At 41.7% G+C, this 132,742-nt stretch overlaps 6 protein-coding genes across 19 annotated transcripts; 3 read left to right on the top strand and 3 right to left on the bottom strand.

Annotated features, from left to right (window-relative positions):
• Positions 1-21: 21 nt before the first annotated feature.
• On the top strand, positions 22-5,460 carry slc29a3 (solute carrier family 29 member 3). Of its 2 annotated transcripts, none has more exons than XR_004616385.1 (6): positions 22-164; positions 601-1,035; positions 1,603-1,685; positions 2,094-2,320; positions 3,792-4,053; positions 4,102-4,309. XR_004616385.1 is itself a non-coding variant. In XM_034609789.1 (6 exons), exons 2-6 carry the CDS (start codon positions 712-714, stop codon positions 5,290-5,292), a joined length of 1,425 nt encoding a protein of 474 aa, XP_034465680.1. In that variant the 5' UTR covers positions 22-164; positions 601-711; the 3' UTR covers positions 5,293-5,460. The 2 variants fall into 2 exon arrangements, 1 of the variants encoding a protein (XP_034465680.1); XM_034609789.1 differs by lacking the exon at positions 4,102-4,309 and adding an exon at positions 4,665-5,460 and having other exon boundaries at positions 3,792-3,954.
• An 853-nt stretch (positions 5,461-6,313) lies between these two features.
• On the bottom strand, positions 6,314-14,760 carry psap (prosaposin). 2 transcript variants are annotated; one of them, XM_034609786.1, is made up of 15 exons: positions 14,598-14,760; positions 11,737-11,870; positions 11,458-11,532; positions 11,219-11,344; positions 10,442-10,657; positions 10,212-10,355; positions 10,068-10,124; positions 9,697-9,702; positions 8,929-9,087; positions 8,726-8,818; positions 8,425-8,608; positions 7,777-7,940; positions 7,607-7,687; positions 7,246-7,353; positions 6,314-7,079 (listed from the first exon to the last, which is right to left on the bottom strand). In XM_034609786.1, the coding sequence occupies exons 1-15, from the start codon at positions 14,629-14,631 to the stop codon at positions 7,044-7,046; spliced, it is 1,617 nt and encodes a 538-aa protein (XP_034465677.1). In that variant the 5' UTR covers positions 14,632-14,760; the 3' UTR covers positions 6,314-7,043. The 2 variants fall into 2 exon arrangements, with proteins under 2 accessions (XP_034465677.1, XP_034465678.1); XM_034609787.1 differs by lacking the exon at positions 9,697-9,702.
• A 1,069-nt stretch (positions 14,761-15,829) lies between these two features.
• mrps6 (mitochondrial ribosomal protein S6) lies at positions 15,830-17,798 on the bottom strand. The gene is made up of 2 exons (XM_034609790.1): positions 17,311-17,798; positions 15,830-15,952 (listed from the first exon to the last, which is right to left on the bottom strand). Exon 1 carries the CDS (start codon positions 17,647-17,649, stop codon positions 17,317-17,319), a length of 333 nt encoding a protein of 110 aa, XP_034465681.1. The 5' UTR covers positions 17,650-17,798; the 3' UTR covers positions 15,830-15,952; positions 17,311-17,316.
• A 1,209-nt stretch (positions 17,799-19,007) lies between these two features.
• nolc1 (nucleolar and coiled-body phosphoprotein 1) lies at positions 19,008-27,469 on the top strand. 11 transcript variants are annotated; one of them, XM_034608734.1, is made up of 18 exons: positions 19,008-19,164; positions 19,457-19,512; positions 21,663-21,841; positions 21,931-22,031; positions 22,138-22,285; positions 22,397-22,521; positions 22,671-22,779; positions 23,205-23,342; positions 23,420-23,512; positions 23,603-23,907; positions 23,944-24,048; positions 24,241-24,285; positions 24,394-24,430; positions 24,619-25,148; positions 25,404-26,076; positions 26,171-26,292; positions 26,389-26,472; positions 26,563-27,469. In XM_034608734.1, the coding sequence occupies exons 1-18, from the start codon at positions 19,054-19,056 to the stop codon at positions 26,719-26,721; spliced, it is 3,120 nt and encodes a 1,039-aa protein (XP_034464625.1). In that variant the 5' UTR covers positions 19,008-19,053; the 3' UTR covers positions 26,722-27,469. The 11 variants fall into 11 exon arrangements, with proteins under 11 accessions (XP_034464625.1, XP_034464621.1, XP_034464618.1 ...); XM_034608730.1 differs by having other exon boundaries at positions 23,944-24,184; positions 24,221-24,285; XM_034608727.1 differs by having other exon boundaries at positions 23,944-24,184; positions 24,221-24,294; positions 24,403-24,430.
• A 3,116-nt stretch (positions 27,470-30,585) lies between these two features.
• On the bottom strand, positions 30,586-64,980 carry micu1 (mitochondrial calcium uptake 1). Its single transcript, XM_034609526.1, is given in 14 exon segments — positions 30,586-31,358; positions 31,361-31,477; positions 31,686-31,775; positions 35,708-35,816; positions 37,784-37,921; positions 39,266-39,466; positions 40,373-40,456; positions 42,015-42,140; positions 48,569-48,580; positions 51,231-51,274; positions 53,814-53,976; positions 57,927-58,122; positions 59,790-59,959; positions 64,807-64,980. Coding segments are annotated over 13 exon segments (1,485 nt in total). The 5' UTR covers positions 59,954-59,959; positions 64,807-64,980; the 3' UTR covers positions 30,586-31,317.
• Positions 64,981-71,683: 6,703 nt separating this feature from the next.
• Positions 71,684-132,291, top strand: mcu (mitochondrial calcium uniporter). Of its 2 annotated transcripts, none has more exons than XM_034609525.1 (9): positions 71,684-71,883; positions 98,847-98,957; positions 122,853-122,916; positions 125,054-125,224; positions 125,616-125,720; positions 125,819-125,979; positions 126,475-126,678; positions 127,816-127,932; positions 128,066-132,291. In XM_034609525.1, the coding sequence occupies exons 1-9, from the start codon at positions 71,767-71,769 to the stop codon at positions 128,144-128,146; spliced, it is 1,131 nt and encodes a 376-aa protein (XP_034465416.1). In that variant the 5' UTR covers positions 71,684-71,766; the 3' UTR covers positions 128,147-132,291. The 2 variants fall into 2 exon arrangements, with proteins under 2 accessions (XP_034465416.1, XP_034465415.1); XM_034609524.1 differs by having other exon boundaries at positions 71,687-71,883; positions 98,844-98,957.
• Positions 132,292-132,742: the final 451 nt, after the last annotated feature.

Below are 132,742 nucleotides of genomic sequence, written 5' to 3'. Positions count from 1 at the left end.
TGGAAAAGACTTGTTTGTATCCCCAGAGGCTAATTATCATCCTTGCATTGTAGCGTCGCAGGATCTGAACATCTGGACTGATCTCTACCAGCTACAGTTTGGAAATATATCCAGACTATGGCTTCAGAACAACCACTGTCTGTTGTGGACAAGCACAAGTAAACGTAAGTATAATCCAATTTCAATAGTAGCGCTGAGTAAAGTGGCTAAAAATGATGTCAAGATAAAAAATATTCATATAAGTCAATATTGCTTATTATCATGATAGATGTCACATGCTCATTACTTTGACTGATTCTTGCTCCTGATGGAAGGTTGTGGTTTTAGACTATTGTCTATGAGCAGAGAATGAAAACTGCTTGATAAACAGCAAAGTGTTTTATAAATCTGAGGTGGATCAACTGTGTGTTGTACATCCTCACTGAGCGTACACAATACATAAGTAATGTATTGATATATATTTGACCTTTGTTATATTGTTATTGATAACAATATATTTACCTTGTTTTACTTTACAGCCATATGCAATAGTGTTATAATGTTGCAGTGATTTTCTTATTGAATTTTTTTTTAAACTTGTGTTTTTCTTCTCTTTCCCAGGTCTCTGTTTAACACCTCCTGTCTTGTCTCCTGTTCTTCTCACTACCTCAACATTCCCTGTTCTCTCTCATCTTTACGTTCCGAGTCTCCTCTATCCTTCTATCTGTAAAAATGGACGTCCCAGAGCCGGTGCAGCCCAGTCTCAACTCCTCCTATGTTCCGACTGCTCTCGGCAACCACAACATATCTGAGGACGAGGACAACGAGGACCAGAGTCCCTCTGCGTCCCTCCTGCCCAAACATTCGTCAGTGCCTCTGGCCGTGCGCTACAGTCCGGAGGACTCCTATTGTCTCGTGTACATAATCTTCTTTCTGATGGGTATCGGCTCCCTGCTGCCATGGAACTTCTTCATAACAGCCAAACACTACTGGCTCTACAAACTGAGTAACAACACTAATCCCAGCAACAGTGAGGATCAACGTTCACATCTCAGTGTGAGTGGACGGGGCGACAAACTAAACACAAAGTGGTTTTATTGTTCATGTGTGAACACAGGAATCGTGTGACAGATGTGAGGACTCAGTGTCCTTTCACATTTGTCATCCATTCCAACCCAATCACACTATTAGAAATGCCAGAGGCTTGTCAAAGAGGGATAAGTTAAAGTCAGAAATGGTCAAAGAAAAGTATCTTCCCTCTATTGATTTAAATGTCTTCACAGTTAATTACCACGGTTGATTATGTGGTTTCTGTTTCGCTCCATCTGTACAATACAGCTACTGCCACTTCCTGATGGGATGCAGAGATAAATTATTGATGACATGCACTATGTTGAAATAGTTGAGCAAACAACAGCCAAAAGACTTTTAGTCAAGATTTGCTTTTCTGTAAAAAAAAAACAACAATACAATGTTCAGATTAGAAAACGACTTTTATATGACTGAAACAAATATGACAAAGAAACGTTTGTTCTCCTTCTCCTCTCATTTCCTCTTTGTTTGAGATGATATTTGAATACATGGGTGTGTGCTGTTGTGTTCAAGAAACTCTTCTGTTCACAGGACTACTTTGAAAGTTATCTGGTCATTGCCTCCACGGTTCCTTCTGTGCTGTCTCTGGTACTCAACTACATCCTAGTTAACAGGTTGACACACACACACACTCACACTCTCACAGCTCCCTTGTTGAGTCTTGCTGAGTTCACCATGACAGATAGTATTGGGTACATTTCGCACAGTTTCACTGTGTTTACTTGTTACAATGGTACATTTGTCCTTTTCTACATCCTTACAGCTTTATTAATCCTGTGTTTCTTTACATTCTGTCTGGAATTAGATTAGTCTGTTCTGGTTTGAGATCATTTTAGGGGTTGATAAAGGGATGTTTCGTCAAATCTCTGCAGCAGAATACATTTATATTATTTGTGTAGATAATCAAATCTCACCTTTGTGTGGAGTCAATATAGTTCATATCTTATCTTTCACAAAACATCTCATATCAATTAGAATTTCTGCCTAATCCATGAACATCTGTGGGTTTTCTATGCTGGTAGGTTGTCTTCCAATATCCGGATCCTGGCGTCTCTCTTTGTGATCCTGGTGGTGTTTGTGGTGACCACGGTGCTGGTGAAGGTGGACGTGTCAGACAGCAGGGGGGAGTTCTTTGTCGGGACTCTAGTCAGCGTGGCTGTCGTCAGTGGGGCCTCCAACCTCTTCTCTGGCAGCGTGTTTGGCATCAGTGGACATTTCCCCATGAGGATCTCTCAGGCTCTTATATCAGGTACTGTCCTCATTCAGGTGGGGAATGTCGTTCAGTGTTTTTGTTATAGTATTTACACAGAACCACAAAATGAGTGCTAGCGCTGCTTCAGACCTGTGCTCACTTTTTAAGAACCTGTTTCTTTTCCATGGGCTGGAGCCGGCTTAGAGTCACATCATTACGTCACCATATAAGTCTCTGATTTCCCAGTGGGCGATTGATCAGTTCATTTGCTGATATAATGGTCTGCCTCCTCAGGAATTGATTCAACTGGGTATACACATTATCAACACTGATCCCAACATAATGTTCGATACTTTTCTTAAATGGGTCAAATCTTTTTTTCATAGCTGTGCACATTCATTCCTTTATTCAGCCCCCCCTGACTCCGCCCACTCTCTTCCTGTCTGTCTCGCGCTGTCACGCAGACAAACACCAACACACAGACACGGTGTCATCATACACATCTGTAAAGTCAGACCGGGTAAAAACAACATATTTTGGTCTTCATCAACACAAATGTCAGGTTTATGTGCATACAGAGCTTTGAAGTGAGATCGATACAAGTGGTCACATCAAAGTTGTGGTTGATCTTGTTAGTCATGATAATCTCGTGCCCAGCCTCTGGTGGAGGCAGTTCTTACTTCTAGATCAGTTGGTGCCACTCTGGAACCAGTGTTTCTGGCTGAGAGGCAGTTCTTTGGCTGTGGAAACACAAATAACTGATTCCAGACAAGCTACTGGCTCTGAACTGCCTTTGTGGAAAAGGGGAATAAATGATCCAGTTTTGGAACCTTGTTTTCTACGTTTTGCATATTTATGCAACACTTCTCTAATGCCTCAAACTTTAGGTCGAGTGCACTGTCTTCTATATTTGTATTATGCAAGACCACTATAGTGGCACATTAGACTTGTTTTTCAATCAATTAATAGTTTTAAATTTATTCAAAGCAACACTATACAACTTGTACCTTTTTAAAATTGCAGCAGACATGCACTGAACTCTGCAGATCCTCCGCAGATTCTCCAGAGGACGTGCATGTGTGAAGTCAAATGTCTTCAAGAGTAATGCTGAACTGTAGATCAGTTAAAAAGATCTAGAAGTCATTAAAAACCAGCGTTCATCTCCCATATTCACAGAGGAGCCTTTTAAAATATCAAGAATTCAAAACAGAGTTTGATGTATTTGTTGTATCTTCTGATTCAAGAAGCCGGGGATCATGGGTAATATCTACTGCTCAGTTGTTTCAGTACAGTGAGTGAGACAATGCAGGCGGAGCTCCACTCAACACATTGAGATTGTTTAATCTCTACATGAAACCCAATTAATCGCTTCGACATGGAAGCCAACAGAATAAATCACACTGTGTGGCTGTTGCTCGGTAAAACTTGCATAGTGTTGCTTTAACATAGAGGTAATTATGGCAGGTAGTTCAAAGTTCTATTCTTAAACAACTGCACAATAAGCTGATTCTTATTATTTTTGTCTCAGGTCAGGCTATGGGCGGCACGCTGAGTGCAGTAGCAGCAATAATGGACCTGGCGCTCACAAAGGACGTGACAGACAGCGCTCTGGCCTATTTCCTGACAGCTGACTTCTTCATTCTGCTCTGTATCATCACATATCTGCTGCTGCCAAAACTGGCATATTCAAGGTCAGATGCAGACCAGGATATTGTTGGTCCCATTTAGATACATATACTACCTACCAAACCTGTCAGTTACTTTCATCATAATGAATATCATAGATTTTAAATAGTTACCTCTGCTAAGGAGGTTATGTTTTCACCGCTATCTTATTTTATGTGTTTGTACACAGAAAACCTTTCCACAAAACTTGGTGGAATTATGTGGTAGGGGTCAAGAAAGAGCCAATGTGTCATTTTGCATACTACCACCAGATGGTGCCCAAAGTTAGAAAAGTTTAAATCCCAAACAATGGGTTTAAATTGGTAAAAAAATAATTCTACTAAATATTCCAAATTTACATGCATCAGTTATTTTGTATGTGCAGTTCAATTTTACATCTATCTAAAACTACCATTTAGATCAGGAGCAGTGCACATAATAAACACAATTTTTATTTTCATTTTTCTAATGTACTTAACATAATGATTTTGAACTCATTTTAAGTTTGACCTGCCCCTTTAGTCAGAGTAATAACGACCTTATAATAAAACTGTCAGACGACTACATCAATACATATTGTTCAAGTGCAGCTATATTATAAAATAATGATTCATTACATTAAGAGCAATTTAAAGCTCTGTTGCAGCTGTTAAGACTTCAGATAAAATTCAGAATGACATCTCACTCTTCAAAAGTTATTGGAGCATTTATGCTGCATCCCGCTTCTTTCCCCTAGACACTACATGCTGGCAGCAACATGCACCAGTGCAGGAGTGATGACAGAAGATGGAAGTGACGGCGCAGTGAGCAGAGTCTCTACCCCACCACTGCGTCCCATCCTGAGGAAGACGTGGGTGCTGGGCTTCAGTGTCTTCTGCGTCTTCTGCATCTCTATAATGGTGTTCCCTGCAGTATCCTCAGGGATCCAGTCTGTTAACAAGGACAGCGGCAGCCCCTGGACAACCACTTACTTTGTGCCCCTCACCAGCTTCCTCCTGTACAATCTAGCAGACTTCTGCGGCAGGCAGGCCACCGCCTGGCTGCAGGTCCCAGGCCCCACCAGCCGAGTCCTGCCGGTGCTGGTGATGTGTCGCACCATCATGGTCCCACTTCTCATATTCTGTAACTACCAGCCAAGGGACCACATTCACACAGTGCTATTCAAACATGATGCTTTTCCTGTGCTGTTTAATTGCATGTTAGGCCTCTCCAATGGCTACTTAGGCACTCTACCAATGATCTATGGACCAAAGGTGGTCCCTCGGGAGCTGGCAGAGGCCACAGGAGTGGTCATGTCCTTCTTCCTCACTCTGGGACTGGCGGTTGGCTCTGCATTCTCTGTGCTCATCGTGCACTGCATCTGATCATGCTGTGAGGCAATCGCCCTGTCATGTCCAGTGGTATAATGGAGTAGGACAGATGAGGTAGTTTGCCCAGTGCTGATGAAAAACCAGGGCTTCAAACCAAAGCACATCAGTACAGCCAGGTGTGTTATGTGGAAAAACTGACAAGCTGCTCATTGCCCCTCTTGTCTAAAAAGCCTTAACTCCTTCATACCTCACATTAAAAGCACCGAGTTTACACTGATGTGGCTCATTATGAGCCAGAGGGGCCGAGCCTACATCTATACATGTTTGAAATGAGGAAATGGCTCCTAGAGCGAGAGTTGCAATCTATGCAGTCCATAAGGGACAATTCATTAAACATTTTTTTATTTCATTTTGGAAAATGCATGTTGTAGATATTTCAAGGTGATATAGATGCCGGGGGTGTTAAATATTTAGTTCAACCTAAATGAACAAACTTGCCAGTGGTAAGGAAAGACCACATCTTTCTGAGGGACACAGGTGGGAAAATGTCTGTGTGCTCAATGAACAGGATGTTGATTTGTCTGTAACTGAACTTGATCACACAATGATAAACTGAACATTTCCAATAACTTGTGGATTGACTTTATCACGCATTATAAACTGAACAATTCCAACAACAACTTGTGGATTTCAGTTATTTTAAATGACTAAATTGATCACGTGCACTGCAAGTTGCAAGGGTAAAGCATTGTTGTAGCTTGGGCTTAAACTGGTGCTTTTATCACAAACGACACTTGTTGTCATTCTCCTGTAGTGAAATGGAGGAAATCAAATGACTCCCCCAGAGTTAACCTAGACACCAGTTGTCTATAATCTTTAGAAAAAAGTCAGCTGTTACATTTGCAGTTTATGGACCCCTTGTTAGGATCACTGATCAAAAGTTAAGTGGTGTGGTTTAGTGCAGTATTGACCATGGAGTTCTTCACCTGACTGAGGAAATAATTAAGGATCCAGATTGATTCATTTTAACAATACAAGACTTATTCAGTTTACAGTAAAGGAAAAGAGACTGAAGTGTTTTGGGATCACTTTAATTGTTAAAAATGTACAGATTTTATTGACAGTTTACTCAGGATTTGAAGCAGACAAACCAAATTTGAGATGCTTTTTGCACATTAGAAACAGTGATTTACAAACAGTAGGAAGAATGCAAATAATGGGAGGTACAATCTCAGACGAATCACCTCCATATCAGCGCCTTAAAACAAAATCTAACATTTTGTCTGCAAAATAGAAACTTGTTTCAAAGATCAGACATCCTACTAAAATTAATGCCAGTCATTAACACACTGAGCCATCTCTCCGGTTTCACCAGGGAAAATGATTAGAACACAGCTGGGGCGGGGGGGGGGTCTGAAGACGCAGCAGGACAGCAGCCAGCTGATGCATAGTCAACATTAAACGACATGTGAAACTTGAATTTGTGTTCTCACACACAAACACACACCTCTCTCTCAACAAGCAATGTAGGGAAATATAACAACCAAATGTGCTCAGTGAGGAAATCACAGGCTTGAGCTGCAGGCCACTATACACAAATCACTCCTTCCCCGTCCCCCACCCCAAAAAAAAAAAAAAAGTTTAGTCCCTTTCCTCCATGACATCATTGAAAATATCAAAAGTTTAAACAGAAGTCATTTAAGTCTATTAAAAAAGAAACAGGAACAAATTTAAAACTGGGAAGCAGCACTACCATATTATTTCTTTTTAAATTCCCTACAGGTTGAGTTGGTGCTGATCTTCCTCTATACCCACACATGACGTTTGCAGTGATCCACAGCCTGAAAGACAGAAACAAGAGGTTGGCACATGCTTATTAAAAGAAAACCTGTTTAATAGTTTACATGAAAGAAACTAAATTACGCTCTTTCATATCTTCAAAACAGAAGTCAAGAGTACCACACTGGAGACATATTTTGGTTTCCAAATAGAACTCAAATTACTCACATTGCACCGTGATGCTGTCTCCATGTTTTTGCACCAGAATGCAGGTCCCCAGCTGCACTGCTCTGTTCCCAGCAGCCTGCGCACAGCTTCAGGACAGGCTCCCATTTTCTGTTAGACACACACAACTCAAATATTAAACTGGGCTGCAGGGACTGAATATCCAATTTAGTGTCTATTCCCAATAATTTAAAAATAAAAGAAACTAGCTATAATAGTAAGGAACGACTTAAATTCTTTGAAAATCTCCTGGATTAGGAGGAATAAAATGTCTTCGTAAAACCAAAAAAGTCTGACTCTTCACAATGAAGATTACACATTGACAACACTTGATATTTTGTCATGAATAAATATATATATTTACCATGCACACAAAGTCTGGGTCGAGCATCTGGAGCAGCAGCTGGACAAGCATTGGCTCGTACTGTACAATCATCTGGTCACACTGTAGACACAGACAGACACAGGTTAATACAAGTCTGTCACCTGAGGATGGGTAAAAGTTAACCAATCTAAGAAGGTGCAACTTCTCACCTCAGTCTGGAAAGAGTCAGGCAGGAAGCTGCACACTTTCCTCACAGCCTCCTTTATCTGTTCCTCTGTAGCGTTCTTCTCCAGAATTCCGTCAATGTAATTAATGGCCATCTTGCACACCTCGCAGTAGCCACCAGCCTTGAAGCGAGTCTGGTCGAGTGCAGCTGGAAAGAATTCAAACAGAAATCAGTGTTGTACTACATGTGTGGGAAAAAACCTTGGGTTTAATAGAGGTAATTAAAAACAGATTATACAATAAGATCTCCCTAACATCTGTGCTGCCAGCAAAGCCATTGTTGGCAGTCAGCTTGTGCTTAAAGGGTTCAGTGTGTAGAATTCTAGTGGTGAAGCTGAATTTTGCAGCTAAATACGCCTCACCTCACACTCTTCCAAACATTAAAGAACCTGTGGTTTTTGTCATGAAACGCAAGATGTTTAGTTCGTCCAGTCTAGGATACTGTAAAAAAAAACATGGCGGCCTCCGTAGAACACCTGCTCCCGATTTAAATAAAGGGCCCATTCAAGCGTATATAAAACAATTTATAAAATTTAGATGAATATTAGACGATTACTTTATATTCAGTTTCTGCCAATAGATCCCTCTCACCTGAATCTTACACACTGAACCTTTAAAGAGTGAAGACTTACGGACATATGCACGGTTGGCATCATTGCAGAGAGCCAGCACTGTGCAGATAGTCTTGGGGTCAGCCTGCTGAACCAGCAGATCAATGATGGCCTGGCCATAGGTCTCGATCAGGTCCTTACACTGGGCAGTCAGAGTGCGGGGCAGGTATGTGCACACCTTCTCCACAGCGTGAATCACCTCCTCCTGAGACAAACACAGATGAGTCAGCCTGATACTAGAGCAGTGTCTGAATACCATTAGCTTCTTTACAGCAGTTTCTATTGTTATGGTAATAGGTGTATTTTGTTGCATGTGTCGCACCTCTGTTTTCTGATCCTTCAACGTGTCCTCCAGCTGCTTCATCACAAACTCACAGATGGTGCATGTTGGGGATTCGCTGACACGCACCATGGACTGGAACACACAGAGGCAATGTCTCATATGAGTGCGAAATACTGAGCTACAGATGGTATATTTTTGTCTTCCATCAATAACTGCTGATATGTCAGCCCACCATAACTTACAGACTTAGCAGACTCCATCTTGGTGGCAGGGACCATCTTGAGAGCAGGTAGAGTCTTGGCCACGGACAGAGTCTTAGCAGCATGAAGCTTCAGCATGGGAATAAACTTCTTCAGAGTAGCAGTACAGAAGCCAACATGGACACAGATGTCCTTGGGTTGCTGAGGACAGAACAAGAAACGTTAGGCTCCACGGCAAAAGGTCCGTTGACAAAACTGGCGACAATGCATGCCATTACCATAAACCAAGTGCTTCTAGTCTGCATATCATACCACAGCATTACCACCCATGCAAACATCTATATTAACCCCCCTCCCCAAAAAAGACAGCTCAAGCAGTTTTCTTTTAACTGTACCAAACATAGCGTAACACACATCCCTACAGGAAAATAATGTTTCCTTCTGCTGCTCAGAACTTAGTATTTAAAAAAAACATGCCGTTGGTTATAGGCCCTTCAGTTCATCTCTCATTTGACAGATTCATCTTTTAAGTCAAAAGATCCAAGCATACTCTAAACATGACAGTGTTGTGTACCGTGAGGGGATGTTAATGAGGCCCTTTGCTGCAGTGTGTTCCAACCAGCACTTGGTTGTCAAGTCATTAGCCAAACAAACAGTGTTTAGGTAGTGTCTAGTGGTCTCACTCATAATTAGAACATAGTTGTACATGTGTCTCTACTGTGCGAGGTGAGTATCTCTAGTGGAGTGGACAGCACAAAAAGCAGGAGCTAGTGGTTAAGAGGCTACAGGCTGAACACAAAGGAGACCTACCTGTTCCTGGGGAGCAGCACACAAAACCCAGAGCGGGATGAAAAAAAAAAAAAAAAGAGCAAGACAACATGAATGGAGGGATGAAAGAAAAGAAGAAACACATGAAAAAAAGATAAGAAATAAAATTTTTTTAGGAAAGTAAGGAATCCAAAAGATATGAATAGATTCAGTGAGCAAGCCAAGGGGTGGTGGATATGACCTTAGCACCACCAACGATTACAACGTATCAATCATTAGCGTTGATGAATGGTTTAATAAGCTCTTTATTCAATATTAGAATATAATGGCCATTCAGGTTAAAATGGGACAAAAATTAAACTAAAAAAAAAATTGTGTTTCACATCATGATTCAGGAAGGTTAGAAGACTCACCATGGACATGAGCTGCTCAACAACAAGGGTGCCATACCTGGAGACATACTGCTTGCACTGCAATGAGGAAAACAGTTAATATACAAACATTTTTGGAAAATAAATATTTTAAAACCAAACCTCCTGCAGTTTTGTGAGTCTTACCATTTCAGACAAGCCTGGCCCCAGCTGGTCACACTGGTTCTCAATATTCTCAATGAGAGAGTCTGTAAATGAGGAGTTGGCCTTAGCTTCGGCTTGAGCATCAGTCAGGAACTTGATGCAGTCTTGGCACACCTCATCGTCATTCTACAAGAAACGCAAGATTCAGAGCAAAATTAATACAAAGTAAAACATAATGTCCCTGTGGATGAAGAGGAAAGTTATTTCATTACCTGTTTTGGAGCCTCCTGTTTGACGACCTCCTGCTTGGGACTCTCCTGAGGATAGAGGAGCCCGGGCACATTGAGGAGGAAAGGAGTCAGTGGCTGGGCAAGGTCGACCTGAGGGATGTCATTGGACACAAGCTGCTGCTGGGCCTCAACCTTGGCCAGAGCTGCCTGCTGAGAGTTACACAGCCCGATGGCACCACACGCTACACTGGGATCCTCCTAAAGACAGAAATCATCATGTTAAATTCAATAACTGGTACATTTTAATTGACATTTTATAGGGAAGCGCTATCTGGAACAAATTGTTCCTTTTTGCTCCCATCGTGGTAAGAGCAGGTGAAAGTTGAGACAAAGAAGCCTACACTAAATGGTCTCCCAGTCATGGGGTTTATACAATGACTCGTCTGTCCCCATTTAGACTTGGGACTCACTTCCCCATCAATAGCCCTCATTTAGCTCACTGCACTTTTTCAGACTCCAAGGGGCAGATGGACCTTTTTGAAGAGTCTTAGTTGAAGCTGAACAATAAACTGACAAACCAAACATGAATAAGACCTCGGGTTAAACTTGGTTGTAGCTGGATATTGTTCTAAATTCAAACCTTGACTAACGTGTACTGGCAAAATTAAAAGGCTAATTTGCTGTGGCCTTAAACTAATTTATTATTACTTCAGCTAATTATTACATTCAAGGACGCTCGACCAGTGAATCCGTATTTAAAAATACGGGGGGGGGGGGGGGACACAGCCTATGGCTTGTTAATAGGTTGACGGTGCTCACCAGTTCTCCAGTAAGTATTCCCATGATGATGGGATAATAGGCATCCACCATCTCCTTGCACTCAGCAGTCAAACCTTTATCAGGGATGAGCTGGCAGGCCTTCTCCAGGTACCCAAGGACCTCACTCTGCAATCACAGATACAACCAGACATCAGTCTTTCAAAAGGAGTTTATAAAGCTAGGTATAGTCAAATAAAATCATCTCCTAATCACAATGATTTTTGGTCGTTAAATCTTACCTCAGTGGCATTGTCCTTCAGTATCTGCTCCACCACCATCAACACCTCTTTACACAAGTCACATGGCACAGTTTTCTGAAAATACACAAATGTGTAAAATAAATATGTTTTTCTCTCATGTTTCTAAGTTTAAAGAACACAAATATAAAATACATGAAACTGTGAGAAAGGAGAGCATGCGTGTTCTGTGATACATTTCAATACAGAAAAAAAACAAAATTACATTAAGAATTTCTAGAATAAACATAATGATGGCACTTGTCACATTCTTAGTCTCACCATCTGAGGCTTGTTCCACACGTTCTGCCGGCAGTGAGTAACAGCTCCACACAGAGACGCCGTCTTTACATTCTGACACCAGTAGGGGGGGCCACGAGCACACTGCTCAGTGCCCAGCAGAGGTGTTGCTGCAGCTGCAAAATGGACACAAAAAAAATACTGATTTCACACACTTTTTTTTTGAAATTTTACCACAGAAATAAGAAAGCAGGACCCATGGCAAAACCATATTCAAGGATACCTTGTTACTGTTAAGAATATTTACATTATATCTGATAATAATACTAGATATCATCTCATTTAGTCTAGTTTTACCTAATGCATTCAATTACCTCCTTAAGGAGGTCCTGCAGTTTGTGGTTTCACCCAATATTAATCAATTTAATTGACAAGTCACCTAGACTGCAGATTATCATAAATGTGGTTGTTAAACATTGAGATTCCCACCTATTTGCATAGTGGTGATCACATGAGGAAACTCAAGACTCAAAAGTTCCTCAACTTTACTGGAGGAAGTGTGTTTTAATCATTGTGACTGTGTGGCAGGCTTAGTTTAAAAAAATAATAGAAAGACAAAAAGAGTTTCAGGACATTTTGTCCATGACAACAATAGGGGTTGTTTGTTCATTTATTATGAACTCAGAGCTGTGTCTGATTCAAGTAATGTTTATTAACTATTTGCATTTGGCATAGAGGAGCCCAAATGTACAGAAACTGACATAACTGGGGATAAATGTGATTTTTCTCATGCATGTCTTTCCAGTTTGGGAATTCTTCATTATGACAATTAAAATGAACATGTCAGTCAACTATGAAATACATTCAATCCTCTCCCATGACAGTTTGTTCCAGCCTCCCTAAGCCAATTGAAAATAGTTGAGAATAGTTGTTGTGCTCCGAGAGGATAGAACTCCCTCAAGCATTGTGGATAAATAGCCTGCTTAACTGTTTTATAACTGCCATCAGGGAAAAACCCTAAATCCTATGAGTTCAAATTGCTGTATAAAGTCTCATTAGTATATGCCTCGAAGTCTAGCATAATTTCCCACCAACTACGACAAGCCAGATATAACCAGTTCACATAAAGCAGAACAAGAAGAGAGACTATGAGAGAAATGTATTGTTTAAATTTGCATCAGAGTTTCACAAATGAGAAAGAAGCGGTACCACAAAAAATAGATTTTACTGAAGTGAAAGGGTGAAGTGAAAGCAACTTCTACTCTGCAGCCCTGTTTTCACAATCACTTTATGAGTGACTAACCTTTGGCGACAAAGTCTAAGAAGTTTCACAGCAAAGCACAATGATAAACCTTCGGTCTCTGAGCCCTGTGAAACCCCTCCCTCTCTCAGCACCAGTAGCAGTCACAGTACAGGCAGGGCACTCCCACCCTCCGACTGGAGTCACATGAGCAGTCAAACAAAATCACAAGCTGTTCCGGGAGAGACAGACTGTACCAATGAGCAGGACATTGCTGGATACTACATAGCAGGGGGAAAACTGCTGTAGGTTCCTGTTGTCACCGGTTAGATAAATAATTCAAGTTTTATGACCAAAAAAAGGCTGTGGCATAAATTGGCCTTTTTTTTATTTAACTTTCTTTGACTGAAACAGAGATCATAAATTTACTGTAAGTGAATTAACTTAATCTGACACGATGGAGAGCAAAAAGCTGTGCAGATAGGACTCAGTTTACATTGTTCAAAAACAACATGTGACAGCAAAACTATTTCAGTGCAAGAGGCCTCACATCACCCTAACCACTTAAGATAAGTAGAGAGCATACACAAGTCTTTGATCAATAAGTTTTAGTCCTAAAGCCTAAGACAGGGAATCTTTAGGAGTGTCTGCAGCAAACGGGAGCAAAGAACATGGAAGAGCAAATAATAATAATCAATAATAAGAAGATAAGGACTAAATACACAAAGTCCTGATATGACTTGAAGGAACTGATATCACCATTGGGCTTCGAGAAACAAAGCTTCAGCTCTAACAAGAAGCAAACAAAATATATTGATCCTTAATGTCACAAAGCCAAGCCAGCAACATGCCACATGGAAATAGCCTGATTGCATTACCCCATGTGTTTATTTCTCTTTGACTCAGATTTGGCTGAATAGGAAAGATAAGAGGGTGAAGCTGTGAGTGACTAAAGTGCAACTAAAACAAATTCAGGTTTGATAAGAGAAGGGGACCAAAACTGAAAACACACCTTAAAAAGTTACTGACATTTAAGTGAAAAGCTAAACTCAAGGTTGATGCCTGAAGGGAATTACTTAACTTCTTTGTAACCAAACGAAACCAAGGTCTCATTCAGCACAAAGCAGGCTGCACTTATCAGCCCCAAGTGAGTTTCTTAAAAAAGTAAAGTTATTTTATACCGACTTAAAATATCATCCAAAACGAGCTCTAAAGTGCATGTTAGCTAATGGCTTTGTGTACATGTCCTGACCCAGTGCTAGCGTTCGAGCGATGTTTAGCTAACCAACTGCTGCTAGCTGGCAGACTAACGCTTCAATAACAACGTTGGCCGAGTCTGTTTCTAACAAAAACGCGTTTAAACAGATAAGACAAAACGCCAAGATTCACTGAACAGTCTCAATTAACTAATTCAGCACCCATCCTGTATCAAATTGCTTTAAAAAAGGACAAAACGCCCGACTTGTGTGGATAAAAACATGCGCACTACAAGCCAGTGTTAGCAGTTGGAGTTAGCATTGGCCGCTCCGCTTCATGCGTTTCCGCGTTCTGGTGTTGACGAAACGCACTTTAGTTACACAACGTCTGAGTCTTTATATGAGCTGACAGCTGTCGCACAATATTCACAATAACACCGTTCACGTAGCCGTGGCTCGGACCTTACCTGCGCACACGAAGAGCAGCGTTAGAAGCAGCATGACTGCGTTGTTTTCAGGTGTTTCTGTTCCTGTTCCTCCGGTGGGTGAAGTTGACTGGGGGAGTGGAGATCACTGCAATGCAGGCGGCGGAGCTGCGTGATGCTTTTATGGCGACTCACAGTCAGCTGACTACTCAACCACACATGTGACTGTGTGATCTCATCATTCGCCATCAGACACCCCGAGACTCTTTCAAAACTTAAAACGCGTTTTAAAAACTCAGCTGCATCACATTATCCTACCTGGATTCACGAGGTTTGACTCAGATGTAGAATGGATTCGTATGTGTGGAGAGAAACACTTTGGTTCATTATTCCACAGCTTCCCGTTTCTACACTGGGGTTTTTACTTTGCAAAACAATGGTGGCTGTTTATCGTATTGTTCCTTATGTCACCTTTTCTCAGTATCTAAATAAATAAATAAATATCTGAACGATATGAAGACTAATTGCTAATTTCTACAGATTAGACAAAATAACTCTTTAAATGGTCTGGAATTGTATGATATGGACATTATTGTATGTTTGGATCATAGATGGTATATACAGATATAAAGACTTACATACAGTCTCTGCATGATATGTGGACAAGCACAGGTAAACAACTTTAATGCCATTTCAGTCAAGGAGGCATCGTTGAATAGCATCGTTAACCCTGACCTCTTATAATCTAACAGGGCTTTTTACTGTGATCAGGTGAGGGCAACTGACCCACATTTGGCCGCATCATGGCCTTGTCTTACAGAACTTTGTCAGATGACAGTGATCAAGGCTTTATGGTATCAGGCAGGTGAGTTTTCTATCTTAAGTTTGTCAAACAGCACACATTCAAAATGACCACTGGTGATTTCACAATGTGAAATTCAGACCTCATATGAACTCAGAAAGATGGTTTTCAAAATTGGACACACTTAAAAATCAGCCTACAAAACATGCCAGATTTTTCCCCATCAAGATCCCTGAATTATTCTGAGGATTCAACAAAATTGATAAAAAATGCCTTCTTGTGCTATGTCTAAGTAATGATCCAGATCACCACCTAATTCCATGGGTTCTTTCTTGGGTCATGTCCCCCTTGCTTAATCCTGCTATTTCTTTCAGAAATAAACCACCGCAAAGACTGAAAATTAGACCTTTCACATGACTGAACATCACAACTTCTAAAATGTTTTCATAGGAAATGATGAAAAACGCAAAAGTACAATTGAAAAAAAAAAAGTTATTTATTATAACACAACATCCAAATGCTGGTAATCAATTGTGGAAAAGATAAAAGATGGAAGCATCACACTGTGTGTCCTCTGGAGACGAGCGGTGAAAACCTGAAAAACAAAGGGAACGACTGTTACATGGGGTCAAGATACAGCAGAGTCAGCACAGTATGAGCTCCATAAACAGAAGGTTAAGGACACAGACTACATGGACACAGTTCATGAAGTCAGAGCTGATAAGAACGATACTAATATCGGTATGTGTTGTTTGTGAAAAAAATGTGCACTGATCATGACCTTTTAAAACTGAAAAATAAAATTGTCACTGCTCTCTGGTGGACAAACTCTACAATGGGTCAATTTCTCGTCAATCAAATAAATTCAAAATGTGTGACAAACGCCAACATATCGGTCCGTCTCCACCACATGTGCAACTAAAACATACAAATTGTCACTAACCAAATGTGTATTTCCAACACTGGTGGTGCAGCAAGTCTAAACTATGTAAGTGCTTGTATTTTTAGACAATTACCCACCTGTGTTAACCACAAGGAGGCCAGCACCTTTAAATCGTACACTGTTACATATGTTATTGACCTCTCAGGGCTACTTATATAAGTAATACAGCATGTGTTATACAAGCACTGCAATTATTGCTTCCTATAGGTTCCTCTGAGCAGTGACCCGATTTACACCCTTCATACCTTTTAAGCTCAAGCTGACTTTAACATATAAGAAGACAGAGCACCACAGTTAACGGCAGGGCAGTGTTTGTATTTATTATAATATAAATGCCAGTCTACGTCAACCAATATCAATATAGATCCATACTTTTGATGGGGTGTTATTAAAACTTAGCAAATCTTAACTGTAAACAGTAATTGACTTGTCATTTTACAACATGGGAATAGGTTTTATAGTTTTGGGACATCACTTCTGGTTACAGCATTTTAACCAACAGCTTAATCGATACTACTCAAGAATTTGGCTTAGACCAAATCCACAATCTGTTAGTTAATACAAAATGCAGTTAATGCAGCTGTTCATTTACAGCCTCATTTTTGAGGAACAACTTTGCTGCCTAATATCTTCCATAATGATTCCATAAAGCTGCCCCCTTAAAATATATGATATTTCATCAAAATAGTGTATGTAGGGTTTAAGGGCCTTGTAATTAATTTCTTCTCATTAACCTAAGTTGTATCAGTCATGAACTGGTTAGTTGACTGACAGGAAATCCATCAACTCAAATAAAATTAATCTATGGACCGAAAAATCGTAAATTACACAGCAGCACAAATGCAATGACACTTGTTGATCTTTTTGGTTTCCAACGACCCTGAGGTTTTGGAGACGTGTGCACACATGTGGATGAGAGCATCACTCCTGCTCATACACCCGCTGAGGGTTTCATTCATCAGATGCATGGTGCTGCTGCACTTTATCCACACCCGTCACTCCTTCCTTACATTCAGTCACTGTTGGGGGCCGCAGCAGCTGCTGCCTGGAGCCTGGTCGTCCTTCTTCAGCATGGTGGGCCTCACCACGTCCACATCCCGCTGCAGGTGATTCAGGACGCCCGGGAGGATGTCGGGGGCCGCGTAGAAGTCGAGCAGAAAGTATGATCCTCGGCTGTGCCTCTCGTTGTGTTTGGTGATCTTGTAGGGCAGCAGTCTCTCTCCCAGGTTCTCCAGGTTCCTCACCACTGCGCCCCGCTCCATCAGACTCTCCACGGTCCGCCGCAGAGCCGCCGCCGTCTCCGGCCGCTGCATCGCCTTCAGGATCAGGGCCAGCTCGTAGCGAGGCATGGCTCCGGAGAAGAAGTCCCTCAAGTCACACGTGTTTATCTCTGCCGGCTCTGGAGCTCTGTCATCGCCTTGTTATTCCTCTGAGAAGACGACCATGTTGAGACATGAGGGACAACGAAGGTCTTTGGTGATGACGTATAAATCATGCGCCGCACGGCAGGGCTCCACTCCTCTGGCTAGGAGAGAACATTACGTGCTGATAATTCAGCTTTCTGTTCAACCTAAAGCTAAAGATGTGCACTTTACAACAATGGATGATATTTGTACCTGCAACGAATGTTTGAAACTCGTGTTCAGTGTTGAACCTCATGAATGTGCATTCAGTAAAACAGAAATACAAACATCAGAATATGTAATGTTCTCTTAATGTATCCACTTTGTTTGATTTCACAATTGAGTATACAATAACAACTTGTTTTTTGACAGCTTTAATCTCAAGTAAAATTAGATTTGGTCTCATAATGGATGACAGCAATTGTATATACTAATAATTGGATAAAACTCACCAAGTTTTTTGTGCACAATCGTCATTTTTTAAAGAGCCACCCCAAGATTCAGTATATTTTTGAAAGAATATTCACTTTTTTCAGATTATTTGAAACTGATAAAAACTGGAAAAGCCCAACACCAAATATATTTGTCAGCAGTATCGCTAATTAGTCCCCAGGCAGAAGGTATATTTATTTTCATTTTTAATGAATTTTACCTTTGAATTGTCTCACCTATTTTGGGTTTGTGCACGTGTATATATTTTATTATTTATATATATTATATTTATATTATATTCTTATAAATTTTAATCATTTTATTATCTTCAATTTATTTCGTTTCAGTTATTTATCTTTTATTATGTTTTATTCAACCTCTCCAATGTGCATTGTATGTTAGATGGTGTTTATATGATTCCTACGCCATGTTAGTAAATGTTTCTTTTTCAATAAAAAAAATAATCTCAATATACGTCCCAATAAAATATTCTAAAAAGGAGGATTGTTACATAAGATGTGTCGTTAAACCAGTAAAACTTTAATATACTTATTATGATCCTGTAGTGATTTAATAAACCACACGTGTAAAACGTCGTTTGTTCCCATTAAAGTAGAGGTCTCACTCTGACTCGTTTTCCTGACGCCACTTGACAGAAATAATGTCCACTGCAGAGCTTACCATTACAAACCATTACATTCGTATCGATCGAGGTTCGTGTTTATTCTGGATCATTTATATTTAATTTCTTTATCGGTCGACTTTCGGTTAAATTAACACATGAATCCTCTTCAGAAACTGTGCGATGTCCCTCAGAGGAGTGAACCATCTCAAGTCTCGAAGAGTGTGTCCACGTCATCATTATGCACCGGAGCTGCGCTCACTTCCTTCCTTCCTTCCAGAAGGAGCGTGGTAAAGATGGCGGAGAAGAGTTCTGTGCCGAGTGATCTCTACAAGTGCGTTTATTCCTTTCTGCAGGAAAACAAGTTCACCAGGGCGGCGCAGCAGTTCCTGAAGCAGACTCAAGTGGTAAGCGGCCCTCGTTGTGCGGTTCGCAGACGCGTGCGCGCGCCGTCTCCTCCGCAGTTGTCGCGAGGAGAAGTAGTCCAGACATGTCGCACGAGGAGGCTGCAGATACAGATGGAGTCAGCACGTGGAGGCTCTCTCACCTGCACGTTTCGTGTCAGCTGCCTCTTGTTGTCTATCATCGGCTGATTAATGTTTCAGATAATCAATAATGAAGATCAATGTGCTCTGCTCTGCAGGAAAAACACACGGTACAAAGTGTCCTAGTTAAATACTCCACGTGTTTTCTCCACAGACTCCACAAGACGAAAATGAAGAAAACCTCCTCAACATCTACAACTTCTGGGTGAAGTGAGTGGTGGTTTTTCTTTTTCAACGTTTTTTTCTTTATTTTCTTGAGGTTCTTCAAACGATATTAACGATCATCCCAAATGTCCAGACTATTGCAACCAGAATATGTCCAAGGAAACACACACGCCATTTTGCCAAACCGATTTCAAATTACTGTTAAGTTTTTTTTTTTGTAGTTTTTCCTTACTCTTGTTGAGGGTTAAGGGCAGAGGATGTCAAACCTTGTTAAAGCCCTATGAGACAAATTGTGATTTGATTGATTGATTACTCCAGAATATGTAAATTTGAACCACTTTTGAATTTTCTGCAAAGTTTTATGAGTTAAGCATAATTGGACCCTCAAAAAGCCAATTCATTTGCCTGAAAAATTATAATTACAAATTCAATAGGGCCTCCGCACTGTCGGTGCTTGGGCCCTAACTAGATACAATAATCCATCAGTCCCACTACAGGGATATTTGCCATGTTGCAGCAGCAAGAAGCAAGTCAAAAAATAGACATCAGTAAAGTAATGTGTAAAATTATGTTGTTTGGTAGGAAAATATAAATGGAATAGAAAAGATTTATACAGTGTAAACAGAATAAATACATTGTAGGATAGGTAAGATAAGATGGACCACAAATGGAGGTGGGAGGTCTAGAGGATAGGTAGACTATGAACATGTTTTATTCATAGTCCCCAGGTTCTGAAAAATGTCTTCATAATGCTGTTGAGAGTGCAACTAACTTTTGTTCTGCATCACATCTCTGATCCACTGGCTGGTTGTCAGAGGTTGTCACATTTTTCCATTTAAGCAAGATTAAGCACCGAGCTAACAAAGAGGAGAATGCAGTGACCCAAACCAAATATACCATTAGTTGAAGAAATGGTGTTTGGCAAGACCACAGTTTATGATAGACTGTCGCTGGATCTGTTTACACCTGTCACAAATGGCACTTAGATTTGGAAATACTTGTGCGGGTTTAGCTTGTGCTAGTGTTGGCCATGTAGCACTTTGAACTGAATTAAGTAATCTCTTGAGCATATAGATGAGTGAACCCTGGACAGTCATGTCCCACTTGTCTGATAGTGGGACCTCATCATTTCCCCATTGTTCTCGAATATGAGAGGTAGGATTGTTTCTGTCCATGATGTCATGACAAGTTGACAAACTTAAGCATTGGGAATGCTTAAGTTTAGAGTTTACATCATAGTTGCAATATCGATTTAACCAGGAAAATATGACCAAGCTAGTATCCAGATGACACTGAAACCACAAACATTAAAATGTGTAATTGACTATTGGGCTAAGCAGGTTTACATTTATGAAAAGAAAAATATCCCCTCATCAATTTACAATATATTTTAATATGTAATTTAACATGGACAACAGTTTAAAAACTAGCAGTTTGACTGACTTAAGATATATTATGATGCTATATTTTCACCATGAAAACCAGTCAGACATTCACCACAGCTACTGTCCCAGGTCCTATGTGTAAATAGCAGGTCATGTACAAAACTAAAGTACAACTGTTAGTATTTTACACTTGACACGTGAATTGTATTTTAGTTGTTCCAGTACCATTTTTTTTTTTTTTTTTCCCCTTCCAGATTCCATACCAGGACTTTACTTATCAGCCGATACGATCTGATACGATTCATAAAATACAAAAACCTAACTTGTATACTGTATTTAACAGCTGTAAATTACTATCCTTGTATGGATGTGATGATTGCTATTATTGTTGTGTGCCTGGCTCAGGGGTTAGGGTTAGTGTGCTGTGTAACCCTTTGAAAAACAAATGCGTTCAGAGAATGAGGCCATAGAACTTCTTTCATCTAGTTTTTCCATTTGCATTTGTGATGGTTTGTCAAATGTTTGAGATTGCGAGTGTAACTGGCAACACTAGTGCCGCCCCTCGAAACTGAAGTCTTGTATAAAGTACACATCCCAGTTTAACTTGTGGGACTTTCCACTGACATCTTAGTTAGCTCTGGCTAATGCTACACTAGCGTAAATAACTTATTCTTTAGTTCTCTAAAAGAAGTACTTGCCAGTTGCAGTACAGGGCAGCTGCTGTTTTGGAGCAGTGAAGAAGTGATTTCCAGGAAAAAGAAAATTGCAGTTTTATCTAGGTGAAACTAAGTCTTTGATTTCCCTTCCTAGGTCTCCTGAATCCAAGAAACGAAAAGCGCCTCCTACCAAGGCTGAAGCTGGCAACGGTCCATCGGCCAAGAAAGCAAAGCCGAGTACAGAGACCTCCAGCAGTGAAGAGTCGAGCAGTGAGGATGAAGAAGCTGCTGCAAAACCAGCTAAGGCAGTTGCTGCAAAACCAGCCGCTGCAGGTAACATCATAAAGGCTGGTTGATTCTGTGTGAACTGTGCCATTTAGAAATCTTCTGCAGTATCAAATTCCATTTTGTGTTTGTTTTAGCTGCTAAGGTGATCCCTGCTAAAGCAGCAGCAGCTACTAAAGCTGCATCCAGCAGCAGTGAAGACTCCAGTGACTCTGAGGAGGAGAAGGCTCCTGTAAAGGTTGGAGGAAACATCCATATTAAAGATGCAATCTACATCCTGCTGTTGCAGCAATATTTAACCTATTGCGGTTGATGCTGGTTTTAAATATTGTTTGTGCTTGTAGGCTCCTGTAAAGAAGGTTGTTGCTGCTGCTCCTGTAAAGAAGGTTGCTGCTGCCACTGCTGCAGGTAGCACAAGGAAGAAAGACAGCAGCTCAAGCAGCGAAGAGTCCGACTCTGAGGAAGAGCAGCCGGCTAAAGCCCCTGCACCAAGTGAGTTTATTGCCACTGCCATTAACTCTCCGCAATGCAACTTTAATTGGAGCCAAAATAAAGCTGATGAAAATGTTTAAGCTAATTTGCCTCATTTAACTCTGATAATAGAACCCAAGCCGGGTGCAGCCACAACATCCAAACCTGCTGCTCCTGCTAAAGGTGCAGGTCAGAAAAAACCGGAGAGCAGCAGTGAAGAAAGTTCCTCAGATTCTGAAGATGAGAAACCAGCTAAGGTATCCCAAAGAATCTGGTCATATCTTAATATTATTTCATGGTGTTGATTGTCTTTTTCTAGAGTCAGTGCTCAATCAAATACTGATTGATGTTATTGATTATTGTGGACACAGCAGACTTTAACTGCTTATGTCATGTGTCCTGATAGGCTCCAGTCAAACCCACCCCAGTAAAAGCTGTTGCTGCTGCAGCGAAATCAAGCAGTGAAGACTCTTCATCTGAAGACGAGGCTCCTCCCAGTAAAAAACCCAAAGCAGGTGTGTTTTTATTTACCTTTTTAATTATTAAGGCACAATCTAACAATGTCTTACTAGTAAAGATATGTGACAATGTATTTATTATGTAGGTTAGTGCCATATTTGTTTTTTTGAAAATGGTCCAGGCATCCTTCCTTCTTTCTTTCGTTTCTTTTGTTTTGCTGTTCAGACCAAAAATGAGACTGATACTTGCGAGCACCATTGTGACTATAATTTTGCCCCCCCCCCCCCTCTCACAAATACAGCCCATTCCTCCCCAAGCTTGTTTTGTTCCTGCAGTGCCTTTGCTGTCCACCATGTGTCTATTTAGACAAATTTGTCAAGAACTTATCACCTTGTCCAACCTGAAATAAGTGATGATAATATTAGTTTTCTGAGGCCCTGTCTTATGTCATGATGCTGATTGACTTCCTCTCCCCTTTTAGGAGCGTACAGTGCCGTACCACCTCCTGCATCAGTCCAGAAAGCACCAGCCACACCAGCAGCCAGCAAGGCCAAGGAGAGCGACTCCTCAGACAGCAGTGATGACAGCAGTGACGAAGAAGAAGAGAAGAAAGTGGCTGGTAAGGGGTGACCTCCTTCTACAGCATGAACTGTCAGTGTTTTTAATCCGTGTCTAACAGCAATGCCATCCTCACAGCGAAACCTGCCCCTGTAAAGAGCCCTGCTGCAGCCAAACCTGCTGCAGCCAAACCTGCTGCAAAGAAGCAGGAATCCAGCTCTGAGAGCTCAGGTAATGATTGGGATTTGAGATGGTTACTTTTTACTGACCTAATGACGAACGCGCAATAAACATTTTCATTTATGCCAATGGTCTTTCTAGATTCTAGCTCAGATGAAGAGGCAAAGAAGACCCCCGCCAAAGTCACCCCAGCTAAAGCGGCCCCAGCCAAGGCTGCACCTGCTAAGAAGCAAGATTCAGACTCTGACTCATCAAGTTCAGAGGATGAAGAGGAGGCGAAGAAACCTGCAGCAAAAGTGACCCCCGCTAAGGCGGCCGCAGCTAAAGCTACACCGGCTAAGGCTACACCTGCTAAGGCTACACCTGCTAAAGCTACACCTGCTAAAGACTCCTCCTCAGAAGAGTCCAGTTCAGAGGAGGAGGAGACGGCAGCGAAGAAACCTGCAGCAAAAGTGACCCCCGCTAAGGCGGCCGCAGCTAAGGCTACACCGGCTAAGGCTACACCGGCTAAGGCTACACCTGCTAAAGACTCCTCCTCAGAAGAGTCCAGTTCAGAGGAGGAGGAGACGGCAGCGAAGAAACCTGCAGCAAAAGTGACCCCTGCTAAGGCGGCCGCAGCTAAGGCTACACCGGCTAAGGCTACACCTGCTAAGGCTACACCTGCTAAAGACTCCTCCTCAGAAGAGTCCAGTTCAGAGGAGGAGGAGACGGCAGCGAAGAAACCTGCAGCAAAAGTGACCCCCGCTAAGGCGGCCGCAGCTAAAGCTACACCAGCTAAGGCTACACCGGCTAAAGCTACACCAGCTAAGGCTACACCGGCTAAGGCTACACCGGCTAAGGCTACACCTGCTAAAGACTCCTCCTCAGAAGAGTCCAGTTCAGAGGAGGAGACGGCAGCGAAGAAGCCCACAGCTAAACCTGCACCTGTCAAGACTCCCCCAGCTAAAAAAGATGAGTCCTCAAGCTCAGGTAAGAGATGCCAAAAGTAATTTTCAGAATAATGCGTCAAGTTTGCTGTCATTTTGTAAATCGCGTCGCTTTTTCTGGACAAAGGCCAGAATTTTAGTTGGTTGAGATTAAATATAATTTCTTTCTGGCACAAGCATTCATGTTTATGTTAAAAAAAATTCTGAAGGTTTCTTGTATCTTGGATTCAGATAGCAGCTCTGAAGATGAGGCTCCTTCAAAACCTGCTGCGAAAACTGCAGCCCCACCGAAACCTGCTGCTGCTTCCAAACCCCCAGCCAAGAAAGCTGAGAGCAGCTCTGATTCAGACGACTCCTCCGAGGATGAGGAAGAAGCAGTTAAAGCCAAGCCTACAACAACTAAAGCAGCGACTTCAGCCTCAAAGCCTGCCACCCCTGCAGCTAAGACTGCTGCAGCTAAGACTGCTGCAGCTAAGACTGCTGCAGCAGCAGAGAGTAGCTCTGACTCATCCTCAGAGGATGAAGAAGAAACGGTCAAGTCTAAACCTGCAGCAGCTAAACCAGCTACCCCAGCAGCAAAGCCTGCCACTCCTGCTGCAAAGCCTGTTGCTGCAGAGAGCAGTTCTGACTCTGACTCCTCTGAGGAAGAGGAGGAACCAGCTAAAGCTAAGCCTGCTGCAAAGCCTGCCACTCCTACTGCAAAACCTGCCACTCCTGCTGCAAAGCCTGCTGCTGCAGAGAGCAGTTCTGACTCCTCTGAGGAAGATGAGGAACCAGCTAAAGCTAAGGCTGCTACTCCTGCTTCAAAGCCTGCTACTCCTGCTTCAAAGCCTGCTACCCCTGCAACTAAGCCTGCTGCTGCAGCAGAGAGCAGCTCTGACTCTTCTTCTGAAGATGAAGAACCAGTTAAGTCGAAACCTGCAGCAACTAAACCAGCTACCCCAGCCTCAAAGCCTGCCACACCTGCTGCAAAGCCTGCTGCTGCTGCAGAGAGCAGTTCTGACTCTGACTCTTCTGAGGAGGAAGAACCAGCAAAAACCAAGCCAGTAGCAGCAACTAAACCTGCTACTCCAGCAGCAAAGCCTGCCACTCCTGCAGCAAAGCCTGCAGCAGCAGAGAGCAGCTCAGACTCTGACAGCTCAGACTCGGAGAATGAGGCCTCAAAACCTGCAGTCAAGAAGCCAGCTCCAGCTAAAACAGTGGCTAAGAAACCTGCCGCTGCTGCAAAGGCCACCGCAGACTCCAGTGATGACAGCTCCAGTGATGAGGAGGAACCCAAGAAGGCGGCACCACTGACACCCAAACCTGCAGCCACAAAGGCAGCAGCTGCTCCACCAAAGAAGACTGAGGAGAGCAGCTCAGACAGCTCTGACTCTGAGGCAGAGACCAAGTCCACCCCTGCAAAACCTGTGGTCACAAACGGCAAGGTGGCAACACCCAAGACCCCAGCCAAGACCCCAACAAAGACCCCAGCAAAGCCAGAAGAGTCTTCATCCAGTGACAGCAGCTCCGAGGAGGAGGAAGAGGCCAGTAAAAGTACTAAAGTAAAAAAAACTGCGACGCCCGCTGCAACAGCAAAGACGACTCCAGCAGCTAAACCTAAAGAGAGCAGCTCCTCAGACAGTTCATCAGATGAGGAGGAAGCACCACAGAAAGCTGCCACAGCACCCACCACCCCCACAACAAATGGTACGTCTCAGTTTCACTGGTCTGCTGTGTGATGTCATGCGTCTAAGCTTCTTGGAACTGTTGTAGTGTTTACTGGTTCCTCTGATTCATGCAGGTACCAATGGAAAGAGAAATAGAGAAGAATCAGAAAGTGAAGACGAAGAGACGGCGGTCACAACACCAAAAAACAAGAAGAAATCAACCACACCTCAGACTTTCCCTAAAGCCAATAAGAAGGTAAGAGCTGAGCAGGACTGGAACTCTGTAGAACACATACAGCTGATGACGACTGGATAAAAGTGATGGACTAAATTTGATAAATTTGTCTCTCAGTCTTCCAACATACCTTTCCGTAGAATAATGGAGGAACAAGTTGATGTGGATCCCCGTCTTGCAGATAACTCCTTTGGTGCAAAGGTGAGTTCAGTTATCTATCTCATCAGCATTTTGATTGGTTGCTGAGATCACCAAACAATTAACCATTACGCTCATTTGTCTTTATTCCAGTCTGGATCCAGAGGTGACTGGGGCGAGAAAGCGAACGATGTGCTCAGGTTCACTAAAGGCAAGTCATTCCGCCACGAAAAGACAAAGAAGAAGCGGGGAAGCTACCGCGGCGGAGCCATCTCCACCACTATCAACTCCATTAAGTTCGACAGTGATTGATCACCTTCTCTTCCTGGTTCCTGATGCGATCAAGACTTTGGACTGTCTGCTCCCTTCCCCTGTATCAAGTCCCTCTGTCCTCAGCAGATCAGCGATGGAGGAATGTGAACCTGTAGAGCCGAGCTGGCACTTCAATTCAGCTTGCTGCTCTAAGATTGTAATTGAGACAGTTAGTTTGGTCTGAGGCAGCAGGAGACAGATGGACCCAGCTGTGCTGCAGACTGTACTGGTTGACATCTATGTGACATTACACTTATAGCCACTAGGTGGCTGCAGGCCGCCTGTTAATGGTAAAAAGCCAATGAGTGTTTGGCCCTTTTTTTTCTTGTTTTGATTTTGTTAACGTGTATTATTCTCAAATAACAAATGTCCTGTCACTTTGTTTGGTAACATGAATTTGTTCCTTTATCTGTGTCAGAATTACAGCCAGCCATCCCACCAGGTTCTTCATTATGTGATTGATTTTTAATGGATCAAATGGTTGTTCCTTTTCCGTGAGGCCACATTTAAATAGGGAGAGGGTGTGTTCTTGGGTTTTTTCTCTTAACATTACATAAAAACATTCAGCGAGTTAAACTGAGTTTTATACTGTATTTATTACGTTTTATTCCAATTTGACCTTTAGGACCTCAGACGTTTCTTTCATGCTGTTTCCAAGCCCTTTTGCTTTAAGGAAGTTTCTTGTGATGTTAAGATGCCCCTGTCTACCCCTCATTCTGTTCATCAGTGGTATGGAATTAATGGATTGTTACAAACTTAACAGAGCCATAATTATTTCAATGATTTTCATTTACTCTATGAACTTGTTTTTTTTTATATTACCTGTTGTAGCTGTGATTAAAGACCTAACAGATTACATGTTGGTGTGACTGGAATCATTACATTTCTCCTTTGAACATATATTCACTTAGAACAGACAGAAAATAACCTTGAATACCTCACCACTAGGTGGCAATGCAGCACGTGAAGTTTCACTGCCTTGGTGTTGTGGGGCAGTTTAGAAGTAAACACCTGAAGGTACCTGCAAAGATATTTGATCGCTTTTTTTCAATATGAAATATGTATATCTTTAGGTTTTAAAATTGTTGGCTAAACAAAACATGAAAATGTAGCATTGTTCAAAAAACGTCTGCTCCTTGAGATATAAAGCAATAGAAATCTTACAAACTTATAGTTAAAGCATTCTTAGTACTGTAAATGTACTTAATTACCCCCCATAACTTTGTGTTGAGATATACATACTAGGTTTGTCTGCTGTCAAACAGCCGACTAAAACTATTTTCTGCCATTTCAATGCGACTAAAGTCGTTTTTCTTCTGCAGTGTCACCTTTCTCTTCTTAAACCAGCTGTGGTTTGTGGCAGGTAGTGAAGAGTTGGAAGTCGGTGGAGAGGTGTCTCATCAAAGTGGGGTGTCTGTATGAAATGGTTTCTTTAGGGAGTGAAGTGGTATTTGATACATCAAACAAAATGTAACAAATCCAAATGTTGAACTTGAACATCAGAGTTCTGTGTTCACTTCAATCACTTGATTGACACACACATACGTTTGTACTTCTATCTTAGTGAGGACACTCATTGGCATAATGCAGATATCTGTACAAGAGCGCGCGCACACACACAAACACCCTTCCATTCCAGTTTATTCAGAATGAATGAATCGATATATATATCTATAAGTGGGAGAATTGTTTGTTAGCGGGACCAATGAAGGACCAAGTAACCAGGTTTGCTTTAGAGACACTGAATCGTATGTCTTCTGAAACAACACAGACGTGGTGGATTGAAATGACTTGAACAAAATAAAGGTGTTTTTTCAAAGTGACAGTAAAGCCAAACTTAATTGTCCCCTGAAACTCCCTTTAAAACAGGCCCGGGCGAACACCCATTTACCATCAATGTCGTTACATAAGTTAATTATTCTAGTACAAGGCTCATTCATACCATGACATGGTTTCAATGAAGCATACACTCTGCATTCAGTGTTGAGGTGGACTCTTTAATACCTATGCACACCTTACTAAAACAGCATGTGCACTGTTGCCAAAACAGTTACACACTGAGGATATGTTGTTGTTATGTTTCTGCGCTTACACATAAGATGTGTGACTTTGTGGGGGGGGGGTCTGCAGTCACGCTAAATATAGTTCCCTCCCAAGTCTGACTACAGTTAACCATGGAGTGTTGCTGCAGAGGAATCTGACAGAGCGTGCAGCTCGGGGTGTAGAGCTGCTGAGGGGGGGGGGGGGGGGGGGGGGGACTCTAGAGCTGTTACTGGGCAATTTTACACTGCACACATTTGGAGACTGTGCTGCTTGGTGTCATCTCTTCAAAGATGCTCTGGGCCACATGAGCCTTCATTGAGCTGTTGAATGCATAGTTACCAAGCAACTATGTGGTGTTTTCATTGCTGCTTTTCTGACTGAATTCTCAAACTGATAATTAAAAATCCAAGGAAGCAATTCTTTGAAAGTTGGTGGAACGGTGGGACGTGGGCCCAGAAAGAAACCATTACACGTTGCTATGGATATCGACAAAGGGGGGGGGGGGGGGGGGGGGGGGATACAGGAATTCTATTTCACTGATTTCCCAGGAAATAATTACTGGATCTTGACAACTAAAATTCAGTCACATTTAGTGGACCGATTTCTATAAGCAATTTGGTGGAAGTACAATCTCAAAGTGTTATCCTAGTTCATAAAAGTTTCTTGGATAGCTCAATCACTGATGCAGTAAATTACTATTTATTCTAGGTTATCATTTCTTTTATAAATCACCGTTAGAATAATTACAAAAATTCAATACTGGTTCTGTCTGCACGCCGGCTGCTTTTCTGTTTCACAGCCTTATTAAATATGAAACGGAATTATTTGGTTGTTGGACTGACACCAACTCCGGCTGACGGCATCCCTCACCATGTTCTGTCACAGTATTGATCAGTTAATTAACAATTAAACAGATCAATGGTCCATGAGAGGACCTTGCAGCTCTAGTTAGTATTACGCACCTGTGAATGGGTAAAGCTGTACAGCTGATAAAGCAAGTTTGTGTAATGGAATTAACTTGTTGCAAACAACCATATCCAAACACAACTCTACATCTCCATGAATCTGAATCTGCATGAATGATATTAGGTTTAGACAATGTTCCAACTTGTTTTGCTCTTCAGCTAATGAATCGTTTAAAACCAGTTGGATTAGTTAAAAAGTGCATTTTCACAAAACTGAAGATGAGTTGTTTTCCTTGCTCAGGAAAAGTACTCATGCAACTGTTGCAGCTGTTACGACAGTGAGGATAAAGGATGTTTTTATGTTCAGTGTGACCGTGGAGCCAGATTTACATTGAGATCTAGAAAGAACATGGGTGAAGAACAGCGATGAAGCTGAGCAGTTAGTCCTGAGTACCACTTCCTGTCTGTCAGTTGCAATGTGAGCAAGCAAGAGAGGGAGCAGCTTGTTTCATGCCACTGCAGCACAGTGTGAGTGTGTGTGTGTGTGTGTGTGTGTGTGCGTGTGTGTGAAGGGGCTGCAGGACAATCTTTTAATGGGTAGCAGAGGCTGAGGCCTGCCCATTCTGTCCATTTCAATTAAACAAAACTGCTGACTACTCTTGCACACTAACACACATTCCTCCTTTACTGGTACCCACTCAAAACCCATTGTACACAATCAGCAGTGCATTTTTGCCTTAAAAATGTCACAAGCCATCTCATTACATGACAAATGACTTCATGGTGCCCCATAGTTTCGCTAATCCTCCACTCTCCTCTTCACACAGTCAGAGGGAGAAAATGAGAACGTGGCAGAACAATCCAACTTTGAAGTGGAGCCGAGCAGTCGTTAAGAAAAAAAGCTTAATCCGCTTTACTTTATTAAAACATCTTTAATAGAGCATTTCTTTAACCATCCATCTTATAAAGTGTTTAATTGAGAAACCAATAATTTGAAGAATACCCACTTTGAACAGGACATTGTAAAACAGAGACAAGCATCTTTGATCATTCATGGAAAAAAAGTAAAGCTGCAGTTGGAGCCATCAGGCTAAATGAAGAGGTGCTAACAAGATTACAGACGTCTGCTCTGCGTCCCACCAAAGAAATAATTAAGGGTCTGTTGTCAGAGTAGAACAGACATACTGCAGCGTTTATACAGCTGAAGGTCAAATAGGTTGATTCAACTTCTTCTCTTCCCTTTTGCAGTAACACGTGTTTAATACGGATATCAAAGTGCTGTTATTAGCGTCACACAGAAAAATTGTGAATATAACTTCTAGAATATGGCAAAAATACACATACAAAGTTTTGTGTGTATATTTTAAAATATACAAATACCCATGATGCCTTGGACAGGCACACCAGAGACACATCAGGACACACAGCGCTGTGTCAGCATGCTTCAGTCACTGTATTGATAGCTTGAACTACATCGGCATGCGCTAATGATTAATGATGCCCCTCAGAGCTGCCGTCCTATGAGTTCATTGCACTAATTGTTTTTGTTGTTATTCTCAAGACCTGTGGAAGGAGAATGCGTTTGATGCTTTATGTGTTGTTGCTTTATTCACACAGTGTCCTTCTCTTTTCGCCCAGACTTTGCTTCCTATGTCTTGGGCATGGCGAAGTCCCAGGCAGTGTCCTGGCACACTTGCACATGGCCCGCACCAGCCGAGTGAAGCCCATGTCCTTGGGTTTCTCCAGCCCACGCATCAGCCGCTGCTTCATAATGGCTATGAACTCCTTATTACTGAGCTCTCCGTTCCCTGAGGAGGACAGATGGGTCGGGGAGCAGCAGGAGAAAAGGAAAGTGATGGACACACGGGGTGAGATGAGGAAATTATAGAGGAAGAGCAGGTTCCAAGGGGAGATGACTTCTATTTATTGACGATTTCCATCTGTCAGTGGGGAGGTTATTTTCTTTCCATAAATATTTGCAGTGAGAGCGATATGATGAACCTGTCAGCTACTTACCATCACAGTCGAACAGAGCGAACACCACGTCGCACACATGGTCTGACAGCTCCACCTTGGCCACGGTGCGGGCCACCTGCTTCATGGTAACTAGGAGACACAGTAAGACAAACTTGAATCTTTTGTACTAATAAAATTCAGATTGTGCAATGTCATCTGAAAAAAAATAAATCACCATACATGTCACTCAAAGACAAAGTATGTGCTTTTACTGGAGCTATATCTACATGTAGACAAAGTTAGAAGCTCATTCATGCTTTCGTCAGCTGGCATGTGGCCACTTGCGTGAGACATGGGCTGTGTCCGAAATCACTCACTAAAACCATGTTCACATACTACATGGTGAGTTCACCATTTTGTAATGGTGCCCTAATATTTAGTAACGTTTTTTTATACCCTTTATTGTGCACTCATTGTTTCCCACAATGCATCGGGAAAAGTAGTGTACAACCGATGGTCACTAACCGAGTAATATATACCAATACTGTGGGAAACAAGTTTATTTCTATATTTTAAGATTGTCATTCAACATGTTTTAACCCAAAAGTAATACTAAGTGTAAACGAACAGTTAAATTGAATGTGAGAATTTTCACTGGCCAACGTTGTCGTATGTCATAATCCTACAACAATAAATTCATTGCTGGTGCAGAGAAAATGCGCCGAAGTAGTGTCAGAAAGCGTTTTCTTTTTCTTTTCCCGATGAGCTCAACATATAGTCCTCTATGTAGTAGTCACTATATAGTGAAGTAGGGCATAGTGAGCGAGTGAGTGATTTGAGACACAGCCATGGAGAGGTGATCCTGCAGAGGGAAAGCCTGACTTCGTGCTAACAGACAGTACTGGTAACTCTCTTCTACGCTATAAAAGGTATCCGAAAAGTTGCTAAATCTAGCCACGCAATAATTGCAACAGTGCCTCCAACTTAATCACTCAGTCAGTCAGTTAGCGACAGTCATCAGCATTTATAGAACTGGGCCGGATTGGGATTAGGACAAAGATTTGGAAATTATATTCGCTTTTGGATAATGTTGGCTGGGCTGTTTTTTTACACAGCACATTTCTGTAATAGGGAAAAACAATCAATAACCATCTGTAACCCAAAGTCAGTGCAGCTTATATTAACTGCATCAGCCTCAGGTCATATTCAAACACAAAAAAAGAATGTCTGTCGGGTTCGGTAACTCAGGCAGCTTTGAACAGAAGATCCCTGCTGGACTCTATTGCCATCCAGCCAAAAATGATGGAGGGTGTGAGGATGAGTACAGTGTAAGAAAGTGTGAAGGAAGAGAAGGACTGAGCAGAAACAACACCATTAGACCACAAACAGATGATTTAAAAAATGAAAAAACTACTTAATCTCAACCAGAATTATTGATCATCAGACAAACAAATCTGAGATTAAATATTTGGAGAAGAGCCAAATCAGTCCAGCAAGAATCTCATTAGTGGGCTTCTTTGCTACATTTAAGAAAGACTATGCGCAGTTCCAGATAACACACACACACACACACACACACACACACACACACACACACACACACACACACACACACACACACACACACACACACACACACACACACACACACACACACACACACACACACACACAATGAGGCACTGTGCTCAATTAGTGGGAAATCATTGGATTTGGGCAAAAAATTACGGAAAGAACAGAAAACGATATACAAGAGAAGAGAGAAATACAAAACCTCCTTAAGTCTTTCAGCGAAGAAAGAGGGTTTCAGTGCATGGACAAGGGGGAGGATGGAGATAAATTACAGACGCATGCCTGGCAGCTCTCCACGAACCCACAGCAGCATAATGTTGTCTGTATCTCTCCACAACACACTCATGCACAGCTTGTTAGTGTGTAGACATGCAGCCTAAACAGCATCCTAGAAACAAGCACCTCAGGGTTGACCTGTACTAGCTGCTTCATCTGTGAATCAGAACTAATGGACATACTGACATGAAACATATGGAGACATATCGAAGGACTGAATCACTACAGTAAATGAAGGAAACACAGACTCATCAAACGATTGACATATATTAAAGGCTACAGGTCCTCACTGCTTGCACTGCCTTCGCTTTTAATTGGCTTCATTGTTAGGATCTGAAAGACTAATTAGTTCAGTTAAAATGAATGTGCTGAGGAAGATAAAGGAAATATGACTAATTTAAAGAGTGGTCTGACACTTAAATATTCAGTTTTCTCTTTCATAATCATCACCCATCCATTTTCTGCCACTTATCTGGGGTTGGGTTGGGGTGACAAAGGTCAAACAGTGTATAACAAGTATTCCAAACGTCGCTCTCTCCAGTGATGTTTTCAACCTCTTCCTGGGGGATCACAGGGCGTTCACAGGCCAGACGAGATATGTAATCGCTACAGTGTGTTCTGGGTCTACCCTCAATGGGCTCCTTGTGATGCAAGGTGCAGCGGCTCTACTCCAAATGTTGGAGCTCCCATATCTCTAAGGCTTTGCCCCAACTACTTTGAACATTCAGCCGCCCGTATCCACAATCTCATTATGGCACTCTATCCTGACCCAAAAGGAAGCAATCCACCATGGTGATCCACGGTCTAAGACTTGAAACTGCCAACGCTCATCCTATCCAACCAAATGTGGACACAACTCTCACCTTCGTTATACAAGCACTGCATTGCTCTTAGCAACAGCCCCAGGTCCACATATAACCATAGTCCCCCCAAGGAGATCCCATTAAGATCTCAGTCCATCCTCATGAAAGAGAATACAGACTGACACAGTCAACTCTCTGTACCTGAGATTTTTATGACGTCAAACTACTTTGATGCTGTTATTTATGGTCAGTATTTTTTCTACATATCAATACAATTGATTTATAATCAGTAATTACCTCTTTATAGAGGAGTTTACATTTTTAGAGGCTAAAATTGCAAATAGAATACCCAACTGCTGCTGCTTCACATAAAAAGTGTTTGACTGGCAAAACAAGGATGTTTTTTATTGTAAGGAATCCATGGTACAAAAGCTGCATCTACAACACAAGATGAATAACTTTCTGTATTTTTATATATATATATACACAATATCAGTTTTGTGTTTGTAAAGGAGTAATGCAACGAGAGGTTGGGAAAATAAAACAGCAAGTATCGATTCCGATACAGAGGGCTGTGATTCGATTATAAAACGATTATTATACCTCGATGCATCAAACAATTTAATTTCTAAACCGTATGAATTTTGTATCCCTGTGTGACTACTAGAGGTTTGCATCTTCACTAGCCTCATGACTTGTGCTTTAAAAAGTTGCTTCTTCTGCCTGTCTCTGTTGCTCACAGAAAATTGAAAACCAAATGTATTTAGTTATTAATTGATTGTGTTGGATCATGAATCCGGTCACTTCAACCCTGATGTCCTGGCTGTGATCGACTCGTGTTGTGTGTAGCAGATAGCCTCATAATTTTTAGTAGCTATGATGGGTCAAACTTGGTCTCAACCCTCCTCTCTCTCCCTCAGTCATGATGTTGGAATGTGTCAGTGAGCATCAGTAGCCTGCAGTCATGTGAGAGGTGATCTGTCATGTTTGCATGTTTGTGATGCGTCATTTTTTTCCCACCTGAGGCACTGAGATCCCATCTCACCCTGCCTCTGATAGGCTGACCCTGATTCTTACTGCAACCCTAACCAATCATCACACTCCGTGCCTATACTTAAGCAACCCAACCGACACAAGCAATGAGTACTACCCAATCCGAAACAGGCAAACTGTTTGTGACAAAAATATGGTGTTTGTGGTCCTTAAGCATACAAACGGATGGATAGATAGATGGAGAAACAGATGACGAATGGCTGAGCTATAACTGGGAGCCTAGCCAGGGCAAAGGGAGATGTGGGAGGCGGATATGGCCGGATGGAGTGTTAACTGCTCTGAGAGACAGAGTCTGAAAGTGACAACAGTTAAGTCTGTTAAGGGGAGTAATTAGGAGAAAAAGAAGCATGTCAGCACAAAAGGGCAAATGCAGTGTACCTTTATCTATGGAGGCTCCGGCCATGTGGTAGAAACTCAGAGCTGTGTCCACGTCATTCACGTTCTTTAAGAAGGTAAAGAAATTCTCCACCTCCTCAAATGTGATGCCCTGAAAAAGTGGGGAAAATATGAAAACAAATAGGGTCAGGACCAAATCATTGATGCACTTTTACCTGAGCCGTGACATTCCTGTGATAAATGGGCCTACTTTTGCCATGACAAGAGCTGCGACTGCACAATGCCATTTTTTGGAGCAGCTCAGCAGTGTAATACAAATGACAAGAGGAAGTGGGCAGAGGAAATCGTCACACATGAATGAACAGTGAGCCGCCGACAAACAGGGGAACAGACGGTCTTAGACACATATGCACATATACACATAGACACATAGACACACAGTCACACAGCTGCCACGCTGCTGATGAGCTCATTTGGAAAGTAAAGTAAGCAGCTGGTCTTAGGCAATAAATAACATTTTTCTCATTTACGTTGCAGGTTATGCCAAGGCTGAGAGACAGATAGTGGGACGGAAAAAAAGAGGTTAAACAGAGAAAGAGGGGAAAAGGGAGAGTGAGAGTGAGAGTGAGAGAGAGAGAGAGAGAGAGAGAGAGAGAGAGAGAGAGAGAGAGAGAGAGAGATTTGCAGCAGTCTAATTCCTTGGAGAGGGAAAACTCCAGCCTCATCTTTTTCTCATGCCTGGGAGGAACGGCAGTGTCGCGGCTCTCTGTTTCCTTTTCTCTGCTAATCACTGCATTTAACCATCACACTTGCTTTATCATTTCTCAGTCTGACAGGTGCTTTGTAGTATACCAACAAGCTACTGCGTGATTCTTGTTAACTTAAAAAAAAAACAACAGGTAAATGTTTTTTGCTACAGCACCTCTGAGGTTACAATATGCATGGGTGTAAGTGCAGTCAATTGACTGATGGGGCTCATTACAGTGTAGCAGAACCAGCATGAACCCAAAGTTCATGCTCAGCAATGGAGAAAGGTATAGGCATATATTTAAGTTGGCTTCAAGCCCTCTACATTTTTCTCCGGTTTGGTCCCAGTGCAACCATTGTTCTGCTTTATGTGACTGTGTTCGGTGAAGAGTGGCAGGGTTAAGAAAAGATTAAACTATTTTTGTGACACACAACTAAGCTGAGTAAGGAGAACTTGACTAACTGAAGAGCAAATGAGAAAGAGCCAGAAGCTAGAGCCATACCACTTAGTTTTTGTTTGAAAAAGCATCAACTCTGCTACAGATACGCCTTGTGTCCACACTACGGAGTTTTAGAGCCGAGAAGTTAGAATATATATAGAAGTTTGGAAAGGCTGCTGGAAAACTCCAGAGCAGCGTTTTAGTCTGGACAGGCAGAAACCAAAATGTTTTATCAAATGACAAAACAACAGACATTAGCCTCAGCTACAATTGTAGAATATAACCTGGATAATTACAAGCATTGCTGAGTCGTTGGTTGTCTGTACTAACAGCTGTTGTGCAGTTAAATACCTGCTATTAATTTTTGCAATTGTTGCTTCTATTTGTAGCCTAGCTCTTTCTGCAACTAACAACCAAATACTTCCTACGTGCACTGGCACGTCATGTGGTCATGTGTTATGCGTTTTCAGGTGTGTTAATATGGTCAGGGATTAAAACTGACAGTTGTGTGGACAGAGATCATTTTACTTTGAAAACGCCATTTTCAAATGAAAATGTAATGGTGTGCATGTAGCCTGAGGCAAAATGTGAGGCAGGGGAGACAGTGACTGAAACAAAGTTTAAGGAGAAGCTCAGAGAGAGATGGACTAACTTATGTACCACTGTCAAGCACTGACTGCTCTATGTTTGGTCAACACAGAAACAATGGAAGGTGGTGGAGTGTGACTGAATGTGTTGTCCTCTCCCAGTAATGTATTACCTCTCATCTGTCTCTTTCACACACTCACCATCCACAATCTCCTTTTCTCTCAGGCACACTTTGTCTGTCACACATCCTTGCATGTAGGCCAACACACCACCACATCAAGCACCATATATGACCACAGAGTACCAATCACTTTGAGTTCCGTGCGAGCATGAGATTTATTACCTGTGCATCCTTAAACATCTTCTTCAATCCCTTCTGCATCAGCTTGAGTTTACGAGATTGGACGCCACTGTAGGCCAGCAACATACCTCCGAACTGTCTCTCTGAGATTTTGCCATCCATCGGATCGTTCCTCTCAAACTAGAGGAGGGAGAGAGACAAAGATGAAGATTGAGTGCTATGCAGAAGGACAAACACATGAATAGGAGGAGTAGGGCACATTGAGATGGAAACAGTAAATACTGGTGTCAGGCTTCAGGTTGAAGCACGCGTGGAGCTAGCATTGGTGACATAAATTCTACATGTGCTTTTTCTTTTTTCTTTTACAATGTTCCAACAGTGAGCCTCGGCTGTGTCAGGTCAATCCATTCGATTAATATCTGAGGGTGTTTGACAGCCACAAGGCTTCCTCTCTCCCTCGTCTTCTCTGAATGTGCCGACCTCTCAAAATGTTAATTTGTCCCTCTTGCAAGAGGCAGCTCATGACTAAGCCTGAATAAACCTGATGTTTTAAGTGGTGACCTGTGTATTCATGCAGCTCTGGAGGATCCAACGATTGTGAGGTGAAGTTTCTGGTTATTATGACCTTTATGTTTTTACGGGTGATATATTTGGTAAAGATAACCTCTGCGTTTAGAATATATATCATTTTCCAAATTCAGATTGCGATTCCAGCTTCACTAGGGAATTCACCAACTGTTAACTGAAAACATAAAAACGGGTCAGAGAAGAAGAGAAAATACGGAAGAGATTGAGTTTGACACATGCAGAAAAATTTCATACAGCTGGTAAAATATGGCATGGGGTGAAGTGCAGCCTCAGCAATCAAAGAAAAAAGTGCACACGCATAAGCTGACCCACATTAAAACAGGGTCACCCATATTTGTGGCATTATGGTCGCACCCTTGGAACATTGTGGTACCATCAACACTTGATAGATTGTGCTTTCTTTCTGGCAGATGCTTCAGCTCGTGTCCTATTCTTAGAGCTTCAGATGATGCTGCCCATTATGGTTTCCGTGTATCGTTTAGTCACTACCCACGCTAATTAAAAAGAAGAACCATATGCTCAACAACACTGATGAGTAGCTGTTACTGCAGAGACTGAGGAGAGGGTCACTGAGGAGGGAGATGACGGCTTTTATACTTAGAGTGACACTGACCAGTGCCGACAGTCAATGCACATTGTATGTCTGTCATCCGCAGCCCTTGTTTTCCCGTGACTCCCTCCTTTTAAATATTTTTGGTTTCCTTTTTTGTTTCTTTACTCTAGACATAAGGCAGTAAAATGTAAACCATTGGGTTAGAGAGCTGCTAATGTTAATGTGTAGTTTTTGAACAGGTAATGAGAGGAGACCTGGATCAGAGCATTAAATAACATTCAAATCAACTCATTACAACTGTACCCAACAGAGCAGTGAACCAGTGCATGAAAATTATCAGTACAATACTCTTTCTCTGCTCATTCAAATTCCTCTTTCATTACCTCTAGTTTGAGCACATCGTGCTGCAGTTTCCTCTGAAACTCCAGGAAGCTGCCGATGGTGAGTTTTCCCTTCAGGTCTGCTCCAAAGAAGTACGTGGTGAGAGCAGAGCTGCAGCCTGCTGTCTTCAGGGTATTTCCTGTGGTGGAGCGGTCACGATGTCGCATGCCCATGCTGGTCTGAGAACGAATGATGCTCTGGACCTGAGGATGAAGAAAGGATGACAACCAGGATGAGGGTGGACAATGTTTTAGAAGTATTGTGACTCTTCACTTTCTGGAGTATATGGCAAATGAATTGTATTTTTATACATATATACATTTACATACATTTTATGTCCTGCAGTTTTTTAATGCTTTTTACCAGATGTTTTGATCACTCAAAGCATTTTACACTGCAAGTCACATTCACCCATTCACACATACAATTGTACAGCGTTTATTTAACACATCATTTAAACACGGCAATTTAGGGCTCAATATCTTGGCCAAGGACACTTCAGCATGCCACCTGGAGGAAATGGGGATTGAACCACTGACCCTCTAGTTAGTGGATGTCCCTCTCTACCTTCTGAGCCACAGCTTCCATAAATAAATAAGTCTCACAGTCATTGTTTTAAAAATTATTTCATCAGACAATGACCCATAACAAAACACAGCTTTGTGTAGATGAGCTTGTTTTAAATACATTTATTTGGTTACTTCATATTTCAAATGAGTTAAATTCAAATTTAAGGATTTACATTTATTCTCTTAGATACTGAGGTTTAACTGAAACATATCCATCACAATAATACAGTAAATGTGCTAGTGTATATGAAAAACCCTATCATATCCAGTGGTACAGTTAGTAATATATTATAATATATCGTAGACTGCAGTGCAAGCATTTATCTGCTCCCTCTGAGAAAATGTCACAGTGGGCACAACAATGCAGGGACCCTGCCTATATTGGCTGTCAGTTTGCATTACTGGTTACTGTAATGCATTTAGGAGCTACAGTAGATTAAAGCACAGACGTGTGCACTTACTGTTTAACCTTGCGTCACTTCTAATATGCTGAATTTGTGGCATTTTGTGTGTGACAGCTGTTTGCAAGATGCTGCTCACCTGTTCAAACTCCTCCAGGTCCACCTCTCCGTCACCGTTGAGATCAAACATCTTGAAAGCAATTTCAAAGTTTCCTCTGGGGAGCTGGACACACAGGATACAAACACAAACACAAACAAAGAGAGACATTCTCACATCAGCACAGACCATATGAAAACCCCATGCTGCACTGGATCGACCCAGAAAACAGCCAAAGAGTTCTATACTGACTCAGTCATTACACATCAACTATGCAGCATCTTCTGCTTAATCTCACCCCCAGTGGTGCAACATGAGGCAATTAAGTAGTTTTTTTTTTGTCGTCATACTGACAATGGATTCTTCACAATCAGCTGCAACCTTTTAATCCACGGAACATGTTCTTCTGCATATTTTCAGTAGATAATTGAGCCCTCTTCAGTGTTGCAGTCTAAAAATAATGCACTTGTTACATACATGTCAGATATACAGACTATAAAGTCACATATCAAATAAAACACTTCTTACGTTTCATTGAGCTACACATTTGCTCATTCTACACTGTTTTAAATTTGATTTGAATGTGGAAATACTCCATATTCTATCTGTGTAATTCAATACCCTATGTGCAATCCTGTTACACTTTGTTTACATTGTATATATAATTTCCATTTTCTGTTTCTATATTTTTCCTTGTGTTTAATATTTAATATTTACATTTCTGGGTGTCTATTTTTACTATCCCCTTTGCCTCTTTAACACTGTCAATTTCCTCTTAGTGGAACTGATAAAGGATTATTTCATGTTATCTTATCATATCTTATCTAACATATTTCCATCTCAAATAAAAATTCCCTCAGTCACTTATAAATTCAAACACGCAATACCATTATATGTAGGATTCTTCGTACAGTTGTTTAATTCTTATCAATATTTCATATTTCCGAGTACTGCACAACTACTTTAACTATGAATTGCTTCAACAACCCAACTACTTAAAAAAAAAATGTGACGAGTTACTCTTTTCTTATGTAAGAAATAATTTGGACTACAGGAAAGCAGTAAATATGGGCAGTAACACTATGAGGCTTAAAGCTATGTGTGGGTCCGTTAGGCAAAATATGTCCCCATTTGTACTATTTTTGTGGCCGTGTTAAATGGATTGAAACCAAACATAAGGCACCCTGCCCTGCCTGCTTAAAATGACTTGTCCTTGAAAACTTCCCCAGAGACTTTCTCCATATGAACGGATTACAATAAATGGCCGAGCTAAGCTAGAAGAGAGACACTTGCTTGCCGTCAGTCAGAGCTTCATTTCACATTCGGAGATGAAGTATTCGTGTGAATCGACTCCATGCATCTACCACCAGTGGCAGATCCAGCTAAAATTACCTGAGTGTGTGATATACAGCATCTCAAAGGCAGCTAGCCTGGCAGACTCAAAGTAATTAACTTTGGCAGAATTGGAGATCACTCTGAATAGGTAGCCAGCTTTGTATCCTGAGTAATGAGATCATATTGGAAATTTTGTTTGACCTGATGCAGGAAGAAAGCAGACAGAGGAGAGCGTCTTGGCACTGATTGGGACTGATTTGTGATACGTATGGTGGATTTTAAAGATGAGGGATAGAATGAATTGGGTCACAAGAACCATTAGATCTCTGGGAACACTGTGTAGTTGAACAATGTACTTACTGGACAGCACAGTGGTGAGAAAGATATAGTCTGAGAAGGAGATAAGGCCACATTCTCCCAGAGAGTAAAATATGCTGTCCTCATCTGCAAACTTCTCCCTCTCCTGGGCTATTTTCTGCTCATCCAGGTCAGGAAAATGGGGAAAAAGGAAAAGGTGACATTAAAAACATTTCACATGATTCAGCAAAAGCCTTATTACGTCTTTACAGCTCCAGGTGTGCCTTTTTGTGTGTGTGCAATCAAGTGTGTGTGTGTCTTAGAGCAAAGCTCAATAAGAGACACGCAAACACAGAAAAACACACATGCCCGCACAATAAGTTGTTGAACCAGTATGAGTATGTATACACAGTCACAAAAACATTCATGCAAGTGCTGCATACACATGAAGCCACACAGGCAGGTGAGAGTGGTAGTAACATGTTTATGGTCAGTTCAGATACAAAACACATTAGTCACCAGAGGTTGTACTCACAGTGTGAAACTGACATAAAGAGAGGGAAAACATCACAAGAGCACAGACGCACACAATCGATTAACCATGTCTTTAACATAACCCAAAAGTATTAATCGTTAAAAAACACAAAGTGACTTTATCTCTTTCACACGCACACAAACGCACAGATATCTATCTGTCAGCATGTGTATACTCACAGCATTGCATGAAAAAGTGACCTAATCACATGCACACTACACAACTCAGTGATAAGACACTTGAAAGACAGTTTCCCGACTAGTACGACGCTCCAATTAAGAGAGTGGACAAGACGGACCGAGCATGCCTGAAGAGGGGTGGGGGGGGCGGGGGGCTGCGGGAGGTTGGGCCTCGCCGAGCCCGCGTGGAGTTACCTCCATCTGCAAGGGTCCCATTTCAGAGGAGGAGGAAGGAGGAGGAGAAAAAAAACTGTTAGAGAGCAGCACGGCCTCTGCTGTCTTTAGCAGGGCCTTGAACGACAAAATCACATTCACATTGTTGCACGCAGTACATCAACACACACAGCAAAACATCTTGTTCACAACAAGATAATTGGGGGATACCATTCAAATTAAGAATGCAATTATGTTTTGCCATCTCTGCAGTCTATAATTACAATTTTCACGCATGAACAACAGTAGTGCCGGCCAAAACTGGAGAGAATAAAGCAAAGACTGTTATTTGCCCAAAGTACGAAATGATACTGCTCCACTAACAAGGCTCTTATCTGAACCTACTGTGTCTCCTTTTTCCATCTTTCCAAATATTGTCCCATATTATCTTAAAAAGGAAATAAATAAACTGGGAAAACATATGTGAATTCTACAATTTGGTGGTCTCCCCTTTATAGCATAACATGAGCAAATTCTTATAAATCCTTTCCTCATGAACCCACTCCCTCCTCATAAGACACAGACCGCATCATGTCCGCTGAAGACAAATAGTGTAAGCTTATAAAATGTAACATCAATTTGTGTCTTTCTTCACTTTTACATACTGAAAATACAGTAAATTGTTATTTTTACAGTCACAAATTGTTTTTTACAGCATAAACAGAGAAGGGAGTGGGAGTGAGAGGGGTAGGTGAGAGAAAAGTTATTTTGGAGCAAGGATACTGGAGATGTAACAAAAAACACAATTAAAACTCTTGGTGTCATAAGAGTTGAGGCTTTTAGGTGTTACTAAGTGATAGTCTAAGTGGAAGAGAGGACTAGAAAGACAGATACAGTATGTACATAGAGGAAGGAAGAGCAGATTGATAAAGTGAGAATAGAAGAGGTTGGCATTTGCCTTAGTTTGGAATGACGACCCATAGACAACGCCTTCTGGGCCCGAGGTGAACCGGAGTCCTAATGTTATAATAACATTAGACATAATAACTCACTATTTTTTTTTTATCTTATCTTCCCCTTTTCTGTCATTGGTGCAAGCTATAGCTTCCAACTATATTGGATGCTCCAGCAATAAAACAGTACTGAGTAGTTAGACTGATCTCACCCATGTTGTTTTGTTATTAGAGTAGAAAAAATTTCCGAAACAGATATATCATCCAATATATATATTTAAGAAAAATTGGCAATGATTCCTATAATGTCATTGTCAAGCCTTTCTGACAAGAAAATTTAATTCAGGCTTGATATTTTACACTTAAACCATAACTGTTATATAAAAAAAGCTACAAATAAAACACCAATACAACCGAATATATAAACTTAAATTAAGAAAATGATTGTTTAAATGTAAAAGATAAACATAAATGCACATCTTTTCTGCATTTTCTATTCTGCTCGATACAAAAAAATGTGTATCAGCAAATGCCGATTCTGATATATCTGTGAAAAGCTCATATAAACCAATACATCGGTCAGGCTCTAGTACAAAGGTGCATATATAAGATAAATGCTTAAAATCTCATCCATTTCATCCATAAGAGTTATTAGGTTACTTGATTCCCCAGACATACTTAGACTCTGTCTTATTAGTTTAGTGTTTCATCAGTTTCAATTCATCATTAAGTTAATTAAGATTCATTCTCCTGTCAGTGTGTATCACTTGGTAGATGCCCATGTGTATGAGAGCATGACTTCTTTTTTAACTTCTGCCTTGAGCCCACTCATGTGATCATATATGTCTTCATGTGTCGACAACGTTATGGCCGAGTCCACGGGCTGTGTCCAGATGACAGCCTAAACCATCCAACTAGCCTGTGAGCTGAGGCAGAAACGCAGTGCTGACAGGGCTGCCGGCTGCACGGTGCTGGCGGCAGGGCAGTCAAATGTGCTGCAGTCATATTACACACAGAGATGGGGTTAAGGGTTCGGTCAGGGGTAATCTCTCCACTCCATCAGGCTATAGCCCAATGGCTGCCTGGGCCAAATTTAAACTCACCCACGCTTTAACAGCCCAACAAATGAGACTCATACAAGTTAAAGCACAGCCAGGAGCTTGCATGCAAACGGGATAAATCTCCGTCTGCTCATTTCACATGAGAGGCTAAGAGACACTTTCTAAGCACAATACTGGAAAATGAGTTAAAAACTTGGACAACATAGAAGTTCTTTAGGAATCTCACATTTCACTGTTAAATCATCTGCTTTTATCAAATATCTCTGATGGCATGAAACTCAGCAAATTAAAAATGATTTTATTAATGATTTCAATTTGTTGGCTTTCTTTTACTACCAAACAAGCATATAGCCTTACATTATCAAATCAATTATATGGCACTGTTCTTCTGGCAGGTTAAATTACACTACAGCATTTCTGAAACCCTGCGTCATAATAAGCAGTAAATTGTTGAAGTGAATATGAGATGAGACATAATTCAACACAGTATCCTACAGTCTTCTAACATTAAGATATTAAAAATCTGTCATGTACCACCCATGCATTTCTGCTAGCTTTACTCTCATAATTTACAGTGAGCACTCCTGTGCGGCCTGGCATTCAGCTAAGGAGCTGATGACAGTTCAGTCTTGGCCCTCTCTAATACCACTGTCCCGGCTGCAGTGCTCTGTTATTGATTAGACTCTGTCCAACACTGCGGCTGCAGACAACCCGATAACAGGACAGAGAGAGAAGTGGATGATGAAAGAACGAGATATAAGCCATGTAGTTTGTCAGCTTTCGCACTACAGAGACAATGACTTTTCTAGGATATTGTCATGAGTCTGTTGTCGGCACAGTCTCCTCTGAGTGCCACAACAAAGAGATGCCACCAAGGCTCAGGAAGCAAAGGGATGAAATCTGCTCCCATTCTCTCTGTCTATGCATGTGTGTGTGTGTGTGTGTGTGTGTGTGTGTTTAAATGATGCCTGTTCCCACTCGACCACTCATCTCTTGTACAGGTGAGTCTCAGTAGAAGTCAGTGTACTGGAGCATCACGCCAGTGGGGATATACAGATTTAAAAAAGCAAGAGACGAGTGAGTGTGTGAAAAGAGAGGGGGACAGGGGGTGTGAGACACATGCATTAAAAATGGATCAGTAGCTTTATGTCCTTTGTGCTGCTTTGTGTGCTGTGATAGCTGTGGGGTTACAGTCACTTTGACAGGTACAATAAAAAAAAGAAAAGGGAATTCAGTGTCTGACATTTATGAATGATGGCTGAAAGTCGTCAGTGCACTTGTCCTATACTGCAACACGGCCTCCATCCAAGCCTAAAAAAAAAAAATCACCCACTTCATATAATTCTATACTAGATACTCAGCCTTGAACACCACAGTTAACTTAAACAAAACCCATCCTTGACCATCCGAATGGTTCTGAGTGAGTAATTTCTCCTGCATGACGACACCTTGGGACAAAAACATCACAGTGTGTAGGTGCGTGGGCAGGTGTGTGGGTGAAGAGAACATTATTGTATTAGCTTTCCACCTGTAGTCCCAGGGGTAGCTGCAGAGCAGGTGTACTGTTAATAACTCATAATTATTCTGGGAGCACGTTGAGAATAATGGGCCATGATGTGGAACGCTCAATGAACACATTTTTGTCACTGAGGACTGGCAGCTGTCTCATAAGGGGAGAGGGGGGAACCAAATTCGCTGACCGGGTGTACAGACAAGCCAACCTCTTCTTGATGAAGAAAGGGAAGAGAGAAAGAAATGGAGAGAAGAATTTGGTGTGTAAGTGTGTTTATGTGCAAGTTTTCTTAGTAACACCAAAACAGACAGAGAGGGAAAATAAATCGTGTGACAGTTGAAGACAAGACAGAGTAAAAAGAAAGAGAAATAGCGCAGTGACGGTCCAAGCAGCCGCCTCTGGGAGCTTCCTGCGAAATCAGAAAGAGTGAATATGACAACACTTGGTGTAACAAGAGGCTTGTTTCCATTCAAGTAGCCCCCACCACGCTCCATCTGAGTGACAGGTGTCTGCTCTCAGTCGTAACAAGTCATGTGGCAGATGCTGTGACCTTACAGAGAGAAAGGGCCACAGCATGTAGGAACAGTTTCGACACATATTAGATCAAGTACTGCCTAAACCATGCTCTACAGAAATCATGCAGCATTGACATCCGAACAATCCAGAGGATGGATTTGTGAAGGCTACCAAGCACATCAATACAGCCTCAATGTTAGCTAGAAGAGCCATCTCCTGGGTCCAAAACCACCCTATGATGCCACCATGCGCAGAGAGGGGGCGCCACCACCAACTACTTGCTCTGTGAGACACAGACAATAGAGCAGTGCATGCTGGGGAAAACGCTTGAGTGCCAAAGCAAGTGGGAAGCTAGAGGTGATATTTCTCAGAAGATATGAACGGATGAGGAAGAAAGGTGTGTTTAAAAAGCAAGACAAAGGGAATGAAGGGGAACAGCGCTGCTGATTTAGTATTGACCAATAAAGTTCCTGACAAGTGACTCATTCTAGCAGTTCTCTGCATCTCAGCTTTGCAAGACTTTACATTCTTCTTGTAATTCCACTATTAATGTAAGCCAGTGCAATTTGGGGCACTGACTAGTTTGTCCATTATGTAGCATTGCTGCAGTGTTTAATTATCCCTGGGCAGGTAAAGTATAAAGTATTCACTGTTAATAATTCAACAGAGAAGGCATGGCATACAGCTGCCTCAAACAAGCTATGCAAAGAGCACCAGCTCCAGCACACTGTCCAATAACAATGCAGAGGTTGTGTTTGCATATCTGTGCGCTCACAATGGAGTGCATGTCAACTTCAGTTTCTGACGCTCCCCGTCATTATACAGTGAATATGTTACTACTTGCCCTTTGCTGTGTTAGGCTTATCTTTGCATCATCTTGACTGAAAGAAGCATTCAGATGCACTTAAAGATCAAATCCTTTGGTAGATAAAGATTACAGGTCAATGCTACTTTATCTTCACTCATCAAAACAAATGTAAATATCATAACTATTGAATCACAAAAGGTTTCTCCAGTGCACTGGAGAAACCTTTCTCCAGTGCACTGGAGAAACCTTTTGGGGCACGGCTGGAAACTAGGAGCAAGCAAATCTAAAATAATCAAGCTCAAACACATTCAGAGAAGTCTAGGTGGTATTAGACTTTTGTATGTGAGTGATACAAGGGATTTAAAAGCTCTGGTATATGCAATTAACAGATAAGGTAGTGCTGGAGAACACCACAACAACAATTACACTAACGTTTCATCAAGTACATTTTTTAATTATGACATCTGGCAGTGTATTACTGTGCTTATCAGTGCGCACCTACTAAGCCCTAAACCGTTGATCAGCCAATCAGAAACATGTACATCCACTGGCGATGATGTAATCTGGTTTTAAGACAATACGTTACCATAACTGAGGCCATGTCTCTGGTTTCAACTTTGCTAAATTTGAGATGTGGTCAACACAGAGAAACTACTTACTTAGCTGTTCCCCTGGACTAACAACAGTGAATAGCTAGGTCACCCATACTTCAAGAGAAGAGTGACAGAGTGAATAATAGTAAGAAAGTAAAAAAATAAATACAAATAAAAATAAAAAAGAAGATAGAGACGGAAGAGGAAGCAATATAAAGGAGAGGGAGTAGGTTGTGACTACGAAGTGCAGTTTGTCATTCAAGTGCACACATGCTGCTTAGAACACACCCCATACCTGCCAGAAGTCCTGCAGAGAGGGAGGGGCAGAACCAGGGAGGAGATGGGGATTGGGGAGAGGGAGGGAGACAGCAGGGGAGGAGAGGAGGAAGAGAGGAGGAGGATTCGGGAGTTTGTGGGAAGAATGGGGGTTCAGTAGATGGAGGAGAAAAAGTGGGAATTTCAGAGGCGGGGAGTTGGCGATGATGGTTATAACCGAGGAAGAGAAGAGAGAGAAAATGGAGGGATTACTTGTTATGTGAATGAGAGAGAATGGCTGATACAAATTAATCAACAGTTAACAATGGCAAGGTCAGGTCACATCAACATAAGATTACGGCAGCTAAAAGCAGGCCCACATCATGATCAGGGTGGGGAGGAGAACTCACATGGAGTGAATTAACAACAGAGAAAGATGCAGTCAAACAACTGGTTGAGCAAACAGAGAAATCCCATTTAAAGGCTCCTTAAATAACTGTGTTCCCATGGACAGGAGAGTAAAAATAAAACAAACAGTTTGAGTCAATATGGACAGTTGTTAAACAACCAAACAGGGCATGTAAAGTTTGCCTACATACAAACTGAACCTGGAACAATTGTGTGAGCAGGAGAGGGTGAGGAGGGGGATGTAGCCAGAGGTTTATAAAACGTACAGTTTTATCTTCCCCTCAACTATGGACAAACATTATGCATGTGACAAATCTCTCAGTGGGCTCTGCTATTTTTAAATTAAACCACAGGAAGTGAGACATAGAGGTCTTGTAAGAGAGCTCTCGTGTTACTCTCACATAAATACTCTTCTCCTTTCAGCAGACAACCTTAGCCTCAATCATAGTTTACTCCAAGCTGAAACACTCCCCTAGCACTTCACCACACCCTCCATCAAATTCAGGATTTACACACTACGGAGATTGCGCCACTATACTCGCCGCAGCCATTTCATTTAGGTCTGATTCATGGCAGTTTTAAGTTTCATGTGAACTCGATTTCATGGCTTCTTGGCAGGAAACTGTAATGGTTCGTTCCTCCGCCAACTAGCTAGGGGTGCCCATCAAGCCAATGAGGAGGAGGCATGTGTCTCTGGGCAAAAAGAGTTGGATGGAGCCTGTGCGGGAGGGGAGCTCTCGGGCCGCTCTGACCATGGCAGGGAAATCTCAGGGGACATCCAAAGCTAAACTCAGTATCAGAGAAAACCATGTGTCCAGGGATTTGCCTGGCAAATAAAAGAAACACGAGGCCTGAAGATAGGAACAACATTTACATAAGCAGACAAGGGCCATAAATACACCCTGCTTCATTTCCATTTGAGGCCGCCACAGATCGTAATGTTTACATTAGATAAATATATTAGTATAGCACAAGATCTCCCTCTTTGTGACTCTCTAAGCCTTTTTCTGAGCATAAGAATATTTACAAATATTCAAGATATTCTGATTACTGACTTTAGTCTTATTTCATTATTTTTCATTCATAGTAACTAATAGTTGAGAAACAGGAGCTAACGCAAAAAAAAATACTAAAATGTATGTTCTGTTAAAGACTACATCATTCCACTTCAATTTTGACTGTTGATATAATATATAATTTACATTTTTTCTATCAAAGTTGTACCTGTAGTGGAAGTATCACAGTGTGACATCAGGTTATTCACTTTCCAGATAGAAAGACAGTAAAATAAACAGACCGTAAAATACACCACTTGGCAGCTACACTTTTTATACTTGTGTTTCTAAGAGTATGATTTGAATTTCTTTTCATTTTTTATGTTGCTGTAACCCCTCTGTCCATGATTAGTATTTATTTATTTCTATGACAGTGAGTTATTGCTTCAATTCATAAATTGTTTCTGTTTTATTTATCCATATATTTACATGTCATTTTAGCCAGAAAGATGAATGAATTTCACAGTTTGATTTATATTGTACTTCATAGAAGAAGTTAATTATGCTATTATAGATCACTTATGAGAATTGAGATTCAGAAAAAGAAACATTTAAAATAAACTTAAACATATGCTACTTACTTATTACTAAACAATCTCAGGGAATTACATTTTAGTTTTGTGTTGAAAAGCAAGGCCCACTTAGAAGTTAGTAAACTGTGAGTTTACTGATGTTTTTCTTAAGAGATCATATCTGACTTCAAAACCTCACTTTCTAATCCCCAATTCTTTCCTGGGTTTGCATATTTCAAATCCACGGCCGGAACTGATACAACTCTGGTGTATTCTGGTATTATAAAGTCTAATTATCAAGTGCAAATGTAATTTGCTTAATCGTATGAAAGAAAGATCAATATTTCAGAGATAAATGACAAATTTCTGATAAGATTCTTAAATGATAACTTAACAGCCAAAAAAGAATATTCCAAGTTTAAATGATCAGTTTTCTAATTATCTGCATAAGAAAAATGCTGAAAAGTGAGAGCATTGTTTCTGGGACGACATTGGTACAGTTGAGTTGTATTGTAATATTGTGGTGACGGAAGCTTCAGACATCATCAACTAAACAAACATCAACAAAAAAATGTATTATCTGCATACCCACACACCATAAAAGATAATAGGTAAGTGGTAAATTTTATTTACTTTGGGATTAAAACATCTCTAAATCATAAAACTCCCTACAGCTGAACTCCAATTGACCTTGTGTCATTTTACCACCACAACGCCCACTTCTTACCTTCCCATCATAGCGCTTCACAATGAACTGATCAAGGCCTAGACCTGAAAAAGAGGGAGACAAACAGATTAGGGGTTTAATATAAAAACTTAAATGAGAGACAGACTAGTTACACAGACAAAGGCACAGATGAATGACATCATGAGCGCGACCAGATGGCTGTGTTTGTCAGACGTTTTATTGGCTATAATTTCCGATTCTGATAAATAAATAATAATATTAAATTTCCATTATATATATCATGCATCCCTACTTCTAATCATCAGTTATTAGTTTATTATAAATTTTCAATCAGGATTTATTTTATAGATTCAGATCAGCAGCACAAAGATTGACTGTATATAGTTGTAAAATGTACATTATTATGGTTGCTTTAAACGGACATTTGGAGGTTATTCAAAAGTCAATGTCATTATATGATGCAAAGATAATCAATAATCACTTTAACAGAGCACATATGGATAAGAAAATTAGAGGTTTTCGCTGTGGCCCAGTTTCTGTTACTGCAGGTCTATTTCTGTGTCGTGTCTTTCTATGCAAATGTCATGGATTTATTTGCTAGCTAAATAAATTATGCTCCCTGCAAGGAAAACATAGAAATGTGATTACTCACACTTTTCACTAAACTTAATCAAATATACTTTCAAAGATAGGTTGTGAATTTTGCCTCAAAAAGACAACCATACCCTCAAACTAAAGTAATACGAACTAATAAACCTTGTTGAGGTGATCATTTTCTAAACTACTGTGAGACGCAGCAGTTGTCATCTATTAAATGGATACGTAAAATAAATCCACATGTATTTCTTCAGAGAAAAAAATCTTACAGGCTCTTGATCACACAGAAGCAGTAGCAGCACCACCAACTGACTGTCTTAATATTTAGTGACAGTTGGAGTATAATCTCATTAAACTGAACGGTAATTAGTGAGTATCATAATTCTGTTTGAAATTGGCTTCATCAACATTACAGAAAACCTAATCACACAAAAGACCTTCACAAACAGCCGACCACGTTCCTCTGCAGAAAAAATAATTCTTTAATGTTAGTTACTACAATAAACAGCGATTCATGGCCTGGAACTTTGAGCATAAACCCACATTCCTGAAACAAATATCATGCAAATAAGGTCTGTACCAATTCAAAGGCTGTTTCATATGAAAAGGGCATTCAACTTTTGCACAGATATGAAAGGAAACAGCTGGTCAATCCCCAGCAGCCCTCACTATTTTGCAATGTGTTATGAGAAGGGCAACATCCCAGTCATAAAATTCAAATTTAGCTTAACAAGTTCATAACAACCACTTGAAAGCAGCAATAATATCAGTCCCTGTGAGGCTGGACTTTTGGATTTGGGGAATGCTTTGTGTGATTGATATCTGTATCTCCCAATCCATTCCAGACAGACAATTCAAAATAAAACTCGAGTTATTTATCAGGTCTGGAGGTCGTTCATCATTTATCAGACAGAGTATTTAAGCAACAAAAGCAACTGAGACAATCACTTTTTAAAATTGAACAGGGAGTCTGTGGGTTAAGTCCACCTGGAGAAAGAAATGGCTGCCTGTAAAATAAACTGCAGTTTCTCCTCGCTTTTTCATCTGCTTTACTGTGCTTCTCTTATCCAATAGAGCTCAGCTCATCTTTACTTTAATTCCAGTTTAGAAAGTCAAAGACAGGACAATGAAATGAAGAGCTGGGGACTCATGAAGTGGGTCTTAGAATGGAAGGCCAATGGGGGCCAGGTCTTGAGCGTGGTTAACAGATGGAAGTGCTGAGGTGAGCAGGAATGGCAGGCCTGTATGTGACAGGCCCTGCTAAGTCCTTATTAAGTGCTAACTACGTTTCCATGACTGCGAATCCTCAGGATGAAACCGTTCTTACACACTGAGCATTCGACCACAGATCTATGATAGAGACGAATACACAGTCACATAATAAAATGACACATAAATCTAACTGGATTTTGGTTTTGAATAACAAGATTTTGGCAGATAGAGTCAAGACTTGGACTGAAACATGTGTATGCCAAGTTAAGCTCTCTGCCATCCCAATCCTCTCATGGCTCAAGATCAAGTCTCTCTCACTTGCTTCATGTGTGACGCCCAAGGTCTGCTCTGTTTTGAAGCTGTTAATTGATACACCAACTGCTGTGTCGTGATTCCCTCAACTCAATGTGATTGGACAGTTTTGTCGACCCCCCCTCTCCCCACCTCCCTGCATACTTGTGAACACAGTCAGTGGGATGGTTAAATAATGAACTATGCTAAGTCCTTATCTGCGATGTGTGTGGTACGTGTGAAAGCGTAGTCATATCTCTCCACCAGTGGGGCAATATGATCTCAGTCAGCACTCCTAACTGGAAACAACTCACCATGAACAGAGATGACCGTAAACTATCTGCACGCATGTAGTATGACACATGCAAGGCCTCCAGGGTTCATATGAGGCCAAGATATGCTGAAATATTGACTTTATTCTCAAGAAATAAATGAAAAATTTGTGAAACTAGAATATAGGACCATGCCAGTGAATGTTAAGAAATCAAAGAGCAACGGTAGCAGGAAAGAAAAGAAACTCACTCTCAGGCTGCTTCTCATTGGGAGTGATGGAGCGTATGAAGTCCTGGGGCGTCATGTATACCTCAGCATCTCCATGCTCGCCAATGACCTTCAGGGTGGCAAAATAGCGGAAAATCTTGTCTGGAGTGGAGTAAGCCCTTATCCTGTTCTCATACTCCATCACCTGCAAACCAGACAGGAAGCATAATTAATCGAGCATAACTCTAATATACAGTAGGGTGCAGAAAGTGACCAAAGATTTGGACTCCACTGTACCAAAACAACAACATCAAAGAAACAGCAATATTTAAATCCTGTGCGCAGCAAGGAAAATGGTCTGAGAGAGATTTAAGAGAGGGCAGAGTGGGTAAAGCAGTGACCAGAATAAAGAAGGTGGCAGCAGCAAAATAAGTTGCCAGTCCTGATGGGGAGGTATATTAACCCCGACTCAACTACCACATAATGAAAACAGGAAATAAACTATCGGGGGCCGTCTGACTGATGGGATAACATGAAAGAAGACTTCAAGTTTTCACAGCTTCCCACTTCAACATTGTAAACACATCTTTTAAGCTATGTTTATGTATGCTGTCCACACAATTCAGAAGTTTTGAGCCCTTTAAACCGAGACTTTTTAAAACACTTGTTTTAGTTTGAATACTGTAGGGTTGTGTTTCAGTATGTACGGGGGAAAATATGGACTTTTGGAAATGTTAACACAGTCACCCACTGATGGGTCTTATCAGTCTTGACAGATTTATCAGCTTTGAATGCTAAGCGTTTCTAACATAGTAGGGCCCTGCTCACTTCCTCTCTCACACACCAACACATTGACAATAGGACCAACTGTATAGTCAGCTGGTTAAAAACAACATAATCTGGTCTCCGCGAATAGAAACAACGTACATGAGTATTTGCACATAGAGCAATGACGTGAGATACAATCACAAGTGGTCACTCAAGACACAGGTGGAGACACAATTTTAATTGTTAGGTGTGAATTGATAATCACAGAGCTCTCCCCTTGTGCCTCAGATCACCTGAGGCAGCGTTTAATACCTGGTCTGAGCAGGGCCTCAACAACCGACCTTATGTAATCTGCTTTGTGTTTACACTGGCATGTGCATCACTAGTGTATTTGAATATTTCCGACTTTTTAGGAAATACAAAAACACATTTTTCAGCCTTGTTACTCATAAGCCATGTGAGTTTTTATTAAGTTTCAAATAGATGTAGTCTGTCTGCGAGCAGTCTGCACAGGTGGTTATTTTATGTGACGCTGAATGATTGTGTACCCTAAACAAACTCCCTATGAAAAGGTAAAAGTTAATTTACAGCTTCAACTTTTTGAGATGATGCACCCACTTCAGTTTTAACATAATGAATGAGAATGACATACAGACTGATCAAACTAGATTTTTCTCTTGAGTTTGTAACTATGATTAAGAGCTAGGGCTGAATGATTAATTGCATTTGCGATAAAATCGCGATATGATAAAACGCGTTTTTCTAACCGCAACGTACTGACACAACTGAGACTTTAGTCACGAAGAGGAACAGCACGTCGGTGGTGTGGAATTATTTTGGCTTCAAAAAAGATGATGCTGCGCAGTGTCAGGTGTTGTGCAGAGCATGCCGTGCTACCGTTGCTACTTCACGGGGTAACACTACAAACTTGTTCCAGCACTTAAAAAAATAACATAAAACCATGTACGACAGTTGTATGGCCAAAATGCCGAGCACCAGTGCGCCAGACAAGCCAAATACCTCAAGACAGGGATCACTGACCGAAATGTTTGATAGTGTCACTCCATACGACCGCAATTCAAAACGGCACGGGGAAATCACTCGGGCGATAACCGAGTTCATAGCTAAAGATATGGTGCCTCTCAGCACGGTGACCAAGCCTGGGTTCACGGCATTGATAAATACGCTTGATAAACGGTACAGTATACCCTCCCGTACATACTTCAGTCAGACTGCCATACCGGAGCTGTACAAAAAGTGCAAAGAGAAAGTCGCCGCGGAGCTTAAAACGGTGGAGTTTTTTGCTACTACTACTGATATGTGGTCAAGCCGCACATCTGAGCCTTACCAGAGTCTTACAGTCCATTTTATTGATGAAGATTTCAACCTCAAAGCTCGCTGCCTACAAGCTGCATACTTCCCAGACGACCACACAGGGGAAAATATTGCAGCCGGCCTGAGAGAGGGGCTTGCCAGCTGGGATCTCCACGAGGAGAAACACGTCTGCATCACGACGGACAACGCGTCAAATATGGTGCTGGCTGCACGGCTTAATGAATGGACGATGTGTTGGTCATATTTAAATCATTCATTACGTTTTGTTGGGAAAAAAAAAAGAGGATAAAATAAAAAAAATCGCATTTTAAATCGCAATCGCAATATTGGGGGGAAAAAATTGCAATTAGATTATCTTCCCAAATCGTTCAGCCCTATTAAGAGCTTATCCTGCTCTTTACAGAAATCCCTACAAGTGTGTTCGATAAAATAAGCAACCATCATTGTATGGGCGAGAAGGTACAGTCATGTGGAAATGCGTGAGTGACACGCTGTCATCTCTCTCTAGCTCTCATCTCCTGAGATTTACAGGCTACTAAACTTGGCATCACCCACAATGATTGAGACTGAAGTTTGTTCTTTTGACCTTTCAGCATTTTATGCTCCCTCTCTCTCTTTCCATTAAAACAATTGCATTTACACAACTGTGTGTGTGTGTGTGTGTGTGTGTGTGTGTGTGTGTGTGTGTGTGTGTGTGTGTGTGTGTGTGTGTGTGTGTGTGTGTGTGTGTGTGTGTGTGTGTGTGTGTGTGTGTGTGTTACTTATCTGACACAAGAGTGGTAAATCAGTTTAAAAGAAAGGAGGTGGAAGCACTGAATTTTAAAAACACACACGGGGAATATTCACATTTACTGCATTGGATTCTGAATGTTGCAAAAACACAAATGAACCAAAAACTCAATGTTAATATCCTAAAAACATGCTAATGTTTAAGTACTTCCCACAACATGTATGCAGGACTCACACATATGTGTAGGAGATTTCAACTGAAACTCTGTTTATTCACTTTGAAGTGGATGACATCATGCATTGCCAGACTGCATTGCATAGCGCTGCTTTTGCTGTGCTCGGCAAAAGAGCTCAACTTTTCATGCGGCAACTGAGGCACCAGCCAATCAGATTGTGTTTAAACAAACACTAAAGCACAAGCCCTATCCAATCAAATCCAATTAATGCGAAAGAGGCCGCAGAAACAGATGGCTAACCTGCTGTGTGTTCATCTGCGGATTTTGTTTCCCATGCACTTCTCTTTAGAATTGCATTAATAGCTAGCATGGCACGAAAGCCAGCTACGTTGTGTTTCTCAAGCATGAAATTGTTGTTATGACGATCGTGCCAGCACCAAGAGTCGGGCACGCCCACCGTTAACGCAACGTGTTTGTGTGAGTCCAGCGTTACTTTAAACGTCTATCAACACTTGAACATTTGGATGGCAATACCAGTTTGAAGTACGGATGCACATTAGGCACATGGACGGCAAGACTCTTTCTTTTATATAGTGAGTGAGCTGGCATAAAAAGTCAATTTTTACCAACACACCACTGAACCCTATGTTGCTTTGAACCAGTAAAACAGTTTGCTCCCTAGAAATACATTATGCTTTCAGCGCTGTATGGCTGCTGCAGCAGCAAGAGTGATTGCACAATTTAAACATCTGCACCCATTTGTAAGACTTACTATTGCATCATGTTGTTTGAAAAAAAATAATGCATCTAATGTTCAATGCCCTCCTTTCCTTCTCCAAAAACAATATGCAGAATAATAAACCATGTTGTTACAAACTTGGCATAATTTTCAAAACCCTTTGTTTCTTCTGCTTGTCCTCTGTGGCCTAATTAAAAGCAATAAAATCTTATGGGTGGTACATTTCTGTTATTTATGAAGGCAGAAACGTGCACTGATTACAATTGTTTTTCTTCGTAAAATATTCTGTCAAAATATACTGACGTGTGCATTTTTAGCATTGATTGGGAGGGTGTTAAAACACCATTCTGGATGTGAATTAAATAGGGGAGTGTCTAAATGGCAGAATGTTTACTGTTTATTGATTACCTTGCGGTCACGGAATCCAGAGCGTGGCTTCTTTTTTTTTCCCTCTGCCCCTTCATCCTTCACTTCCTTATCTCCGCTGCTGGCCTCCACCGATTTCTCAGACTCTGTCTCAGACTCTGTATCCCTCATAAAATCTGCTTCCTCTCCTCCTGGTTGCTCAGAGTGTCGAACAGAAGACCCAGCGTCTGCATAAGCTCTTTTTTTAAACAAAGAAAGAGATTAGACAAAGATTAATACCTGAGGAATAGTTCGATACTGACTGTCAAGAAGGTTAAGTATAGCAATGTCTCTGTGTTTTGCAGTGGTACCAAGTAGAACAGGGGGAGTAGGTAGCTGAATAGGATTTTGTATGCATTTGTGTGCTGTGGGTATGATGCAAAGCAGAGATAAAAGAAGAGGAATGAGAGAGATTATCTGCTGCACTGCATTTTGCTTGTCTGTGCAATACACAGAGGTTTACCATGCCAACTCCAACTTGACTATTTTTCTGGCTAAATTGAAAATTGGAATAATAATAATAAATAGCCGGGTCTGTCTGAAGCAGGCTGAATAATTCAGTTTAATGAGACACACGGAGAATGAAGCCTGGGGTGAAGGCCTGGAACAGTCTCGTCCCATCAGTCTCAAATGCCCTGAGGTACCATCCATCACTCTGCCTACTGCAGCACAGTCACTGTGTCCCCATAGAGCTCTCAAGTCAACACGCTCTTTACCATTTTGCCTTAACTAAACACCAGCCTTCTTAGTAATGGATAGTCATAAAAACAATGTGATACCCCTGGGATGATGCTTGTGATGTCAACAGAAATGCAGGTAAGCAACTTTAATAGGAGGTTTCACTAACAATTGTGTAACGTTGGGGAATTGAATCTGGCATGTGCTCAAGAGTCAAACTAATGTTAAAGACTGCACTGCAAACAAATGCTAGTTAACCTACCTAATACAATGCACACAAAAGAGTGGAGTGTAAAATACAAATAAATACAGATAAAAAGCAATGTGAGAAATGAAAACAGTCACATGACATTATTGCAAGGAACACTGTATTTAAAGGTGGAGAATTAGTTTGTGTGAAAAACTGAAGGTTTGCTGGCAAGCCAGTAGCAATCAAAGACAGTTTTTCCCATTAATTACCTCTGCTGTGGTGGCCTGCCACGGTTCCATTATAAATCAGAATTTCATTTTACCCTCCAGAAAATATGAAAAAATCTCCATATTTCTCTTCATTTTGCTTTCATTTTTTGTGTTTTGCTTCAACACCCCTCTCCATTGACCTGTCATTGACTGGGACAAATCCTGCCGCCTCAATGGGCCAGTGGATCGTTAAAAAATCCATCAACGTTTTAATCGTCCTCTTTGGACAGTCGGAGCTCAGAATAACATCCGTACCCTCTGCTTTAACTGTGCATGTTCATGTGATGGGCATGGAGCTCTCAACAGGCAGGCAGACCTCTGCATAACACCTGGTATCTATGTGTACCTGTCATTTGGATGTGCATTAGAGCAAACTGCATGGTTTTTCACTGGGCAGTCCCCCATGATCAAAATGCTCGTCTTGACGGAGATCGTTTAACGTATGAGAGTGAACGCCTCACGCGTCAATGGAAGTGAAGCTGCCATGCAAGGGAACTTGCGGTTGAGTGTCTTCCCCAAGGACATTTCCAAGATGAGGACATAAGAAGTCATGGATTGAACCGCTCCAACCCAAAATTCTGTGTGTGTGTTCTTATGTTTGCAAACCAGATTGTCTCAAACTGAATAAATGATAAATTATGTATTTCTTAAAGTAAGTGTCAGAAGGTCATTATTATTTTCTGAACAGTATGTAGAAGTGCACAAATGTAGTCATGGTATAAGACCTACCTTTTCCAAAGCAGCCCAGCGCTAGCAGACACACCAGTTACCCCAGCCAGGGCTGCCAGCATCAGCCTCCTCTGGCCAGGCCTTCGCACTGCCCCACTTTGGTAGCGTCGGGACAACTGCGCTAGCCCCACCGAAACAGCGGACAACAGCCGCAAGCGGAACATCCTGCACTGAAAAAAGAATTAAGAGACATAAAACTGACACCCTATTAAATTAGAAACACTCCAGGTTAATTTCATGTCAAAAAAATATTGTCATTGTATAACTACTAATGTGCAAACTGTTTAACTTGTATCTTCTTTAATTTCTGAAACATGGAGGGTTGTGTCCCTGATAAACAAGTGTTGGATAAAAATTGTGAAGTCAATTCCACCTATTAATGATACGTGCTTGAAATTTTCAGGGTTGCATTTCCATTTTCAAAGGTTGGCCTGTAGTTGCATATTTGATTAGATATTGCTTGCTGGAAATTGTGTTTAAAATCATTTTGGGATTTGAAGCCCAAAATTTCTTCAAACTGAACCATATATCTTTTCAATTTTTGTATTATTGTATGTTATATTGATGTTACAGGAATTACTTAGTAACTAGATGTCTGAAACTTTTTCAGATTTATGACGCATTGAAAAATGTATTTCATGATAGTATTGCCCATGCATAACAAAGTCTACCCTAAAAATCACATCATTACAAAAATTAGAAGTTGGAACCAAACTATAAAATATGATTTTCACAGGTTTTCTTTTTTTCTTGTTGTGCTATGGCTTTTGTTTGCACAGCTGTGTGCTTTTGTCATTTGTGTCCCTCTCCTCCCTGTAACCTTATTCTGGTAATTAGCTGATCATGGTCTAACACTGTTTTCACCTGTTCCTCATTGTGTTAAACCAATGATGTTATCCCTGGTTGGTTCTCAGTGTGTACTGAAGCCTTTGTGTGTGACCTGTCCCTGTGCCACCAGTGGTCTGTGTTAATGAACAGAATAAATCCTGGCTCTACAAGACTGAGATTGGAAAGATTAATTGGAAAAACTAGAAAATATAATGTTTATTTATTTATTTATCATTATTTTCTTTCTCACTTGCATGGCCACCTATTTACTTGTCAGATTGACAGACAACTCCACCTCAAACTAAATGGCAAAACTCAATTTTCAGTGCATGAACTAACACAAAACACAGCTGTCCAAAAAACATTCAGTTAAGTGTCCAATTACTTTTAACCGTTGCAATTCGGGTACTATATGTTAAAAGGGCCTATATCTCATATACAGTTCTTTCAATATTAATGTTCACTCACTTGAATCAACTCTGACACTTGGCACTTTAATATAGTATCCATCATTGTATTGCAAATGTAATATTCTAGAGCTCAGAGCCTGAAAATCAGGAAAACTCTACAGCAGTACATACAATACTCACGGTCAGGACTGTATGCATCATCTCAAAATCACAGACATAGGCACACAATCCAGTGAAGTGCTGTCAAGTAAGGATTTGGAGAATGTGACCAATAACTAATTAGCACTTATCTCAAAGCTTAGAACAACTGCAGCTAACTCTTGGGACCTGTCATCAAACCTGCACTTTGGGCAAAGAAAAATCCACCCCCGACTTTCAATGTGTTAATGTCTTAAAATCCTCACACACCTCAATTAATAAACAACAGAAAGCCAGGGTAAAACTAATTGCCACCATTGCAGCTAAGCTCCAGAAATTCGTTTTTAAACCAGGCTGTTGCTTAATTAATCAGTGTCACGGGAAGACGATTAACAATTAAGCAAAGTGGGCTACTGGTGTGCATCTGTGGCTCATGTGTGTGCACTTTTAAAACACTGCGGGATGGAGGAGTTCATCTCACTGAGGCCTGAAGCTGCTACATGTCATTATGCTATCAACAATCCAGAAACTGTTCAAAAAGACTCGACAGAAAGACAAAAGATGTCATTGTCTATGCGTGATTGTTCAGCAGGATGGAAAACTGACAGACTGAGACGGAGACCAAGTACACATGTCTGAGAAGCCTGGTCCTAAAACACATGCACCAAAAGACTACACAAACCAGAAAGACAAACACATATCGAACATGAGGTCAGTGGTTGGTCCATACACATGTATACTAAAAGTACCTAACAACAAGAACAATGACCCATATTAGTACATAGAACGAGGCCGTAACTACTTAATATTACATAATTTCTCAAATGTATCACTAAGGGAATTTGCCGATTTCTGCTTGAAATGTTTTTAGAGGTTTTATGTTCAACTGAGAAGATTTGTTTAATCACTGCCCCAACAAAACCATGACACAAACACATATGCCAGACAAGTCCAAATCATACACAAGAGGCAGAGGGCCAAACACAAAACACAGATTAATCTTTCTTGATCACTTTGGCCCAGAGCTGCCAGCTGAGGTCTGCCAAATTTTGGATAGTGCAATTAATGTCTGCCTGGAGCTTTGAAATATGCTTATTGAGTTTAAATGAATCATTTTCAAAGTGAGAGTTACCTATGATCTGTAAAATCCCCAGCTGGGGAGCCTGGAGCTTGTACAGAAAATATTTTTTACAGCTGAGGCATACAAATGCTTTTTTTCTAGTAAAAGAACAGTAAAATAAAAAACAGATTACAGATCACTGTGTTCTATAAAAGAATATGTTAACTCCTACATCAACATCAGCCAAATAGGACTTGAGTTTAACTACAACGCTGCCCTCCTGATAGAATAAGGCATGGAACTTTATTCAACATATGGATGTCTCAAGCTGTTCCGTTTCACACATTCAGTCCTTAAAGTCAGGTGACAAAGTTCAATTGAATCAGGATTTAACCTGGTACCTAGCAAATCAATATCCGGCTCTATCAATCTCCTCCACTTTACAGTCACATATACTGTATTTCAGTTGTGTGGATTATCCCATCTAAAAAAAAGGAGTGCCACCTCAACAGCAAAGGGCACAAGAAATGATAATTTATGTCTTCAGTTCAGACTTAGATATACATTATTCTAAAATGATAGTAAACTTAGCAGTTCCAAGATGCTAAATTCTGCAGTTCTTCCGTTGCGCAGGGATGTTTTCTGCCTCTGAGCGATAAACATAAACAGAGAGCGGGTATTATTGTCAGGGGTAGCAGAAGCGCTGAAGAAGAAAAGTTTTAATGTATACCTTCTACCCTCAGTGTCTCATGAAAACAACTGTCACCAATTTGGAAGATTAAACCTCTTTCAGACATGAACCTCAGAAAATGTCCATACAACTGGGTACGCCTTTCACATATAAAGAACGCAGCAGAAGATTCCCACAGTCAGACGTGTTGGAAACAACAGGAAAATCTCCAGAGCGTTCAGGTGAGGTGTGGCATCTGGGTAGAGCATGCTGGAGGCGGGACATAAAATATAGATTCCACTGCTGAAACTTGACATGCAGACAGTGGGAGTCACCATGAACAAGAGTGAGGTGAAATATCTGTTTCACCTCTCAAGGATTTTTCAGAAATAATATATGAGCAAGTTATGAGTGCCATAATGAAAAAGATGCCAACTTTAACATTAATTTTCTCAGATATTCTACAGTAAAATCTCTAGAGGTGTTCACATCCACAATTTTCTATATTACTGCACATGGCTGCTTTTTCATCAATTAATACAATCAGTCAGACAAACATGAACTCTGTTTTTATTTAGAAAGTGCTTTAAAAAGTATTATAGACTGTAACTGTTGTGCCGTAATTTACTAAATAAGGTTTTCAATTCAAAAATCTGACTACAACAGTAATGTTATGACATTCATTCAGTTTAGACTTGTGTGCTGCACCAAAAGCTTAAAAGGACAAACTCTGATTATAGCCTTTACTGTATCAAGGTGGCCCCACCTGGCCCCCCTTAGCAGCGCCACTGCACTGGTCAACAAGAGACTCTGCTCCTCTGATGTTTTCTAATCACTCACACTTAGAACTAATCTTTATAAAAACCTGCTGAATTCATATTTTTGTTCCTGGTTAAACGGGGCATCGCTTCTTCTGCAACAATGAAGTTAAAACACTGCGTTACGTCGTCATAATGATGCATCTAAGAATCGAGAAATTTCCACACCTCTTAAAATCACTTGAAACTTGAAATGCAGACACTGGGAGTAACCATGAAGAAGGGTGAGGTGAAATATTTGTGTCACCTCTCATGGATGTTTTTAAAATAATATTTAATATGAGCAAGTTATGAGTGTCATAATGAAAAAATAGCCAACTTTCCCTATAATTTTCATAAAAAACATTTATATATAATCATTAATTAATTCTTGTTATTGTCTTGTGTGGACATCATGTCAACCATCCATAATAAGTGTCATTAAACAAATTAAAGTTTGTCTTCGGGTTGTCTTCCGCTCCAATAGATACACAGGGTGAATTACCTGAGAAGTTTATAGCAGAATAAATAAATGAAAGAATATAGCAGAGGTAACCTCAACACTAACCTGTCAGACAGTGATAAAGTTTTTATTCTTCCAGTTTTCACTCATACATCCGACCACACAACATTAAATAAGTCTTCTCAGGAGAGTTGGGGTGTTTCACATCAACATTTAACAGTGTCGTTAAAAGTTAGCACTAAACGTTGAGCGGAAAATGTTTGTAAGTCAGGAATATGATGTTTAAGATGCGGATGTTGTCATGTTTGACCTGATGCACAAGGAGCTCAATGTTTTGTTTTTAGCCCCAAGTTAAGCTAACTGACAGCAGACTTCTGTAAAACAACGTTTGTCGTCAGCTGTCTGCTCACCGACATCAACCGACATGTTTTCACCGTCAGTCCTCAGCATGTATGACGTATTACCATGATGTGACGGACTTAACTATCGAGTCCAGCCGTCACAGTATCGGTTCGTGGGGCAGCTAACGCTAGCTAGCCAGCAAGCTAACAGTGGACGTCAGGATTTAAATGACAACTGTTAGCTCCCGGTTAGCCGCTACATATCGACGACGTGCTGCTATATTAGCAAAGAAGAGACGTGGTTACTCACATTAATGACAACTTAGACGCCGGTCGCTCCAAATGTGTAGCTGCGTCTTCTGCGTTGGAGAGTCCGTCTGCAGAGATGGAGCAGCAGACAGCAGTTCCGTGTTCGGCAGCGGGGCGGGGCAACATCTGCGCCCCACGCCCCGCGCTGCTCAGCCGGGGTCACCCTCCCTCCCTCTGCCGCTGGAGAGGAGAAAGAAAATGAGCATTAAATGATGAAATGAGTCTTTTTCTGTTATCTCATCGATGAGGAACATTGTATGCCCTCATCCATTACCACATATAAGAGATACATGTTTTAAATTAGTCGTCACCAAAAGATAAAACATCTGTATATGGAGAAAATACTTGGGTATTATAAATTAACCATTGCTTCCTAAAAGCACCTCAGTCTAAACCAGTCCTCTCTGGTAATATTGTTTATTACTGACTAAGTTAGAAGGAAAATAGTAAACAAACCCAAACCAAACTCACACACTACAAGAAGAAAGTTATAAAGCACCCTTACATTATCTCCAAATGCTGTCTTCTTTGTATTTTTGTAGGGCTTTTTTTTTTGCATATCAAATAGGATAAGTAGCCTCTGACTAAAAACTTATTATGAAAGGTTCACAAATAGAAAATGGCGACAAAACCTACATCAAGAAAAAACAATATTGATGATTATCACATTAAATTTAAGTTTACAGGCTGATTTTGGTTCCTGAGTGAAGGTTGTGGTTTTAAACTGTTCTTTGTGACTAGAGAATGAAAACACAAAACATTTGACAAATCTGTGGTTGAACAATTATTTGTTAGTAAGTTTCAAGTTTTTATTTGTCATATGCAGTTAACACAGGGTCAACAGTACAATGAAAGGTGTTGGACTAGAAGAAACCGGTCAGCTCAGCAGTGCAATAGTTCAATTAAAATAAAAGCAAATTAGAGGGAGCTTACTATTAAAAAAAAAGTCAAATACAATACAATATGAAACTAAAACTGTATACATTCAAAGGTATACATTCTTCTTTGCTAATAAATCACTGTGTTTACACAATGGATAAGCAATATATCGATATATACTGTAGCTCTGCTGTATTGCAATTGATGTTGCGATAATTGTTGATATTTTCTGCCCTGCCCTATGTTTAATAATTATCTGCATATTTTGAAATCTAAATGCTTTGATTACAGCTTTGGTAATTCTCTTTCTGATTAAAAAAACACTGAGTTCAGTGACATAACAGAATTAAACTGGGAGGTGGGGAGTCTCTGCTGTCAGTCATGCATGCCTTGACAGAGCTCCAGCCAAATGAAATGTAACAGAACAAAATTGCCTCTTCGCAGTGTGCCAGTTATAATTGTTAACGTGAATACATTTGCTGGACTGAATGCATAATGTAAAAAGGAAAAGCTGCGGAGCTGCTGAGCTGGCTGGGGATGTGTCAGTATAGGGACTTGTCACATCCTTTGAAAGTGCAGGTCAGATTTCAGCTTGATGTGACTGTACATCGATGTTAATAGGGTTATGAATAAAGTGAAGATAGACTGCTCTAAAATGCTACACGGCCCTGACTGTTATGTTTAGTATAAACACCAGTTAGGTCTAAAGGGACCATGCTCCCCCTCTATACATCATGGTTTAATCAATTTATAGATTTATGTTTATTTCTTGCAACTATGATACCTATACTCATATTCATTAACTTAAAAAACGCAAAATAAGCTCTGTGACAAAGCCTCTCAGATAGATGTGTGGCCTAATGATTTTTAATATAGACCCACTAACAGGAATATTAAAAAATTCAAAGTTGCATTGTCATTGTTCAGACCCAATCTGATAATATTTACCTCTTAGACAAAGTGAAATGACTGGAGACACATATTGTGTTAACAACAACAACAACAACAACAACAACAACAACAACAACAATAATAATGGAACATTTTTACAAAGTGCTCCACAGACATAAAAACAGAACAAACATGCAGTGCAATTACTAATTTCAACAAATGAATTCACGGTTATTGGTTGCATTAAACAATAAAACAAAAATGAATACAATCACACCAAAAAATTCACATTCATGTACTCAGAAAGGTAGGAGTTCGATTCTTTGCTCACATTGTATCTGGGGCTCCTGTTCAGTGTGTATTGTGTTGCTTTGCATGCTGTTTACAAAGACACATTATTTATAATGTCATACCTCTGCGGTAGATTAACTCATGTAAAACTACAGGTTGTGAAAAAAAACCATCCTGTGTTATACCATGCAACAGATCATTAAATTATCTTGAAACTTTGTTTAGTGTGTGATGCATAATAAAGGGATGTTTCACAACACTAAAAATGAGTCATGCAATATAAATTGATGCAAATGGATGCAAATGATTTTCCCTGTGGAATTCAGGATATATTAGGGGGGTATTATTTAATTCATTTAGAAATGAAACACTTCCCTGACAAGTATTCAGGATCAGAATCTGGGGATTCTGAGCATCTGGGTAGTCTGTCAATATATTGATAATCAATATAACTATTACAATACTAAATTAACCTGTCGTCAGAAAGGTCAGGGGGTCATGGGCAGTTCTCTGGCAGCTCTTTGTTGACAGTTCGTAGTTGTTTCATGTAGCTAAGTCACAGGAGTTAATGTTATAAGTGAAGCTTAATCGAAGGTGCCACTTTAATACCAAACACACACACACACACATACACACACACACACACACACACACACACACACACACACACTGCAACTAATATCTCCGGTTACCTTCTCTATTAGAAATTATTATCTATACTAATCTCTTTGTCTTTTCCCATCATACTTTCTCAAAGCAATTTCCATTACCCCTCCCAAACCACCGCCACCACATCTCCCCCCTCTCTCTTTTTTAATAAGGAACACCATTTAACTATGCCTGCTGCCTCCAGCACAGGGTTCATTAATGCAAGCAATTTATCACAAGCACCCCACAATATGAGATTGCCCACTATTGAAATTATATATTGAATTTGAATAGCTCCACAACAATAGTTACATCAGCATGTGCTACGTGTCCATAGTGATAGTGGAGATTTATCTGTTGCAAAGAGGTTTTTCTCAATCACAAACACCATTTCAGTCTTTTATTATTCTCATGTACATGCGTTAACATTTTGCATGTTTTAAATTGTCCAATATTTGTGTAAGTTTGGAGCCTGGAACAAATCAGCCTCTCAATACCAAAACGTCTTTAAGTACATGCTTCAATAACATGTAAATGACACATGTAAAATACTCCATCTCACATAGTTGGGAAGTAATAGCTGTTAAATATATAGCTCATGACCAGTGAGTGTTTTTAGATCTGTAACTGTGAGTGAGGTCATGGTGTAGAGTTCTGTGTCCTGGTCCGTTACCCAATAGGGATCAGGTAACAGTAGCAGCGTCGTTCTTAAAGCACATCACATGCCTTGTTTCTACTACCCACTTTCTAACTTCAGCACTTACCATCGGTCTGACTGAGTCTGTGTCTGACAAGTCAAATGTTTACCATGTACACTTTGTGTTGCAATGTGACAATAATCCATACAATAACAACACACAGTGACACAAACCTGCTATTGTGCCAGTGCGAAGGTGGAGCAGGAGATAAGACAGGCCTGCAGAAGAGCCTCCTCAGTGCACAACAACAGGGATGCCACTGCTGTGACTTGTGTTTGGTTCATGACAGCGTCTCACGGCTGAGTGTTCCATCGAGAGCACAAATCCATTGGGAGAGTTTGGGGCCTTACAGCGACAGCAGCAGTATTTGTGCTCGCAGCTGAACTGCTGTGTAGAAGGAAAACTTTGGTGAAATTCGACCCACTTGTACCTAACTATATAATGTTGAAAGATGGCTCAGGTGGAGACCTGCAGACAAAAGCAGGCTCCGGTTTCAGCAGTCATATTGCTCTGTGTTGTCTGTGAGCGTTCATGTGTATGAGTAAGCACGAAAAGAAAGGAGCCGTATGCTGCCTAAATAGGTTTGTGTTTGCATTATGTAGTACCTGATTGGTGGTGTGATGAAATAGACGATACACCCACGCGTGCCTGTTTTCAGCATGCCCTCTTTGGGAGGGGATCTTGAATGCTGCTATGAGACGTTCCAGTCATGCATAGACACGCAGACACACAGACACACCCACACAGGCACACACATACGCACACAGGCAAGTGTACACGCCTTCTTTTGTATTCTGCTCAATTGATCCATCTCTGACCTTGAGATATGCATTTGGAGAGTTTTTAAAAGCAGTTGTGTCATTCTTAAATAGTGTTTATATTTTTAAGTTGGCAGACAACTATTAAAATAAACTAGTCAGCAGAGATTATATTAGAATTGTATGAATCTTAACTTCATCTGAAATTAAGCCCAAACATGTATTGAATATATTCAAGGACTCATTTAAGAGTAGTGGTGTCACTAGTACTTGAAGTTGTTATCATATTTGTACTGCTTCCAGCCATTATAATGGTGGGAGCTTGCTGATTTAATCTTTTATAATTAAAAGTCATGTATTTGCTCCTACATGGATAGATGTTTTTGTCATTTTGTATAATCACTTTCATTTTAATACTTCGATGAACATTTTTTTCATCAGTCCAAGGTAATATAATGAAAAGATAGTGAGTAGATAAGATAAATCCAGTTACTGTTATGATCTAGTATACTATAGCTCTCATTATCACTCATATTGAGGTCTCACGTACATTGGTAAAGGTATTGGCAATGTTTTCTGTTTATGAACTAAATTGCACTGATAAATTCATTGATTTCACTTTACCACAGCTCACGTTGTTTACAGTGCTAATGCACCCCGGGCAGATGACATGTTCCATTTACCCACAGTACAGTTAAAATGAGAGTGTAAAGGTTTATGTGAGCAGGTGCTCAGTAGTATTTGGAGTCACACTAAAGATTCCCTTTGTGAATCAATGCAGCCCCGAATCCCTGAGCAGGTCCTTGTCCATGGCTGAGAATTTGCATTTAAATTGCATCGCCCACACGGCCAGATGCACCGCACCTGAAGAAGTACAGAAGGAACCGAGATGAGTTGTAGCGATGACACATTACTTTTCCCCTTGTTCATCTTTTTCTTGTTTTCTGAAGTTCGAGCTACGATATGAAGCTGAATTACTACGTTGAAAGTTATCTGGTTTCACCCTTGACAAATACAGGTGTTGCAAACTGGATCATATGACAGGCTTGGTCAAAGATTACAGGGAACATGCTCCATTCCACTGAGGGGAGTCTCCTTGACATTCATTGACCAAACAGACCCATTACTGCACCTATTACCTACATTTGCACTGGTTGAATGAATCTGGAGGAAACTAAACACCTCATACTAGTCTTGCTTGCCAATATGTTCTGCTATTTGGGGACAGAAACGCTGTAAAATGCTTGTGCATTGGGAAGTAGCCCATGCAGTTTAAAAGTCGTTGAGATCAATTCAATTTGATTTGATACTGTAGGTCTTTTGGAATGTAGTCACATGAGTGACTGAAAGACAAAGCTAATATTAGACATAGCTATTGAGGAATGGATGCTGTGGCCAGGGAGCAGGCAAATATCAGAGAGACTAGTCTTATCTTGTCTGTCTTTTTCAAATAAAGCTGAAGATCTTTGAGGTGATGTCAGCTCTTCACTAAGTGCAACGTTTTGCTATAGTAATACCTTAGCAAGTCAGTAGACAGCTGCAGACAGGTATGAACACAATGCGGCTGTGGCTCAGCAGGATCGTCCACTGACCAGAAGGCCGGTTGAAAGTGGTATTTAAAGCTTGTTCAGCACTTTGGCCAACTGTGGTTATTTAAAACATGCTGTATAAATAAACCTTAAGTTGACTTGACTTGATCACTTTCAGTGATAGGCTATCAGCATGCAGAGGTATCATTGGGTAATATGCTGGACCCAGAAACGCCCCTGACTGAAATCAATGGTGTTTGGAAGAGCTGTATGAGTGTCTGCGGGAATGGGTGACTGTGACTTCTACTGTAAACCTTTGAATGGCCAATAAGACTGGAAAAGTGCTATTTAAATACAGTGACTATGACACTGTGCACCTTCACCCATGACAATGTTTATGAATTGAGCTAAATTAACAAATAATAGAGAAAAGGTTCAGAAGGTATATTCACCCTTGACTATCATTTGTCCCTACCAGTATTGCACTGCTGAATAAGCTCGAACCTCAGCACTTTACTGTTAGATAATGTAGAATTATTTGGTGTTATGTGTATTGGTCTGGGATCATATTTTAAAAATCTATCCAACTTATCCATAATTGTATTGTCAATAAATGTAACACTTGTTTATCTTGAATAAAGAGGATTTATATTTTTTTCTCATTTGTAGCATCAAACTTATGTAACAAAAGTAACACAATACAGAGTTTGTAGTGTTGGATTAACATCCCCACCTATATTCCTTTATGACAGAAAGGGGAACTGGAAACTGTTATCTTGGTCTCCAGTGTATCTCTGTTGAACTCACATGTTCACTACATTAGCATTTCTTTATCTTACAGTATTCTTCCACTGATATGATGTCAGTAGAGAGACTATAGAGGAGATACTGTTCAGAAAGGAAGCTTTGATTCAATGGGTCTTTATCTAATTTCTACCAAACTAAAATGTAGTAATGCTGCATTGAGCTGTCACAGCACATCTGCACACATCTGTAATGAGATGACACTTTTTGTGACCTTCAATAGAGCAACTGGAGTGGCGTGAGGTGTGTTAGTAAGTCTAGCGCAGTCTGTTCATGTGTTTGCTTTTTGGGAACAGCCAGCACACAAGTATTTTTTTCTATGTGCATACTGGTGCAACACTGGGCATGTGTATGAAGCCGTAGTCCAGCCCCGCAAACCCGCCCACCACCCTCCCCTCTTCCCTTCGGTGCGTCTCGGTCCGCCCGCAGCAGTCTTCTTCCCGGCGAGCTTTTCACTACAGAGATGGCTGCGAAAGTGTGCAGATCGGTCCTCCTGTTGTCCCGGAGCAGCGGAGCGGCGGCCGGCAGCCTCCCCGCACTTGTTGTCTCGTCACAGCGGCGACATCAGCACATACGACCGGTAAGTCCCAGGACGGTGCGCGCCCCGCCGACAACCAGGGGAAGAGAGGTGCGGGGGACCGGGCGGGCAGGCGGGCTGGACCAGGGGGGGAAGGAGAGGCAGAGAGCGGCGCTGGTGGCGGCGCCTCGGCTGGGCTGGCTAAGGAAGTAAAGCTAACTAGCCTCAAGATTTCTCTCCGTTCATGTCTTTTTCTTCTCCCGCGGAGAGGTGAGGCGCCGAGATGAGTCATGAGGCCAACCTGGTGCCGTGTGGTTGTGTTAATTCACAGCGGGACGTGGAGCTTTCACACGGGTAATGCAGTTTTTCCAGTGGAGAGCTTCCTGGAGCCCATCAACACCCCACTGGCGCTGTACAGTAACCAGCCTCCAGACACAGCTCTGCCCCACATCCCATGTTCCCTCCCTCGTCCTTCAACTTTGCAGGGGTATTAATCCAGCCCCTGTCGCCCCCATTGTTGTGAGTTCATTTGAATGCGATCCCATTGTAGGTGATGGGACTGCTTCTGCTGCAGATGATGGGGTTTGAGGTTTGTGGTCACCGATGGATGTGGATGGGTGTCTTCCTTTTTGTGTGCTGTTGCAATAAGGAGGTTTGGTGTGAGCATGGGCTTTTATTTTTTAGGAGGGCTGCAGGATGGTTTGGTTGCCAGTCCATGACCGATGGTTCCCCTCATCTCTCTCTGCCTCTAGTGTGTGTGTGTGTGTGTGTGTGTGTGTGTGTGTGTGTGTGTGTGTGTGTGTGTGTGGTGCAGCAGCAGCAGCAGAAACTCAGAATAATGAATGTCTACCCAGCAGAGCTCCAGAGGAAAACTACAGTTGTGCTTGTGTGAGAGCAGAAGAGTGACACTCGCACACACACATGAGCCTCCACTGTAACATGGAAAACCCACACTTGGATGATGTCAGACTCTCCAGCCAGTCGTTTTTTGCTCCCCTCCCTGTGGGTGTTTCCCCATTCAGGAGGAGGGGGGGGGGGATCCTGGGTTTCCTGCAAGCTAATTCAGGTTCTTTACACACAGCCACTGTAGCGATAGACGCAGCCTAAAAAAAATTGCCCACAATCACAGCAAGGTAATTGGGTTTTAGAGAACTGTCACTACGGCGCAATGGTGGTTGCACACGTCGTTCCTGCCTCTGTGACCCACTCCCTCTGCAGAGTAAACTCTCAGCTTTTGTACAGCAGCTGCCCGAGGAGGAAGGTGAAGCACAGGATGGACCTGAATACGAAAGAATGAGGAAGTCATAGCAGCCCAGAACAGAATGACCCTTTCTCTGTAGCTAGGAATGTCAATGTGATAGTTTTTGGTCTTCTTTTGCCAACAGGGCTCACTTCCCTTTATGTTTTCTTTGTCTTGCTCTCTGTTTTTTCTCGTAGTTGCCTTTTTTCTCTCACTCTTGTGGTTCTTTACCTACCCCTCCCCTACACCAACACATGCACGCGCTTGCAACAGGCTTTGTGAAACCAAATGAGGCTTCTCCTTCCTGTGTAACAGGCTGGTCTGGAGGTTATGAAGCTGTCCAAATAGACACACAGTTTGGTGCACATGTCAACACATCGGCCCCCGTAGCTGTTGCCTACTGTGGACTATTACAACAGAACACATTTACCCCTGAGGAGAGGAAATGTTCTCCCCTTCTCTAAAATAACTTGGCCTATTTAAACCTTAAGTGATTTAACAGGGCGAGCTGTATCTCCGCAGAGTTGCCCCTAATAGGTTTTCATTTCATTTCAGTCTGCTCAAGTTGGAGTTTTGCTTGCCTGTTGTATCGTGTCTCCGTCTATCGGAGCGTTGCTGCTGCAGCTCCTGAACCTGTCTGTTACTGTGTGACAGCCAAACCTCTATATTCATTTGTGAGTTCTTCACTGCAGTGGGGGATCTCTGTTTCTAGACATGTGCCTATAAATCTGCAATGGGGCACGTGCCAATGAGTTGCCACTAAGCATTTTGTGTCCGGTTAGTATGACATGTTTGCCAAAAAACACAAATATGCCAGTTTACAGCAGTAAGCGACTCAGACTCACTTCTGCTTCTTTAACAAGGTGCAGTCCCGATGGGTCATCTCCTTAGGAATGCAGAACAGACAGTGGGCTCCAAAGGCTCACGTTTAACCTGCACCAGATTACTGTTGAGTCAGCTGTCATATTAAATGCTGCTGCCTGAAAGTGTGGCGGAAGAGTTGAGTCACTGCAAATACACAGTTCTTGTAAAAGGTTTATGAATTGCAGGCTGAAGTTGGGTTTACTGTCGTCATTTCCCTCTGTTGCTTTAAAAGCACAGAGTCTCATGGTGAGTAAAATAGAGATCGAATCAGGTTTCGTTTACTTATTTGTTTCCATTTAAGCCGACGTGTTCATTAAAGCTGAGCAGTTGGGGGCTTTTGTCTTTGGGGCCACAAGTTCAAAGCCCACTCCTGGCTTTAAATCCAATCAGTGTAGGACTAAACTAATTTATCCCTGCTGCTTTGACGGGCTCACCGCTGAAGTTATCCGGCTTAGTGTGATAAGAGAGTGACTGTGTGCTTGGGGCTGTTGTCTGCTAAAGGTGATAAGATGGTTGAATGATTGGTAAACTGGTCCACACAGGCACGTTCATTAATGAAATCCTTAATGTGAGCAAAATTGTTTCTGACTCCATTTCTGATCTCACATTTACATGTATGTAAATGGGGGTATCGTATGGAGGATAAAACATTCCACAATAAATGATGAATGGCAGGTTTTATTAGCTGTCATTTATACAGTTTAGCCTCATCAAAGATTGCTTTCTACTCTCTGGAGTCTGATGATTGACAGTCTTGCCTCCTGTATGGAAAATAATTTATGGCATTTCAATGCTGATGTTTGAGGTCTCTAATGGTGACCTGCATGTCTATCCCCAGATTTGATCATACAGTGTCTGGTACCTTAAGTGAAGAGAAATCTTAATAATCTTTGGTCAGCGCGGTGGTACTGTTCCATCTTTTCACTGATATTAGATTACTATCTGTACACAGAGGCAATTTTAATGGACACGAAGTGCAATCTAGAGGGTTTTCTTTAGTGGGTAAGAAAATTGATTTGAGTTTTCCTGAGGGGTTTCATATGCTCTTGCTAGGCTATCTGAGGCGAAGTGATATGATAGAATAGAATCAGTCAAAGGTAAAGTTACAAAAATGATTGATTTGTAAGCCTGGAGATTCCATTCAGTCCATATAGCATGCCATGTTACTGCTTTTGATATGCTTACACTTTCCACATTAGCATACAATATTGACTGATTTGAGTACAGTGGGGGGAATAGCTAAATGAATAGCTAAATGAACAATTATGAGACACTTTGTAGCTTCACAGCACACCACACAAAGGACTAATGTGGATAAGGGGGAACAAAAGAACCCTCTGTTAAAAAATTCGAAGTACTTGGAGAGGGATCACACAAAAGAGAACCCTCTTTCAGGGATTGGAGTTACCAAAAAGATCAGCAATTTGATATCCTATAGTATTTAGAATACTGCTATTGAAAAGGTTGAATGAAACATGAATAATTTGCTATCTGGTGTCAGACTGATAATCATTCAGAAATCCTCTCAGAAATCCTTAATTGTAAATCAGCTGTAAGCCAAGCTGATATCTATACCCAGTAAACAGTTGGACAGTTTAGTAGTTCACTGCTGATCGCCCACTTCACTGTTTGAATGAGTCTGAAATTGGGGGCTACAAAGAAATGAACAGGAAATAAAGGAGGACCAACCAATCTTGTGTTGCCAGGCGGGCGGCTTGTTAGTCCACTCTTTTTCAGTGGCATCCTATCTTAGTTAGATCAATGTCTAGATACAAATTTACTTTATTTGCTTTCTGAAAAGACTTCAGTGTCTGCTAAAATCAAAAATGGATCACAAACTGTGACCCTGATATGTTTTTGTGTTGTTTCTATGGGGATAGGTTCCTCCTAAATGAGGCTACTGTGTTGGTAGAAAAGCAGTGTCTCTGTAGTGTTGCTGTTTGCTCTCATTTGTCTACGTGTGGACAGAGGATCAGTGTAAATGTAGGTGAATTGGGGACATACAGTAAACATACAGTAATTCATCCTATGATAATCAAATGAATAATGCAAGAAAATTAAAATATAGAAAGATATTAGCATTGACAGCTCTGGATAGTTGTGTATGGTCCACCATTCTTCTCAGTTCTAATTTCCATTCTATTTTTGTTTTTAGCACATTGACTATAATGTCGGGCGTAATATACAAAAGCTTGAATCTCATTGTCTTTCAGAGTTGACATATTCCTCAGCGTCTCCTTTGTGTATGGCACCTGTTTTTCAGGTGCCATACACAAAGGAGACGCTGACATTTCAGAAGGAGATATTAGCATAGACTAATTTTAGTTTTTTTTCAGGTTTTTTATCCGGTTTCCATTTGACACATCATCAACACGTGTTAACTGGCTTTACATTTTTTTGTGGACATTTAATTGTATTCTCACATGGGCTCATTCTAAGATTTTCCAGATATTTTACTAGAGGGCTGGCAGGAAACGGTCCAGAAAACGTCTAGAGCAACTGTGATATTTGCACTCACACATACAGCCCCTCCGGTGTGTCCAGAGTTCAGTGCATGTCTGAGAGGAGCTAAACATGCTGCATTTGCAGTAAAGATAAGGGCAAAGGGGAGATTTAGCCAATATAACCCCACCCTTTTTAAAACTTATACCACAAACCCATGTCATAGGTGTCATAAAAGTAGATTTCATGGCTGAACAGTTGAACTGGGTTGTATTACAGATACCATACTTGTGTCTACACCAAAACAAATATATCGTGAATAATTAGTGCTTTAGAAATCGTTGAACTTCGGTCAAGAACCTACTTCAGTCTTTTAGTTTGTTTGGGGAATTTTAACATTTGTCATCTTGACATCAAAACACTGTGCTCACTCAAGGGTGAGGAATGCATTTAGCTAATTATAAATAGATGCAGTTTATGAACAGATGATATCTCTCCATTTATCCTCCCTAATAAAATAACAAAGATGGCTGACTTAAAACAACCTAGTGTATCCAATGGATGCAGACAAATCTGCAATTTTATTGGCCAGATCATTTTGGTATATTCTAGCTTGTACTTGGCCATAATGAGACTGAGTAGCTAAGGGACCATGCCTGTTTGTAGAGGCACATTTTCTCACTTCCTAAAATTTAAGGGAGGAGTGAAAAAGTCATGAATTGCCTCGCCAAACAAAGTAACGTGTGTGTTGTCGTCTTGGTGCAGGGATGAGAAATGCTGATGGTTTTAGTCGGTGTGGTTCTGACAGAGTTCCTGTCAGCTCAGATGGTGATCAGCCTGGCGAGCAGTAGCAAGAATAATCACCAGCCGTGACAGTGGGGCTGGTATTGTTTGCACTTTGTGGGTCTGTGTGCGATGTGTGTGTGTGATTATAGCAAAATGTGGTCCTGGCAGCACCCTCTGTCATGCCAAGTACCTTTCAGGGGGTTTCGACTACTATGGGAGATGTTAAATGATACATATTATGATTCAGCACATTCGATGTAAAGTTGAATGTAAATTGGGTCCATCGCTTTGCATTTGCAATAGCAGCTGTTCTCTCCTTCCATCTTTGTGATTCTTTGCCATATGGTGTGCCACAGACAAAAGCCTCTTGCTATGTCTGAGTGTGGATTTCTTTTTTGAGCAGTCAACCCTACTTGTATGGGTCTCATTTTCATTTTCCAATGAATAAGTATTGTCCTTTTTACAGAGAGATATGCTAGTCCCATCAGCCATTGTATCACTGGGAAATGAATTCCCACTACCAGGCTCCCCTAATCAACTTCTCTTGATTTGATTGGGGAAGCAGCTTTTTCTTGCTATGCACCAAAGTTTTGGAACAAACTCCCACCACACATCAGACAAGCTACTTGTGTTGATAGTTTTAAGAAACAACACAATACCTATTTCTATGATATCTTCTTTGTATCCTAAGTTTTGCTAACGTTTTCTTATTCATCTATCTTATGCGATATGCTGGCGACCTGTCCAGGATGTACCCTGCTTCTTTCCCAATGGCGATAAGCTTCTGCCCCCCCGCCACCCTCAAAGGAAAGTGGTATAGACGATGTATAGTGATACAGTCATACCACTCATAACATTTTGTTTATTGCTTTGACTATTGCTGCAACTGAAGGAAGTCCTATTCGAACAGTATGCAATGCATCTTCTACTGCAGGTATTTTGACACTTGCCCCAAAACAGATGTGAGTTTTGTAGTTATATTGTTGTATAACTTTTCTATACAAGGTTATTTTTAGAGCAATTCACTGGCACAGCAGGGAAAAAAGCCTCCCTTTTCTTCTTCCTTGTATACATCCACCACACATATGCTGGTGCGTGTCCTGTTTCCCCTGTGCTTTCTTCTTCTAATTTCCCTGAGCTCTCTGAGTGCATCACACTATAGCACCTACTCAGCACAGTAACCTTTCTCACGCTCACCAGCTGTTTACCCTCTGGTCAAAAGAACTTTCCTAGAAGGTGAAATGGTTCAGTAGACTCTTGCTGAATGTTGCAGTATTCTACAATCTGTGTCCTTGTTCGAATATGCGGTTATCATTTTAATGCTTTCTTCAAGGGGCCACATGCGTCTGTAAGATGCTGCAGCATTGTTATGGATGAGACTACGGTGATGGACAAAGGCCTCATTAGTACTCTGGAAGGGATTTCACCCTTGAAGTGGTAAATGACTGGTGAACCTCTGCTGTTGGCATAGACTAATTAGCTGCTTCCCATGTTTCTGTGTGGCCCAGCGTGTCTCCAGTCAAGTCTGCAAAGGACATTAAACTAGGCCAATGTGTGTAATGTGATGATGGATGGCAGCAACGCTTGGTTACCCCCTCTCATTTCTGGGACTTGGAGCTGGTGGCATCCTCTGCCAGGGGGGCAGGTGAGTCTGCTGCTAGAACCTGAAGGTCATCAGCAGCTCAGCCTTTCCTTGCATTAGGTTTGGGATTAGGCTCATTATTGTGACAGCCAAGCAAATCTGTTGTAATGCTGGGTCCAAATAAGCACTGTAAATTAGCCTGGGCAGGTCCAGCTTGTACGAAGGTCAGCTGTGCCCACATCTGTCAAAAAATGTGACAGTCATGCAAAAGCATTTTCAGTTATAGGTATTATCATTTTGTCCAAATACACACATTTACTTGCAGTTACTGGCAGTATCTAAACAGCTTCATATCATTCTTGTTTGAGGACATCCTTTAATTGACTAATATTTGTTTATCACATTTTTTTACATCTATATTTACATAAAACCTTGGCAAGTTTAAGATTTAGCAGAGAAAGTACAATGGAGGAACCACATGAGGGGGAAAGAGTCAGTAGTATCTGCAGGCCAGACAAGCCTTAAAAATAGGGCAGCCCTAATTGCAAATGAATATGCTAATGTGGTACCTGAAGCTGTTCATGTGTGGTTATCAACCTTTCTTTTGTCGGAGGCGTCCACCCACTGGCTGCTCTAAAGGTGCAGCATCTCCAAATTTCACTCCTCAATATAGGTGTAGTGGTTCTGACACTGTGATACAAATGTCCACAATCTTGTATATTGCCACAGGACATCCCTAATACACAGTGTCACTGCAGAAGGTGCAGCTCTCATTACTTTACCAATAACAGAAAAACTAATTTTTCTTTCTTTCAAGTAACACCTTTTAAATCTCAAAACTATTATTGTATTTAAAGTTAGGGCAATACCAAGGTATGAATTAAACTGTGGCTCAAACATCAAACCAAACCGTTCCACCCCTACTCCTCACACATTCTGCTTACAAAGGGGGCAAGATGCATTTGCTTCCTGTTGTTTATCGATCATACCTTGTTTGCTTTTCATAGAGTTCAAGTTGAAAGAACTGAAAAATATCAAGATTGTCCAATAAGTGTTAGAGCGGGCTGAAGTTGACCTCTCCCAAAGGAATCAATTGATTGTTGTTTATACATCTTCATGTTGAATTAATACAAGCAGGATTGTAGGGCAGATGCTGGCTGAGGGCGGAGGGCTGGGACATTGACAGTTGGTAGTGACAATTTTTCCTGTCTTTCATGCAATATGCCACACTATGCAATGTAATTCCACTGCGCTGCAGATATACATGTCTCGGGAAAGTCAGGATTAGATATAATTTGTATTCTAATGAAAGTAAAAACCATTATAAGATTATTGCGTGTAGAGCGTCTCATATCAATACAATGATAAAGCTGTATTTTCTGGATCCAAACTCGCCAGTATTCACACCATGCGCGCGCTTATCTACATTGTGCTGTTTTATTGAATTCAAAACAATATAGTGTATTGAGTCTGACAGTTCCATAACTTACGATTGTGCCATGAAAAGCAGAAAACAATCATATCAGGGAAGAGGAGAGTCATCGCTGTAAGACGGGCAAAAGGAGAGAAGAAAGTGAAAGCTGTCAAGAGAGGCAGCTCTTAATTGGAATCGCTTCTTACTGTGTATGAATGAGTCGTGTTTTACTGATTAGTGGAGTAGTGGCTGGAAAGTTGTTCACAGGAATGTTGGGATTTTTTTTACATGAAGATTCCCCCGGCCTCGTGCTCACCTCTTCATTGAAGAGAGATGGAGTGAGCAAAGCTGCTTCTCATTAGCAGTCCCATGTCACAGCCAGCCGAACTAAAATGATTATTGCAAACGTCGAGCTGCTAAACACAGTTTGCCTCAAAATAGAAGTTTGACTTACCATTGCACTGTTTCAGGCAAAATTTGTCGATATATGGATAGAAGTGCTCACTCAACTTGGTAGCACTCTCTAAAATGTAATGAATGATCCAATTCACATCATGGATGGTGGTGAAACAGGAGTATTTAAGATCCCTGACGACTGATTATGAGTATATAACTCTTGCTTATAAGTCATTTAGAAACTCTGAGGAAAAAGTGATACATTACTGGATGTTCAAGGACACGATTCTGCCCCATTAGGTTACAGTTGAACCAAAACAAGATAGATGCAGACGTTTGAGACAAGCATTGAAAGGAGAATAAAATGTCCTTAACAGACTATAATCTTAACAGATTATTTTCAAAGCGTGACCCCTGCAAACCTACGCTTTAATTGCTTGGATACCCCCCACAAACACACACACACACACACACACATTCATAAGTAGTCCTTTTGTTCCTGCTGGATCAATGCACTGGGTTAATGGCAAGAGAGCTTGACATTTTCAAGTTGGTTGCACCTTTTTTGTACCGGTGATTTGAGAGATCAGGCCAGTGTCTCCCCTGACAAAGCCTGTCGATCTCTGAGCTGCAGAGGACAGATGAGGGCCCTGCACTGCTGGAAGGGAAATCTGCATGGCATTTATCTGTGTAGTGAAACACTGTGGGGTTGAGTTACCAGGGAAATTTGGGCTTCTGTTGGTCATGGTTAAACAGGGTGTGTGGCAGGGGAGCTGTGACATCATCCTTGTGTGGCTTTGTGACATCATTGTGGCTACAGGGAGTTTGATTTTGTCTTAGGAGGAATTACCTCTCCGTGGTGGATCCGGGAGGTGTGGTGCTGAGCAGGCTGCTGATTGTTGGTTTTTCTTTAGCATTTGTTCACTTTGCTCCTTTTACCTGGGCTTACAGCCATCACAATAGAATAGAGCCCATTTAAACCGCCATACATTGATTTTTGCTGTTGCACTCATTTAGTAGCAAGTCAAAGAAGTGTGCAGATTAGACATGTCCCTTTAAAGGAAAATGGGAGGAAATAAAACTTGTCATCACATATTCTTGATATCAAAATAAAATGTACTAAAAATAGATATATTTGTTGATACTTAAACATTTGCAAAATTGCTTATTTTCTATACAAATGCAATTTAAAGGTCATATTTGAGGTTTTGTTCTGCTAAGGAGAATAGTCAGCTGGCCCTGCTCTGTTTGTATTGTGTGCCCATGCTTTAGGACACACATGATAACGTCTAAGCTACATGGTTTCATGCTGTTTCACAGTACAAAAAACATGGTTTAAATATATATAAAACAATGGGGGTGACGTTGCTTAAGCTGTTGCAATGTTCAGACATGACACGACACATGACACAGCCTTTGACACATGAAGAATGCAGCAGGAGACTGTCAGGGTCAAAAGCATTCACACCAACAGGAAAATGTCCGGAACATTCAAGCGAGGGGTGGCGTCTGGGTAGAGCATAGCACATTGACACCAGCTCCCTCTCGATTGCTGTTAATTATCCTGCTGTATTCCCTCATGGGCTCACTCATTTTCTCATCATTTTACCAGGGGGCTGGAAGGAAAAGTTCCAGAAAATATGCGGGATGACTGATTTGGACAGACGACTGATTTGGACATTTGCCCTCCCACATGCAGCTCAGAAAAATGTCCGTACTTCAAAGCATGTCTGAAAGCAGATTTTAATGATGCCAGTCATCCTTTAAACGCACAATCACTATGTATCTCAGGAGGCACACAGAAAGCAGTGGTTGCCTGGCAGCTGCTCAGAGAAATGATGTCTTAAAGGTCATGAAAGAGAACAGGATGTCTGCCACCCACAAAACAACATTGTGCATTAGAATTTGTATTATCCAGAAGCTTCAAGGGCCGTTTATGCTGACTCACAAAACTACACCATTTCTGTTTTGTTTTCTTCTTTGCTTTTCCAATAACATTCGGCTCTCTGTCTCAAATGAGCCGTCAGTATTTTCTGAATGATGCTTGTGGCAACCTCATTACACAAACAGAAGTCAAGAACTGAACCCTAACTGAGATTGATCAGACTCTGAGCACATCCAGCGAGTCAATGAGCCCCAGAAAGCAAGACTCTCTGTTCGGCCTGGCGCCTGATTTGTTTGCACTGTAATTACCCAGTTTGTAGCTGTGCCTAGGTACACAAAACCACACACAAGGGATTCACCATGGAAACAAAAAGATGCACACCTTTGTCCAACAATGGACTTTAATCCCTCAAGTTCCATTGTGTTATTTGTAATGATGAACTGGACCAGAGAGACAAGCCACACGTGGTCACAACAAGCCCATTCACAAGCTCATGCTATTTTAGTGCAGTTTTCTGGTGTGTGTGTAAAGTGTCTTTGGTCTGATGCTCATGGTTTTGCTGTTGATTGGAGGCCCGTCTCCTCTGACTACTTTACTGCCCGTTTTAAATGAATCAGGGGTCTGAGCTTTGAGTCTTGTTTCTTTTAATTAACTCCTGTATCAGGGCAAGTGGATCAATGGCTGGAGACATGTGGAATGAGCAGGACTGCTACAGAGAGCGGACTGGAGGTTGAATGGTTATGAGAAGAGGTGGGGAGGGGTTCTTATATTATGTGGTGGGGCAGCGGTGGTGGTTAAGGCTTTTGTGTTGCTGCATCAGTGCTTCAGAGCCTCATTCAAACCGACCAGTCGTTCTAATGGTCTTTTATATTCCTGGGTGGACTGGAGGCTCTGACCAGATAATCCTATTAGAGGTGTACTGTGCAATATGTTGCTTAGCATGGGACATACTTCCTTATTATCCTATCAAGATTTCTGACTTTATAGGAAACAGGACGTTGTTAATGTTTGATTTAGCTCCTGTATTCTTTTACAAGCATTATGTGACTTCTTCTTTTTTTGTCATAAAGCAGCTGTACATTGTGAGACCACAAGGATCTGCAGTGTCGACCATTTTCAATGTATATAAGTGGTGTTCTGTCTTCTTGCATGTGTGGACTTAAATGGGACAATGTGTGAGAGATACAATCTCATCTCCGCTCAAAGGCACCTACAGGAAGCGGGGTAGTAAATAAATTGCTTATGTTAATGTCTGTTGCTGCTTTAATCCATTGTTGATGAGGTCTCTGACATGACGCCAAATTTCTTTACCTTTTGGATTGAATGAACACTAAACATTTGACTCACAGTGGTATCACATCATCAATTCAATTAGGGGTTAGTCAATGATAACAACAGCAGCACTAACGGATACAGTTGTGTTTCAATGAAAAATGAATGTGAGTGTGTCTGCTAATCAAATCTGACGGCCATAGTTGTTCTCGGTCATTGAATCAACGCGGCGCTGTTTGCTTGGACTCATATTTGCGGCGCGGTGCATTTATAAGCATGGCATTCATGTAGCCTAATGCTAATTAGCAGAATTAGCATGACAGGAGAGGACTTTACCTTGACTTCTGACAGTACACTCAGCTCGTTACTTTAAAGGCCGCTGAGGTGGAGGTCTTTTTGTTGCTCATTTAAAAGGCCATGGCTTTGCTGCAGGTGCACTATAGCTATGAGAGTCCGGATCTTTGTTGTTATGGCAGATCTGTGAGGCGAATGAAAACTATCTTATCTCCATTGATTCATTTTTGTGCATGAGATTGTGCATGCACACGCTCGCCTCACACCCGTTCCGTTGACGGACATTGAGGAAGAAGCTGTTGACCTCAGAAATGCCTGTGGTTTTCTCATCCTCATTCCGCGCACGGAAGTTATAAAGCAGCGGGCCGCAGAGTCCCACGACCTTCTGCCAGAGAGGGTTAGCCATGACCCTGCTGCCCGCTGTCTTCACACTGATATCTGCCATGTGCGCATAGCCTGCAGGCTTTGCATAAGCTTGACACACACACACACACCGAGGCTTCACACACACAACCTGCTTTCACTCAGGAGTGGGGGGAGTGTGGGGGGGTTGGTTCGTCAGCTGTTTTGTGTGAACACTTGTTCAAAGCCTTTGGTTTGAAATGAAGCTGCGAGCAGAATGAGAGGCAGCACAGAGAGGTTGAGATACTCGACATTTCCATTCGCACTATACTGTTAGTCATCCTTAGCCAGCTCGCCAGCGCCACCATTCTATAAATAGAGTGGTGGAGATGGTGAAGAGGAGACTTTGTTGGAGAACACATTTCCATGGAGACAGTCTCCGATGGGCTTCTTCTGCTTTTGTGAGCAGCGAGCCATTGTGCAGGACTGGAGTCTGGTCTGTTTGAGCGAGAACTATGTATTTACATTCCATATCCAGTTGTCAGGACAGGGTTTCTATAGCAGTGCAGGGAAGCCAAATTAAAACAAGTTTGTTCTTCTCTGCTGGCTGCAGCTGTCTGAGTCGACTTAATACCAAATACAGCAGCATCTACATTCTGCTTGGGAAATCACACACACACACACACACACACACACACACACACACACACACACACACACACACACACACACACACACACACACACAGTACATGCAAAGCAAACACTGCACTGGTTCTTCCCCTGATGCATGTAAAACGACTTCTGTGGACAGACACGCATGCAGATTTAAATCTTATTTTCATAGAGCACAGAGTTAGAGCGTCTCTGGGTTTTTATTTCACTGGAATCACATGGACCACTGGCAGCCTGCATGAGACATGTGAGTGTGTTTGCCTCAATGTAATCAGGCTCCATTATGTTGCTCTAAAGGTATTTATAAGTTGCTGCATGTCCAGCCTGTGTCAGCTACATTAAATTATTTGAATGTTTTTGCTTCAGCTTTTTCCTTGTTCTGTGCACAACACAGTTTAAATATTGTCTCCAGGGTATTGATCTTACAGTGGACGTGCTGTTTGCTGTACCTGTGGCACTGGAATAACTCAACTCAGAAACTTGCGTATGGAAAACCTCAAGCTAATATAAATCTCTATGATTTTGGTGTTGTGTATCTTGCCTGCATCTGAGCCCCATAACTTTTCTCTTATACACAGAATCCATTATCTTCCTGTCAGAGAAAAGTTTGTGAGTTATTCTTCATTCAGCCAAACTAGTACCAGGTTGTAAGCCCGGCTGTTGTTTTCCCTTGGAAAATATTTAAGCTGTGCGGAGGATGCAGAAGAGCTGAGGTTAGCATTAGAGCGGATCAGCTGAGCGCTCAACTCGCTCTGCCCGGGTCCTGAGGGGAACTCTTGGGATATCCCGACCCGGATATGAGCGGGATGGGAAAGACGAAGAGATGCAGATTTTTAGGTGAGAAGATGCCTTTCAAAGTAAATATACAAGTACATAGACAGGTTTCTGGAGCTTTTCAGCAGTCCTAGTGCAGCTGTTGCCTGGGTAACATGTTTCACACTGAACATGTTCTTTTTTCCAACAGAACTGAAGGTTATCCACTGCATTGTGTCCCGTTCTCTGCTCCTTATGCAAAAATGGCTTCTCCGTTCTTTTCACAAAGTCCTTTTACTTCAACGACCTCGCAGTTTGTTTCTCCCCAGCCTCAGTTGCGACCCATAGGAGCGTCTCCTGAAATAGTGCACCTTTAGCTGCAGGCCCAAAAACGACCTGGGTTGGTTTTAAATTACCTGGCGTCCTCCTTTCCTCCCGTCATATTTAGTACTGCAACTAGAGGACACCTAACAATAAAACATTGAGTCGTAATAAGCTGCGTGCACAAACACCCTGTGTGGTAATTTTCTTTTTTAAGGACAGTCTCTATCTAGCAGGATACAGCAGCACATTTCTCTGTGCAAACACTTAGTAGAAAGCCTTCACAAGTCAGCTACCAGGCTACTTCACTGCACTGCCCTGCACTCTTCACCTTCTACCATTCAGCACGCTCCTCAGAATAACTGTAATGCTACGATGCACATGGCACGAGTGGCAGTTTTCATTCCAGCCTTGAATTATTGATTTGCCTCTGAGGAGCTCCTTCACATTTATACTTCCTTTGATGCAAAATTGAATATGAATTATTATTTAGTCAAATATTATGTGAACCGAGTTGTTACTGTTCAAGTTGGATCTTTTCCTTTGCTTATTTTGCATTTGTCATGAAAACCCACAGGGGAAATTGCATTAACTCTGCACTCTGTTTCTTATTTGCCATTTGTGTTTGTTACTCTGTACTAATTCTGGGCTCACCTGAAATCCTTCTTCACATCAAAAGAGATGTAGTGTGTGTTAGGCAGTGGGAGTGGGTCGTGTCTGTTGATGATGTCTATTTATGATTTAGGTGGAGCAAAAGCCACAAGGTTACCTTTGTAGTTTAAAATGTAAGAGGACATTTTTTTTGATATGCCTGCAATACCTGTGATCAGGGCCTGTGACATGAGCATTGTTAGGCGTATGACCGGAATAGGGATGCACCACTTCTTTAGTCCCCATACCAACAGTAATGAATTTAGGTGTCTGACCGAAAATCGGTATATGTTTAATAAGCTGTATGCCTCACTGTGTGGGATCTTTCCTTTGAACATTGCTTTCCTAATTGTGTAAAACAAAACACTGTGTAACAATAAAATACATGCACATACATTTACTAAATTGTTATTTTTATTAAAATGTATAATATACTTAAATAATCTTCAAAATTGACCAGAAATACAATTTAAATGTAAATTCAGTAAAAACAAACACAAAACAGCAACACAAAAACAACATGGAATTCAATCAAATTAAATGGCCCAATATATCATCCCTTGTTGTCACTAATACTCGACCGTTTGAGGCAGTATCGATTGATAAACAATATTATTCAGTATCGGATCGATGATTCCCTTCACAGGAAGACGCAGCTGTTGTTTGAGATTCACCCAAAATAAAGAACCTGATGCCTACATATATTTTTTATCTCTTTACCTCTGCTACACTCGTCTGTATCTTCTATTACCAACTTAAAAAACTGAATGGAAATTTACACTGCTTTCATGAAATATCATCCTTGGTGAGTTTACGTGAATAGTGTCTAAGATACAGAACCATAGTATCGTGGGTCAGTATGATCACTTCCTGATGCGAGGAGTACATAGTGAAAGTGATACGTGTTCTATAACAGTGGAGAAGCTGTTCAATGAAAGTTGTGGGAATCCCATTTCCCCGTAACCTACAAAATCTTGTATCCTTAAAATGTAAATACTGTGCTCAATCTGCCTATAAACATTGTATTGTCTGATTTTAAAAAGGATTACGATTAGTGGGGAAGCAGTTTAACATTGAGTGTCGGCAGTCAGAACATTAATAGGAATGTCGCGCATGTGGCGCTGACACTAGACTTGTGATACTGCGTTTTGATTTTCACAGCTTATAATCAAAGACTAGAGCCAGTTGAGTGTAGTCATTGCTGCTTGAATGCAAATCAATTTTATAAGGGTAGTTCCGGAAAGGAATAAAGACAGAATGCACTGGTAAATACATAATTTGACTGGCTGTGTTTCTGTGTGTTTGCAGGATGTTTTGTAATTAGCAAAAGGGAAAATACCTGCCTTCTTTCTGCATTCTCCTGTTATATACAGAAGCAATATACCATACATAGGATATATATATATATACCTTATTCGTAGGGGAACCAGGCAACCGTATTCTATGCAAGCCTCAGTTTCAGCAGAGGCAAATGACAGGGCCATAAAAGTTTGATTGATGTGCGTGGCTAGAGTTACAGTACCGGCTCAACTTGTCGTCATAGCTGAGCTACAGCGTTGTGATGCCATGTCTGCAGACTCGTAGGGTTACTCCAGAAGTGATCTGGATTCATAGTTTTTTACCCTGCGTGTTAGTCAACCTGCACAAACACAGCCTGGAGACGCCCATCAACCTATGTGCTCATTCAGCTGCAGGCTGTTGTAAGCAGCTGCTTACTATTCACGGACACACATACGCATTTTCCGCTGGTTCAAGACAAATTGGCTCAGAACAATTTCTCAGGTCCAAGATAAAAAAAAAATGCATTGAACCTATTTTAGGTTTATGGACATTTTAATTAATATAATTAATATGTTATTATAAAAGTTATATCTTTCTTTCTTTCCCTGTTGAACTTTCTCTATCAATATAAATTCTGACAAATTTCTCTGCTGAACTTGCTGAGCTATATAGTACTTTTTCTTTTTTTCTTTTTCTTTTCTTTTCTACTCACCTATGAGATCTCTACTCTACATTTAACAATATTGTTACTACCGCCATGGAGGATGTGTTTTCATTGCCTTTTTTCTGTAATGGAGCTAAATCTATTGTAACTTGGTGGGCGGGGCCTGGTGTGGAAGGGGCGGCTCTGAAAGTTAGTCTCTTGTGCATTATTCAACATTTTGATATCATTGATGCAGGGATGTCTATGAAGAAAAACCTCACATGCAGAGCTCTAATATCTACGAAGAGACGAAATTGTGAGCAGTTTGCAGAAAATGATACATGTATCTGATCTCCATGCATGCATATGCAATATGGTGATAATGTGTCCAATCAGCCTCGAATTGCCTCTGTAGTTCTTGATGGTTTAAGTTGTTTTAGCCCACGTGCTTATAGTGGCACACTCTGTCCCCATCACCTCTGTCCTGATTGGTCCAGCCAGAGAGTAAATTGACCCTGAATCACGCAGCACCTGAGTGATGAATGTCTTTGTGTCTGTATATTACTTTGTACTGCCTAAGATGGCGAGTACCTGAGGAAGATCTTTGTAAGATGGAGACATCGCTCGTTAAGAATAGTGTCAAGCTATCAGTGCTGCATGATGCTCTTTTGATTCTTGCCCCCTTTGTGCAATTAGAGCCACTTAGTTTAGGACCCTTCCAATACCGAGTGTGTGAGCCATACTTTTCTAAATAGATGTAGCATTTTACAGTGAATGTAGTTACCCTATTTCTGTCCTGATACTGGAACTTAACATATTCATATAGCTCTGTGCCAGTAGGTGGTACTTGCTATTTGAGGATCTCACTGATCTGAACGAATGCTTTGAAATGATTGCACACACACGCAGAGGCCAACAGACACAAAGAGACATACACTACTGCACAGTCCTTCCTCTCCTTCTAATGCTTGTTCTCTCCATCTCTCTCTCTCTTTCTCTCTCTCTCTCTTGTGCCTGTGCTTCTCCCCCCTCACGCCCACGCTTCCACTCTCTGTACTGCTGATCATCAGCTTCATCTCCATGGCTCAGAGGATGTCTGTCTTTTGTAGGACATAAAACAAACAGCACATTCCTCACATTTCATGTTAACCCTCCATCCATTACCTTGTCACTGCTGTCTGTTTCGAAATACCTTATTGCTCCTTCATTTCATTCTTATTTACTTAAGATATTAAAGGGATGGCTCATTATCTACTCACCACTATGCTGATAGAGGGGTGCGTGAAGTCTGTAATTCGTCTCGAAGCGGCGTCTTTACATCATGTTTTTAGCCTTGCCGTCCGCTGTAGTTACTGCTGCAGTCAGGCAAAAACATGGTTTAAACATGGTGGCCGTTTTGAGTTGAATTTGAATGTCGGGTCTTACGGACACTTGGATGACACCACAGGGGTATGGAGGCATTTTCTATTATTTATTTTTTATGCTCGCGGAAAGTGGTCGCCACTTACTTCAATTGTATCGGATTTGGCTGCAACGCTGTTAACCCCTGAAACTCAAAAAATTCACCCCCTTCCATCGGCATAAGGGTGAGTAGATAATGAGTGAATTTTCATTTTTGGGTGAACTAACGCTTTAAGTCCTCCTTTTTTAAAAGCTAGATGGACCAAAGGCTTTCACTGTGCGATAAACTCTGCAGTGTTTGTTCTGACATTTCCAGGCCACTCTGACTCTCCGACAATGCCAGCGACACTTTGGTGTTGCTCTCTCTGCCCCTCTAACCTTCATTTAGGTAACACCTAGGGTAATAAATCAAAATAAAATATTTCTATGGAAGGTATAGGACTTTTCTCTCCTTTTCTTTCTTTGTCCGCTGTCCGGCTCTTGCAGTCCCTGAGACACCTGGGGATGAAGCTGCTTTGTTGCCGTACTCCATTATGAATGAAGGCAGTTTTCAGCCCGCCCATTCATCTCTGCTGCAGCAGGAGAAGCTAAGCTGTCAACCCCACTCTCTGCACTCCCCGCCTTCATGACCGTGTGTGTGTGTGTGTGTGTGTGTGTGTGTGTGTGTGTGTGTGTGTGTGTGTGTGTGTGTGTGTGTGTGTGTGTGTGTGTGTGTGTGTGTGTGTGTGTGTGTGTGTGTGTGTGTGTGTGTGTGTGTGTGTGTGTGTGTGTGTGTGTGTGTGTGTCCCATATGAGCAGTGCATGAACGGCAAATGGTTTTTAAGTGTTTACGTCACATACATGTGCGTGTGTGTCCTCATTTCTCGGTTGATTTACGGTAAAGACCGATACTGACCGTGCAGCCCTCTCTCCTTCTGTCTGGGTTATATTGGCTTGTCAGAACCTGGGCGTGTGGCTCATCGTTGTTTCTCTGCCCAGCTCTGCACACAATGTCTGCATGTCCTTGAGAGACAAAGCTGCCAGTTTGGTTCACTGGGAATGCGACTGTGCCTGTGATTTAATTAGTGTGAGTCCTTTATCCTCTCACTCACCTGGACAGGCTATTTTCTATCTATCCTTGAGCCTCCATCTTTATTTGTCCGCCCATCATCTGGGAATGTCGGGGGAACCCCTGCAACTGGATCAATTCTCGTTAGCTATAAAGGACTATCGTTGGCCAGCAGCCCCCCTCCTCTCTACCCTGCAAGTGCAGGCACTGGATACCAGGGTGTGCTTAATGTGTTGGAAATTTAATCTAACTCTCTTCTCCCCCATCTTCTATCTCACTCTCTTCATCCCTCCTCTTGCTGGCCAGTGACTGCCTGCAGCCTCCCCCCGTTCTCTTCCTCTCACCCCTGACTGCTTTTCTTGTACGAGGGAGATGCAGAGAGGGTGAATGAGCAAGGCAGAAGGAAGAGCTGAAAGAGGAAGATGAGGCGGAGAGATGGCCAGATCAGAATGTGAATTGCTTAAGTTGTACAATAAATGTTGGTGACTTTGGTGCAGTCTGTAGAAAGCCCCATTACAGAAGTGGTATCAACATCTGCCCTGAGTGATCACAAAGTGGTCAGCGCTATGTACACTCAGACCACATTAGGAGGTGGTGTGGGACGCATGTGGCCACATTATTTACGCTGCAGTGAACACAAATCGGTCCTGAGCCACAAATGAAGGACCGCCTTACTCAGCTGACGTTTCTGAGCCGCTACAGTGTAAACTTATGTGTGCACTTCTCAGTGTCCATACATAAAAAAATGTTTTGCCACTGCCACAATATCAACACTGATCATTCCATGATGGCTGATACTTTTCCCTAAATTGGTTAAATCTATCTTCATTTATTCAGTTTCTCCCGACTCCCAGCTCTCTCACGCTGACCCACAAACACAGAGACATCGGACGAATCTGTAAACTCCAACAACATATTTTGGTCTTTGCGGACAGAAATGACATCCATGGTTATTTGCAGATCTAAGTGGGTAGTGAGATCTGATCCCAAGTGGTGACAGGAGACATATTCGGGATGCATTTTAATGCCGGGTATATATGAAGAGAGAAACCTAATGCTGACCCATTGATCTGATGTCTTAGGACAGATGTTAATACCAGGTCTGAACAGGGTCAAAGCTTTGTAGCCCCCGCTGGCATGACCTCATGCAGTACAAAGACAAAGCATCTCGACAACAGACTCTACATCTTATTCTCTGTATGTATTCAACATGCAATATCAAGTAGCGGTGTACGTTTGAACACACAGGATGTGACGTAGGCGCCTCTCTCTGTAGGATGCCCTCCATTCACCATCTGCTGTCGTGGTTAATTCGCTTAACTGAGAACAGACAGCATTCCCATTAATTAGTCTGCAATTATCTCTCAGCTGCTTGTTCCTCCACTGGGTTGATATGATGAACACACACACACACACACACACACACACACACACACACACACACACACACACACACACACACACACACACACACACACACACACACACACACACACACGCCATGCTCCGACACCTGCCTCACTTTTTGTTCATGTCATTTCTTTTACCGAGTAGCATGTTAAAGCCACGCTGAGGAACCCGTGTTTATTTACGGTCATTTACTATATGTATATATCTCATGGCCCGTCATAGAGTGCTACACAACTTGTTGAGAAAATTTGAATTTGTTTTCTTGGCTTATACACAGATTTCCATTGGACTTTATTCAGCTACTGCTGTGGTGAGTAGTGTTGTTAGACTATTGGATCATTTATTTAAGTAGTTTATTGGGCGGCTCTCTTGCTCTATGGAGTATAAAGACTTGACTTGAGCAGCGGCCTTGTCGAGTATACAAGACATTACCAACTGTTCCCACGTAGGAATCATGTACAGAATCAAATTGCTGAGGCTAATCAGGTCTTAGGTGGATGCCGCTGAAAACACACAGTCTGATGGCATCCTTCGCAGAGCACACCCACAGGCCTTTTCAATTGCACAATCCTCCGCAAAGGCCCACTTAACTTGGCATCTGTGACATCTAAGTTTAACCATTAGCCAATCTGTGCTGCAAGATATCTTGCATAAAGAGACATCTGAGGCCTGCGGCTTCTTGCTGATGAGCCGTTTCCAGTAATTAAAGCTGCTGGGGATCACGTCAGTTCAGGCGTGGGGGAAATGTGCAGAGGTGACAAAAAGCTGGAGTCTGGCCTTTGCTCCGAGTTTATGTAAAACAATCCTGCAGACTACAGACGTGTGACGCACGACTGATAAAGTGGAGTTACCTGAGAATGTCGCCAGCTGCATGCAGCCCCACATGGATTTGAAGTGTCTGTGATTGGAGGGGATTGGTCCCAGAGCAGCAGCAAGCTCATAGCTCGCTGCGCTTTAAGTCAATCAGCAAATCAATACCTGACAGCTTGAGGTTGTTTATTTTCTCACTGTGACAAGGAGTATGAAGCACTTCTCTGTCTGAGCCCTGAATGTGTCACACATGATGTGGCTGGACTTTTGAAACTTGACTTGCCATCTAAAATGAAAATATCTGCCACTCAGTCCAGTCGTTGTTTTTGATGCTTTTCTTCTGAGTCCATGTGTTGTTTTGGACGACTGGAATCTTGTTGACTCAACAAAACCCAAAGTATTAATCATGTGTTGTGAATGCTCTCCTTCTGAGCTACTGTCCTGATAATAGTCACACATTCATATCACATAATGGTAAAATTATATATTAAGGACATTTTCACACCTGAAAGTCCGAACTAAGGTCCCAACGACGGTTCATGTCTTTGTTACATAGTTTTGTTACCTTTACCGTAACTTGACATTGATCGGTTTGTAGATGGGTGAGTCTGACATTGGCGTGTTGTCAATTTTACTTTTTTTTAATTAAGTGTATTAAATGATGTGTTTATAACATTTTTGAAAATGAATACTGAACCGGTTACTCTAATACCATTAAGGTATTACTACCAGCATCACCAACTTGAGACGAAATTCATAACTAGACAACTAGTTTGAGTGCACCACATGAGCGTCCTTGTCGTTCATAGATTATATCGTCAGAAGAGGCTTGCTTGCATTCTTCTTCTTCTTCTTCTTCTTCTATTGTTTAATACTGTCTCAATTTCTTGCAAATGGTCCAGAAGTCCATAAAAACATTCTGCAAACGAAGTGAGCCATGGTTCAGTTTGGAGTTTTACTTCGATAACCATCATCGGCTTTTAAATGAATACTTGAAGCTTGAAACTGCAATATTACCTTTGTATTCTTTTGGAGAATAAGTTAAATGAAATCTAAATATACAAATTTTCTCCTTTTTTTTAAAATCACACAGCAAAAAATGTCATGTCATAGATTCTTATTCAAATTTTTGTAATTTAATAAATCACAACTTTCTTTTGAAAAATCTTTGTCTTTTATTAAGGTCAGTGCTCACATTATCCTCCAATCTGGGTTTGCAGCCTTCCCACACTGCTGTCCTCCAGAGTGTGTATCCATTCACAGTGGTTAGTGTTGGCACCAAAGTTGCTGTTTATTTTTGTAATTGAGAAAAATTGATATTGCAAATTATTGTTCCGACTTTATTCCCCAACTCTGCTGTGAGCTATTCAGAACTACACATGTCTCACTCTGCAGCAGTGAATTCTTGAAATGTTTTGCTGCAGGCTGGGAAACAATATGGGATGTTTCCCTTTTTACTGCACTTAAGTGGCTGGTTTAGATGCAGAAAACAAGTGTGTCTGTCTCTGCACCTGTTTGTTGCTTTTTTGTGTGTTTAATCCAAAAAGAAAGGTGCTGTTAGTAGGGACTTAAGCAGCTGCGGTCTTTTTGTATCAGAGGAATAAAGTGGAGTACTTTCTGTATGATCACGCCCCGTTTGTTGTAGCTGGTATCTAGAGCGAGCAGCTGTTTTCCCCCCTGGCAATCTAATCAACAGAAATAGACGGTGCCTTTCCTCAGTGGACCGGAGGCCTGGTGGTGCGCCGAGGTCACAGCTACTTCTTTAAGAAACTACTCCTATAAACTAGTGCAGATGGTGGGATGTGTTTAGAAGAACAATTAGTCCGATTTTCATTCGTCTGAAAGAAATTTCGGCTGATTTGAGCCTTTCACAGACATATTGGTAACGGTTTATGTTTGTCAATATATTCTGATATGAAAACTTTTCTTTTACAGAACAAACAATGCAGAAAATGTGTATTTATGTTGAAAAAAATATTATATTTATTTATGCTAGATTCTATGGTTAAACTGTAAAATATCTCATAAAAAATTCTCAATTACGTTTGCTTGTAAGGATAACGATTGGTAAGGACTTCTTAAAAAAATATTATCAATCAATCCGATTGGTATCGCAAATTATTTTGCTCTCTAACATTGTTGTTGGCAAATCCATATCGGTTGGGCTCTAAGTTTTTTCATCACACTGAAGTCTCTTGGAATGAATAATTTCCAAAAGCAACATTTTCAGTTTCCAGTAGGGCTGTGCCATATCATACCGTTCACGACAATGGCATTAAATCTTTCTTGTGTTTTGTAGCAACATACTTTTCTGTCTGTGTGTGTACAGTATTGACAGGTCCTGAGAGCTTAACTATCCCCTTTCAAACACAGGGGATTTCATTGTTCTGAACAATTCCTTGTTCTGTATTTTCCATAGTCTGTGGGGTCTCGTTATGTTGGGTTAGTGGTCGAGCATTAAACCCCATTAGTTGCATGATTTCCTCCTAGTGTTGTGAAGTTTATTTTGCAAAACTTAAGCTCACATTTATGTCATGGTAAATGAAACCTAGTAGTGTTTTTTTTTTTTTACGTACAGGCATATTATTCAGTAACTGTATTGCTGCAGCTTGAAATCAATGCCAGAATGAAAATGAGTCAGTTTGGTTGCTTGGCCTAGCTACAGTCACAGCATCAACAATTCAACAAACACTGTTCCTCCTCCACAGGAGCGCACGGAGATTCTCTTGGCAGGTCGAGGACACTTTTTATAGTCTTTGGGGTCTCACACACACGGCCACTCCTATGAGCCGACGCCTGACTTGTATTGATAAGGAAGAGTGGAATAATCCTGTTGCAACATGCTATCTGAGTACCAAGGTCCTTTGCCTGTCTTAATGTTGAGGTCTTACTGTGATATCAGCTTTAGTGCACATTCTTGTATTGGACTATGAGTGTGGTCAGTTGGTGAAATTGGACCCTTGTGGGGCTAATAGGCTGCTCCAGTCTGTGGTGAACAGACTGTGTCAAAAATAATTGTGAGGAATGGAAAGTCTGTTTCATTAGCTGTCCTCAATTTTCTGCTTGTTTGCAGTTGTATAACCCGAGAATTGGAGTCATGAAAGAAAAATGTCATCAGTGCTCGTTATTTATTACCTCTCCAACATGGCCAGTGCTTCAGTCTAACTGGTCCTTAACCCTCTGCAGGTCTGAGAATCATGAATGAAATGGAATTTATTGATTTTAGAGAAGCTACAGACCTAATTTACCAAAGTGTAAAGATATATTCTTAACTGTTGCCAATCGCAAAAAACGCACACGGGCACAATCCAACCCATGTCCTAGCTAGTAATGTAATTTACCAAGGCTGAAAGTCGTTAAAGGAAAGGTAATCGTGTGTGTAATAACATGTAGAGGAGGAAGGTATTAAACAGTCATCAGATTGGAGCCCTGATCACAGAAAGGACACAGCAGTTATGTCATTAAAGACATACCAGTGCTTCTCATGCTAGCCTTCTTATTGTAGGCTGTCTCAAAGATTACCATTGATTAATTAATGTAAAGCTTACATTTACTGGCAGCGCGGTGGCTCGGTGGTTAGCTGTGTCGTGTCACTGCTGGAATCCACCGGCAACATGGGGCCTCCTCTGTGTGGGGGTTTGCATGTTCTCCTCATGTCCGTGTGGGCTTCCCTCCACAGTCCCAACACATGCAGCCTTGTTGAACTGGTGCTTTTAAGTGTTTAATTATATAATACAAATAGTCAATCAATACCCTGTTTTTATAACAATATATGTTGTGTGTATATATTAGTCCTGTGACCTCTCCTTGATGTACGGTGCCTCTTGTGGTGCCTCTTTCCCAATGCATGCTGGGAAAGCTTCCAGTGTGGTTTAGCTCTGAACAGAAAAAGCAGTTTAGAGAATAAACAGTTTCGAAAAAAATCGATGGAGCAATTTATTGAATTCAGTCACTTAAAGGAATAGTTTGACATTTGTTTTACCTGTTTTACCATCTTGCAGACTGCTACATGATTAGATTGATAGCACTCAGAGGTCTGTATATGCACATACATCTGCCAAAGCTACCGCTTTCCTGCATCCAACCATTTAGACACACTCCAACATTGAATGGGTTCTTTCTTTAGCCATGTCCACAATTTTAACTCTTTAGTTTTTGTGTAATCCTGCTTTTAATCAAGATCCATGAATTATTCTCTTGAGAAAAGGTTGCAAAACTCCCAATATCCCAATGTAAAAAAAATAAGAGAGTAAAAAAATCTAGCTCAAATACAGTCACGAGTTCTCCCAAAACTCTTGCTACACAAGAGCATCTGCAAAGGTTTGAAGTTAAGGTGGAAACAATAAAACTTTTTTCCACCTGCCCATTTTCAAACTCAGTTAATCATGTCTTGCCTGAGGTCTTAATAAATCTGCTCCTAACCGTTTCATTTGTCAGTGCAGACTCTTAACTGTGCCGGTGAAGGTGAACGGTTTTGAAAACATAATCTTCATGTCTGACCTTTGTGGCTGTAATTGCTGATGGCATAATGCTGACAGCGGGTTTGGGAACTGTTTCGGTACAAATCTTATATTGTTAAGGTGTCTGTGATGAGACCCTCCCCTGTGAGCTAAACAAGTGCATATACTACTGGGGTCTAATTCAAGTAGTTAACGTGGTGCACTGGTTGTTGTTCAGTGTGCACGGTCAAGGTACTCTCAGTGTTTATAATGGAAGAGTCTCCCACTTTATCTCCATCTAATCTTTCCTTGGCCCTGGGAGGCAGGGAATATCTGAGTGCACACTAACTTTGAAGGTGAAAGTATTTTAGGCAATCCAGTCTACCGTGACCTGTGCCATGCACCTGCCCACACACACACACACACACACACACACACACACACACACACACACACACACACACACACACACACACACACACACACACACACACACACACCACACACACCACACACCACACACACTAGAACAAGCACAGAAAAGCTCACATCCGCACACATCAGATCAACAATATATTTTTCTCTTTTTCCTCCACCATGATAACAGTCAGTTTGTAATAACCAAACAGTGGTGTAGTAGATGGTTGAAAAAAACATCACTGCTGATCTTGATAGAGGTGTGGAGCAGCTGCAGGCTGGTCAGCTCTTTCATCAGCAATTGACAGGTGCAGCAGCAGAGGCCGCGTCACATGTCCCCCCCCCCAGCGCACGGCATGGAGGATTTCACATAATATGTCTTGCAGGCACGGCTCCGACCACACGGTGTGTTTGAATTGCTGCACAGAGGAAACTGGCCTGTTTTTAAAGGGGAATAGAAAATAAAACCCAATCACCACTTTCACGCCTCATTATTTTAATTCCCTTTGTCGCTCATAGGAATGTACTGTCGGTCCTATTGGTGGCTGTTTTGAAAATAGCATGTGATATGCCGCCCGAACACTTTGTTTCCACTTCGACCCTAATGATGATGTGCTCTAACCTGACGTGTGTGTCTGTTTGTGTGTGTGTTCTCCAGCAGGATGTACTGTCTGCTCCTCTCAGCCGTCAGACTGTCAGGAGAGCACATGGCCTACGATCAGCGCCCCACTCCACACTCTTCACCCAGCCTCCCACTGCCCTGTCTCCACAGGTTAGTATGTCTGCGTGTGTGTATATCTGAGAGGAATCGAAAATAATGGATTCATTTTTCAAATGTTTCATTTGTACAATATTGATTTCTGTGCCAAACGGCCTCAAAACTAGATCCATATTTATAAGCTCAGACGGCATATGAATCCAGAGCTTCTTAATCTATAGACAGCGGCGAGTATCGGCGTCCTTCATCACCCAAATGCAGTCTTAAAAGTCATGTGGAAGGGTCAATCAGGAAATCGTTGTGTCATTATAATGCCACAGTTTTAGTTTGTTTTAGATATCAGATCGATACCAGCCAACTAAATATTGGCAGTCAGTGTAACCTGTATAATTGTAGTTTAGGAAACTCCCAACTGCCATTAGAATGTCAGAAGCAACTATTAGTTTATTCCCTTGTGATCTTTTTAAAAGCTAAAAATATAAAACAGTGCTTAACCTCACATACAACGTTAAATATCTTCTGTTGGCAGCTTCAGTTGAGATGTATTTGTCTACTGATATCCTCTAATAAAAACTGCTGTCATCCAATTCCCAATAATCCCTCACCACTTCCTTTTTTGAACCAGAGTAATCTGTTGTTGTCTCTATTATTTTCAGTTTACCGGTGATTAACATGCAAGAGAATCCTTTGACGGTTAGTTAGGTCACTGGACGGCAGCCGTTTGATGAAGCCAAATCTATTCAAATGTATTCAAACAGCCTCACTGTTCAAAAGCAACCTCTCCACCGGGGGTGTCGCTGCCTTGATTCGCTGTTGTTTACATGAAGTGGTGCGTTTGCGCTGGCATATGAAGCCAGTTCTGCCACCGAACCTTAATGCGCCCTGCAAATCAACACTTTGACAAATATGGATTTGGAATTATGCGAATGCAGCGTATCATGTAAAGCTGAAAAACAAGCTGTTTCTGTGGATTTGGTGTGAAAGAAAATGTATTAAAAGCAATGCCCCCAAGTCCTTTCACCACAACACTATGTGGTGTGTGTGTGTGTGTGTGAAATAGAAACCTAATAGTTTTGCGAGTACGCCAAAAACATTTACAAGTAGCGCCAGAGAGAGTTAACATTAGCTCAGTTGAGTTAGAGTCATGTAAGCTATCATAATATACTTAATCGACTGGCAGATGTTGCCTGCACTTGCTACACTGTCTGGTATTCAACGCCCTGAGCCTGAATTTTGTTGTCAGACAACATAAAAGATGACTCTGGGTTACTGTGCATTGCCGGGCCCAGTTGGGTGACATCAATTCCATATGAATTTCTTCCTAAGTTATTAGTTTGATTGACTGTGGCCATCTGTTTTTGGATCCCGCCGGATTCGTCTCATTGTCTGTTTCTGCAGTGTTGTACAGATTCTTGAAGGTCATGTTGTATTTGTTGTGATACGTAACAGAAGAACAGCGTAATGTTGACAAATCAAACGTCGTCATAGAGCACACCTGGAATCTGCAGTCACAATCTTATTTCAAGATTTATGATGAATTGCATCCCTGCCCACACTGCTATGAATATTTTGCTAATCTTTTTTGTGTGTGTATGAATGAGGCTCTCGTCCACATGCAAACTGAGTTTTAAGTCACTAAAACTAAGATTTTACAAACACCTTCCAAATTGTTTCTGTGTATCAGTATGTACATGCTGTTACGATGATTTCACAGCTTACTTTGCACATGCTCACTGTTGCTTTGTGTAATGAGCATGCACCAGAAGCTACAACAATAGCGGCTATATACTGGTTTCTCTATTATCTGTATGTTTGCAGCTAAGTTTGCATCACTGCACCACATTACCGGTATTCACAGGCGTCTGCGTCTCCCAATATTACTTGGGCTTGAGCTCACTGAGCATGCTAACAATTTTCTCTTCTGGTATTTTATGTATTGTTGATATCGCCACCTACTGGCCTGGCATGATTGTTTGAGCGTCTGTAGTTGTTCTTGAGTGGAGAGGAGACATTTTGTCAAATGAATGTTGTGTGGATGGGGATTCTCTTACTGCAGTAGTGTTGACAAGGACTGAATTTCACAGTTCATTTTTGGCCTGAAGTTGCAGTTCAAAGGGTGAAGGTGAAACCACAATCTTCATCAATCTTCATTGAAGTTTGCCCTTTCAATGCTAAGGTGTCGCTATTAAACACTTATGACAAAATTATGCAATTTAGACTTGATATTTTATAAATTTAGGTATTTAATAAATATAGAAATTAGAAATAAATTAAAAGAAAATGAATTAAGAAAATGCACATAATTTATCCATAAGAACATATGACAGGCTGCATGTAAAAAGGTACACATTAATGTCAGTCTTTTCACATACGTGTGAGTTTAGTCTCTTCCTACATGGTGGCTCTTGAGAATCAGTACAAGACAGTCACAATGTTCACAGCTCAAGGTGTCATATCAGTGTCCTTCCGGTGGAACATAACGTCCAGTCATAAGATCTGGCACAACGACTCCTCTTCGTCCTTCATCTCCGCTCCAACTTGATTCTTCGTCAGACATCAACACTTTGCACTTGGTATTCCTGGGAGAAAGGTCCAGCTCGAATCCAATAAAGGAGACGCATTATGTTAAAAAGATCAGCTCAAGGTTAAGTGTGTATATTTTTCACCCGGAAATGCACTTGGCCCACCAACAAGCTTGCTGGGGATGAAAATTTTATGACGAGAACAGGATATTTGTTCCTTGAGTGCTTGCAATCCTCCTGCCGTGCATTAGCTCGTCTCCTCTTCTTTCTCTGTGTGTGTGTGTACTGTGTGGTTTACGTGCATGGGAGCAAGTGTGTGTTCAGTGCGCTTTGATCGTGTTAGTGCGTGTGCATTTATGTGTCATTGGGCTGCATGAAATGGAGAAGGCCAGGCGTACGTTTGCACAGGGTGGCGGGTGGTGGTTGTACAATGAAAAATGAGCAGAGGCTTCCCTCGGACTGTGTTTACATTTTACTGCAGCGGGCCGCTCTGAGAGGCAGTGAAAGGAGGGTTGGGGGAATGAGTGTAGAGGAAATGCATATAATACTTCCGCTGCTGGGAAGTAAAAAAAACACGGCCATGGGTTGTCCTAGCAAGATCATGTTTACATGGGGGTGAAACAACTGAGCTGAGAGCCAGTCGATAGTCACGAGTGTCCCAGTCCCTGCCACAGAGCGTCCGGAGGGAGAGCTGTTTGTTTAGAGGCCAAGGGAGGGGGGAGACATGGGAGACTCAGCAGGGAGTGTTTGCTCTGCCAGGGTTTGTTGTCCTTGCCCAGGTAGGCCGAGGAGCATACTGTCATAACCACAGCGCGACGAGCGGTGACGGCGAACAGATATTCTGGAAGATTTCACATGAGGTTGCAGAGACTTGTGGACTCTGAACGTGCCACGCTGCGATAAGTGACACTTCAACACCTTTTTTTCTTTTTTCATCTCATTGACATCTCTCTCCCTCACTTCTGCATTGCTGCAGTACAGGCACTTGTCTCCTACTTAGCTAAGCCAGCACTCCCTCCCTTTCTCCCCTCCTCCCTCTGTTGTTCCTTGGCATCCATCAGTTTAGCTGCAGCTTCCCACGAGGCCTGATGGGTCACGGCTACACACACACACACACACACACAAACACAAACACAAACTCATACACACAAGCAAACACACACACCAGCACCCTTCTCAGCAGCACTGTTCATGCATGGACCTCTCGACCCATCTGCGCCTCAGCTTCTACAGATGGGAGCCGTGGCGATGCGGAGAAGTTGTCAAATGTCATGCTGACGGATGAAGAGAGAAATCTAAATGGGGGGGAAACAAGATGCTGGCTCCTCATTGGAAATTCATGCAGTTCATGCTGCTCTGTCTGTAATACTGTGCAAGATTAAACTGCGGGGTACACTGGTGGATGGACTGAAGATAACATTGACGGAACTAAATGAGGAAAAATTGTCATGGGAGTTGGTAAAGATTTATTATCAAAGAAGGGGCAGCGGAGGTGGTGTTGCAACTGCAGTCTGCAGTAAGTCTGAAGCAAGTCTCACTTGACAGGCACTTTGAACCTGTTCCCTTACTCACGTCTTCAGGAAGCCTGTCCACGTCAAGATGATCTCACCTTTTTCCTGAGAAAGAATCCACCCTGACATGTAATGTTTCTCTTAAAGAGCAGACACAGATAAGTAAAGAAAGAACAATGTTTGCTTTCCAGTGTTTATTGCTCCCTTCTCCATCGCTGTCGAGTGGATTTTGTCAGTAATCTACGCTCTCCTGGCACACATTGTTTAATCTTTGGCAGGTGGATGTAGTTCAAGAGCAGAGTCAGCCGCTTTGTGAAAACAGCTCAGTGTACAGGCGATGAGGTGAGGAGTTTTAAGATGGCAAATTTCTCAAAAGAATGGCTGCTGTTTTCTCCAGGAAGACGGCCGCGGAAACACTATTTAAATGAAACATTGAACTGCCCAAGCAGAAGTACCAAACACCTTTTACCCCTCGAACGGTTTTGTTCTGAAGCAAACGTTTCCTGGAGAGTGCATCTCTCTCTCCCTCTCTCTCTTTCTGTCCGTGTGCACGTTTCCATCGCTTCTTCTCCTTTTATGGAGTCAAGTCAGCAAGAGTTTGTGCCCATTTACACTGATTGACTGTAAACTGTGTGGGACAGAACCTGTCTTGTTTGTAATGTGGCCACAAAGTTCAGAGATGCTCTTAACAGAAAACGTCAAGCTAAAAAACACTCTGTTTTATATATCCACTCTGAGAAAATCAGTAGCTATTCTTCTTTTAATAGTGCTATGTAACATCCTGTCTTAAGAGGTTTCCAAACTGAGGCGCACCTCCCTGGTGAGTAGAAGAGGAGGCAAAGATACTGTGTGACATTAATTGCCACAATTTGAGTCAAACGTCGCACTTCTTCTCTGAGTCACAACTCTGCCAATTCGGCGCAAACAGGCATAATATCGTATTTTTTTATTCAGTGTGTCTTACACTTGTTGAAAACATCATTATCTACAATGTCAATTGCGAATAAACATCTATAAATCAGCTCGGAAACTGTAGAAACGAAAGTCTCTTCTTATAACCCCAGAACTTGCCTAAGAATAATAACATTTGTACGTTTTTTTGTTTTGTTTAAAACTAATCCAGTTGTAGTTATGATTTATATCCATAGGAACATTGCAAAGAGGTCAATAAGATGGAACTTTATCAAACCTGAAAGAAATTCTTGTGCCAGGTCGTGCTCCAATGTTTTAACAACAAATATTATAATAGTATATAAAAGAGTAAGCAAATAAGTGCAAAATTATCAAGTGTAATGATGCGAAAGAGAGGACCAGTGCTTGAATATGTAACGATAAAAGTGAGTTCATATAAAAAAATAAATAAAATAAAAGAATACTAAAATAAAACAAAAGCCAAAGTAGGGAAATATAAAGTAGTGATGATGATAATGAATGTAATATTGCAAAATTACCAAACCATTAGCAGTAGGAAGTATTCAAGTACAGTTTATAACCTCCTACGAGCCCAGCATGCTTGTTTGAACATTTGTAGTCGTTTTTGTGTTCTCGCCTGGACGGAGATTTTTATAAATACAAAGGGGAAAATATCTGCTCACAAGTCCTTTCTAACACCTCAGCTGTTGAAGGAGACACTGAACCTGAGTGATTATTATTATTATAACCATGTCACACCAAACACACCCTCGGACATCTGACATGTGAGTTGCGACACTCGTTTCCCTTCCTAACCACAGGCAGGTTTTCACTTGAAATGGAGATTAGCCTAGAAGGACATTTACGTAATTAACATTTAAAGGTTGCGTAACCACTTCACTATTTGAATTGCTCCTCTCTGGGAGCGATGTGTAAAAAGAACCCTGTGTGTACAGTTTATGTCAAAGGCTCAAGCAAGCAGGGACTAATAATCAGAGCTGATAAAAGCTGGACGGAACTGATTGTTTCATGCTTCTTTGAACCGTTTAGTTTTCTTTATCTTTCATGGGTGGAAGAAAGAGAGAAGATGAGTAGGAATAAACGAGGAGACACACAGTTAACACACTTCTACAACCGGGTTTCTAATTCTTTGTTAACAAAATCACACAACTGGAGTTAACAGAGGAATTTTCTTCATCCTCCACAAACATCAATCACCTCGTTCTACCTCAACGTCTAAACCAGGAACAAAACGTGTTTAGGTTTCATTAACTTGGCTTTTAATTATGATTTTGCCGAGCACATTCTGATGCCATTGTCTGTTTGGATCGCTACGTCTGAGTGAGAGGAGTCACAGCGGCTGTTGTCTGATTTCAAGTGTCATTTGTCTGCTGATGTGGGGAAAACAATCCTCCTGGGTGTCAGTGAAGTGATGCAGAGTAACGAAGAAATCCTTTAGTTTGTTTCCTCCAAATCAAACCGGTTATTCCTTCATGACAGGCAGAGCACGATCGGCTTAGGCTTAGTAAAGCTCGAAACTACCTGTGAGGCTCAGATAGCATCTCTGTGTCTAATTACATTATTGATCTGTTTGTGTGTGTGTGTGTGTGTGTGGTGGCAGCCTTCTCAGATTTTGATTAAATGAAATATCAGTGAAAGGAGATCTTGATTTTATATTGGATTCCAATGTTGTTTCGATGTTGAATGTGTCTGCAGGGTGAAGGCAAATAGAAGCATGTGCTCGGACAAAATGACCGAAATTAAGTCCGACCACAAGATGTGGTTTTCGTCCGGATCAAATTACAGTGATTGGTATCATTTTTGGATTTTTCAATCTATCAGACCAATTGCAGGAAGTTAAACGAGCATTAAACAATTTGAGGAAAGAGGAGAGAAAGTGGCTCACAGGACTGCTTGCAGTTGATATCACATGGGGATGTCAGATGGACGCCCATAACGTATCGGTGTCTCGTATAGGTCGGGGCTGCCCATGAACGTGATGTCGACAGGACGTACGTTTGTTATACATTCTTTCGTCCACTCTCTCAATTACAATGTGAAACCAAAACTAGCCCAATCAAATGTAAACAATGTTACACAACAACAACTTGCAGTTAGACTTCATGTAAAGAGTTGTGTTATAACTTGTGTGTTGTTATCAGTCACTACATTCCTTTACTATACAAACTCAGTGCTTTGCTTTTATTGATCAAATAATCAACATGAAAAAGGCAGATTTAGTTTTCAGGACATTAACTGACATGATTGATTTTAACCTGCCTCAAGTTTAGCAACTCATCATCACTGTGTAAAAGTTATAGTCTGAAAAGAACAGGCAGGAATTAATGATCAACTGCATCTAGGGGATTGACTTTAAAGTCCTCACTCAGGTCCTCTTACACTTGTTGTTGAATCTTGCTTGCTGGAGACATGTCTGTACATTTTGTGCTGAAATTCAGGAGTTCGCAGCCTTGCAGATAAAACTGACCTTGACATTAAATACAACATTAACAGTATCAATATACTGTTGAATAATCGACAATTATTTGTTTCAGTCAAGTTTTTTTGCTCTTAATGACGGATCAAGAAAAGCATGAGCTTAATTTTAATTAGTAACAAAGATGGTCATTCATTAAAATAACCGTCCTTGTCAAGCGTCTGACCTTCTTAAGCCATGTAGCATTTATTGGAGCACAGGGATGATGTAAAAGGCTTCTGATATTCTGATTAGTGAAACTAATTACTATAAATACACATGTAGCACTAATGGCATCTATGCAGTATAGTCGACTATCAGATGTTTATTTGCATCTTTTATTTTTATTTCACCTTGTAAACGAATACCGTATTCCACACTCCACACCGTATTCCTGTTATTTACAAGCTTTCACTTTTGATTTTTAAAGGTCTTGTTATTTCTTCAAGGACAAGCTGTAAAAATGAAACGTATATCAGTAAATAGTTTTTTGAAAAAATGCATCCATCAAAACACTTCATTCCAATTAACATTCGCGGTCGAGCCGGCGCCGTGGTGTGTCTGGCAGCTTGTCAGAGGTGACGCCGTGAGGTGCTGCCTTCAGACAGACGCCTCGTTTGTAGCATGTAGCCCTTTGAGATAAAATCAACATGCATTTTATTCAGATTTCTTGCAAAACAGAACATGATGTCTTCTGTTTCAAGGTAACTTAACCACTTGAATAATCTTGGTAGCATAACCAGGGGAAGAAAGCAGAGCTGCAGTGGTTAGTCTGCTGTGGGAGGCGATGTGATGGAGAGACCTGGGTGCCCTTGCCTGAGCTCATGCGTCAACATCTTAGCTGAGGGGGAGAGGGAAATAGGCAGGAACAATGGCAGCGGGGTGTCGCGCCGTGGAGGAGGCCCTCGAGAAAGATGGGAGAGTCAAATCCTATTCACACTGGGGCCGAGGAAGAATGGCGGCACAATGATAATGAGGATTAAGATATTTTGAAAGGGGTCACGAGGACAGAGAGATATGAAGACGAGTCATTGTCGGAGTATTACGGAGGCGGACTGGCTCACTTTAGTTTTGGGTCACGATGTCATTTAGGGGAGAAGAAAGTGCAGAGATGAGAGGAGGAGCAGGAGGCGAGATTAGAGGTCGGGCACGTTCTTTAACAAAGTCATCATCAGCCATGCAGCCTGATCCAATATTAATATCAGCTGACTTTGTGTGAGACTGTTCTGTAGTGTCTTGTGTGGTCTGCGGGTCAGGGCGGTGGGTTGTCATGACTCCCAGAGCTCGTGGAGCAGGGAGCGTCACGTAACAGGGCGGGTGCGAGATTCCTCCCAGAACCCTTTGCGATCTGAAGGCTGGGCTGTCTGCTCATTTGACTGCAGTGACTTCCATTCCCCCGGCCCTGCAGTTTGGCACAATGACAGATGGTTCACAGACTCTGCCCTTGTTTCTGCAGACTGTGTGAGAGCGAGCTTCTCCTCACACGGCCCCACGGCACAGGATCTGTGAAATTTAGACGCCTGTTGTGAATGGCAAGGACGGAAGCTTTTGCTGTTATTAACTATCTGACAAACAGGACCCGAGACCTGCTGTCACTCTTATACAGTACCCTACACTGAAAGTCAGCTTTTTCTTTTTTTGACACTGACATGATTTCATTTTAATGAGGGCCGTGGAGATGGTTGTAACTTTGCCTAACTGAGGTTTTAGCCTTGGTCCACAATTGACTTCATCTGTGCGTCCTCATTTAATAGGATATGTAAGGTGCAACTTGCCTGCAGGACAATTTGGTGAACTCTAAAAACTAGCACAGCTGGGAATGTGCTTCCATGAGTCATTCATAACGCCTCATATTGTTAATTCAAGCCATCACCTCTGTCTCACAACTGTGTAGAAATGATGTCTCTTTTATTGGTGCTGTTGGTACTAAAGTCAGCACGCCTCATTAAGTTATGTTAGCTCTTTCTCCAGCCTTCACTTCCGCCTCCGGCAGTTTCCTGTGGTCCAAGGTGTTCATTCACATCTCTTGTGAAAAGTTTGATACAAAACATTAATTTCAATTTTTGAATGACTGGGTTAGGGGTGCTCTCACTGCACATGACCACAGTCTCCAGCCGTAGAGAGACGATATCCACAAGCCAGCAAGCGAGTCACTGCAAAAGTCGGCTTCTAGCAGTTGTCGGGCAGTGCGCGTTCATTTGCTTTGGGGGCGTAGCTTTGATGAGAGGGCAGATGGGAGGGGGTTGGATGTATTAGTTTAGTAATTTTTTCAATGTGTCACCTGCTCTTGCTTGCTCTTCCAGGATGACCAACTTTAGCTATAAGAAAATAATCCTGCACACTATAATCACTTGAACTCCCTTAACAAATTCACACACACACACACACACACACACACACACACACACACACGCACACACGCGCACATGCACACACACACTCACACATACTTACCTATTACTAAGATTTGTATGATTCCTAAGAACGTTTGTGATACTACCTCCTTTTAATGTTTAAAAAAAATCATGAAACATTTGTCTTCTTGGTTTTCCACAGAGTCACTGAGTGCATCTTTCCTCTGTCATTAGTCACGGATATTTCTACAGATCCATCTGTTCTTTTTATTCCTTACATGTGCATATCTTTTATTTATATAGAGCATTTCATAAAGAAAAAGCATATGTTACAGTGTGCTTAGTTCCCAACAATGTAGTATAAGCAAAGGTTTTTTAGTTTTTGCTGTTAGAATTGTCTTACTGTGATTTATGTTAAACTCTATTTCTGGTGCTTCCTGAAGGATAGAAGCAAAAATCCAAATTAAATTATTTGTGTATGGATGGATGGCTTTGTCTGGAGTTTATCTGTCAGAATGCGAAATTGAAGTCCTAAGTCAAGGTACTCTACACTGCGAGGTACCATAAATATAGGGTTTACTACGTCGGAGTGACACAGATCTGTGAGTATTGATTTAATGTTGCTGTGAAGGAACATTTATACGGCTGTGCCCTTAAAAAGTAAAAACATTTCTCTAGCTTTCACTCCTTTTTTTCAAACTAACAGCTGCCTTTTCAGCTGTATTCATTTTTCTTTCCATTCATCTTTCATGTACACAGACATTGCATACCTGCTCAGAAACCACAGCCAGGCACATAGTGTTAGTTCCCATGCAGGGTTTGCTCTCCCACTGAAACACCTTGGTGTCAGGTCAAAGGAGCAGCTGGTGGCTGTAGGGAAGGCATATGGTGGTCTACACCCTCACTGGGAAGTGAAAGTGACTGTGGTGCTCGACGGCGACTGGAAACGACTAAGTTGAGGAGATGACTAGTCATGCATAAAGATTTTGGAAAATCTATACACCTTTTTAAAATGTAACTAAGTATTGTTGCTTTAAACTAGAAAATCATCATCATCTGAGGCTATAAATCAACCGACTCACTACAGATGTCCACATGACGAGAAGGTGTGTGTTGCCACGAGTCGGTTGTGGGGCCGCAGTCTCCCTTCAGCAGCGTCTGCTTCAGTGTGTGTCTGAGTCACATTCATTCGCCCAGTTCGAGCTCTGACATGTTGGCATGCCATATGTCTACGGGGACCGCTGCAAAGTCAAACTCAGACAGACCTGCTGACACAGACAAGAGGGCAAAGTGTTGTTGATTGGGTTTACCAGAGTTTCAAGTCCTCTCCACTGACCATCCACTCATGAGGCTGGACAGCTAATGCTGCACATTGAAAGCTCACCACTGAGGTCATGAGAACAAAGCACTGGTATTCTCGGCATATTGTAGCCATGCTTTCTAAGACAGTGCAGTAGAACACAGGATTTTTGGGAGTGGATTTACCCATATTGATATTGGAGTGTAAAAAATGTATGACACCAATGTATTGGCATATAAATACATATATATTTATATGCCAATACACATAATAAATGCCAATAATTCCTGAGATCTCGTTATCAAACCCTTTCGACAAATACATGTGAATAAGGCCTGATTTTTTTTTTTTTATAATTTAACCACAAAAATGTTAACATAAATGAATTGTTTATTCTATAAGATTAAAGTTTTCATATTATTGCGGCATATAGAAAATGTTAAACACAGATACGATACATTTTTGAAAGTCTTATTTTAGGCGAAATGATCTGGATGTATCAGTCGTGCAACTTAACAGTCCGAGTCATATTGAAAGCATGAGGGGGAGGCAGAGGAAAGACATCTTGATGAGAGGGAGAACTCTGTCAAAGTTTCTCACAAGGAGCATTCCCAGGCTCGGCTCCATAAATAACAGCTGCTGCTTCGTTGACTGTGAGACACTGATCGCTGCTCTGAATGTCACCATACACGCTCTCAGAGATTCAAACATCCATGGTCAGCTCTGCATCAGGGGAAATTTAAGTAAAACATGCTGCTGTTTGACCATTTAAAGCAGGAGCTGTCATATTAACTAACAATTTGTCGGTTATTACAGCTGCCTCCAATGGTTCTCAGTACGATGTGAGTATGTAAATGTTTTTCTATTAAAGGTGTCGCCTACAAATTATAAAATTATGCCATTGCTTCAACTGTGAATGCAAACCCAGGCCGATCCAGAGATTTATCAATTTCCCGTATGCTCTTCCCTCTCATCCATCCTGACCAGGTGGACAGTTTTAATACCTGCAGGTCAAAGCAGTGCGTTGCCAGTGGTGTGACCTATTACTCAAGCAATACTGCAAATTCCACTCCACCTCATTGCTCACTAAAAGCTTGGCGGAGGGGACAAAAGAATAGGAGCTCCCCAATCAGGATTAATAGTCATCTAGCTGCCTTGAATTTCAAATTTGACATTTTCACTATTGAGTTTTACTGCATGTTTTGTCTCAGCTGACAGCTAATTAGGGAATTTCTCAAGCGAACTATCCCAGAGAAAATCTCTGCGCCTCTTGTTCCTTTTCCGATTCTCAAAACTTTAGAATAGCTGGAAGGTGAATGTGGCCGATTGGGAATTGTAGAACTCTTTATAAAGAAAACTTTTTGAAAGTAAATGTAAAGGATGTAGAATTGCAAACTGAAATGTATGGAAGTTATCAGCCATCTATTGAATATGTCTAAAATGTACTACTAAGCCTACGACAGAAGTTTCATAACTGAGGCACCATCCCAAGATGTTGTGACTTGTTTTCCAAATAAATATATAATTTGATTAAGCATAGATGAGTCACTCACAAGGCACACACTTTATATATTTGCCCCATTGATTTTATATAAAGATGGACGAGGTATCTTCACTTCCTCACGCTATCCAGATATACAGCTAAAATATCCCGGACTCGAACGCTGCCATCTTGCGCCAATGCTGTCCTTTGGAGAGTCGGTGCTGGCCACACGCATACTCAACGGATCAGGAGTCAGTCTTAGCTGTCAGTCATGATGTTTCACCCCATTTATATATCATCATATAACCAATTATAACCAAACTTGCTGGAAAAATGAACATGGGAACAGAATAAGAACACCTTAAAATGACAGAAATGTCCATGTCCCATCCACTAACACGGAGGAGGTGGGATTAATGACATGTACCACAGACAGCCACAACGAGGGGATCGAGACACGTTGGCTTCGCTTTTGAAGAGCGGTCATGTTGTCCATCTTTCTATACAGTCTATTAGTCTCTTTCCTGGAACTTAACAGGGGTTCAGATTTTGGAAGCAAGGCAAGAGATGAAGCAGAAAAGGGAGAAAGTACAGCATCTTGTGTCCTTCAGCGTCACAGATGAGATAAATTGATGATGACCTTGTACTGATGCATGTGTTCTGACGATATTTTTTTCTGTGTGGGTTTTGATAAAAATGATCATGGACTTTGAATCCTTGAGGGATTGTTTTGGCCACAAGAATCCTTCGGAAAAGGTTTCTTTTTATTGGACCATTTATTTCTGACACCAAGGGGAAAAAAACCTTGGAAGAATATCATTGTTTCTCAGTTGCCCAAAGCAGATTCAAAAGGACAAGAGGCAAAGTGGTCACAGAGGAACACTGCACTGGTTAAGACGGAATGAATGTGAGATACTATAATTAATGCTTCCAATAACAGTGGGAAGTGCTGGTGCAAAATGTAGCCATGCTCTCTTGCAAATTGGATAACTATAATGTTGGGAAGTAGACGGACAGCAAGTCTCTCCATGTTCTGCTGCAAGTGGTGGGAATAGAAAGAAAGGGAGGATAATCAGCATTGAACAGTGCTTATTCAGCAGTATTGATTGGTGTGTGATATGTGTGCTGCAGGCCTCTACCTTTTGATCATGGCTGATGTGTTGGGTGTGTGAGGCTGGATTTCCAAGTATTCCTTCACGGGATGGAACAATAATTCAGGGCAGGAATTTGACTCCATCCCAGGTCACCCCGTTCATGCAAACCACCAGGCCTCTTATTCTTCAGGATAACCCTATTTAGTGATATAAAGGGAACCAGACTAGTTAAAAATGTCGACACAAGTTTCATCTGGCATGAAAGATATCCCAAAATATGGGACTACCCAAACAGTATAACTGTTTAACTGTATACTGACTTTCCAAAGTACGCTATGGATGAACCTTCAAAAACTCACTAGTAATACACCAATTACAGAACATGAAAACAGTTAGCTTACACACATAAAGAATGAGATACAGCCAGCATTAGCTCACATGTTAAAATGATTATATTCAAGCATCCAGCAAATCAAGTGTCCAAAAGCCTCACACACACAAATCGAGTGCCACAGTGAAAGTTTAGCTGTGTTTTGGACTGACTTGGTCCTTTATTGATTACTATCTCACTTATCATGCAGTAATTAGCTTCATCTGTGGTGAAGACCTTACTCTTATTTATCCTCTCCCACTCTGCTCCACCTTTGCTTTTCCTCTGACCATGATGACAATCGATTTCGGCGTGCATCCTGTCCAAAATGTTATTGTGAAGAAGCAGGCAGACCATTGGTATTTTCATAGTTTGTTTTATTTAAGGATCCCTTAGAGGCACATGGGTGTGCCTCTAGTCGAGAGTCACGATGACGTCCCATCTCAGGCATTGATTCTGAGGTCCGTCAACTCATTCGCTGGCCAAGTTGACCGTTCACTGCACCACAGATCAAAAGGTCCCTCAGGCCAAGCGGGAAATGTCCCAGTGTGGCCCAACGAGCTGTCCACCACTGCAGGTCTTAGAAGTACTGAATGTCTCTGAATGTCAGCAGGGTCTCAACTACTTTCAAAAGAGGGAAAAAACGATAAGGTTAGATGAAGTTAAGATAAGAAGGAGACAGAAACAATTTAAGCCATAAAAGAACTTTCATCCAGTCTCCTCCAGTAGTTGAGGGAAAGAGTATCGCGTGACCTGCACTGAAATTAACACTGACACAAGCAGCGAGTGGCATCTGCTGTATGAGCTGTATGTCCCTGCAAAGTGACCCCACACACATACTGTACATACACTACACCACTCTGATCTCAAATGTGACCCAAAGAAGTGGGGGAATGCAGATTCTGCTCCTCAGCTGGATTTGAATCCTTCGAGGAGCAGAGCTGTGAAGCACGGTCTTGTAAGCTCAGGCGTGAAAGCCTGCACTGCTGTTTAATAATGCATCAGGTTCCAGTGTCGCTGGCTCCAAGGGAGGGGTTGGGGGTTGGTGGTGTCAGGGGTGATGAGGGTATGCGGGCTCAAACCTGCCCTCCTGAAGAATCCTTCTTGTAATGGGAATGCAGTCGTTCACTGGCGAGATCTTATCCCATGGATTAAGCGTGACATGAGCCGGCATTAATAAATCCACGCATTGACCATAGTCTGAAAGGCAATTCATTGAAATGGAATGAAAGATGAAGCTGGAATTATTCATATCTTGCTGTAACTGGTGTAGGGGTTCTGCATGGTGTTTGAAATTGCCTGATCAGGGGAAGGTTGTTTTCACTATCAACTCTGCATTGCGGTGGAGAGATCAGATTGGTGTGGGCTTTCGTGGGGTGCACTGTGCTTTGTCACGGCTTCCCCCTCAGTCTGTGTATGTGTCTGTGAGCAGAGATTACTTAATACTGTGGTGTTGAAGAATGTGACTGCAGATTTCATATCTTTTAATGGCTTTTACCAAGCAAGGAACACAGTCGAAAGAAATGGCAGCATTTTCTCTTTTGTTACATAAGCTTGTTGGGGCTGAGGCAGAAGAAATGACAGAGTGATTACTGTCACACTGTACTTAAATCCACTTTCTTCTTAAGCAATTGCTGAGTGCCCACCTTATCTAGGTGAATTTCTGCTTTTTTGTCTGTATTAATGCGGGGACAGACAGTGTGGGTGTGTGCGTGCCGGGGGTTGTGAGTGCCTCGCTCGGAACGCTTGCTACTGTGCTTTTCAACTTGTTAACCCCACGGCGGGGAGGTGTGGGCTGCAGGAGGCTGAGTGGACAGGAGCTCACCGTGGAGCAGAGAGAGAGAGAAAGAGAGAGAGAGAGAGAAAGGAGGTGACAGGAAGCACAGCGAGATATAAAGCTGGACACATCAGCTCCACTACACTGACACAATGTGCCCTTTACATAGCAGCTGCATCAGTAATAAGATGTGAGCCAGCAGGTTTTTGTCCCATTTACTGTGCTTTACCTTCAGTACGAGGGAATTCAGGCTTTTAAAGTAGTAGTACAGTATTCCATAAATCAGTCGACAGAAAAAGAGTAGACAATTCGATAATCAGTTAATTGGCATTTATCTACAGAAAAAGGCAAATGCCAACACTTTTCTCGTGTGAACTTTTCAAGTGAAAGAATTTGCTGGTTTATTTTTTCCTTCGTGTCAGAATTGTTGAATATTGTGATAATTGGATTTCATGACATTTTATACATAAAACAATAGAGCCTGACCGATTTGTCAGTGAGGTGATTTTATGTGCTAATATTGGCCTGCGACAAGTGTTTTAACACACACACACACACACACACATGCACATATATGTGTGTGTTTATATATATATATACCACCATCTCCATTAGTTTATTTGTTTTTATTATATTGTTACAACTTGATTACCCATCTATTCCCGTTAACTTTTTTACCTAATTAACTATTGTTTTTTCCATGTTAATGTTAATTTTGATTAGTTGAATGTCTTTAATATTGTCTCTGTGTTTGAGTAACACATGCGAATCACCTGCCAATAGAGCTTAAAGCTGAAATTGTAAATTAAAATTGAGAGATTAAGCTGAAATTGTAAATTAAAATTCAGAGAGAATATCAGACAATACCAATGTTGTAATTGTTTTTTCACTCTCAAATCAGTATCTGCATCAGCCCTGAAAACCCAGTATTGGTCAGACACAAAAATGAACCAGTTACACAAAAAATTGTTAATCAAGATTAACTGGTTGTGGAAAATAATCATTTATGTTTAGCATTTTTGGGGATTCAGCAATTCAAACAGATATTTAAGAGAATATCTGATTATGCAAGGCAGTAAAAAGTATGCTTTTGGCTCAAGTAAACAATTAAAATCTTACAAATTTAGTCGATATTTAATTATTTCTCAAGGGAAAAAAACTAATAAAAAAACGCACATCACTGTAAATTAGAGTCAGAGATTTTAAACTTGCACAGGCAGCAGTCTCTTAATCTGCTATAAAAACACAAGGATACAAAAAGAAGCTCAGACATCTTACTGGGTTAATGAACAAGAGTGTAGTCCACACATTTTGCTCCCAGCAGCTGATGAGATGGTCGACGCCGTGCATTTCCAATTTAATAGCTCATAAACCTCAATCACCAACTCTGACAATCCACATGGAAGTAGTCTTCAAAGCTGAGTCAGCAGGATGTCAAGGCCAATTGTTGGTGATATACAGTAAACATGGTTCTGATTGGTTGCGCGATATAATGCGCTGTCAGTGTCTTGTTTACGCTTCCACTCTCGCATCGGCATATTTGGACTTTCCCTGCAGCCATCACTTCTTGGGGCGAAGGCAGGAATCGTTCACATCTGTCTGTCCCCACCTCTAGACTGGCCTCACGTTAATTTATCCCTTTGTGTACTGTCGGACTTCACACAGTGATCTCCCGCTGACCCCACCTTGACCTCCTCTCCCTCCTTTGTCTGTCATGGTGGCATGATGGAGCACCACGCTGCTCCTCCACCGTAGCTTTCCCTAAACGACTGAGCCTCCGGGGACTTGATCCCAGCCTCTTCACTTTAAATCTTTCCAAACGTTACGACTTCTGCCAGCAAAACGAATTGGGAAAAAAATATTCCAACCATGTCTGATAAGTAGGTAAAATATTAAAAGATAATTACGCTGCATGTGTGCAGTCATGCCTAGAATTGGATGTATATAGTATGCACTCTAGTGACATGGTGTATATGAGCGTGTGTATCCCTGAATGATTTCATGAATGACTTTGTGTGACTAACCACATTATCTGGTCCGTAGCCGCGGCCCAAGACAGCACATTACCACATAGATGGATGCAGTCGTTGTGTATATAAAAGACAGAGGCTTCCATTCCCTCATCCCACTGCAAGAAGAACATCGTGTCGGCGACATTATTCCTCAGTTCATACACTTTGTCTCTCTCTCATGCACACACACACACACACACACCCACACACACTTTACTTCATGCTTCAAGCTTTTTAAACTGCTGTGTCATCTTGTGTTGAGATCCAGCCTTAACAACCAAGCTGAAAGAAACTAAGCTGCAGTTGACACATGGACTTTTGTGATTCCAGTCCAGGGTAGCCTGCTTCTCCAGTTGTCAGAGAGCATGTGCACAACAAATTTGAGTAAATAGAAATTCAAATTTGATTGAAAATGTATATCTGTAGCCTCTGTCATATCAGGACTGTTGCGCCTGAATACTAGATATTGCAAAGTAATAAAAAATCTGATTTCAACTTTTACTTTGGGAGCCTGCAGGTCATTATCAGTCATCGGTGACTTGCCCAGACTCATTAGATCAGTTTCCTTTGAGCATATCTGGCGTTCAACTTTATCCAACACATTCCAGAAGCTTTCCTTTACGACATCTTAGTAGTGCTGTTGAAACCTGTAAACCTGTAATATCTTCATTGAGTCATTGCTGGTAATTTGACTGCATGACGCGGTGCAATACCACAAAAGTTCAAAGGTTGTTTTCTGAGACAAACCAAGATAAAAACAATAATTATTAATGTTGATAAGTAATGAATTGTGTTGAAATTGTTTTTCTCATTTCATGTGCTATTTCGATTTAAATTTTTGTAGTAATGCTTGTACAATGATAATCATATTGATAGCTAGAAGAGGACTAAGGGAGCACATACCTCTAACTAGGCCGAATGGCCACATTATCGACAAATTGCATGTTTGACAGGTATGTGATACCAGAAATAGAAATATTTTCAAAGATCTATGCAAATTTTAACACCATGTTAAAGAAAGTCGAAATAAATTCCTTGATTTTCCCTGAATCTGCTTCAAAATGTAATGAGTTCTCCCTCGGCCCTGCCACACCCCTGCACAAAATGTAATGGAACTCCGTTGCAGCAGTTTTTTAGTTACCCAAACAGACAGCGATGAAAACATAACCTTCTTGACGAAGATGAAGCATTTGAAATACTCAGTTGGACGTCAGTTACCATGGCAACAGCCGAAGCCTCTTCTAATTATTTTAGTCATCCCTACTTAAAACCTCATACATTTTATCACATGGACACCTCTGCTAAAAAATAACTTAATTATGCTTTTGTTTGGCTGAACACATTAGTTTTAACCAAATCTCAAAGCAGCTGCACCAACAGGTTCTGTGACTGTCCTCGATGATGAGGAGGCTCTTAAATCTTGCATACATCCATAAACTGGACTGAAATGAGGACAAGAATGTCATTATGCTGCTGAAACACAGCAAGTGGAAACGGTTGCACATAGGCGAGATATTGGTGGTAGACAGAGATGCAGCAGTTTCAGTCTCCTCCCCTGGCTCTACTGTATGAATGTGAGTTTTTTTCCTTTTCTTCCTTTTAACATGAAAACGGTCACGTCTGTGTGAGATTGTCGCAGCGGTGATCTATGAGAAGGATTAATCTTTACAAAAGATCAATACACAGACGAGTGACGGATTAAAGGGAAAATCTGAAAAAAAGAGTGAAGGATCTGGATGACAGTGTCCTCATCCACAGGGCACGAGGGTGAATCATATGCTGTGGCCTTTGCAGTCACCAGATCTCAACTTAATTGAACGTCTAGGGACATTTTGGACTGTTGTGTTAGACAGCGCTCTCCACCACCATCTTTAAAACACCAAATGAGGGAAGAAGTTCCAGATACTGCTGCTCTGGAGACACGTGGATAAGACACCTTATACATGGACACTTTTATCCAAAATTAGCAGATGTGCATGTTTTTTTTTAAGCACGGGTAAACCTGCTAAAAAATATGATGGACTCCTTTCCCATTTCCAGTAGAGGAGTTTGCCCTTTTCCCTGATGCGTCATCCTCCACGTCACAGATGCACCAAAACTGAAGTGCTTGCCAAAGCAGCGCGTTAACCCGTGTGTCATCTTTACATCGCTGGAGCTGATAAAAACTTGCATCCACTGCAAAGTCATTTGACCCGGGAGTGAATGGACATTGTATCCATTCTCCAGCCAGATGTTAGTGGGTGTTAGTCGGTTCTGTGACCACTGGAGAAGTGGCTCTAGAGTTGGTATTTCCTTTAATTTGTAGCCCGACTGTTACTTCTGCACAGAACCTCTCCCTGGAGCATAGAGAGAGGGACAGTTACTATATTAGAGCCGTGAAGAAGAAGCCTCGTGCTTTCCCCTGGGACTCCAATTTAGTTTCATCTCCCACAATATTACCCGTATCATCTACTGGGTCCCTGCTCGCAGTGCATTTACTACACTGGAAGTGAGAGTGTGGAGTTTTTTAATTTAAGAGAAAATGCACACGTGAGCGCGTGGTAAAATGCAGAGGACGTTAATGCGCAGTGCAGATGAGAATTGAGAGAGGATCAAAACCCGGCACATCAGGATTCATTGTGAGTAGAAGACGGAGATGGAGGGGAGGGGAGGGGAAGGGAGGGGGAGGGTGAAGTTGAGGGGCAACCCCCCTTTCTAGACCAGGGATTCCTTTACTGCAGTGATCAGCAGTCCCCCCCTCCTCCATCCCTCCATCCTCCCCTCCCGGCAAGTCTGCCTCTCCCCTCCTCCCTCCCCCCTTGCTTTCCCCTCATACTCATGGCTCTCTCTTTTCATCTCTCTTTCTAGCCACCATCTCTCTCCCTCTCACACACACATACGATAGTCACGTTTCAGTGGGGAGGGATTGTCTGCTGCAGGGTACAGTATACGCAGCACATGGTTGGAAACGCAAGCGCACTCGTGACTCACAACCTCTTTACTCCAGCCTTCATTTATCTCTATCGCTCCCCTGCTGCTCCTCCATTTATCCTTGCATTCTTCCTCCTCCTTCTCCAGCTCTTTTTTCTCTCCTCCGGCTCGTCCGTCCATCTTCCACCAGCTATCCTCGATACCCCCTTTTCCTTCCTTTTTCTTGCTCCCTCTCGCTCTCTCTCTCTCTCTCTCTCTTAGCCGTATGACATTGATTCCAAGGTTGCTGTGCTATTGACTGCTGCTTTGCTGTTAAATATTTCAGGCAGCGTTTCAGTGGCTGTGTGCCGAGGGAGGGATGGGGAAAGGAGGTGGTGGTGGGGGGGTCTCTCAGTCTCTCTGCAACTACCGCTGACAAACAGGCTGGCGAACAGACGGGTGGACACACACAAAGACACACGCACACATATACATCCACCACCTGCAAAGGTACATTCGCACGTACATGTCACTCCACAGATGGATGTACATACACACACACACACTTTAGCAGCGTGTTTGCGTGCGTTTGTGATGGTGCCCTGTGTCTGGGTGTGTTGTGCGTATCTCGATGAAATCTTTCCTCCCGGCTTCAAGCAGCTGAAGTTAATGAATGGGCAAAGCTTTGCTGGACCGCTCTCTGCAAACTGTGCAGTTATTCCAGACCAGCCAAAACGCCTCTCTCAGCACGTCATCCGATCGACTGTTTCGGCTCTTCTTGGTGCCACGGGACTGTAATTAGTATTCTCGTTTAGGACACACACACACACACACACACACAGACACACACACACACACAGACACCAGCACTCAGTAAATGGAGTTACTGTCACATTCAGTCATCTTTGGCCTGGTGGTGTTTAAATGAGACTTTTTCCCCCTGTGATCCTTATGGTTCACAGCAGAAGTCACTGTCGCAGAACTTGGTGAAAAGATGTGGTATGTGTCTGGGAAGAACCCATTACATTTTTGTGCAGATCTGAATCCAGAGGTATCTGAATCATGGGATGGATTCTAAGAATTTGTTTTTCATTTTCTTTAACTCTGTGAGATAGGGCATTTTGCAATATTTAGTTGGTATCTCATCTCAGAAAATAATTCATGGATCTTGATATAAAAAATCTGGCATGTTTAGGGGACTGATATTTATGAGTGTGTGCCATTTGGTTCAGATCCAAATATAGACCCGAACCTGCTGAATATGTGGTTTTATAGGGAGTCTGTTGGGACATATACATTCTCTCTGATTTCTATTCGGGGCCTAACAAGTAAGCAACACCAGAAAGGTTAACAGGGCCTGTTTATGGACAATCTGAGCCTTGTGGTTAGTCAGTGTTGCATTTAGATGTAATCTATACATAATATCTAGAGCTGCAACTCATTGCCAATTAATGTCACTCTTGTTCTGCTGTTTGAACCTTTTTTACGATTTTACGATTTTTAGGGTCACATGTTGCAGTGGTGGTTAACTTTCGTACTTTGTTAATCCAAATATTTGTCCTTTCCACATCATCACTACCTTGTGCACTTGCAGCAGTTAGACTGGTTTGGACTGTCGGACTGAAAGCTGGATTCGACGACTGAGGAGATCTGATTGACGGTCACATTCTCTGATTGACAGCCGGGACATTTAATCAGCAGCGGTTGATTGGCAGCAGTGTTTGTCAGGTTGACGCTGGGATTCCAGGGAGTCCCACTGTGGTGCCCCCACTGTCCTTTTTAAAAAAGGGTTAGGGTTTGTTTTAATGACGTATGACTGTGGCAGTTAAGTTAAGACAGCTTTGACTTCACCTTAAATCAGACTCAAAGTCTCCAAATTTTATACAAGCTTGTAAGGTTTTTGTTAATGACTGGCTGTTATAGACAGTTATCCGTATATGACAAAACTAACCATAAAAAAAGATCTGTGCATCATAGAGAATTTTTATTCTGAAACATGAATCACAAATTCCCCAAGTCTTGACCTGTGTCTCTGGGCCGTTTCATGAATCACACAGTGGAAAAGATTGTGCTTTCTGAACACTTGAGCTTCTCCTGTTGTTAACCAGGATATCCTTCCCCCAGAGAAATGAAAATCTTCCCTTAGTATTCACACCACTGACTTTATTGCTGGCAGCCTCGCCTTGATCTCGCTTCTCTGAAGTCGGCCATTTTCCGACCGTCCGGCATGTAAACGCTGTGATTGGTAGATGGGTATCCACAGGGTTTGTGCTTATCTCAGTGATATGGATTTGAAAAGCATCTGGTTGCAGTGACAGCGTGTATGCAGTCGTGAGACTCATGAATCTCTGCTGCTGTGCTTCAGCTCTGTAAGGGTCAGAGAGTGTGTGAATATTGTTAATCTGATATTACAGCAGTTGTACGCTGGGTGAGTGCATCTCACTGAGGCCTGCTGCATGCTGGGAAAAACGCAGTGAGGTCTGTTGATAGTGAGAAAGCAGTCTGATGTATTTCTTCAGAAACTGCAGGGTTAACTGAGTCTGCGGTGCACTTTCTTCATATTTAATTTCCTGATGTCTCGTCCTCACCCTGTGTTTTCTCTGCGCAAGTGTGAGGAGAACTGACATCGTGTCTCATGCCATAAAAGGCTCGACCGCAGCTCAGTGGAAAATAAGACGAGCTCTGTAATTCGAAACATGCGCAAAGCACGTGAACACTTTACTGACGAGGAAAAAAACGGAGGGTTTCCCCAAGCTCTGCTGCGCCGTTGGTCTTCTTCCCCTCCTCCTCCTCCTCCTCCTCCTAGTCTAGAGTGAAGAAGAACAAGTGGAGACTTCATGCTTAACCACACTGTTGTTATTCAAGCTGTATTTGGCTGCCTTCTTCTTGTGTCTCCCACCTTTATCCTGGTTTCTGTTTTTGGATGCTGGTGTATTTAGATATGATAGGCTGTGTGTGAGAGTGTGTGTGTGTGGTCGTTTCTGCATGAGCCTATCCTGGAATATTTCCTTGACTATACTGCAGTTAGATCTGAAAATCAGTGTTTCTTGGGTGTGGCTGCCATCTGCATTTGGGGAAACTGGAACAGAGTAAGCCATTTTGTAACATGATCAATGGTCAGCCACACATAAACAATGAGGGAGGTAAATGGATAAGGCTGGTGTCACATACTGGCTGACAGAACAGAACTGTTAGATAAGCAGGAGCTCTGTACAAGTGCATTTACCACGTTTCTCTTCCTGTCTGCAGGTTTGGAGGGGCGGCTCCTCATGGCATGGCCAGAGACTGTTGTGTACCTCCGCTGCTCCAGAAGGTAAGTCCTTCAGAGCCGTATCAGGGGTCTCCCTTTTCAAATCAAACCCCCAAGTCCAGGCCCTGCCACCATCCAAGAAAAACAATTTTTGCACCAGAAAAGAATTCTGCATCGATCAGACAGAAGAAGCTCTTTGAGTTAACAGCCAGTAGTCATTAAAATGAAATCTGTCTCGGGGTAGCAGCTGCTTGTCTGTGTGAGAGGCAGGAGACGGGGGAAGTGTGAAAAGTGAGAGGAATAGAGAGGTAGGGGAAGATTGGAAGGAGACGGCAGCAGCATTACAGTACAAGCTGATTCGATTTTAAAGTGAGCATTAATAGCTGGAGCATTGGAGCCGAGATTGGCACAATATCCTCACACCTTCAGCGGTGTGCCTGCGATGCTCGGGTATAGCAGGACAAAGGGAGCAGGTGCAGGAGGAGAACAGCACAAACACTCGGGGCAATGTTTCAAATTGTCAGTGTAATGAATGAAGAAGTCGGTGCACAATGAAATGTCTGCGCCTCTTTGTCTCTGAACACGATCCAGAAACTCCTGCTTGAGCCGCCCGCGCTACACGATGATCCGTCACTTCTTGGTGCGAGCCCAAGCAGAGATCTGCTGATTCACTGCAGTGGTCCTGAGCAGGAGGGAGAGGTTGCTGAGTGCAACAGCGGCAGCTTGGACCTCGCTCCTCTGTGGGCTCGCAGGTGTTGATGCATGGCCCTGTCATTAGGGGCCACTCAGCATGATAATTGTATAAGCTGTGCAGGATCATTGTAACCTGTTTGGTTACAGACCAGTAGAGCTGGATTACACACCATTGTTACCATGCTAGGAAAAATGAAGTGCCACTGAGCAAATCACTGGCTCTGCTGTGTGGTTTTACAAAGTGACAATCCTTATGGTGGTGCTGAAAAACCCAGCAAGGACAAATAAAAGCTCTAAATCACTATAGACGTCAAAATTCATGATGAGAATGTTTTCTGTTTGTCCTCCTCTGAATCATTCCTTTCTTTTTTCTTTATTCGCTGTTATGAAAAACCTTTCAAGCAATGAATGGATTGTTATGTGTAGCTCAAGGTCTGTTGGATTGTAAGTCCCACCACACAAGCATTATTTAGAGGTTTTTTTTGTCTTTCTGTGGGAATAAGATATATCAATAGTTGGCTCAACGAATCAAAATAGCTGCTCTGTGAGGAGAAGGTTAGCAATGTTATGCTGTATTGATTCTCAGGGCTTATTTTGATGCCGTCAGCAAGTACACGGAGGTGAAACAAATCAGAGTTCATATATATATATATATGTGTATATATAGGATTCACAAAAACTTCCTGAATTAGAAACATATATTCTAGAATATATTTGTGGTGTTTACAACAGTGAAACATCAGTGACAGGAGAGTATGCTGATGAAGAACTTACACTTAGTTTGGTTGTTCTGTCGCTGAACTCCTCCAACAGGTGGAGCTGCCGTTGTACTGCCCCCTGCTGGGTCTCAAACCACCCTCCCTTAAAGCTGATTATTTTTTCTGGAGAAAAGTCAACTTGAACTTAGCATGACACCATCAGCTCACAGCACGATGGTTCTGGGTTCAAACCTTTCTGTGTAGAGTTAGCATGGCCCCCCTCTGCCTGTGTGTTTTCCTCCTGCTTCCATTCACTTCCCAAACACATGAGTTTAGTTTCATTGGAGACTCTAAATTGCCCGTATGTGGGAATGTGAGCATGAATGATTGTTTGTCTCCTGATGTCAGTCCTGTGGTGGACTGGTGATGAATTCAGGGTGTGACCCCGCCTCTCACCCAATGTCAGCTGTGATTGGCTGCAGAAGTAGAACTGTTGTGACGTTGTTGTGGATAGTTTTGGGTAAGTTGGCCGTTTCCAGAGTTCACGTTGGAAGTCATTCATGATTCTGCTGCACATATTCAAAATGTAATAATCCCAGAAGCCAAGACAAACTGGCACAGAGCAAAACAAACAATAAACTGCTGCTTATGCATTCATACTAAACACTAAAATGCTCAGAGGGAGCAGCAGTACATGGAAACACGATTCCATGATTCATTTGAGACCTCAGGTTGTCATTTTACATTTTCTTCTTTCGTGTCATTGGTTTTGACTCGTGTTTTTTTCCTGCCTGCGACCCGTCTCACAGAGGTGACAGTGGTGTATCAGAACGGACTGCCGGTGATCTCAGTCAGTTTGCCTTCCAGGCGAGAGCGCTGTCAGTTCACCCTCAAACCTCTCAGTGACTGTGTGGGAGTTTTCCTGCAACAGCTCCAGGCAGAGGACAGAGGCATCGACCGGGTAGCCATCTACTCCATAGGTACGCACACAAACACTCACAGACTATAATCATTCAGCCAAGCAGGTCATACATATGCACGCCCTTACATGCTTTCAAGTGTTTTTATATATTGAGGCTATGAGGTGTTCCTGCAGCTCTGGCTTTTATTCAGATTCAGACGTCAATGTATGCACCATGAAATGATTTTTCAGCCCTCACTCTGCTCAGAGGGCTCATTATACGGGAACAACTGGTACTTGAAATCTTGCTCTTAGTGTGTAAGTGCATCTGCTTTGACCTCTCACGATAATCAGACAGCAACAAGCGTGATTATCGAGAGAGGTTGAAGGGTGTTTGAAGTGGATGCCCGCCAGCGCTCCATCTCTCTTACCGCCTTTCCTCCCATTTGTCCCCCTCCCTCTCCATCCAGATGGAGCGAGGGTCGCCTCCTCCACGGGTATAGACATCCTGCTGCTGGATGATTTTAAACTCGTCATCAATGACACCACGCACCTCGTGCGGCCACCGAGGAGAGGTGAGGTCACAGTGTTGCCAGAGCCGGACATATTTATTTATTGTTTTACATGTGGATTGTGTTCAAATCTGTTTTATTTGTTTGCGTTTGTTCCTCAGAGCTGCTGCCCCACGAGGAGGGAGAAAGGCTGAATGACGTCAAGTTCCTGGTGCAGCAGCTCTACACCACCCTGCGCATCGAGGACCACCAACTTAGCAAAGAGCGCGAGCTGATTGGACGACTGGAGGACCTCAACTCACAAATCCGCCCCCTAGAGAAGGTCTTTCCACTGGCATTTCTGTTGTTGGTTAAACAAAACCTGTGACACATGTCACCATATGAAGAAAAGAATACGTAACTTCCAATGAATAGTTGATTAGACTTGTTAATGTCTTTTTACAATCTGCATATGTTTTATTTCATCATTATCTTGAGATTTCAGGTGTTGTTTCTATTTAGCCATTACAAATTATTGGTTAAAGACGTCCCAGCAGATTGAGTCATCAGGCGAGATGGTTAAGAGGCTAAGGAGTTAGGGAATCGGCAAAACAATGAATTTGTCATCCCTGTAATGAGAAAATCAATTTGTGATTACAATCAAACAGTTAATTTCATGACATGAATTAAATTGTAATCTGAGAGTCAAAAAAAGAGTCAACAGCTGTTGTTGGTTGAACTGCTTTTTTGTGCTGAAAAAACGTAATGTAGGGTCTGAATGCAAATTTCCTTCTTTTTATTTCTGGCTGACTGTCTGTTATTGTCCTGACTTGTGTAGGTGAGGGAAGAGTTGGGTAAGAAGGCAGAGCGGCGTACCACCTGGGTGCTGTGGGGAGGCATGGCGTACATGGCCACCCAGTTCGGCATCCTGGCCCGGCTCACCTGGTGGGAATACTCCTGGGATATCATGGAGCCCGTCACCTACTTCATCACTTATGGCACAGCCATGGCCATGTACGCCTACTTTGTGCTCACACGTCAGGTGAGACACAACTCGACACTGTAAAAATACATATTGCACCTTATACTGCAGCTACATCTATGCTATCTATACCTACGTTTTCAAAAAAGAACGATGAGAGTTTATTCCCCGCCATCTTAACATGTCTGAAAATGCATATCACTTGACTACTCGTACACTGGGCATGCGTTTAAGCAGATTGTTCGAATAACACCTTGTCTCCTGCGCATGTAAGCAGTTGTAACATTGTAAAATTACCACAGCTGTTAGCGAAGACAACAGGATCAGCAACACATGTTATCGATTATCCAAGTTGCGTTCTACACCGGTAGCCAAGGCTAATGCCGGTTGTGTTCTTCCAGAAGACGCTCACATGATAGGACCCTTATGAATCAGCGATGGCAACCAGCTGTGAGTGTCCACGTCAGATACAGCCCCGGCATTTTCAAACTAAAATGGGGCCAGCAAGCTTTTCCAAACTTCTCCATTTTAGCGGCTTTAAAACTCTGGAGCAGTGTGGACAGCAGGCGTATCCGTAGCAGAGTTGACGCTTTCTCAAACGAAAACGTAGTAGTATGGAGGTAGTCTGCATCTACTGCTGCTGTTAGAGCTGAAAAGATTAGTTGAATAAGGTGATTTACAGAAAATAATCTTTATAAGCCATTAACAGTTTAAGTCACGCAAAAAGGCCAAACCTTCTTTGGTAGCAGCCTCTCAAATCTGAGGAAAGGGAATATCTTTGGGTTATTAAAAAGATAATTTGTCGACTTCACCTTGGACCCTTTTTTTCTAATATTTTTAGTTATCAGATTAATCTCATAAATAACCTTACTGCCTTTGGGCACACTGCTTGTGTATTCGACGCTTTTTTGTGCCAAATAATGTGATAGATCATTATGCGGATCTCTTGTAGCATCCAGAGAAAGAAGCATCACAGTAATGAAATCTAATGGTTACCCTCTTTGCAACACCCTGCTCTAAACCATGTTATTTTTAGCTGTTTTAAAGGCCGATCTGGTGACACAGTCGACCTTCCAAATTCAATTCAGCATTTATGAATCACCGATTGATGTCACCGGTGTGATTTGGCCCGAGGCTTTCTGATCAACTTACCTCCACTTACAAAGTGCTCTGTCTGTGTCTGTCTATAATCTGCAGGAGTATGTTTACCCCGACGCTAGAGACAGACAGTATCTGCTGTTCTTCCACAAGGGGGTGAAGAGGACACGCTTCGACATTGAGCACTACAACAAGCTGAAGGAAGATATTGCTGAGGTACAGACGTTTGGCAAAAGCTCAATTCACATATTTTTCATTGCAGTACTTAAATTTGTTTCGGCCATTCATACCATTACACACACACACACACACCATCCTCTCATATTTTTTTCCTGTCCACCCTCTCCAGGTGGAGTTGGATCTGAAGCGTCTTCGGGACCCACTCCAGCTCCAGCTCCCAGTCCCGCAGCTCACCGCCAGTAAAAATTGATAGAACGAGTGACTCCCTCCTTTCTCAGCTCCTACAAGCCCCTCTCCCTCCTCCCACCTGCCGTCCAACACCCTTCTCCCTCTCCTTTCACCCTCAGCTATTTCTCAGTCTCGTCCCCCTCCCCTCTAACTCCCATCCCTCCCACACCCAATAATCCCATCCCTTTCTCGACTGTGGGAGTTAGTTTTTCCTCTTTTTTTTTTGTTTCTTTATTTTTGATTTATCTTTTTGCTTTCCTGACTGAAAACTCCAGTTGGAATCGCAAGTAAAGGAAAAAAAAACGCTAAATGACAAAGAAGGATGATTAGAATACCAGGAAGTGAGGTCTCGTACAGGCGAAGGTTGTCGAGGATAACGAAAAGGACGACGACGATGATGATGATAATGGAATAAAACTGGCCAAATGCCTCAAGTCTCCAGAGGGACAGCCTGTAAGGAACTCCAGGGGGATATCGGGAATTATCACACCTCTAGACGCTCCAGGACAGAGGACATGCAGAGGGGCATTGTTGAGTGTTTGTGTGTGTGTGCGCGTGTGTGGAGAGGAGGGCGGACTTTCAGGGTACACTGGGACACCGACCCTGGCCACGCTGCGGATCGACACAGCCCCCCGCTTCCTTGAGCAGTCAAACTGTCAACACACACACATCTACTCATTGTCGGGGGCAGGCTCCGGGGAGACTCTCTGTCCCACATGTTAAAGTTTACACAAACGTCCTTACTGCAGTCGCACCATCAGGGAGACCTTCATCTCCCTGTAGCTGAACTGCTGCCTCTCCCTCCCTGGGCCGAGCCTCCTCCAGGTGACGGACAGCTGTCCTTCCACGTGTGACCTTTGTCAGGAGCTTGTCTCGACCCGGCAGGATGTAGGCGCGGCAACGCCTCGTTTCCTCTTCCTGTTGACGTCCTGTAGCGGGCCCCGTCTGCGCAAGTATGAGAAGTTCTACCGACAACAACATCACTGTGTGTTCTTTTATTCCAAAAAAAATATTTTGGCACTTTTTATTTTGAAAGCCATAGTATATTTGTTATGAGAAGAATATAAATATATATATGTATACAATCAAATAAACAAATGACCAGAGGCTAGTTTCTTTCAGTGGGGGGAGGAGCTCTCTTAAGCACGTCATTTTATGTGAAAACTCGTTTGCATCTCCTGTCATGAAGGAACATCTCGCTACGTCACGTACGCACACTGAAGAAGAACATTATAATGTATGCTGTTTCATATCTTTTTATGACAACCACATCATATATTTCACAGTAACAGGCTCCTGTGCATGGCCACCAATAGGGGGCGAACAATATCGAAGCCAAATCAGGGTGAAAATGGCTTTGATTGGAACTGCAATCCCATCCCTGACCTCTGCAGTGATTTCACGACTATAGACGGGAGGAAAATTAAAGAGAAAAACAATATTAAGTGTCTTAGTAAGGTGTATGGCAACTGTGCATTGCCATTATTTCAGAAGATGTGGAGATGTGGTGACCACGAAGGCCACCGCACATGATTTTCTTACTAACACATATGGACGGGGGCATCGTTGTCCTTTTTCTCCACTCGTTTTTCAGTCATTTCCTTTAATTTGTCACCCGTCTGTAGCTGCTAACATAAGGAGGTTAAAATAATGACATTATTGCTTCAGACAAACCTACAGGCATGCTATGGTTTAATATGTCTGAAGAACTGAATGGCTTTAAAAGAAAAGATAATCGGCAGTCTACAGGAGGAGCGGAATTCGCCTGCAGTTCAATATCTTCTTTTCAGATAAAATAACAAAAGGCTACATCTATAACAAAAAGCAACATTGCATTGATTTATAGAGGGGTTCTTTTTTTGTCAATCCTAAAATAAAGCCAGAGCTTTCTCCTCCCACTGTTGCTGTAATGCCCCCCTGCTCCCTTGATGGCAAGGCAGGGTAGACTGCATGCTGTGGTATGCCCTCAGTAGAAATTTGTGAATGTGTAGGAGCATTATTGCAATTTTGTACTTAATTGGACACTTTTCTTTGCCACATCTAGCTGAAGTCTCACCCCCCACGTTGATCAGTTAAATCAAAGCATATATTTGTGTTGTCCATTTTTTGGGGGGTGGGGGGGTTGTCACTGAAGAAACCCTTTGTCGGCTTCACTCAGTGTTCTGTTCAGGGTTAGGATTGGTGGCCCTCTCTCCGCTCCCCATTTATGTCTCCAAAAAAAAAAATGGTGTCAAAGCCAGTTATGCAGCTGTAGATCACCTCTGCAGAGGGGAAGCAAAACAACATGATGCCCCCCCCCCCCCCCCCCCCCCGCACACGGACGCAAGATTGTGTGCATGCGCGTGTGTGTGTGTGTGTGTGCGAGTAGTTGGCTGAATCCTGCTGAGGAGATCCTTGTGTTTACCTCTGGATTTATTTTAGTAATAAAATGCATGGTTTGGGGTCAAATCAGAAGTTATGCCAAAGCAGGATTTGGTCCGATCATTTACTGTGTGTGTGTTATCTCCAATGATTAATGGTTTAAAGGTTCAGTGGGTAGAATTCAGTGAGATCTAGTGGTGAAGTTGCATGTTGCTGCTGAATTTCTTTCACATCACACTCAACTTCCAAACACGAAAGAGAATCTGTGGCTGCCATCACTTGTTCTAAAAACTCAAAAGGTGTTTGAAAAAACATGGTGGCCTCCATAGAGAGTATGATCTCAATGTAAATATAAAGGGCCCATTCTCGATGAAAGAAAACAAAAATTCACTCGGATAATTTTATATTTAATTTCTGCCGATAGATCCCTTCACCTAAGTCTTACACACTGGACCTTTTAAGTGGTGTCGACAATATATAGCAACCGCAGCAGCAGTAAGAAAGTTAATCTCTTATTTGAAAAGACACATCATAAAAAGGAGGGTTAAATCTGAATGTTTGGAACCGGAAATCAATCTTGCTGTGTGTGTGTGTGTGCCTGTGCGTACATGTATATACGATCCAGGTTGACAAATGGTGAGGGGCAAAGTTCAGATTCCCACATTAATGAATACTTTGCCCCTAATCCCTGCCCATCCCACTTCATAGCCATCATTAGCTGTAAATTCACTTTACATACACACACACACACACACGCTAACTTGCACACACAAAGCGACGACAGCGACAGTGTTTCCTTGGAGACGTACTGTGTCAGGTGAGAGAGTTGAGGCCTCTCTCTGGAGTCCAATCCTCCCCTCTGCTGTTTCCACACCACACTTCTCTCCATCACCACCACCTCCTCCTCCTTTTTTCTTTTCATAATGCCATCCACCGTTATTTTACTTTGTTGTTCTCTTCACTTTTATTTTTTAAAAACAAAATATATCAAATATAGGGAAACTTTATTATAAAGAGGGTGTTGCATGAATGTATGTTTACAAGGGAAATTATGTAAAAATAAAAAAGATGATTTATCCAAAAAAAGAACAAAAAAACAAGCTGCAAAGATAATTTAAGAACGTTGTTTGTAGAGATTCCTAGTTATAAAGGGCAGTGGACAGGGTGACGTCTTTAGAAGCCGCCCTGCCAAATCTGAATTAATCCCAGCCAACCAACTGCTCCAACCTCATCCAACCCCAGTCCCATCTTCACCTTATTTACTCCTGTGAACCCGCCATCAGCGCACGTTTAAACTCCCCAGTAAGATCATCGTCCGTCCTTGTGGAGGATGGATGGTGAAAGCTTTACGTCCCCTTGACCTCCATTACTATCGTCCTGGATCTGAGTCCAAAGGAAAAGTGTCGGGTGCACTCTCATCTTATCGGGGAACACCTCCTCTCCTGTCATTTTCACTCACCCTCACCCTTTATTTTTCTTCTCCAAAAATCACATTATTACTCTATGTTTTTAATGTGTGTTATGTTTTGAATATCTTGTTTGCGTGCACTTACATTAAGACATGTTGAAAATGCCTAAAGAGTGAAGCTGAATATAGGATTGAAATGATCTTGTACTCCATCCTGACCTCTTATTTTATTTTTGTTTCGCTCCGCCTTCTTTTTTGTTTTTCTTCTGTTGACATATGATGCTGTAATGTTGGCAAAAAAGAAAAATGTAAAATCCTGTATCATTTATGAAATATGTATAAAAGAGAAATGTAATTCAATTATCAATAAAATCCTTATCCAGTTTTTGGAGACAGTGGTCCACTTGCAGTTTTCTGTTGTTCTCTCTGTGATTAATAGACCTAGTGCAGATATTTACAACATGCTTCTTTTCAAGGTCTTGACCACCTCCTCCGTCTCTCCTTGGCCTCCAGCTCTCCCTGCACAGGACATCCTATAAGATAGACCTGTGGAGATAAACTGTGTGTGTACAATGGCCACGTGAAGCAGCAGGCTGCAAATCTGAAAGTTTAAAAATAGGTAATGGACAATTAAAATTATTTTCCTTTCAATCTTATTACATCCACCTAAGAGGTTATGTTTTAGTCTGCAGCTGTTAGCAGCATTACGCAAAAACTACTCAATGGATTTTTAAATGTTATGGAGGGATTGGGCATGACACAAGGAAGAACCCAACAAATGTTGATGTGGATCTATAGCACTTATCCTTTGCAAAGCGAAGCTGGAGCTATTACCAGCTGACTTGTTAA

The sequence above is a fragment of the Hippoglossus hippoglossus genome, chromosome 15 (assembly GCF_009819705.1).
Source record: "Hippoglossus hippoglossus isolate fHipHip1 chromosome 15, fHipHip1.pri, whole genome shotgun sequence".
Classification (NCBI taxonomy): Eukaryota; Metazoa; Chordata; class Actinopteri; order Pleuronectiformes; family Pleuronectidae; genus Hippoglossus; species Hippoglossus hippoglossus.
The sequence above is the reverse complement of the archived record's forward strand: the minus strand, read 5'-3'. Positions and strand labels throughout refer to the sequence as shown.

Coding starts and splice junctions, on each gene's coding strand:
- slc29a3 (XM_034609789.1), top strand. CDS start 712: ATGGACGTCCCAGAGCCGGTGCAGCCCAGTCTCAACTCCTCCTATGTT. Junction 1,036..1,602: donor ATCAACGTTCACATCTCAGT/GTGAGTGGACGG, acceptor TTCTGTTCACAG/GACTACTTTGAAAGTTATCT. Junction 3,955..4,664: donor CCAAAACTGGCATATTCAAG/GTCAGATGCAGA, acceptor TCTTTCCCCTAG/ACACTACATGCTGGCAGCAA.
- psap (XM_034609786.1), bottom strand. CDS start 14,631: ATGCTGCTTCTAACGCTGCTCTTCGTGTGCGCAG. Junction 10,658..11,218: donor GAATACTTACTGGAGAACTG/GTGAGCACCGTC, acceptor TTCTGTCTTTAG/GAGGATCCCAGTGTAGCGTG. Junction 8,819..8,928: donor AGATGGAGTCTGCTAAGTCT/GTAAGTTATGGT, acceptor TGTGTGTTCCAG/TCCATGGTGCGTGTCAGCGA.
- mrps6 (XM_034609790.1), bottom strand. CDS start 17,649: ATGCCTCGCTACGAGCTGGCCCTGATCCTGAAGGCGATGCAGCGGCCG.
- nolc1 (XM_034608730.1), top strand. CDS start 19,054: ATGGCGGAGAAGAGTTCTGTGCCGAGTGATCTCTACAAGTGCGTTTAT. Junction 22,780..23,204: donor CAGTAAAAAACCCAAAGCAG/GTGTGTTTTTAT, acceptor CTCCCCTTTTAG/GAGCGTACAGTGCCGTACCA. Junction 26,293..26,388: donor TCCCTAAAGCCAATAAGAAG/GTAAGAGCTGAG, acceptor TTTGTCTCTCAG/TCTTCCAACATACCTTTCCG.
- mcu (XM_034609524.1), top strand. CDS start 71,767: ATGGCTGCGAAAGTGTGCAGATCGGTCCTCCTGTTGTCCCGGAGCAGC. Junction 122,917..125,053: donor TACCTCCGCTGCTCCAGAAG/GTAAGTCCTTCA, acceptor CCCGTCTCACAG/AGGTGACAGTGGTGTATCAG. Junction 125,225..125,615: donor GGTAGCCATCTACTCCATAG/GTACGCACACAA, acceptor CTCTCCATCCAG/ATGGAGCGAGGGTCGCCTCC.